The sequence below is a fragment of the Manis javanica genome, chromosome X (assembly GCF_040802235.1).
Source record: "Manis javanica isolate MJ-LG chromosome X, MJ_LKY, whole genome shotgun sequence".
Classification (NCBI taxonomy): Eukaryota; Metazoa; Chordata; class Mammalia; order Pholidota; family Manidae; genus Manis; species Manis javanica.
The window spans coordinates 42,015,870-42,153,797 of NC_133174.1; the positions used below are offsets into that span (position 1 = coordinate 42,015,870).

At 48.9% G+C, this 137,928-nt stretch overlaps 8 protein-coding genes across 14 annotated transcripts; 4 read left to right on the plus strand and 4 right to left on the minus strand.

The window, feature by feature from the left end:
- Positions 1–7,838: 7,838 nt before the first annotated feature.
- MAGIX (MAGI family member, X-linked) lies at positions 7,839–11,546 on the plus strand. The gene is given in 7 exon segments (XM_036996400.2): positions 7,839–7,917; positions 8,736–8,882; positions 9,603–9,685; positions 9,762–9,998; positions 10,112–10,137; positions 10,139–10,281; positions 11,024–11,546. Coding segments are annotated over 7 exon segments (975 nt in total). The 5' UTR covers positions 7,839–7,868; the 3' UTR covers positions 11,314–11,546.
- A 2,930-nt stretch (positions 11,547–14,476) lies between these two features.
- PLP2 (proteolipid protein 2) lies at positions 14,477–17,350 on the plus strand. The gene is made up of 5 exons (XM_017671704.3): positions 14,477–14,747; positions 15,797–15,949; positions 16,054–16,149; positions 16,646–16,736; positions 16,944–17,350. The coding sequence occupies exons 1-5, from the start codon at positions 14,652–14,654 to the stop codon at positions 16,964–16,966; spliced, it is 459 nt and encodes a 152-aa protein (XP_017527193.1). The 5' UTR covers positions 14,477–14,651; the 3' UTR covers positions 16,967–17,350.
- An 8-nt stretch (positions 17,351–17,358) lies between these two features.
- Positions 17,359–26,041, minus strand: PRICKLE3 (prickle planar cell polarity protein 3). Of its 3 annotated transcripts, XM_017671700.3 has the most exons (9): positions 25,886–26,041; positions 24,713–24,798; positions 23,583–23,766; positions 21,580–21,693; positions 21,114–21,251; positions 20,162–20,365; positions 19,883–20,069; positions 18,788–19,087; positions 17,359–18,181 (listed from the first exon to the last, which is right to left on the minus strand). In XM_017671700.3, the coding sequence occupies exons 1-9, from the start codon at positions 25,925–25,927 to the stop codon at positions 17,610–17,612; spliced, it is 1,827 nt and encodes a 608-aa protein (XP_017527189.3). In that variant the 5' UTR covers positions 25,928–26,041; the 3' UTR covers positions 17,359–17,609. The 3 variants fall into 3 exon arrangements, with proteins under 3 accessions (XP_017527189.3, XP_017527191.3, XP_017527192.3); XM_017671702.3 differs by lacking the exon at positions 18,788–19,087; XM_017671703.3 differs by lacking the exons at positions 24,713–24,798; positions 25,886–26,041 and having other exon boundaries at positions 21,820–23,766.
- Positions 26,042–27,467: 1,426 nt separating this feature from the next.
- SYP (synaptophysin) lies at positions 27,468–38,707 on the minus strand. Its single transcript, XM_017671708.3, has 7 exons — positions 38,593–38,707; positions 37,389–37,454; positions 36,128–36,252; positions 33,653–33,848; positions 32,775–32,966; positions 31,171–31,525; positions 27,468–29,057 (listed from the first exon to the last, which is right to left on the minus strand). The coding sequence occupies exons 1-6, from the start codon at positions 38,626–38,628 to the stop codon at positions 31,175–31,177; spliced, it is 966 nt and encodes a 321-aa protein (XP_017527197.1). The 5' UTR covers positions 38,629–38,707; the 3' UTR covers positions 27,468–29,057; positions 31,171–31,174.
- Positions 38,708–41,798: 3,091 nt separating this feature from the next.
- CACNA1F (calcium voltage-gated channel subunit alpha1 F) lies at positions 41,799–65,615 on the minus strand. 3 transcript variants are annotated; one of them, XM_017671706.3, is made up of 48 exons: positions 65,591–65,615; positions 63,359–63,608; positions 62,876–62,981; positions 62,514–62,653; positions 62,120–62,262; positions 61,869–62,021; positions 61,026–61,222; positions 60,812–60,915; positions 60,080–60,237; positions 59,724–59,813; positions 59,520–59,613; positions 59,323–59,349; positions 59,014–59,174; positions 57,891–58,116; positions 56,788–56,995; positions 56,576–56,696; positions 56,394–56,475; positions 55,454–55,499; positions 55,224–55,275; positions 54,606–54,759; positions 54,304–54,433; positions 53,749–53,808; positions 53,506–53,612; positions 53,335–53,422; positions 52,773–52,880; positions 52,634–52,686; positions 51,591–51,737; positions 50,612–50,813; positions 50,364–50,522; positions 49,415–49,525; positions 49,088–49,171; positions 48,254–48,274; positions 47,925–48,053; positions 47,512–47,577; positions 47,150–47,241; positions 46,581–46,740; positions 46,216–46,343; positions 45,842–45,938; positions 45,537–45,639; positions 45,188–45,289; positions 44,886–45,016; positions 44,510–44,641; positions 44,103–44,272; positions 43,404–43,497; positions 43,147–43,291; positions 42,944–43,056; positions 42,354–42,551; positions 41,799–42,092 (listed from the first exon to the last, which is right to left on the minus strand). In XM_017671706.3, the coding sequence occupies exons 1-48, from the start codon at positions 65,613–65,615 to the stop codon at positions 41,862–41,864; spliced, it is 5,898 nt and encodes a 1,965-aa protein (XP_017527195.1). In that variant the 3' UTR covers positions 41,799–41,861. The 3 variants fall into 3 exon arrangements, with proteins under 3 accessions (XP_017527195.1, XP_017527194.1, XP_017527196.1); XM_017671705.3 differs by having other exon boundaries at positions 60,047–60,237; XM_017671707.3 differs by having other exon boundaries at positions 60,047–60,237; positions 63,359–63,376; positions 65,554–65,615.
- Positions 65,616–66,854: 1,239 nt separating this feature from the next.
- On the plus strand, positions 66,855–85,872 carry CCDC22 (CCC complex scaffolding subunit CCDC22). 2 transcript variants are annotated; one of them, XM_017671711.2, is made up of 18 exons: positions 66,855–67,045; positions 68,333–68,510; positions 73,025–73,157; positions 73,909–74,015; positions 74,146–74,212; positions 74,317–74,495; positions 80,765–80,878; positions 82,074–82,268; positions 82,784–82,846; positions 82,932–83,051; positions 83,615–83,734; positions 83,823–83,939; positions 84,044–84,145; positions 84,231–84,338; positions 84,582–84,677; positions 84,925–84,984; positions 85,064–85,138; positions 85,566–85,872. In XM_017671711.2, the coding sequence occupies exons 1-18, from the start codon at positions 66,996–66,998 to the stop codon at positions 85,677–85,679; spliced, it is 1,998 nt and encodes a 665-aa protein (XP_017527200.2). In that variant the 5' UTR covers positions 66,855–66,995; the 3' UTR covers positions 85,680–85,872. The 2 variants fall into 2 exon arrangements, with proteins under 2 accessions (XP_017527200.2, XP_017527201.2); XM_017671712.2 differs by lacking the exon at positions 80,765–80,878.
- Positions 85,873–86,650: 778 nt separating this feature from the next.
- FOXP3 (forkhead box P3) lies at positions 86,651–96,321 on the minus strand. The gene is made up of 11 exons (XM_036996348.2): positions 92,939–96,321; positions 92,319–92,423; positions 92,092–92,230; positions 91,653–91,740; positions 91,479–91,583; positions 90,504–90,591; positions 90,218–90,298; positions 89,075–89,225; positions 88,354–88,430; positions 87,012–87,113; positions 86,651–86,800 (listed from the first exon to the last, which is right to left on the minus strand). The coding sequence occupies exons 1-11, from the start codon at positions 93,287–93,289 to the stop codon at positions 86,651–86,653; spliced, it is 1,437 nt and encodes a 478-aa protein (XP_036852243.1). The 5' UTR covers positions 93,290–96,321.
- Positions 96,322–103,606: 7,285 nt separating this feature from the next.
- PPP1R3F (protein phosphatase 1 regulatory subunit 3F) lies at positions 103,607–120,614 on the plus strand. Of its 2 annotated transcripts, none has more exons than XM_017671710.3 (4): positions 103,607–104,739; positions 115,102–115,157; positions 115,374–115,456; positions 117,917–120,614. In XM_017671710.3, exons 1-4 carry the CDS (start codon positions 103,739–103,741, stop codon positions 119,210–119,212), a joined length of 2,436 nt encoding a protein of 811 aa, XP_017527199.2. In that variant the 5' UTR covers positions 103,607–103,738; the 3' UTR covers positions 119,213–120,614. The 2 variants fall into 2 exon arrangements, with proteins under 2 accessions (XP_017527199.2, XP_036852244.1); XM_036996349.2 differs by having other exon boundaries at positions 103,608–104,739; positions 115,377–115,456.
- The last annotated feature ends 17,314 nt before the right edge of the window (positions 120,615–137,928 follow it).

Sequence of the window (137,928 nt, forward strand, 5' to 3'; positions counted from 1 at the left end):
AAGCAAGAGCTGGTTCTTCGAGAAAATAAACAAAATAGATAAACCCTTAGCAAGACTTATCAACACAAAAAGGAGAGTCCACTCACACAAACAGAATCCAAAAGGGGAGAGGAAAAATCACTACAGACACTACAGAAATACAAAGAATTTAAAGAATACTATGAAAAGTTATATGCCAACAACATGGATAACCTAGAAGAAATGGACAACTTTCTAGAAAAATACAACCTTCCAAGGCTGACCCAGAAAGAAACAGAAAATCTGAACAGACCAATTACCAGCAATGAAATTGAACTGGTAATCAAAAACCTACCTAAGGACAAAATTACTGGACCATATGGATTCACCGCTGAATTTTATCAAACATTTAGTGAAGACCTAATACTCAACCTCCTTTAAGTTTTCCAAAGAGTAGAAGAGGGAGCATTTTCAAACTCATTCTATGAGGCCAGCATCACTCTAATACCAAAACCAGGCAAAGACACCACAAAAAAAGAAAATTACAGACCAATATCCCTGATGAACATAGATGCAAAACTACTCAACAAAATATTAGCAAACCAAATTCAAAAATACATTAAAATGATCATCCATCATGACCAAGTAGGAATTATTCCAGGGATGCAAGGATGGTACAACATTCTAAAATCCATCAACATCATCCACCACATCAACAAAAAGGACAAAAACCACATGATCATCTCCATAGATGCTGAAAAAGCATTTGACAACATTCAACATCCATTCATGATAAAAACCTCTCAACAATAGAGGGGAAGTACCTCAATATAATAAAAGCTATATATGACAAACCCACAGCCAACATTATACTTAACAGCAAGAAGCTGAATGCTTTTCCTTTAAGATCGGGAACAAGACAAGGATGCCCACTCTTCCCACTTCTACTCAACATAGTACTGGAGGTCCTAGCCACAGCAATTAGACAACACAAAGAAATAAAAGGCATACAGATTGGCAAGGAAGAATTTAAACTGTCCCTGTTTGCAGATGACATGACATTGTACATAAAAAACCCTAAAGAATCCACTCCAAAACTACTAGATCTAATATCTGAATTCGGCAAAGTTGCAGGATACCAAATTAATATGTAGAAATCTGTGGCATTCCTATACACTAACAATGAACTAGCAGAGACAGAAATTGGGAAAACAATTCCATTCACAATTGCATCAAAAAGAATTTGACAACCTAGGAATACCTAGGAAAATACCTAGGAATAAACCTCACCAAGCAAGTGAAAGACCTATACTGTGAAAACTGCAAGACACTCATGAGAAAAATTAAAGAAGATACCAATAAACGGAAACACATCCAGTGCTCATCGATAGAAAGAATTAATATTGTCAAAAAGGCCATCCTCCCTAAAGCAATCTATAGATTCAATGCAATTCCTATCAAAATACCAACAGCATTCTTCAACGAACTAGAAAAAATCGTTCTAAAATTCATAGGAACACAAAAGACCTCGAATAGCCAAAGCAATCCTGAGAAGGAGCAATTAATCTGGGGGGATTATGCTCCCTGACTTCAAGCTCTACTACAAAGCCACAGTTATCAAGACAATTTAGTACTGGCACAAGAACAGACCCATAAACCAATGGAACAGACTAGAGAGCCCTGATATAAACCCAACCACATATGGTCAATTAATATACAATAAATTAGTCATGGACATACAATGGGGAAATGACAGCCTCTTCAACAGATGGTATTGACAAAACTGGACAGCTACATGCAAGGCAATGAAACTGGACTATTATTTAACCCCATACACAAAAGCAAACTCGAAATGGATGAAACATTTGAATGTAAGTCATGAAACCATAAAACTCTTAGAAGACAACATAAGCAAAATCTCCTGAATATAAGCATGAACAACTTCTTATTGAATACATCTCTTCGAGCATGGGAAACAAAAGCGAAAATGAACTCATGGGACTACATCAAACTAAAAAGTTTCTGTACAGCAAAGGACACCATCAACAGAACAAAAAGGCATCCTACAGTATGGGAGAATATATTTGTAAATGACATACCCGACAAGGGGTTAACATCCAAAATATATAAAGAACTTACACACCTCAACACCCAAAAAGCAAATAACCTGATTAACAAATAGGCAGAGCATATGAAAAGACAGTTCTCCAATGAACAAATTCAGATGGCCAACACACACATGAAAAGATGCTCCACATCACTAATCATCAGGGAAATGTAAATTAAAACCACAATGAGATATCACCTCATACCAGTAAGGATGGCTGGCATCGAAAAGACTAAGAACAACAAATACTGGCGAGAATGCGGAGAAAGGGGCTCCCTCCTATACTGCTGGTGGTAATGTGGAAAGCAATATGGAGGTTCCTCCAAAAACTAAAAATAGAAATCCTATTTTATCCGGGAATCCCACTCCATGGAATTTACCCAAAGAGTACAACTTCTCAGACTCAAAAAGACATATGCACCCCTATTTTTATTGCAGCACTATTTACAATAGCCAAGATATGGAAGCAACCTAAGTGTCCATCAGTAGATGAATGAATAAAGAAGTTGTGGTACATATACACAATGCAGTGCTATTCAACCATAAGAAGGAAACAAATCCTACCACTTGCAACATGGATGGAGCTAGAGTGTATTATGCTCAGTGAAATAAGTCAGGCAGAGAAAGCCAAATACCAAATGATTTCCCTGATTTGTGTAGTATAACAACAAAGCTAAACTGAAGGAACAAAATAGCAGCAGACTCAGAGTCTCCAAGAATGAACTAGTGGTTACCAAAGGGGAGGGGTGAGAGAGGGCGGGTGGGGAGGGAGGGAGGGAGGATATTGAGGGGTATTATGTTTAGTGCACATGGTGGGGGGGGGTGTCACAGGGAAAACAGTGTAGCACAGAAGTGAACAGTGAATCTGTAGCATCTTACAACAGTGATGGACAGTGACTGCATTAGGGTATGGGTGGGGACTTGATAATATGGGTAAAGGTAGTAACCACATTGTTTTTTCATGTGAAACCTTCATAAGAGTGTATATCAATAATATGTTAATAAAAAAAATGATCCAGTCATTCCACTCCTAGGTATTTTTCTAAAAGAAATGAAAGCATATGTCTATGCATAGACTTGCATATGAATGTTCATATCAGATTTATTTGTTGTCTTAGCTCAGGTTGTCATAATAAAATAGACTACTTGGCTAGATAACAGAAAATTATTCCTTAAAGTTCTAGAAGCTGGAAAATCCAAGATCAAGGTGCTAGCCAGTTTGGTTCATGGTAAAAGCTCTCTTCCTCTCTTGTAAACAGCCACCTTTTCCCTGTATCCCCACATGCAGAGAAAGAGAGAGAGAAAGGGAAAGAGAGGGAGATTATAAGGTTACAATCCTATCAGGTTAGGACACCACTCCTTTGACTTCCCCATCTTATGAATGAAATCATTTAATTTTTATTACCTTCTAAAGATTCAATCTTTAGATAAAATCACATTTTTAGGTGAGTTATTCAACATATAAATTTTGGGGAGACACAATGCAGTCCATAGTATTTGTAAAGCCAAACACTTAAAACACCCCAAATGTCCATCAATACGTGAATGGCTGGCTCAACAAGCATAGTCTTGCAGTGGAATGCTACTCTGCCATGAAAAGGAATTTAAAATTTGGATGGATCTGTTAAAGTCAATAACAAATAGACACTGGCCTTAAAAATTTCCTGAGCAGACAAAACCAGTTTAGTCATACTAAAAAAGCTTAATTTAGTTTACATTTGTAAGGCTAACTTGACCTGGGTCATTTCTTACTTAAGCCTCTGGAAATCACAAACAAAACTTAAATGTTCTCAAGGTGGATATGAGGTAACCACTGACAAATTCTCTATCAATTAAGAAAATTCTAATATTATAACCAATCACTGTGAATAATAACCAATCACTACTTTCTTACTATATAAGGGGCTTTATAACAATATATCCCTGTGTTAGGAAAGAGTTTAAAACCTAAATGTGATTTATTCCCACTAGGATGTTTAAACATTTTAACAGTAAGGTATTAACAAAGGGCCACGTGGTGGAAGCTGCTCAGGCTGAGAGTGGGGGTGGGGGAATTGATAAGGGCCTGGCAATACTTGTTTGAGTTTTTTTTTAAACCTACCAATAAAATTAAGACAAATGTAAAGGAAAGATATAACTGGCTTAGGCAACGTCCCGGGAAGAATGTGAACCCTGTAGTACTCAGCCGATGAGGAACCAGGGGAGGGGCATACTAGGAGATAAATTATTGGCGCCAAACTCCCCAGGTGTGCCTGCCCACCAGACACCCGATCTTGCAAGACAGTCATTAAAGCCTCCCTCAGCTGTTCTCTTTGTCTCCGTGTCCACTTACTGAATTTGGACCAGTGAGTGTGTTTCTCACACCTGAGCCTAATTCCATGTTTTTGGTTGAATGCTCCCAGTTTGCAAATTTTCTTTTGGGTGTATGCACAATAACCTTTTACTAATTAACTACTTCAGTGATACATTGTTTTTACTTCTGTTATTTCTGAACTTCTGAGAAATCTCAAAATAATTATTCTAAGCAAAAGAAGCCAGACATACTCTCCCCCATAGAGAGCCCTGATATAAACCATCCTACAGTTTGGGTTTCTTTAAGCCCACTTATTTAAAGATATCTAGTAAAATGCGAAGTAATATAGTGACAGAAAGCAGATCAAGGGCTGGAGTCGGGGACAGGAGGCACGAAAGAGGATTCCACAGGGAAGGAGAAAACTTTTGGCAGTGAGGGTTATGTTCACTATCTTGATTGTAGCCATAGTCTCACAGGTGTAAACGCAGTTCAAAATCTACCAAATTGTATTTTAATTAAACCCCAATCTGCTAAAAGAAAGGTTTGATTAAATTAATAAGAATTCGGTGGAGCTATGAAGGGGAAAGACTTAAATTCATGAATGAGGTGAGGCTAAAAGGGACAATAGCCTTATATTTGTAAATTGACAAGGTTAAGAGAGGCATTGGTTTAAACCCACAGTGGAGCAGGACTAATAGAGGGTGTGCTATAATGAGTTATAAGAAATACATATTTCCCAGGTATACTGGTCTTCGAACACAGTTCCTGGAAACACTGCAGGATCTTAAAGGTGAAACAGGTGTTGTGTCATGTTAATGAGAGACTTTTGGACCCCCACCCAATGACGGGGGCTGGAGGCTGAATCAGCCAATGGCCAACAATTTAGTCAATCATGACTATGCAATGAAGCCCTCACAGAACCCAGGAGAAGAGCTCTCTCGCACCTGCTCTAACTGCCTGGCTGGTCAGTTGGATCCTGCTTCTTGGTCAGAGAGAGCTTCTATGCTTGGGGAACCAGAACACCTCCATGTGCCACCAAGCCAGGTCCCAAGCTCCACGAGGATAGGAGCTCCTTTACTTGGACCTTGCCCTATGTCTCTCTTCACCTAGCTGTTAACCTGTATCCTTTATGGTATCCTTTATTAAACTGGTAAACGTCAATGTCTTCCTGAGTTCTGTGAGCTGCTCTAGCAAATCAATCGAACCTAAGGGGCAGGTCGTGGGAACCTCCAATCTGTAGCCGGTAGGTCAGAAGCACAGGTAACTGCCTGGGGCTTGCCACTGGTGTCTGCAGTGGGGAGTGGAGGGCAGTCTTGTAGGACAGAGCCCTTAACCTGGGAATCCAGTGCTGCCTCCAGGCAGATAGCATCAGAATTGAGTTGAGTTCTCCAATGCCCTGATGGTGTTTGAGAATTGCTTGGTGTAAGTATATGTGGAAGACCCCGTCCCACATACTTACACACATTGGAATTGGGTTTAGGTATCTGAACGAAGTTACACTACTATTACTGCTGTATATAATAGTGTTAATGTTATACATATATGTAGGGAAAAAAGTTTATCATGGCATTTGGTGTCAGAGATGTTACAGAGGGTTTCACCTTGTCCAGCCTGTTGTAATCATTAATTGATTACAATAAACCTACCAAACAGTTTGGCTAGGCACAATGCAGATGGTTTGGAAGTTTTATTCCTAATCCCTTGGAAATTTTACCATGCACATCCTCATTATTCCCACTTACTGGAGGGGTACACTGAGGCTTCAGAGGAAGAAGCAGCTAAAGTTCTACCTTCTGCAGCTAGGGTCTGCTTTCTGTCTGGAACCCCTAAGCCTGCCAGCAGCTTGAGTGATCTCACCACCACTCCCTCAACCGCAATCGTTGGCCCTGTCCCCAGATTTGCACTGTGAGAGCTCCAGTGAACCTCCACCCACAGTCTAGGGCTTCTACCCTCTACAATGATCTCTGAAGCAATCGTTGGACACCCCTTTCTTCACAAATGCCCCCAAGAATGAGCTTCTCTCGCAGTCTGAAGACTTTTTCCCATCTCCAGACCTTCAAGCCCTCAAGCAGTTGGCAAACTCCCTGCTCCATTTCCAAGACCTCCCAGCTGCCAGATGTTTGGAAGCCTTCCCTCACCATCCACCACTCATCCTTTCAACACTGCCTTAGTCTTCAAGACCCTCCCATGCACAGATCTACAAGCCTCAAGCTTCTGTTTCCCAGTCTGCGAGCACCCCTCTGCCCCATCCATGGGATCCTGAAGCCCCGAGGCCCAGACTGGCAGCTGCCCTCTCCATCTTCAGTGCTTGAAGTCTCAACAACAAGACAAGGCAGTGAAGGAGGACAAGGAAGTAAAGGAGGTCAAGCCTGTCCCCCATCAGACAAGGTCAAGTCAGAGTGGGGAGAGAGGCAGAGGATGGCAGGAGGAATGAGAGCAGGTACCATTCACCCCTTTCACCTATGACAACACTGGGACCCTGAAAGGTGGGTGAGAGAGGTTGCGCAGCGAGCCAGAATGGGCGTCAGGGCACAGGCCAGAGTGTAACAGGGCCCATAGTGAAACAGTCAGAGACCAAGTGAGTGTTGGGGTAAGCTGCCTGAGACCTAGGTCGTTGTTCGGGGAGCTGTGGGGTCCTGGGAAGTTGTCTGAGACCTCCTGCCCTCAGCTTCTTCCTCCACAGAGTGGTGGTCCCAGGCTGTCTCTCACTGCTCCCCATTCGTCCTTCCACTACAGCAACACTGTGCCCAAGCCCTCCTCCACTGGGGTCTGTGCCCTTAGATCCCACCCCCAACTCCCACCGCCCTTTTCAAACCTACCACAGGCCTCCTTTCTCCTCTTTCATTGTCTGGCACCCCACACCCATCCAGGTATCTTCAAAGCCTCTTCAAGTCCAGGAACCCCCCCTTCCACTCTCAAGGGGACCTGCCCTTCCCTGCCTTCTGAGTCCCCCAACCCTATCAGGCTCAGGGCCCCAAACCCTGTCATGGCCCTCAAGGCTCCAAAGGCAGCCCCTCCCCAGCTCACCGGATTCTTTCAGTTCCCCAGCAGGAACCGGCTTAGGCGAACACTCACTGCACATTTACTGAGCGCCTACCATGTGCAAAGCTCTGTTGGAAGCGGCAGAGTTCCCTGATGAAACCTGGGCTCCGGATGTGCATGCCCGGTTCTTAGATGACAGAGCTCAGGTGGGGCCCTTCACTTCTCTGGGCCTCGACTTCCCTTTCCTCACACCTGAAATAACATCCCCCGGGTGGACAGAAGAGCCCCAGCTCAGCGTCCTGGGAGAACAGAGAGGCGCCTGAGACAGCGAGGCCAAGCGCTCGCGCTGGCTCCCGCAGCCAGGCCTGCTTGCCAGCCGCCAGGTAGGTCACCGCGCGGGTCGGGACGCCGGGCACGGGACCGGCCCGCCTCAGCCGCGTTGAGGCCCGGGCAGGCCGCCAGGTGAGCGCACCCAGAGCTCCAAACACGTCGCTGGCGGCCGTGCGTCCACCCTCCAGACCACGGGTCATGGAGCCGCGCGCGGGGGGCGCCACAGACCCCAGGGGAAGCAGAGGAGGTAGGGGGAGGCGGGGAGGGAGTGGGCGCGTCCCTGCCACTCCTCGCTCCGCCTGTCTGCTCCTCAGCTTTTCCTTCCGACAGGTGGCAAACAAAGCAGCACTGGAGCCCAAGCGGCGGCGGCGGCGGCGGCGACCGGGGGCAGGGGCCCGGCGACCCGGGCTGGGCTCGAGGTCCCCTATCTGCACGTGCGCCGCGGGGCGGAACACCAGACCCGGGGGGCTCTTACGAGTCTCCCGGGAGGTGTGCCGGAGGGGTCTGCCGGGGGTCACTAGGACCACCTAGGCCTCAGGGTCTGTGGTGACTTAATTGTGGGGATTTAAGCAGGGGCCTCTGGGGATGTGTGGAGGGGCAATGTGAGGCTGCATGGGCCATCAGGGTTGCCTAGGGTATCTGGAAAGGGAATCGGGGGTGCCGGGCCACAGTGGGGCAGACCGTATTCTGTCGGTACACCTGGGGGAACTGGGGTCCCTCTCGACATTGTGGGGGAAGAGTTTGGAATCTGGGGTTCTGAGGGGGCAGTCGGGGACCTCCAGGGTTATTCACAGGCGTTCGGAGGTGTCCAGGAATATTGCGAGCCAATGGCTATCTCCTGGGATATCGTGGGGGCCGACGGGGTGCACGGGCCCACGCGCGACTTTCCGGGGTGGCGGGAGATGAGGGGCACAGTCGGCCACCTCCGGAACTGCCGGGGGAGGGAGTGGTCCGGGGGTCTCCGAAGATCTTGAGGGGCGGGCATTCGGCGTCTTCGGGCGTCAGGGAGCTGGGGGTTTGCCGATGCTGAGAGTGGGCGCTGATCTGTTCTTCCCACCCGCGCAGGCCGGGGCCCTCGCCAGCCCGCAGGCCCTAGGGCCCGGCAGCTCCTGGCACGGCTGGACTGACGTCCCCTGGCTGCGCGAGCTGCGGCCGACGTGGCGGCGCTGGTACGCAGGACGGGCACCACATTGCGCCTGCGCTCCAAGGAGGGTGCGTGTCGGGGGCGGGGCCTCCCCGGGGGGCGGGGGTGGAGCTGGGTTCTGACGGGGACCCGTAATTGTTGGTTTCTCCCCCAATGGTCGTGGCTCGGGAGGGCGGGGCTCGGAGGGAGAATCGAGTGGGCGGGGCCGTGGGGGTATCCTAGAATTTTCTTATAAGGAGATGACACACCCGGCGGGTCTTTGCAATAGGTGAATGTTGCCACGTGAGTTGTGAGTGCCGGACTGGGTCGGCATCCCTGTGGGCGGGGCGTCGAAAGGCGTTTCTGAGGAGGCGGGGCCTGCAGAGCGCCGGGGCGGGCACTTGACTAAGGGGCGGGCCTGGAGTGCCAGTCTGGCGGCTGGAGCCTACAAACGTACTAGGGGGCAGGGCTCGAAATTGTGAGGACTGACTGGAGGTTTCTAGGCTAATTAGAGGGCGGGTCTGGAATGTTCAGGAGCTGAATCCCGGGTGGGCTTCCCTGGTGGGCCTCAGGGTGTTACTGGAGGGGCGGGTTCTGCGTGTTGAGGGAGGTAGGAGCGTCCGGCGGCTTATTCAAATAGCCTGGCCCTGGATTATTAAGAATTGAGTGATCATGTCAGTTATTCGTGTGGGCGGATCCTATTAAATATGTGGGCGAGTTTGCATTCTCAAGGTAAGGAAATGAGATAAGGCGAAAATGTTCCTAGATTTCTATTAAGTACCCCTCCGACTGCCTCTTTTACTCCTTAGCAGTTAGCGTGGTGGATTCTGCTGAGATAGAGATCACAGACATTCGCCTTCCTAATGCCACTTTGGTGGAACACCAGCCTCAGGTACCACCTCGTCCTCCTAATCGAGGCTAACTACCTCTAGACTGGCAATGTATGTACACTTGTGTCCTTACTCCAGCATCGTCAGTCAGAGACCATGTGTACATATACCGCGTCTTCCGAAGTGACCCAGGGTAAGGCCCGTTATGCTTCAAAGCCACCCCAGGCCTCTAGTCTGTTCTATGTGGAACTGGTTCGAGGTTCCACAGGCTTTGGCTTCACATTCAGTGGAGGTCGAGGTGTAGCTGGAGATGCTACTTTGACAGTGCGCAGGCTGCTGAAGGACAGGCCGGCACAGTGCTGTGGTCGTTTGCAGGTGAGTCATAAGGAATCAATCCTCCGTTCGACAGTCTAACCCTGTCCCTGGCCTTTGTCGGGGTGCTCTCCGTTTGCCCTTCTCACAGCACCCCTCCTCTTGCACTCTTGCAGGCTGGCGACCTCGTGCTCCACATCAACGAAGTCAACTCAGGGCCTCACCCATGCCCAGGTCGTGGAGCAGATTCGTGCAGGAGGCCCCCGGCTGTACCTCATGCTAAGCAGGCCTCTTGAGACCCACCCTGGCAAGCCTAAAGAAGTGGGAGAGCCCAAGAAACGAGATGGTGGGTTTCTCAGGGGATGGGGTCAGTGATCTGTGAAGGGAAGGAGTGGGTCACAGAGTGGAGAGGCTGGGTCCTAGATAGGAAGCGTTTGGTGATCTCTGTGGGGAGTGTCCTGGGGTCGGTGTCTGTTAGACATCAGTGTTCTCAAAAGTGGGGGCGGGGAGGGAAGGGTCCCAGGATAGAAATAAAGGTCGATTTCTGAAGGGAGGTATTCGAGGTACTGGCAAGGGAGAGGGGGGAAGGGGCCTGTGGTAAATACAGGTGTTCAGAGGGAAGGGTTGTGGTCCTGATGGGAAGGCAGTGTGGGTCTCTGCACGGTGGGGATGGAATGGGGATCCAGAGGGTAGGGCTGTGTGGTGCTGAAAGACAAGTGGTCCGTAAGGGAAAGGGTTGGGAAGTAGGTTTGACAAGTGGAGAGTTTGGGGTCCTAGATGGAAGAGGTTTGGCGTCTTGAGGTCAAGGTCAGGGTTTGATTTCCTTCGGGGATTGTGGGAAATTATTTCTAAGGGGCGTGTTCTTGATGCAGGAGAAGAGGGGTCTCGGGAATGGATAGGGGGGCGGGAAGGAGGTCCCGAGGGGTGGTGGCAGTTCCTGGAGGGCGTGTCCAGGCCTTGAAAGGAAGTTCTCTAAGGAGCAGAGTCTGTCTCCAGCCGTCCTGGGAGTCTCTCAGCCAAGGGGTCATGCTCTCCGTTCCCCACCCTAACCCCAATCCTAATCTAATCCGCAGTCCTGCCACCCTCAGATCGCAGCCCAGATCCTGGGGGACCAGAGATAATGAAGTCTCACAGCGCCAGCGCTTACCCACTTCAGCACCTTCGATCCCGGGGCAGCCCAAAGCCTCACCCAGAGGGGGCTGCCGAAGGCCCCGTGGTTCCTTCTCCTGAGCACCACACAGAGGGCCCTGACAATGGAACCCTGGGTTCCCCAGGACCCTGGCTGGTTCCGAGCGAGGAACGGCTCTCGCGGGCCTTAGGGGTCCCGGGGACCGCGCATCTCGCTCTGGAGATGGCAACCGGAAGGCGGAGGCACTGAGCACGCATCAGAAAGCTGTTACCACTTGGTGAGGCTCAACCTGAATCTGGCGCGCCCCGCCCACCGCGCAGTAACATAGGGGGAGACTTTCTACTTGGCCTTGTCCCCCCTCCTGCTGTGCAGCCGGCCAACCTGCACTCTGCTAGCAGCATCAGTGGTAACGGCCCTTCCCGACAGCCTGGCCCTGTGCTTTTTGTTTCAGGCGGGGGAGGTAATAAAATAGTTCGGTCCGGTCTTGACTTGCCAGGTGTTCTCGGCCGGGTGGGGCTCCCAAGTCCAACCGGGAAAGGACGACGGGGTGGGTCTGTCAGGTTTCGAGGAGGGCCTCCTCTTGTAACCTACTGACAAGCTTACTTCCTATTTCTTTCATACATCTAGAGTGGTCTTTGCTTCTGCCAGTTCTCAGCCAGGGTGCTTCCTCCCTATGTTATTTCTCTTTGCCAACTCCTGCTTTTCTCTTCATTCATTCATTTCACTTTTTGGAGTAGTGCAAGGCTCACAGATAATTGTGCATGGCGATGGGGAATGCAGAGATGGGCTTGTTGTGTGGGGGAAATGCACCTGTATATCCACAGCCCTAGCCCGGAATCACCAGACCCTCAGCTGACAGCCGGATAGTAAGACTAGAACTAAGCCTTCGCAGGGAGCCTGCGGTCTCTTACTTCCTGGTTGGCCAGCTTTTAGCTGGCACGTACACTGCCACCCTCAGGGCACACGGGCTGGGGCCCTGGAGCCCCCTCTGAGACGGAGCGGGGAAGGTGTGAGTCAGTGGGCCGGGCTAAAAAAGGCTGTTAGAGCCTTTGGGCCACGCCCCCTGTACCATAGATGGTGATGAAGTGGTTGGGCTTGTGCGCACACACCACATGCTGGGTATTCCTGGTCCTGGGAGAGGCCAGTTTCCTCCATCTTGGAACAGAGTTCCAAAGCCAAGGCTTATATGCCAGTGGGATTCCAACCAGTGTAGCTCTTAAGCAGGCACTAGCTGAGTACAGAAATGTCCAGTCACCTCCCCTGTTACCACATCCTGAACACTTGCCCCCACCCTCAGCCCAAGGAAGCTGTGGTCAGGTGGAAATGAGCAACTCTTACTTCTATGGGGAGGAGGCAGGGAGAGGGAAAGGACAGGAGTGTGTCTAGGGTGGCGCTAGGAAGGAGTGAGGGACTGCAAAGTCAGGCTGGGAGTTACTGTATAGAGGTGATGAGGTGGTCCCTTGAGTGGTCAGTGCTATAGACACTATGGGGGAGTGTTCTGGGGCTTCCAGCTGCTCCTGACTCAGCCTGGTGGAGGTGTGTCTCTACAGAAGTCAAGAGAGGGCTCCAGATCCCCAGTCCTATAAACATAGTCACACCCAGGACACTAATAATAGTAACCCCAGCCACCATTTACTTAGCTTTATCCCTCCTACATGCTTTGCTTGGACTATCTATTTTCATCTAGTTGTACATCTACTCAACAATGCTGATATGTCCATTTCACAGAGGAGGGAAGTGAGGCCCAGAGAGTACAAATAGCTTGAGGGAGGCAGATTGAAGCAAGACGTAATCAAGGCCTGATTCCCAGCCCTGTCCTCTTAATCTCACCTGCATCTGACAAGTAATGATTGAGTCCCAACTGTTTACCTTGCATTGTGATAGGCACTGGGGAGACACTGGGGGAACAAAACATAAAGATTTCTATCCTTGTGTAGCTGATGTGGGGTGGGGGACAGAGATGTCAGAAAAGACAAGACCAGAAAATGAAAAAATAAAAGATGATTTTAGAAAGATATGAGAGTTAGGAAGACAGCAAAAGGAGGTTATGTTGGAGGAAGTAAGGATGGTGGGCTGCTGGTCTCTTTGAAGACATAACATTTGAGCTGGGACCTGAATGACCACAACCCATATGTATGAAGAGCTGGGGGAAGGGCATCGACAATAGTGGGAACAGCAGGTGCAAAGGTCCTGATCCAGAGCAATTTGTTTTGTTCTAGCAACTCAGGCATGTCCTCGAAGTGCTGGAAAACACACTCAGCACTGGGGAGGAGCTCCTTACTTGGGAGAATAGGCAGGCCTTTAGGTTGAACCATCCTAACCTTCTAGCCACGACTCTACTCTCCTCAAATGAGGTGAGAATAAAACCAACGTCCAGCCTGCAGAGTGTGCCCCTTAGTACATCTGAGAGAGATCCTAGTTCCTGTGAGCAGGTGCATGTCTCAGATGCAGAAACAGAGGCTGAGTCAGGAGAAATTACTTGCTCAGGATAACACACTCTTCAAATGTCACCAGGCTTGCCACCCAGCCTGGCACTCCAGGAGCCTTCCCTTCATCTTGATAGGCTCCCAGCAATAAATAAACCTATGCTCTTTCCCCATTCTTCATCTAGAGCTGGGGCTGACAGCCCCTCTCCTTAGAACAGGAAACAGGCCCAGCACTGAGGGCCAGGACTTCCCTAGAATTACAGAACAGAGAATCAGACCCTGGGCTCTGACACTATTAATAATGTCGGCCCCCATTTGCTGAGCAGCTTGATGCTCACCAGGCCCTGTTCTCTCTCAGCCTATATACCGGCAAGTTCTCATCCCCATCACTGCTACTGAGAGGCTTATTCTATGGTCCACAATCATTTATCCACAGTTTCGAAGTCCAAAAAGCCCTGGAAACTGACAGTTTTTCCACAAGTTGGGAAACTTTGGTTACACAACCTGACCTGACTTGACAAGAAAAGAAGTTCAGTCCTGGTTTATTCCACTTATTGGGAACATCCACACCTTTCGTTGGGCAAATATTAAGGTTTTTGGTTGTTTTTCAATGGGGCAGCCTCAGGCCACGCTGAGAGTGTTAGGTAATATATCGCATATGCACCGGGAAAACTTTCTAAAATCCTTAGTATTCCGAATTCTGGAGGCATACCAGGGTTCACCCATGGTCTCAGCCTTTTTTACTGCTAAGGAAACGGAACCATTCCCTCCCAAAGCCAGATGCCCGCGGTTCTAAATTGAGGCAGCTCCAGAAGCATTTGTGTTCTAAAAGCGCAGAGTCTCATTACCGCACATGGTACCCCGCACTGCCAAGCCTCAAAAGCTGGCGTCCCCTGAGATGGGTCGCCCCGGGGGCTGTGCGCCAGGCGGGGATTATCCTCGGCGGGCGGGGGGGAGGGGGCTTCCGGGGCGGCAGCCACCTGGCCCGGCCCCCTCCGGCCCGCCCGCTTCTGCTCCGCGAGGTGATTCACTCCCTCCTTCGCCCCGGAGCCCCCTTCCCTGCCAGACGGCGGGCAAGAAGCTTGGGAGTGCAGCGTCCTCGTACCCGTGAGCGAGCGACCAAGCAGATCCTCCGCGCCCCTAGGGACTCCGGCCCACGCCATGGCGGATTCCGAGCGCCTCTCGGCCCCCGGTTGCTGGGCCGCTTGCACCAACTTCGCGAAAGCCCGAAAGGGAATTCTCCTGTTGGCTGAGATTGTGAGCGTCCGGCGACAGTAGGGTGGGCAAAGGCCGGGCGGGCAGCCGGGCAACCCCGCGTTCGGCAGGCGCGGGGCTGGGGGCGTTCGGCAGTGGGGCGCGGGTAGATGAGATAGTGGCAGAGGCCAGAAACCAGGGGCGTAGGGAGAGTCAGTGGGGTTTGGAAAAGTGGTCGGGAGCTGCTGGGCCACGGGGTGCAGCTAGGGGTCCATAGCAAATGTGGGGGGACCAATGGAGGAAGACCTCGTGGATTCATCGAAAGGGTCCCAGGGGATGGTTGGGGGTCCCGGATGGCAGGGCGTGGTGAGGCCTGGGCCCTGGCTGGCGGATGGGCGGGCTGGCGGCGCGCCCAGAGGCGGGGCCTGTTGGGTGCGGCGGCGAGCGCTTGTCAGACAGGGTAGGCGCCCCGCCCTTGGCCAGTTCTTCCTCACCCTCTGTGGTGGGGGAGGAGGTCCTTAGCTATTTGGGCCTCTGGGAGGCCTGGATTTCCCGCCCCCCTCAAAGTGGGCACCCCCTTTAAGTCACTCGTAAAAGACGTGCGACACCTTTAACGGAGCCAGCCCTGCCCCTCCAGTCTCTTACTGCTTCCCAAAGAGATTGCCTGGGGAACCGCACGTCCTGCCCCGTCAAGGCCCAGAAGCTGGCGCCAGCAGTGTTCACAAAACACCTGGTGGCGCCCCTTCCTGCAGCCTGCCCCTATCCAGGAAGGAAAAAGGGAGGAAACTGAGGGACCCAACATTTTCCTATTACTAGCTAGGTGATCCTGAGCAAGTCACCAAACCTCCCCTGTGCCTCCCTTTTCTCATCTATAAAATAAAGGTACTTACAATAGTACCCAGCTCAATAGGTTGTTGTGATGACTGAGGTAATACTTGTACAGCTCTTGGAGCAGTATTTGGAACTCAGTGAGCACACAATAAAGCATTTAGCCAGTACCATCACCCTCCTAGCCCAGTAGGCATCTGAATTTGAAACCCCCAATTTAAACCTATCCCTTCAGTCCTGGGAGCTGATCAAGCAGGGCGTCTTTTCCCTTGTCATCCCTCCAGATACTGTGCCTGGTGATTCTGATCTGCTTCAGTGCCTCAACACCAGCATACTCCTCCCTATCAGTGGTTGAGATGATCCTTGCTGTTGTCTTCTTTGTCATCTACATGTGTGGCCTGCACACCAAGATACAGATCATCAACTGGCCTTGGAGTGTGAGAAGGGGTGGAAAGGAGGAGGCTAGGGAGGGGCCTAGGCCAGTTGGGATTGTCTCGGGAACTCTGGATGCTGACTTCCCTCTTCTCTCTACACCTCACAGGATTTCTTCCGAACCCTCATAGCGGCCATCCTCTACCTGATCACCTCCATTGTTGTCCTTGTTGAGAAAGGAAACCACTCCAGAATCACTGCAGGGGTAAAGGCTATGGAGGCAGCTCCGAAGCAGAGAGAGGGGTTTGAGGATCCAGGGGCCATTTCTGCCTCTGTGTCTGGCAGAAAGTGTGTGGCCCAGAGCAGGCCACACTTGTCCTCAGGGTCTGCAGGAAAGTCTGGCCTATGCTGTTTTCTCGCCCAAGATCATCATTAGCTGTTAAAGGGCTATCCCTTGATCTTTTGTGGGAAGCCCAAAGAGACGGCCCCTTTGTCAACACACTAGACTACCATCTGCTAGAACTTTGTCTCAGATGTACAGTGTGAATGGTGCTTGACATGAGGGGCCAATGTGGCTTTCCTGTGTTGAGAGGTACTGGGAGGAGAGTCCAGAGGCCTGGTCTTTCCCTGGCGAATCTCTGGCCTCCAAGCTTGGGGCTTTAGTCACCATCCCTACATAGGGCAGTCACTGGAGGTGGTATATACAATGAGGGAAGAGGCTGGGAAGGCTGGCCAACCTAATCCAACCCCCCCCCACCCAGGTTCTGGGCCTAATTGCTACCTGCCTCTTTGGCTATGATGCCTACATCACATTCCCTTTGAGGCAGCAAAGACATACAGCAGCCCCTACTGGTAAGTGTTTGTGTGTGTTGGGGGTGGGGGTTGTTGCTGAGGAGACTGAGGAAAGGATATGGGTCTCCCAAGGGCATGAATGCCAACTCTGTCCCTTACTAATACTTAAGGCTTTAGTGCCAGTAAGTACCATAAGCTTCAGTATTCTTGTCTGTGAAATGGGCATATGGACCCAGCCAATGCTTCCTCTCTTTTCCTCACTTACAGATCCTGCAGATGGCCCAGTGTAGGTGAACTCCCTTCATTTCTCTCTGCAACCTGCAAGAAACACCTCCTTTGAAATAACTCTTCCCTGCTCCCAACACACGCCCAGCCAACTCCCAGCCCCTTATTAAGGTAAAAGTGCCTTTATTGGGAGCATTTGTGTTCCAGCCTGCCAATCAACCTTCCTGTGTGTGGTCACCTTTATGGGTGTGCCTGGGTCCCTCTTTCTTCTAGTGTCCAAAGGGAGACACTAGTTCTGCCTGGATATGCCCCCACCTAAGCCACAAAATGAGGGAGGAGAGCACCTCAGATTTCAAGACTCCAGGCCCCAGGTTGTGATCTATTCCAAATAACCTCAGTGTGGGATGGTTCTGTGGGGGGGATAAATAATAATAAACAGATTGTTAGCACACATGAGAATGAATAAATTAATCCTTTGATCAAATGTGGATGAATCTCAAGCGTTGGGAGGGGAAAATTTGGGAGGAGGCAGTTGGAGCAAGGAGGTAAAGAAGTCAGGCCTGTTTTACAACAAATGTTAAATTACTTCAATAATGCAAACACATGAAGGAGGGAGGAAGGAAGGGGATTTATGACTTAGGTTGGGGTGGGTGGGTCATCATGTGCACTGACTTGAGAATACAGCCCCCACCCAGTACTGCCTCACCCTCAAGCCACGATACAGTTCTTATCTCTGGCTTGGCGAGGCATCCCTGGGCGCGAGTTCATGGGGAGCTGCAGAGATGGAGAGTTGGGGGTCTCAGTTGGAGTGTCACGAGCAGGCACGGGCCTGCACAGGTGCGGGGGCAGCGGGATGCGTTCCCCTAGGAAGAAGCCGTCCTCCTCTGAGGACTCGGAACTTGGGCTAGAGGGCGAGCTGGAACAAGATCCCGAGTCCGACCCCGATCCCAAATCACACTGATGGCGACGTCTGGCAGAGTGGCGGCGGTGATGGTGGTGGCGGCGACGGGTGGGGGCCCTGGGTGGGGGACTTCGCGGCCTGCGGCGCTGGGCTGGGGGCGCACTCATGGTCCGCCGCGGCCCACCCTCAGACACCAGCGGGTCGCGGAAGCTGACGCGCGGGGCACTCTGGCGACCAAAAGTACCATCTTCCGGGCGCGGGTCTGGCAGGCCGGGGGGCCCGGGGAGTGTCTCGGGGGCGCTACGGAGCCCCAACTCGGGCATGGAGTGGCGGTGCGGGGCCCCTCTCAGAAAATGGGCGGGCTCCTCGGGGCTTGCAGCTGGAAAGAGAGATGGAGCAACTCCCTGTATCTGCACCCCCTAGAGAAAGCCTATGGAAGAACCTTCTCTTTCTTTTCCCCATCAGGACTGGAAAGGTGGGGGCATGGGTCAGACAGGGGCAGCGAGGTAGGGGAGTCCGGGAAATGTGAGGCCTGGAGCAGTCTGTGGGTGGAGCGGAGGAGGTGGGAACACAGGAGCAGGACTTGTTTGGTGTGTGGAGCGCGGTTTCTAGTGGGAGGGGGCGTGGCATAGGCTCCCGCAGACGAGGTTTGCCTTAGAATGGGGGCAGGGCCTGGGCACCAAAGGTGGAGGGTCAAGGGTTTGGAGGAAAGGAGGAACTTGGGCTCAAGCAGGGACAAGTTTGAGGTAGGGGACAGGCCCTGTACAGAAGGGAGGTTGAACCAGTGTTCAGGAGAGGATGTGGTTTGGTCTGGAGATGAGGCCTGGAATGGTTTGGGGACGAAGCCAGTGCTGAGATGGGGACGTGGCCAGGGATCCCGGGCCAGGTGAAGGGCCTAGGCGAGTCAGGAAGAGCGGCCAGGGTTGAGGCGGGGAGCGAAGGGAGGGGCGTGGAGTGGCTGCGTGTGGCTGACGGGCTAGCTCACCAGGCGCTGGCTCGGTGCTGGTGCCCTTTGTGGCTGTGTCGGATGCCCCCTCCACAGCGGAGAAAGCGGCTGTGGAAGCTGTGAAAGGGGCGGAGACCGTGACTGCGCTCCAGCTATGGCGGCCGGGTCCCGGAGCCGTGGGCTCCGACCCCAGGCTGCAGGCTCGCGAGCAGAAGATTCGGCCATGGCGTGGCAGGAAGGGGCGGCCCAGCAGGGCTCTCCCGCAGCAACTACAGCAGAAGCAGCGGTCTGAGGCGTGCCAGTGCTGGCCCTCATAAGCCATTTGGCCCTGGTCCAGGCCTGCAGGGACCGACGGGAGGAGGAAAACTGAGGCAGAGCCTCCAGGCCTATCCCCACCCCACATTCCTGGGAAGAAGCAGGGAATCTGAAGGAGGGTATTTGGAGGTGCTCTCTCCCCCCACCTCTCCAGAATGGGGCCCTTCTCTGGAGAAAGCAGGACACCCAAAGTTTGGTCCTCACCCAGGGTTCCTCATCTTAATTCTGTCCTGGAAATTGGCTGATAAATATGTCTTCCTCCCTCTTCCTTTCTTTCCCAGGGTGGGGATGGGCATTGGACTCTTAGATATGGGTCAGGCTTAGACATTAAGATGTGGTGCCTGGTGGAAGAAGTGTGGAAGGTGGACTTGAAGAAGAGGGTGGTGTGGCCAGGGTGTAGAAGGTAGGGGTGTGGCCTTGATGGGAAAGGAGTGGGTCTTAGAGGGTAGGGTGTGGCTTAGAAGGTAGGATGCTCAGAGGCTGGAGGAGTCTTGAAGAACAGGACATGGCTTGGGGAGGAGAGGCTAGGTGAGAGGGTAGGAGGATAGCTCTGGGGGCTGGGAATTAGAGGGCACAATGGAGGTGGGCCTAGGTGTGTAGTGGTACCCAGTGTTGTATAGGTGGGGCTTAGAAAGTATAGTGTAATGGGGGTACTGGTGACGGGACTTGGAGTTAAGAGTATAGGGCTTTTGTGCTGAGGCTAGACTTAAAAGAGTATGGGGTATAACGGGATGGGGCCTGGAGGAAACAAGGAATCCTGGGGGAAGGCTGTGGCCCAGCTGTTCATCCATTCGTCTATCCAGTTCCATGTTCACCTACCGATATGCTCCCCACAGCCATCACAGTACTCCGCGTGGCGGGCCTCGTAGCAGGCGAGGCAGTGGGGGCGGCTCTGATGCATGACATAGCGCTGACCTCCTAGTGATGCCTCACACTCGAAGCAGCAGAAGTGATCCATGTGCCAATGCCGGCCCTCAGCCTCTGTGCACTCAGGGGAGAAGATGATCTGGGGGTAGGCAGGCCATCTGTGGCTGTCAGAAAGGCCTGTTCCAGCCCTGCCCACCCTCCATTCCCACCCCTGTGCAGAGAGGCACGAACCTCGTCACAAGCTTGGCAGCGTGGGCGCAGGCGTTCAGCATGGTGGCGACCACAGTAGACCTTCCCAGCATGGTAGAAGTAGATGAGGTCCACCAGCAGCTCCCGGCACGTGGAGCACACAAAGCACTGTGGATGCCAGCAGGTGCCTAGGCCTGCGCGGCTGGCAAACACTGCGATGTCCCCACCTCCAATCTGCTTTCCACACTGCCAAATGACAGACACCGTCGCCATCACCGACATGGTCAGATGGATGGGGGTCAGCCAAGGTGTGTCCCACTTGGGCTTTCCCCCTGGCAGACCTTTGTGACTGGTCCCACCCATGGGGTAACTGAGACAGGCCCTGTCTCCTGGGCAGGGAGGCACCTTAGAGACTGACCTGATTCTGGCTGAAACCATAGAGACAGGTCCTCCTCACCTTAAAAGCAGCTCTTCCCCTTAGGTGGTTGGGGAAACTATAGAGACAGGCCTGGTCCAGTGGGGGACCTTAATGATAGACCTCACCTTAGATCCTAACATTAGGATCTAATGTCAGGCTCCACCCACCAGGGGGGAACCAGAGGCAGGACCTGTCACTGTGGGTTGGTTCCTAAGGGTATGTCTTGACCACAAGAGGACCAAAGAGACAGCCCACACCCGACATCCACTATGTGGAGGGGAGGAAACTAATAGAGGAGGTCCATTAGGGCCTTTTTAGAGACAAACCACATTCCACAGTGGGATCTGAGGGACAGGCCCCAACCAACAGGGGGCCCTACGGATATATCTCACTGGCCAGGCTGGCCTCAGAGATGGTCCCTGCCTAACAGTGGGATGTGAGGAAAAGACCCCATCCACCAGAGGGTCACTAGAGGTGAACCCCAAGGACTTAAATGGCAGGCCTGGGAAATGGACCCAGCACCCCAGAGCTTGGTGCAAAGGCACTGCACACTCACTGAAGCCCTCCCTGGCTCACCTCCTCACAGATGGCCCCAGTGATGGTCACCGGGAAGATGCGCACAGTGCCACGCCCCAGATTCTCCCGCTTCCTCTGCTGACTGAAGGCTCGGAGCTCTTTCTTCTCTTCCTCTTCCAGTGCCGTGCAGTATTGTGCCTGGGGTAATGGGGATCTACCAGGCTCCTCCCCTGATGCCTGCCCCTGGCCCCTCTTCCAGGTTTCATCCATGCTCAAAAAATTTACTTCTGGGCCTTTGTATAGATGGTGCTTCTGCTCAAAATACCCACCCCTTACCTCTGCTCCCAAGGCCTGGCTGTGGTTTTGCCAAGGAATATCCCCTGATTACCCTTGCCTGTCCAGACCTTTCACCTCAGATCAGCACCGCTTTCCTTCTCTGACCCTGCACACTTTTTTCCAACTGCCCAGCGTTTGCCCAGGCTGTGCCCCCTATGTGGCATGCCATTCCTGTCTTCCCTCTTCTCACCTCACTGTCATGTGGGGGCAGCTGGTGCAGCAACTGTTTGATCCTGTATTTCTCCCCAGGACTGTTGACATAGGGAACCTTGTCCTCTGGGAGGCAGCTGAAAAATTGGTATACCTGGGAGGACAGGGTGGGATGGGGAGAAACAATTGAGATGAGGGGTGAGTTGGGATGCAGTGGGATGGTGGGTGCCTACTTCTCTGAGAAAATTAAAGTCATCAGAAGGGAGCTTTGACTGACTACCTCCATCTCTCTTTTCCACAGGTGGGATCATTCCTGTCACTTTCCAAACACGTTGAGAGTTCCCTCATGTCTTGATTCCACTTTTATCCTTCCCTTGATGGCAAAATTCCTCAAAAGAATTATGTGCACTTGTCTCTGCTTTCTCTCCTCTCTTTCTCTAGAGACCCCACTCCAGTCAGTCTTCCCCGATGCATCTGTCCCTCCTCCAAAGTGGTTCCTGTTTTGGTCATTGATAATATCCACATTGTTAAAATCATTGTTTGGGTCTCGATCCTCATCTAACTTGACCCATCAGTAGCACTGTACACAGCTGATCACTCCCTTTTCCTGGAAACACTTTGGTCACTTGGCTTTCAGAACATCACATGGTCCTGGACTTCTTCCTACCTTTATTGGCTGCCCCTTCTCTGTCCCTCTTTTGGTTCCTCCTCAATTAGCCAACCCCTAAATGTGGGAGGTCCTCAGGTTCAGTCCTTGGTCCTCTGGCCTGTCTACATTCACTCTTTTGGAAAATCACATCCAAGCCCATGGCTATAAATATCATCTCATGGCTAATGTCTCACAAGTGCATACCTCTAGCCCTGTGACCTCTCCCTTGAGTTCCAGGCAACATGGCCACTCAGATGTCTAACAGTCATCTCAGACTCCAGATGGCTATTGCTCCTCACCTTGCTCCTGACTCAGCCTGCCTCATATCAGCGTATCCATCCATCCTTGGGGTCATCTTCAAATCCTCTCTCTCACACCCACAAGCAAATTCTCACAACTCTATTTTCAAAATACATCCAGAATCTGACCACTGCTCCCCTCCACTGCCAGTACCATCATCAGTCACCAGGACTATTGCAGTCACCTCCCTGCTCACTGGTTCCTGCTTTGGCCCTTATGCCTACAGTGTTTTACACTCAGCAGCCAGAGAGATCCTATTAAATCCTAAGACAAATCACATCCCTTCTCTACTCACGAGCCTTTGTGGCTTCTTACTCATTCACAGTAGAAGTCAAAGTCCTCTCCATGGCTACACCACCTCTCTGAGCTCACCTCCAGCCACTCTCCCTGTTGCTCACTCTGGTCCAGCCACACAGGTCTCACTGTTCCTCACATATGCCAAGCACCTTCCTACCTCAGGGCCTTTGCATTAGCTATTCCCTTTGCCTGGATGGCTCTAACCTTGGATATCTGCAGGGCTGCCTTCTTTACCTCCTTGGGGAAGCTCAAACATCATATTATCACAGAGGCCGACCTGGGCATCCTATTTACAATGTAACATCCCTCTCCACTCCCCTTCCCTGCATTTTTTATTCTATAGCTCTTACACCATCTGACATATTTTTAAAGGTTAACTTATTGGCTTTTGCTCCCTTAGGGAATCTAACCTCCATGTGGTTTTGTGCATATTTTTTTGTGCATTTTGTTCATTGCTGTGTCCCTAGTGTCTAGAACAGTGTCTGACACACAGTAGATGCTCAGTAACTATTTGTTGAATTAATCAGTCAATGGAGATGTGGTGAATGAAGTGCTGGAATAAGTCCTGAGGTAATGGGTAGAATAGGAGTGGGGTGAACAGGTCCTGAGGAATCTACCCAGTGATCACTCAGGGTTCCCTGTGAGTTTTGGGGGGCTCACCACCCCTAGATCACAGAGCGGTCAGAAGGACACACACAGACCATACACCCTAAGCCTTGCCCCAGAAATGGGTCCCCATATGTGTGTGTGTGTGTGCACCCATTGGAGAGCAAGCGTAGGTGGAAGCCTCTGGCCACCTGCTCAGGCTTGAGACCAGGGGGCACCCAGGCATACTCCTCCGAGGCACAGCCTGAGTCGTCATCAGAGATGGAGTGGCGCTGGAAGTCTGAAATTAGCCGACACATGATGCGTTCCAGGTCCACAGGCACTGCGTGCACAGCATGCTCCTCCCGAGGGCATTTGCAATGTTGGCAGATCTTTCTGAGGGGACCGAGACAGGGTCATTTTCTAAGGGGTGGTCTACTTGGACCCTTCAGTAGCTCTAGGAAGTCCAACTAAGGGACAGGGACGTGCAGATTATCAACACCAAAGGATTCTCAGCTGGGACAGGACTCTGGGCCTAGGGGCAGGGCTGAGAGGGGGTGAGGCTGTGGGGTGCAAGCTGTGAGATGGGGTGGAGGGTATGGCTGTGAGCTGGGGGGTGGCTGTGGAGTGTCAAGGCCATCCTGACTTTCATTTCTGGAACTTATATCAGGGTTTCCCACAGTGGGCCAGAATTGGGGCTGGACCCTGAGTCTGAGACTGGAGTTGTAAGTCTAGAGGCTTCCCCTCAGAACTGGCTCTGGACATTGATTGAGGGTGGGGGGGATTTCCCTGGAGGCAGGCTCTAGCCTGGGCTGAGGTTCTGAACTTAAGGGCGGGTGGGATACTGAGCCTGTGGGTAGGGCCTGAGTCTGCTTGCTGTGGGCTCACTATGGTATTTTTTGAGATGTTTTGGGGCTGTAGTAGGAGGACAGGGCACTGGGTTTGGTACAAGAGTTCTGAGCCTAGGAGCTAGGCTGGAGGTCAGTGGGTGGTTCTCAGAGCCCAGAACAAGGATCTCCCTAGGGATGGCAAGTGTGTGTGTGTGTGTGGCACTACTGGGGGCATGGCTGTGTAGTGGGTGGAGCTCTCCTGGTGGATGGCAAGTGTGTGTGTGTGTGTGTGTGGCACTACTGGGGGCATGGCTGTGTAGTGGGTGGAGCTCTCCTGGTAATGGGACAATTGGGAATGAGTCAGGGGAGGGACTCTGAGTCAGCAAGAGGCTCTTTCTACAACAGCTCCTTCAGTAGACAGGGCTCAAGGCTAGGGGCATGGTCTAAGCCTCTGGGAGCTCCCCTGAGGGCAGAACTCCCACAATAGTGAGGACCCTGGGATGGTCACCTACCTCCAGCCATGCAGCAGGAAGCCAGGGCACTGCTCCCTGCAGGAATTGCAGGGCTGGCCACGGTCTGGGTCCTCTGACTCTGGAGGCTGTAGTGGGCAGGGTAGGGGTGGGGCAGACATGGGACCCAGCGAGGCGTGGGGGTGGAGAGGGAGAAATCATCGCTTGCCTCTCCACCCCAAGGCCCGCGACTGCATGCTGGGACCTGTCCCACCAGTGCAGTGCTGGGCAGGCTGGGACAGCACCAGGAGAGCGGGGGAGGGGGACACAACCGAAGTAGAGGCGGGGCAGTTGAGGCCACTTCCCTATCTGCCCCCTTTTCATGGAATTCTCCTACCCAGGCCAGCCTCGGACACCTCCCACCAGCCTCTGAGTCCTCCAGGCCTCAAACACCTCCCTCAGAACTTCTCCCCACTAGAGCACAGGGTCCCTAACCTGGGCGTCCCTCCCAGGCCTCATCTTTGCCCCTTCTCCACCCACAAGGCCAGTAGCACTCCAATTCCCCAGCATAGAAGCCTGAGACCCCATCCTTACCTGAGATCCCCACATGAACCCTTCCCCTCTTTTCAGAAGCTCAAAAGTCCCTCCCCCAAACCTTGGCTTCACCTTTTCATATCCAAGGAACTGAGGATCCTTTTACAGGATCTCAGGAGGCCCTGATCTATTCAGAAACCCCCAAGAAGCCTTGGCGTTTACCTTTCATATCCTAGGGTTATTCACTTCTCTGGATCACCAAACCCAGACCCCACCTAGAGACCCTCTCCAAAGGAAGAAAGACACACAACTACCTAGGGAGTCACAAGCTCCCTGGCTCAAGTGAGAGCCTGGAAGCCCTTTCCCCCCAAATCCCAATCCCTCGACGTTAGTATTCTGACACCCCAGGAGTGTAGGACCTCACTCCTCAGTTCACCTGCCAAGGTTCAGGGGGAAGTCCCTGCTCAATCCAGGACCCCAGTATCCAATCTTTCGGCCCTCAGAATGGCCTCCCATAATTCACAGGAGAGGGGCGCACACCAGGTCGCTTCTTCCAACAGCCCCAGCCCCTCCGCTCTGGTAATCCTGGGATGGGGATTCTCAGACCCTCTGTGTAATGCCTCTTCGCTATCCTTATCCCTTGCCCTCTCTTTTGGGCCTCAGTTTACCTCTGCCCCCCACCGCTGCCCTAAGTCTCCTCACCGCGCGCCCGGAGCGGCGCCTCCGGGACCCACGAGCGAACATGGCGCGCCCGGACAGGTTAAAAGCCGGACAGGGTCAGCCGAATGGAATCCTCGCGGCCGTCAGTTCCCCGCGCGTCCCTGGGAGCTGTGTTCCGTAAACCTGACACCGGCATGGGAGGAGCGCTCCCTGCAGGGACCGCCCCTGGGCCCTAAATCTTTCCCGGGCCAAGGCGCCCCCTGCCTAGAGATGAGGGGTACGCAGCCCAGAAGTACCAGGCGGGAAAGCTCCCCGGCCCTCCTGCAGCGAGCGGGGGTGGGATCTCAGAAGGCAAAGCTCCAGAACCCGAGGTGCTAGGTGACCTCTCATGGAACGTTCTAGGGCTTGAGGGTTCTGTAGTGGAGGAGGGGGCACTTGGAAGTAGTGACCTGACTGAAGGAGTGGTGCTCTAGAGTACTTGTATTGGTGCTTCGTGTTGCTTTATCTTGGATGTTTATTTGGCGGAGCGATTAAATCCACTTGGCTTCGTCCCCACTGGTGATGTTACCCTGTCTCTTTTCCCGGGATGAATACTTCAAGAGTGGTCCCCGACCCCATCGCAGCCCCAGCTGGTGCTCCCTTGCCCTCGTCAGAGAGCTAGATTTTACACACGCCCCCAACACCCCATGCTCTCATTCCCTTTCAGAGCCAGGATGATTTGATTTAGAGGGAGGAAGTTAAAGTCACTGGTCATGTTCCGAGATACTCTTCTCCGCACTCTCCCCTTCCTTTACAGGCCCAGCTGTCTAGCCCTCTAAATGCTGAGAAATACATCTTAAATCCTTCTTTCCCCGGCTCCCATTTTTCACTCTCCGGTTAGATAATCCCTTTCCTGAGCTCAGTTGCAGAGCTGGGAGTCTCTCACTCTTCGCTGTGCCTCGGGGCTGGGAGGAGGGTCCTCTCAGCCGGGGTAGGCGGCAGCAGCAGTCCGCTGGGCCTTTCATCTTGGGCGCTGCCCACCCTTCCACCTTTTACGCACAACTCTGTCACTTCCCGCCCCTCCCTGACCCAGGGAGGATCCCGGGAGAGGTTAAAGGAAACAAATGAATGAACGAGCTACTCCAGCGTCCCGCCTCCCGGCTTTGCAGCCTAGCCGGTCTCCCGGTTCTCCAGCTAGGGCTGAGGCCTAGGAAATACAGAAACAGCAGGGTGTGAAAAATACAAGCAGGTTGGTTAGAGGGAAGTCTCCCCGTTACGTATGGGGGTCCTATTCGGGCCTCCTGGGGATCTGAGGACAGGGCTCCACAGGGGCTGGGAAGGGGTGTGGCTAAGGGACTAGAATTAGAACAGAACCCTAGAAAGACAGGGCATTCAGTGGCCGGTAGTGGGGCAGTGGGCAGGGCTACTCAGAGCATGTCTTAGAATGATACATGAGGCTTCAAAGAAGGTAAGACCCAGCATAACATTGTTAGAGGGGCCTAAAATGGTGGGATGACTTGAATGTGTTCAGCAGGTCAGGGCAAAGCTTCCTCTTGCTTCCTCTCTCCCATCTCTTCCTTTGTCCTTCGCCTCCCACCCCCTCAGAAAGACGCACTGAGAACTCAGAGCCAGGTAGACAGTAGACTCGGTGGTTGAAGAGTTTATTTAAGGGAGGAGAATTAATTATATTTTTCTTCCTTGGGGAGGGAGTCTTCAAACAATACCAGAGGGCATGGGAAAGGGTATGTGTGTGAGGTCTGGAAGGAAGGGGGTGCACAGCCAGACAAAATGGCAACACACGATCACAGGCACTACTGACATCACAGACACAGCAGAGGGTGCAGGGTAGGGGCTCAGGACCAGGCCTCCAACCACCCTTGGGGTTGGTGTGTGGAGGGAGGGAGGAGGCAGGGGAAGGAGGGAAGAGGGGTGGGCCAGCCCCACAGACCCACTGGCTCTGTCCTCTGATTACCTAGCTGTTGCAGGGGCAGTTACCTAGCTGTGGGGTAGGGGTGCTTCTCTCTGGATCCCACCCCTTACCCTCCAAGCCTTATCTCTCAGTTCTACCCAGGCCACCTTAGTCTCCAACCTTGGCCAGGGATATCCCCCCTCACCCACTGTCATACCTGTCCACTTTAAAATATATATTTTTCACTGCTCGGGGGCATGTCCCTTCTGAAACCACCACACACGCCCCACTCTAGGCTCTGTACCATCTAGAACCCAGATTACAACATCACCCCAAGCTTGGCCTATTCCTGAATCCCACTTCTTGCCTTGTGCAAGATCAGGCCCCTTTAGGATCGAACTCAGTCTCCCAAATGTTCCAAGTCACACCCCTTCCATAGACTCTGGTCCCAATCCAAGAGCTGCCACTCTGGAGCCTCACCCATTGCTTGATTCAAGCCCCACCCCTTCTAGAACCATGCCCTGGGTACTCTTCCAAACCCTGTCTCTAGGTTCCAAGGCACACCCTTTCCATAGAACCCTGTCCTACTCCAAACTCTATCCACTCTAGGGTGCACCCACAGCCTCACTCAAAGATCCACTCCTAGAACCAAGCCCTCAGCCTCCTTCCAAATCCCACTTCAGAAGTCCCGCTCTAGGGCATCCTTCTTCTTTAGACTCCAGATCAGTATGTCTGAAACCCAACCCTTCTGCTTACTAGACCCTTCCAGCCCAGAACTCCTCTCCAAGACCACTTTGGGTCCCCAGTCCCTCAATATGCCTTTCTCCCCAACTCAGGGTCAAATTTTTCCTAATGGCCCCTGTTTAGGATTGATGGAAGAATCAAGGCTGGAGTTAGGAGGGGAGGGAGAGAGGGGAGAGAGTATGAAGTCACACCCACTCTCCCTACACAGCCAAGGTCTTTCTCCTCCTCGTCCCCTTTTCAGAGTCTCCCCAACCTCAGGGCACAGGGCCAGGGAACAGACAGGGGCCAAAGGATACAGAGGAAGGGGTTGCTGTAAGAGAGGGGCCCACTCAAGATCAAGATCAGGTCCCTAATGCATGAGGAGAGTGGAGTAGGGGCAGGACTCAGACAAATAGATATTTATGCATTTTATATATATATATATATATATATATATATATATATATATATATATATATATAAAACAGCAAAGACAGAGTCTCCTGGCTTGAGGGGTGGAGATGTGGGGTATAGGGTGGGAAGGGGGGCAGGCCTTCTCCTGAGCTCTTGCCTACTCATGGGGTCCTCCCAGGCTGCAAAGACCTGTAGAAACAAAAAACACAAGAAATGAGAGGGAGAGGGTCTAGACATAGGTGGTGGTCTTAGGGAAGGGCTGGGCTGCTATGCCTCTGCCCTGGCTTTACCCTCTGCCTACATGCCTTTTCTTCCTTCCTTCTTCCTCTTCTCATAGTCCTGGAGTCAGCTTCATCCCAGCTGCCCCTAGTGGGAAGATATACCTTGCCCCCACCAGGTTAGGAACCAAAGAAATTATGTTCCCCTTCCCCAGTCCCCCAAAGGCCATTAACAGGTGTCCTTATTTTTGTGGAGCTTACATTGTAACAGGGGAAACTTCAAACAATGACCAGGATGTATAAGTGAATTATGTAGTATGACGTGAGGTGAGGTGATAAGTGAAATGGAAAAGCAAAAAGTAGACTAGGGTAGGGGGATTTGGAGTGCCAGTAGAAATGTTACTGTGCTAAGTAGAATAGTCAGAGAAGACCTACTTGACGAAGTGACATTGGAATAGTTAAGGAGGTGAGGGAATGAGCCATTCAGATAATAGTGTGTGTGTGTCTACATTCCAGGTAGGGGGAAAAGCCAGTGCAAAGGCCCTGGGATGGGTCCATGTCTAGTGTATTTTTGAGGAACAGCAAGGAGGTCAGGGGGGCTTGAGTAGAGTGAAAAAGGGAGAGTGGTAGGAGGTGATGTCAGAGAGGTAGGCAATGGGGTCACATAGGGCCTTGTGGACTAGGTTGTGAGGACTTCAGCTTTGACTGTGGATGAGGTGTGTAAGTTATGGGAAATTCTTGAGCAGAGAAAAATGTCTCTTGCTGTGTTGTTTCTATTAGTTCTTCAATAAATTTCTTAACATTAGTAGTACTCTAAGTGATGTGTGTACAGCATGAATACATAGTCATGTCTCCTAGTCTAGGGGTAGACAGTCAGAAAGCATATCAACTACTAATTACAGTTAGGGTCTCTTGACAAAGAGAAGCATAGAGTACTTATGTGAGAGATAAGAAAGGGACTTGTAAGGAGCAGTCTAGATAAGGTTATCAGTGTGTGTGGGTGTGAAACTCCAGAATGAAAGCAAATCCAAGGCACTTAAGTTGGACTGTGCCTGGCACATTGAGGAGATCAGTGGGGCTGTAAGAGTGGGGTAGTGGGTGGTGGGGGGTGAGAGGTCAGAGAAGTGAGGGTTGGGGCTACATTATGTAGGACATTGTGGGCTTTGGCTTTTAACTTGAGTTGGATGGGAGCTGCATCAGGGCGCTGAACTCTGCAGTAGGTCGGCTGTGGCCTGATTTAGGATTTAACAGGATCCTTCCCAATGCTGTGAGTAGAACAGAATGCAAATGGAGGTGGAAACCTGTGAAGATGTCCAGGGAGATGACTGAGAGGTGGGAAGATTATGGATACATTTTGAAGGTAGAATTTACAGGATTTTTTGAAGAATTAACTCCTCCCTGTCCTATTCTGGCCAAGTGCCAGACGCTACCTCCACCCACGTGTTGCCGCCCCACTGCCTTTCGTCTCCACCTTTCCCCCTCTTATGTGAGGAAAATCTCACTTCTCTTTTCAGACTCAGCAAGAAAGTTAGCAATCCTTTCCAGTATCTCCACCTGCCCCTTTTCCTTCCTTGAAATTTCACACCACCTCCCTCACCTAGAGGGCTGGGGAGAGGCGGCAGATGTATCACTTCTTTCAGGACTGGTGAATTTGTCTGACCTTCATGACCCAAGCCCGTTTACCCTCATTATCTATTGGCCTTAACCATAACATACTGGTTTATCAATCACTTCTAAAACCCACCTGCTCTTTACTCCGTAATCCCCCACGCTCCGAAGACTCTCCACTTAACAAGTACCGCGGCTGTTTCCTCCTTTCATTGGTTGCTCTGTCGGCTTCTCAATCTCTTCCTCTCCCTCAGAGCTGTACCACTACCTTCCTCCTACTGGCTCTTTATTCTGCCCATTTTCAAGCATCATTTTCCTACGCTCCACTCATTGGCTAGCTTTTCGCCCTAGCATACTGTCCTCACTTGTCCAGCCAGTGCCTTACTTACCGTCCACTCTTGACTCTTATTGGTTCAATGACCCGCCCGTCTCCCTTCCTGTACCCTTCTTGGTCTCACTGCCCGCCCATCACTCACCAGACTACATCTGATTGGAGAAGGAGGTGGGCGCACCCTGAGGGCCATAGCCTTGCTGCCCGTAGTCGCCCTGAGGCCCGTAGTTGCTGCTGCTACTGCCGCCGCCGCTGTTGCCGCCGCCGCCGGCAGGCTGCCCGTAATCGGGCTGGTAGCCACCCTGGGGCCCGTAGGAGTCCTGGGGCCCGTACCCACCGGGGCCCTGCCCATAGCCCGCCTCGCCGTAGGCGTCGCCGGGCGCCTGTTGCTTCTCGGGGGCGCCGGGAGATGCGCGCAGGAATGGGGCTGCCCAGCCTGTCTCCTTGAACACGAACCACAGATTGCCGACCCACAGCACCAAGTTCAGAAAGCCGAACACCTGCGGGGAAGGCAAAGCCCGGTAGTAGTCCCGCGCCCATTGCTTTGGCGACCCCGGGGAACGCCGAAGCCGTGCGCACTAGGCATGCGCCCTCGAGCTCCCGAAGGGTAGCGGTCTCCGAAACGACCCAGCGCATCAATGCCACTGTGCAGAAAAATCACCTTGGAGATGGGGTGGGCGTGTTAGAATTAAGATTCCTGGGGATGTTGGTATCTATCAGTAGTAGATATGTAAGTTATTTATACATTTGCACATATACATACTATGTTTACACATTTATACATGTATAAAATATAGTAAATCTATATAGTAAAATGTTAATCAAATTTTTGTTAGATACGTAGATGTACCACTAACATGCAAACACACACACACATATATATACAAATATGTGTATAAATACACATATAAAGTATATAAAGATATGCTTTTATATGGAAACAAATATGTGGAATGAATATATATATATATATATATATATATATATAAATTTGGGGACAGAAAGTAATATCTCCACTTTACAGTTGAGGAAACAGGTCAGACAGGCTAAGTTGCCCAAGTTCTCACAGCCAGCAAGAGATTAAAAAACAAAGAGCTGGAATCTTAGCATCTGTAACACTTGTAAGGGACTTACCATGTGCCAGGCCCATTTCTAAGATAATTAGTTTGTACCTTTGTAGGTAATTCACTAAATACTCAACTTTGGAGCAGGACCTCTTAAATGTTAGCTTTCAATTTGCATGCACAAACTGAGCCCTGAGAGGCTGAGTAACTAGTTTGTGATCACAGAGCTTGCAAGTGGTAGAGCTGGGATTTGAGGTCAGACAGTATGATTCCAGCGAGTAGGGGGCTACTGGGACAGGGGGTGGGGTGTGGTGGGTGGGAGGCAGTGGCATTTCAAGTTATTCTTTCATATTACATAGTGTATTAGGAGACTGAGGTCCCAAGAGGGTAGTGAATTGCCAGATATTCTACATGACTAGGCAGGGCCTGGGATTGAGGGCTCCCAAACCTAACTGGAAGGAAGGTCTCAAATTCCCTTCTTGGGGACGGTCTGTAGTGTCACAGTAGTTACAATTGCTATCTCATCCTTCAAGGCTCTGTTGGTATATCTCCTCCAGGAAGCCCTCTTGGATTTCCTTTTAAGTCTCTCATTTTCTCTCTTTCCACTACGCCACACGTCAGACTATAAGTTTCCTAGTCACCCTCACCAGCTGGCCCACTGGCCCCACCAGCTTCCAGGGCTTACCACAGAGGTGTTGAGGCCAGACGTCACAGGGTCCCTTAGCTCCTTGCATGTATTCCCTGTCTGGCGGCAGGCAGACATCTCCTTGATAATGTTCTCTGGATCTGTGGCCATCTTTACATCTGACAGCCCCTTGGCCCATGCTGATGAACTAACTAGCCACATGAAGGCAAACACTGCTGTGGCCAGGAAGTCCTGGGATGGGCAGAGAAGAGGAAGATGGCACTATGAGTGGGCTGCTTCATGCCATGTGTGTGGCCTCCTCAGATCACAGGCTTTCTTGGAAGGGGGAGTCCTGCCTTTTCATCTCTGAAGTCCCCCAACACTCACGTGAAGGTGGTCCTCCTAGCTTGGGCTTGTGTGTGTATGTGACACAGAGGATGTGGGAGTGTGATTGTCACACGTGGGGGTGGGTGTGGGTGTGGGGATTCTGTGGGATGGCTTCCCAATCTATGGAAAGTAGCATGTCTTTCCACTTTTGTCTGAATGTGGGAATTTGTGTCATTTTATGTCTGAGATGAGGGTATATGAGTACAGTTGTTTAGGAATCAGTGTGTCTGTGTAGCACGATGACAAGCATGACTGTCACAGTGAGCCTCTGTATGCACCTCTCTTTGATCTAGACTGTGTGGATGTGTGAGAGATGGGAGGTTTCCAGGTGTAGACCTCTCTGGGATTCTGTGTGGGCTATGAGTGTGATTCACTGTCTCTCATTTTATCTCTGCTAATGCTTAAGCAGCCCCAGCAATAACATCTGTGGCTGTTATGGTGGCTGCTTGCATGTGGGTCTGTCTGGGATTTGGTGTGGCCTATAAACATGGCTGTGTTCCTTAGGCTTCTTATCCCCTGGCCCCTGCATGGGAATGGCTGTGGGGGCTCACCAGCATGGGCCCTTTGTTGTTCTCTCGGTACTTGTTCTGCAGGAAGATGTAGGTGGCTAGAGCCCCCATGGAGTACAGGAAGGCAAACACAGCCACCGTGACAAAAAATTCAGCCGATGAGGAATAGTCCCCCACTAGGAATACTTTGGTAGTGCCCCCTCGGCAGGTGGGTGCATCAAAGTACACTTGGTGCAGCCTGTGGAGAGAAGAGGGCAGGTGTGGCCCAGATTCTAAGAATCCCCTCCCTCTCCCCCCACCTCCATCATGGGTCCCCCAGGTTCTGACAAGGTCCCAGGAGGAGGAGGAAATAACCATTCACAGAGCACCTACTGTGTACCGGTCACATTTCATTGATTGCTCACATCATCCCAGATGAAATAGGCCTTATCTCTCACACCAACCCAGGCATTCTGGCCTCTTGGTTATTTGTAGAACATGTCAGGCACCCTCCCACTCCAAGATCTTTGCACTGGAAGACTCTTCTAGATATATTCATGTCTTACTCCTTTCATCTCCCTCAAGCTTTGCTCAACTGTCACCTTCTCAGTGAAACCTTCCCTGATCTCAATATTTAAAATTAAATTGAACCATGTCCTCCTACCACTCCTTAGCTCCCTTCCTTGCTCCATTTTCCTTCATAGCACTGATATGCCATCTGACATACTATGCATATTTTACTTTTTTTTCTTAATTCTGTTGTAACTACAAGAGGGCTTTTTCCTTTATTTTGTTCACTGATGTCTCTAGGGCCTGGAACAGTACGTACTAGGCACCTGATAAATGTTTGTTAAATGAAATGTACAGAGGTGGCAGCAGAGGCTCAGAGAAGTGCATTAATTTACCTAAAGTCACACAACTGGCGAGGGAATGGCAGAGTTGGGATCATAACCCTGTATTTCCCCCCTACATTATGTTGACTCTTCTCCCTACCCAACTTCAAGTCTCTGAGAGAGAAAAATGTATGCATAGCAGAGGAGAGCCCGGGCAATACAAAATAAGAAAAAGAAAGACAGGAGGGTAGAAGGCATCTTGGATCACCATGTGTGTGGGGTGGAGGAGAGGCAGATTGGGAAGGTGTCGTGGGGTATGGCCTTTCCTGCGGGGTGATGGAGGAGAGGTCACAGGGAGAAAATGTATGTGGGAAGGACTAGGGTGGAGTCCAAGAGTTCTGGGCTTAGACTGGGAAGTAGGATCCTGAGACTGAGCAAATGGGGTTATTGTCCTCATGTATCAAAGGTCCTGAGGGCGTGTGCTTCCACTTACTGATCACCTATAAAGGACTTTACATAAGTGCCTTATTTAATGACCTTCCACGCTTAATTCTCTAAAGCAGGTGTTATTATGCCCATTTTACAGATGAACAGAGGCTCAGCAAGATTAAGTTACTTGCCCCATGTTCTACAGCTGTTAAATGATGCAGCCAGGAGTTGAATCTGGGTTTGAGTTTCTGGGTTTCTAGTGGGCTGGGTTGGGAGAGGGGGTATACAAGGGTGAATGAGGGGGTCTTGGAGGGTATCAGGACATTGGGGGGTTGGTTGGGGTTCAAAGGGCAAAGACTTTTTCCACGGAGACTTGTGGGTAAAAGGCAGATCCTCAGGACCCAAGGTCCTGGGCATTGGAGGTGTTGGGAGGAGGTGTCTACAGATTTTTGTGGTCTTCTGGATTCCAAAGAGCCTGCTCTCAGCAATAGCCCACAATGCCACTTACTCAAACAGTATCCTCCTTTTCTAAACTCTCTTCCTGACTTCTGTGGGCTTCCATGAAGGGTGGATCCCCAGTTACCCTCCTGCCTCTCAGACCACGCCTCCCTGGCATCTCCTTTTCTTCTGACCTTGCTCAATAAATATCAGAATTGTTTAATTGAATTTAATTATTCCCTATAGCTAAGTAGCACCCCCTTATTATTCTGTATTATAAAACCCAGCAAAAGGATTCTCTCCTCAAATTTCTCCCAGTCTGTAATTATCCTCTTATTAGTTTGTTTATTTGTTAGTATGTTGGCTCCATGAAGGTAGGGAACTTGGTCTATTTTGTTCACAGCTATGTCTCCAAGCACTTTGAACAGTACCTGGCATACAACAGGTTCTCAAAATATGGGTATGGAATGAATGGATGGGAATTAAATAATAATATTGGCGAACATTAATTGAGCACCTACTGTGTTAAGAACATATATGCATTTATACCGTTACTTTTGAATCTGGCTTATTGCCTGTCTCTGGCCCCTCCCCTTCACTAGAACGTAGCCAGAGGACAACAGCCTATGCCTGTCTTGCTCACCACATGTCCTAGATGTCCGGAGCAGAGCCAGGTACAAGGTAGGTGCTCAGTGCATGCTCAGAGACCTGAGTAGGTGTGGTCTCCTGAGGTGCGGGCAGGGCAGGAGCCCTTGAGGAGGTGGTGTGTTGACCAGTCCCACCCCACCTCCGCCCTTGCCCATGTCTGTCGGGGTACCAGGGGTGGGCTAGGACACACCTGAAGGGGTACTCGAATTCAACCTCGATGTTGAGGTCACTGTCAGTCTTGTTGGCACACTCCACACTCAGCTGGAGCTCCCCACTGTAACTGCCGCATGTGGCAAAGGCGAAGATGGCAAAGACCTTGGGCCGCAGAGGTGGGGATGGCCAAGGTAAGCCTGTGTGCATGGGGGATGGGGGTGCCCTCCTCTGGATAGATTGGAGCTCAGCAGAGGCAGCAGCAGATGGTCCAGCCCCCACCTCCACCCCCTAATCAGGGCTCATCAGGTCTAAGGACAAGCTGATTACAGGAGTCTGGCCATCTTTCCCTGTCTCTCCCAGTGTCTCTCTTGGTCTCTACCTCTTAATGCTCTGACCCCCTCCTTCTCTCTTTCTTCTGTCTCAGTCTATTTCTACATCTCTGTATTTCTGCTTGTTTCTGTTCTGTGTCTGTTTCTCTAGGTACCTCCCTGTCTCTATTTCTCTGAGTCTTTGTCTTTCTCAGATGTTTCTTTGTGCCTGTCTCAGTTTCTCTCTCTGTCTCTGACTTTCTAGTATCTCTGTGTGTGTCTCTGTCTCTCTCTGTGTGAATGCATGTCTCTGCGTGTCTTTCTATTCCTCCGTCTGTCTGTCTCTCTCCCTGCTCTGTCTCTCAGTCATCCTCTGTATGGTGCTCTTTCTGTCTCCTTGGTGCCACTCTCTGTCTCTGTGTATCAGTTTCCCTTTTTTTTCTTTCCTCTGAGTGTCTCTCTGTCTCTTACCCTCCCATCCCCGACCCCATTTCTCTGTCTCTTTTCCTGTTTCTGTGTCTCTTTGCATCTCTGTTCTTTGTGCATCTTTCTCTGTCTCCCTTTTCTTTGTCTCTTTCTGTTTGTCTCCTTTCTCTCTCATCTCTATTTCTCTTTTTGCTTGGCATTTCCATCTCTGTGTCTATCATTCCATCTCATTCTCTGTGTCTCCTTCACTGTCTCTGGATTTCTCTGCCTTTGCATCTCTCCTGCAGCAAGTGACTGCAGGCTCCATCTCTTTTGCCCCTCTCTCACCTCAGGAGAGGAGGTAGGACATCACAACCTTCCACTTCACAATGGAGGTACCCTCGGCCTTGTGTGATGTCACATCACAGCCCACCCATTCTCTGGCCTCAGCCCCTTGGGACTTCACCCTGGAACCCAATTCCCCCATCCCTTTCTGCCCCCCATCCATTTGCTCCCTACCCCTACTCCACAGCTGCTCTTCTGGACCCCACTACCTCCCTTCCCCACAGTCCAGACCATACTCACCCATTGCAGCACCTTCACGAAGCCCAGAGGCTCCTTGACCACCCGGAACTGACCCCCGGCCACAAGCTGAGGAGAGAAATGATGGGGGGGGGTGGTTTGTTGGGGGTAAAGATGGAGGTGAGGGGCAAGGCACCAGGCATTGACCCCTGGGGATAGGGCATGTCACGTCGGCAGGGAGTGACATTTGGAGAGTGGGTGAGAAGGAGAAAGTAACACTTCGTGGAAGGTGTGAGCACAGGGCCTTTGAAAGAAGATCCTCTGGGGTTCAGAAGTGGTGGGGAGGTCTGGGGAGATGGCGAGATAGATGGCAGAGGGGGGTCGGGTGAGGAAGATGGGGTTGGAGTCAGGACTAGTTAGGGGAGGGGAGAAGGTATAAAATGGTGAAGGGGATTGGGTGGACTGAGTAAGGAAGGAGTTGGGGTTCATTAGGGTGGGGGAAGGGGTCTTGGGTGATGAAGGTGAATCATAACAGGGAGGGAGTTGGGTTGGCTAAGGTGGGGGAGGAGTCTGCAGCGGTAAAGGTGAGTCAGATGGTGTGTGTGGGAGTCTGAGGTGATGAGGATGGGGAAGGTTTAGTACTGGTTAGAGAGAGGGTGAGGTTTTTCAGGTGAAGAGTGAGATGGCAGAGGGTCTGGGATGATTAAGGTGGGGGACGGCTGAGACATGGCTTCACTGGATATGTGCTTGGGGAAGGGAGACTAGGGGTTTGGGGGAGGCAAAGCGAGATCGTCTCCATTGGTCTGTTCTGGGGGGATGGGGTGGTCATCTACAGGGGTACAGTCTCTGGGAGGGGCTGTCAGCTCTCCCCCATCCCCCACCCCTATGCCTTCTGTCGCTCTATTTCCTAGCTCATCCGCAGCACCCCCCCCATCTTCCTTCCATTCTCTCCTCCCCTCCCCGCTTGCCCGCATCCTAGCCCCAAGACCTCTTTCCTTTCCTCACGGTCGCCTGTAAGGAACCTGGCTCTGGAGGTCCCCTGCTGCGGCACCGAAGATGGCCCTCGCTGCGGCAAAGGGCACTCCCCTTCTTTTCTCCACCTCCCCTTTTCTCCCTTCGCCTGCCGCAGACCCCGGCCCCAGAGTCTGGGACTAGGTATCTGTTACCAGGACCTTGGCCACCACCTCTCAGGATCTGCGGATCCGCTGCGACCCGGGCCAGGAGGCCGGGCGGCGGTGGGCTCTGTCCGCGGTGCTGGAACGCATACCTGATTTACCACGTCCATGTCGGCCAGCAGCAGCATCAGCAATGCGGGGGGCGGAAGGCGCCTGATAGCAAGGGCGGGTGCGCGGCGCGGCGGGGGTGGCGCGCGGTCGTCGGAACAGCCCAGGCGGCCGCAGCTCCGCCCCTCGCGCCCCCTGCAATGCTCGCCGTGCCTATGTCTCGCGGGCCGCCATTCCGGCCTCTAGGCTGGATTCGTAAGAGGTCTATGAAGGTCGTTCTCTCAGAGAAGACGCCTAGAGGTCTGAGAAGTGGAGGACCGTTTGGTCCTACAATATGACATTTTGCCAGGCCCTTTAGTGAGCTTGTTGAATGTGTTCACTCATGTAATCCTTACAACAACCCTACGTGGTAGGGACTATTAGCCCCATTTTTACAGATGAAGGAAACGAGTCCACAGAGAGGTTAAGTCACTTACTCAAGGTTACCCAGCTAGTAATTGGTAATGCCCAAAGTCCCTGCAGCTTAAACACAGTTCTTGAGGGTTTCTTCTCATCTCCATTTTAAGCGCGTCTTAAAAATCCCTCCCTCCCTTCTCCAACCATCTCCCCTATTTCTTTCTTCCTCTTAGTCAAATTCTTGCCTACTCCAACTCTACACTTACCATCCTGTTTGTTCCTCAGTCCTTTTTTAATGGACTACGCTTACTTAATGCTACTAAAACTAAGCCCACCAATGTCAGTGGTGGTTGCCATGTTGCAAAATCCAATGGATAAATACAGTTGGCACTTAAGATGCTCAATCTAACTCATACTAAGAGAAAAGCCTATAAAAACGACAGGATGTTGGTTTTCATCTTTGAGCGTGGTGAATATAAAAGTTTGCTAATCCTCAACATTGGCAGGTTGGCCAGAAACAGGCATTCTCATGTAAATTGCCAATGGAAGTTAAACTGCTATGATCTCAGGGCCAATTTGGCAAAATCCAGTAAACTAACATATCCATATACTGTTTGGCTCAGTGTTTATACTTCTAGGAATTTATCTTACAGATAGATTCATACATGTGCATTATATAAAATGATACACTACAGCACCATTTTTAGTAAGAAAGAGCAAACACAGGGAGTGCTCCTTATTGGTGGCCTATTTAAACTCTGATACAGCCACAAAATGGAGTAGTATGCAGCTGTCATTTGTCATTAATAATACTATGGAGGTACAGAATGACTGCCAAGATATTTAGTTAAGAAATGCAAGATGCCAAACTGTGTGGAAATTTTGTACAAAGAGAATGAAAGGGTTCTATCATAATTATAGAGAGAATAGCTAACATTTTAAATTGTGAAGGAATTTCCCTAAGGTCACACAGCTGGTAAGTGGTGAAACCAAGATGTGAACCCAGGAAATCGGCTCTAGTACCTGTTACTTTTAGCCACTGTGATAACTTATCAGTACAGCATCCTATACATGTAAAAGAAATCTAATAACACTGGTCGCCTCCAGAGGCAAGGGAAACTTTTCACTTTATTTCCCATTATGCCTTTTGAATTTTAAACCATCTAAATGTATACATATTTTTAAAACACACACACACACACACACTCAAATTCACACAGATATGTAATGGATGCTTCCCAGTTATTGCCTTATTGGGGGAGGAGCATGAGTTTTAGCTTTCAGTTGCTTGAGTTTGAATCCCACTTTTCATATTTATTCCTATATGACTTTGGACATGTAAACTAGTTTAAAATGGAAGTTATAGGGTTGTTACACTGATCACTGTAATGCACTTAACACAGGGCTAAATAAATCGTTCATTTTACCTCCTACACATCTCTGGAATCCACTCACTTCTCACCCTCTCCTCCACCACCTCCGCTAGCTAAGGCGACCATTGTTCCTGCCAATTTTAGCATCTCCAGTGTCTTTCCCCTCCCTTCTGTTTTCAGCACAGCCTTCAGAGCATCTATTTAAAATGCAGAATTAACTATGTCACTACCCTGCTTAAATCCCTCCCATGGCTTCCAAAGTGCCTTTAGGAAAAATCCCAGGGTTTGGGGGCTGGCATTCAAGGCTCTGCATCATCTGGCCTTAGTGGTCTCTCCCACCTACTTCCTCAACAGCCTCCCTTCACTCTCTATGTCCTGCCTATGCCTTGCCTTTCCCACAGTACACCAGCCCAGCATCTCCAAACCTTTGTTTCAAGACCTAGTGGAACTCTATATTCTGAGTTCTAGTCTCCAGTTCTGGCTCCCCTCAAATTTCCATGCTGGCTGGATTGACACCAATCATACAACTAAGAAACCTCTAGACTGACGGGTGGAGACCCTCGGTCAGAGCCTTCCCAGTGGTGGCCCTGTTGTGCACCACTCCCAACACTGCCTCCAATTCATTTGGAGTGGGGCTGACTACCACTTTGGACAAGTCCTTTGGCATGTCTAAGCCAGGTCTGTTTGCTCTGAGGAAAACTCAGAACAGTGCCTGGCACAAAGTAAATGCCCAATAAACCTTCACCAAATTAATGAGACCCCAAAGGCAGTGACTAATGGTAGGGCAAGAAGTAGAAACAGGAGCTCTGGGATCTGTGTGGGAAGGGACTGGGGTACTCTTAGGTGTTCCTAGGAGAGCTAGGTGGGCCCTGAGTGGATTTCTCCAGGTTAGGAGCCTTGTCCTTTACTCTCACTCATGTCTTCTACCAATAAATTTATATATTCTTTTCATCAGACAGAACGTGGGAGGTGGAAGACAGGGTGATCCCAATTTAGCCTCTTAGAAATTCCTGATAGTGTAAGAGAACCCCTCTGCCTGATATATCACATACCGGGTTAATTCCAACCTCTAGGCCTTTCTACTGGCAGGATTCTCATTTAGGTTTTCTTATCCTTTCTGTCCCATCCATATATCCTTCCTCAGTCTGACCTGACTGACCCTTTGTGGAATCTCTTACTTGCCCCCACTCCTCACCTAAGCCCTCACACATCCTTTCTCTCCTCTGTCCTCCATCTCTGTCTAGTTCCCTCCCCTTCCCCCACCACCTCCACTCTGTCTCTAGCTTTTTTTGGCTGCTGTCTCTTCCTCCTCCTCCTCCCTCCTTTCCTAACACTGAATAATCAGGCTTGGCTGTCCTGATTTCTGGAAATACCCACATGTGGGCAGTGGCTGAAGGCTGAAACAGGGGATGGATGGATAGGAGACACTGGCTGCCGCAGGCCCCGAGTGCAAAGACACAAAATCTATGGGTGTGGTCCATTCCTGTTTCCTCTGGGGAAGGGGGGACAGGAGGTTTATTGAGCAGCGGGGGATGGGTGAGAATTCAGAGGGCATAGACACAGGCCATCTCCTCTCCCAGGTCCTCCTCATCAAAGCGAGAAAGCATGGACTCCTCGTCACTACAGAGTGAGCTGGTCCCCTGTGCCAGCAGGTCACTGGCAGCACTGTCCATCTCGTCCAGTGTCAGGTTACATGCATCCGCAATCTCCTGCTTGGCCAGGGCCACAAAGTGTGGGTCTCTGGAAAAGAGGCCTAGGCCCTCGGAGATGAGCACCTGGGGGCACAGATGGTATCAGAATTGACAGAGGGCACAGCATGGAGTTGAAGCAGGGTGCACAAAGTAGTCAGTGTAGCTAAATGAAGCAGGGGAGTCAGCAGGGGACAGTGGTGAACACATCATGCTGAGCAGAAGTCATAAAGCAAAGGGATAGCTACATGCACAGCAGAGACTAGGGACTCCTCTTCCCTCCCTCCCAAGCTCCCATCTCTTCCCCTTCTCCCCCATCCCTCTTGCCCATGCCCTTTCTGGACTCACAGCCTCCACCAGGCTGTCAGCACTGCCCCTCTTGCCGTGGCTGGGGACTGAATGGGTTCCAGGCACATGCAGACAGGTGAAGGTATGCAATGGACCACCGGACTTGCCAAGGTATCCCTGCCCCGCTAAGCCCTCCTCCACCAACAGCAGTGGGGCATATAGGAGCCGACCCTGCTGAGGAGGGGTTGCCCAGGAACCCTGGACCACAAGAAACATCAGGGGGACAATGATTGATGGGTGGGGTGTGAGGGTGTAGGACACTCCTGCACTTACTTCTTACCCTCCAAACACATCTAGAGTCAAACTGAATGCATGTCAATTAGATTCGAGTTTATTTAAGAGTGTAGAAGATCTAGGTTTAAATCTCAGCTCTGCCACTTACTAGGTGTGATCTTGGGTAAGCCTCTCTGGGCCTCAGTTTCCTTATCTGTAATGTAAACTGGGGAACACTATGCACCTCACAGGTACAGGGAGGATTCTGTGAATTCATATGTGTCCTGTTCTTCAGAAGGGCCAAGCAATGTGTTTGATAAATTCAGCCTAGGTGATTCCCACCACCCCCAGACTTAGCACCCTCAATCCCACCTCACCTGTGCCCTGCTGGGCCCTGAGTTGAGCCCACGATAATAGGTGCCTGGGATGGGTAAATCTTCACAACTGTCTTGGTGCCGCAGACACTGGATGGTGAAGGAAGGCTTCCTTCCTGGGTGTGGTCAAAGAGGAATGTAAGTGCCTCCTTAACCCTCTGCCCTGCTGGTCCTTTGGGGGCTCCAGGACCCATGCCCACCCTCACCTGCTGGCGTGGGGGGCAGCAGACGGTGGCGTGGTACATGATGCTCATCCACATATCTCTGGGGTCTGTGACGTGGCAAAAGAATGGGGTGCAAGAGAATTTCTGCCTGCTCATCTAGGTGGGAGAGCCTGTGTGGGAGGGAGGGCTGGGGGTGAGCTCAGGTCTGGTCATAGTGATGGGGCGCCATCAGTCCTGCCCTCCCACACGTTGCTTGTGGGCTCATCCTACGAGTCATGGTCAGCATCTGGGCAGGGAACTTCCTCTTCCTCGTTCTCCTCCTGCCCTTTGATTCCTTTGGGCTGAGTGCTTCCTTCTTCAGGAATGGTGAAAATGAGAACCCCAGAGTTTCTCCTGGGGAAAGTGTGGGAAGTTAGGCAGACCAGGGCTTTTAATTTTTTTTTATTAGGAAATTTCACATAACATAATATTAACCAGTCACCATTTTAAAGCAAACATGGGCTTTCTTTTAATAGATGTTCGTTTCATTGGAAAGACCCCAAATTTCAAAAAAATCAAAGTTGGTCTGTTGAAGAGACAACTTCAACACAAGAACTGAGGGTGTGTTGGGGGTGGTGAGGAGGCGGCTGTAAAAGCTAGTCATGACCTCATTTCACCCCTCCATTATCCCCTTTCACAGGCTAGGAAATTGAGGATCATGGGAACTAAGTGGCTAGCCCAAGGTCACTTAGCAAATGGCAGAGCCAGGACTTGAACTTAAACCTATTTAGTTCCACATGATGTGCCTATTGTATTAAACCCTTGCATGGCATGGCCTTTCTCACGTGAATCTCTTATTATCCTCTATACCCACCTGAGCCTTTCTACACCTCGCCATCCTTCCCAAATTTCCACTCAAAGGCCCTCTTTGGCCCCCCTCTTCTGGTCCCTGAATTACCCCCATGCAGTGGCTAGTTCCTGCCTTCCCTTACAATCTTCCCCCAGACTCTTAATCAGACCTGTAAGTGTGGAATCCAGCTTGGGGCACACTGGACTGTCTGGAGTCGGGAGTACCTCCATCGTCCTCACTGGGCCCAAGAGAGAGTGAATCTGGAAGTCTGTTCCCAGCATGCAGAGACACAGAAATCATGGAGTTCCGGCGAGATGGGGGCTGGGAGCCCATGGGGGCCTGTGGAAGTCCCAGGACTGAGTGTTGCATCCATGTTATATCTAAGTCACTTGGTCATATAGTGTGTCTCCAGTGAGCTCCCCAGGGGCTGGATCTGGCTCTTGCCCTCCAACAGTGGATGGTAGGCATCAAATTAACAGTTACCTACTGCAGGGGGGCTTCTCTGGGGGCTTTCTCCCTACTTAATGGAGTAGTTTACAAACAAGAGTTCCTGGGGAAGTGAAAACTTGTCCTCACTTTGTAAGTTTCTGGGTCTTTCTCTTCCTTCTCCTCTTCCTCCTGCTCCTCTTCCTCCTCCTCCTCATCTGTGTCACAGGTGAGGGCCTGTCGGATCTCAGGACCCAAGTCCTGTAGACTCCTAAGACCATCCTGTGGGGATGGAAAAATAGAAAAGTGGGGCAGCTCAGGGTCTAAAATCCCTGGTGCATGAGCCTACTTGCCATGAAGGAGTGGGATTGGGGAAAGGGGCCCCTCAGCCACCACTGACCCTCTATGGGTACTGAGGCCTCAGTTTCCTCACCTGTGACATGGGTTCCATGAGATCAGGAGGGCCATCAGCCTCAGCCACAGTGCTCCCACAGACCCCCACCCACCCAGGCCCAGCTCTGAAGACCTGAAGGGCAGAAGAGGTGCTTGGGGAGGCCTCTGTCCTTAGTAGCCCCTTTTCTTTCCTGCGCTGGAATTTGCGGAAATAGTCCTGGATCAGAAATGTGGCATAGAATTTGCCCAGGGTGACCTCTTCCTCTGGGGACAAGGGAGAGGAGGTAAAGTCATCCAGGGGTTCTCTGTTTCCCCAATCCTACTTACAGTATGGACTCCCCTTTGTACCCCCTCCAGCCAGTGCTGGTTTTGTGGTGATAGGCAATCATCTGACTTTCACGCTGGGCTCAAGGAACTGGGGTAGAGCTAGCTCACCATCAACAGGAGGGATGACCTCATCTAGCAGCTTCTGCTTCATCCGCTTCCAGATCTTTTTAATGACAAGCCGAAGCTCCTGATTGGCTTGCTCCAGGTTGCCTGCTTCGGGAGAAGGTGTGGGGCATGAGCCAATAGGAAGAGCTCTTATGACCACTCTCTCACTGTTGGAGGGGGCTTCACAGTTTCTACCGCAGACACACACTGCCCCCACTAGACAGGTAGGTAAACAGGCCCAGAGAAGCCAAAGTTCAATTAAGGTTCAGCATTAGCAGTGGGGGCCCAACACTTAATGAGTTTGCTCCCTGCACCCTCCCACTCCTGTCCCTCCAACATCCCTCCCACACACCTTCTGTCTTGATCTTCAAGGATGTCCGAACCAGGGCAAAGAGTGTGGCATTGAATGTCACTGTCCCATCTGAGTTGAGGGGCATGTTCATCGCTACAAGTCTCTGTGCACACCAGGGACATTGAACCCCTTTGGACAAATGTTGGGGTGCAGGCATACATGCCCAGGGGCAGAAACCTTTCAGAATAAAACCAAGCACCCACTCCCCACCCAAGGCAAAGTCCCAACTCACCCCTGCCATGTGGTGGACAGCCCTCTTAGAGGCAGGGGGTGGGAGGGTGGAGAAGTTGGGCAGGTGCACAGACCTTGCAGGCCACTCGGTGTGGACACAGCTTCCCAAATCCCAAGGGTGGCTGGATGCGTCTCAGCAGGGCAACCACATCCAGGTGCTTGATTCGGCCCCTGGGGCAGGTGGGGGTGAGTGGGAGGCACCACTGGATTGGAAATATCCCCTCTAACCTTTTCTCAAGGTTCCATCACCTCACCACTACCTCCCTGACCAACACCCCAGAGCCTGCCAGGGAAGAATCCCAGGATGGTCAGGGGAGGGGCAGTGAGAACCATGGGGCATCTGCTGACTGGGTAATGGGAGGTGTAGGTCAGAGGTTCTGGGGTTGGGGGACTGTGTGGGATAGTGCCCTGTCCCATGAAATTCCTAGTATGGGGTTTGAGGAAATACTTAGCGCCAGGGTCATATTCAGACCAGATCCTCTTGAATTCATCAAGGTGATGCGGACCCAGGATGGACCAATCTCTAGTTAGATAATCAAAGTTGTCCATGATCACAGCCACAAAGAGATTGATGATCTGTGGGCCAGTGAGGGTGGGGAGGGGTTAAGTGAAGGGCAGAGCAGGGTATGGGGGTTGGTGGGAGGCTGACATAAACTTAGATAAACTTGCCACTGGGTCAAGGGTTCCTGGGTTGACCTTGTCATTAGGCCAGCCCTTTCACCCACTCTGAATATCTGGACTCCCCATCTCATCCCTGAACACTCAGGGCCAGTCCCCATGGCAGTGGTGGTAGTTTTAGGGAATGGTCCTCACCAGGAAGGCGCAGAGCATGAAGAAGCTGATAAAATAGGCGGTGGCAAAATTGCTACCACAGGTAAATTCCTCTCCAGGGCTAACATCAGAGTCAGGGTCACACCGGTTTCCAGGAAGGCTGGCAAGCATTATTTCCTGCCATGCCTCACCAGTGGCACACCTGGGGATCACACGGGGGTGCCATCCTGGAAGGGAGGCTCTGAAATCATGGCAAGTGGCATTGTGGGGGCTGGAAGGGTGAGGAGATGACCCACTTCTTGCCAGGGGCTACATCTGGCACAGATAGCATTTCAGTATTTTAAAAGCTGGTGTGGCCATATTGATGAGCATGTTTGCATTTTACAGATGGAGCACTGAGGCCTAAGAAGGAGATACATCTTGCAGTCAGAGAAAGGATAGCTGAGGCTAGAATACTCTAAATGACTCCTCAGAACACAGCCAGAAAAGTTCTCAGGCAATATGGGCCATGTTATTTCCAGAGCTCAGGCAGTCTGGAGCCCAGAGAGGGTGTATGGGTACCCAAGGGCATGCTGGGGACTGAGGTGGCAGGGGAGAGGGGTAGATGTCACCTGAACAGAAGCAGCACAGCCTGTGGAAAGGTCTGGAAGTTGTTGTTTCTGTTGATCTGTGTGCCATCCTGAAGAGCCACCTTGCCGAACATCTGCAGGCACACAGAAGCTGTCAGAGGGGTGAACCCAGTATCCCCATAGGTTCCCAACCATTTCGCAACTCCTAATACCCAAAAGGATCCTCACAACTTTGGCAAGCAGGCACTGCTGATCCAATTTCTCAGATGTGTCGACTGACTCAGGGTCATCCAACTTGTCTGCCTGTCTTTCCACTGATCACCCCTACTTTGGGTGCATTCCTATCCAATCCCCCTCAGCAGAGGAGTGCCTGAGGAGTACTCTCTAAGGTCCCCCCCACTTGCCTGCATCCCAATGACTGCATAAATGAAGAATATCATTGCGATGAGAAGAGCCACATAGGGCAAGGCCTGTGGGAGTGGAGAGGAGGGTAGATACTCAGGCCCAGGCAGAGAAAGCCCCAGCAGCTACTGTTCCCTCAGGCCTGGGCCTAATCAGAGATGTGGTCCACACTCAAAGTTCCCATGACTACCAGTGTCTCCCAAATGTGGGCACAGTATTAAATACAATAGAGTCAGGTCAGAGAGGACAAGGCATGCTGGGAATTGAACACCTAGAAAAGAAAGAAACCTGGAAATGGTAAGTTGCAGATGAGTATGGCACGCTGAGAGATGTAGTTCCAGGGGTGGCAAAAGAACAGGAAGGTGTGAGGTGAAGGCAAGGGATGATCCAAGGGAATGGGAGGGGGGTTGTTTACCTGGAAGGACTTGATGAATGTCCAGAGCAATGTGCGGATCCCTTCACCCTTGCTGAGAAGCTTGACCAGTCGCATGACTCGGAAGAGGCGAAAGAAAGTGATGGAAATGCGGGAACTGTCCTCAGAGCTCTGGGGTTGGGGGTGTGGGGGGTATGCTCAGTGTACATTTGCCCCAGCCACTCCCTGTCTCATGCTTTGCTCCTCCCAGTCCCCAAATCCCTCATAACTCAGGCCCAGGGTGGTCAGGGAGCATTTATAAGGACTCTCAGGAAGAAAAGAAAGGAAGGTGGGTGTGGAAAGCAGAGTCCCTGTTGTGAGGTGGGGGCTACCTCGCCAAGGTGGTCTCCGTTCTGGAGAAAGATATGGCCAAGGCAGAGGCGATAGAGGAAGTGATGAGATAGCAAATGAACATGAGGAGAAAAGATGGAGTAGATATAGGGGATAATCAATGGTAAAGTTATGCAAGGGATGATGGGGAAGGTTATGTGGTAGTGGATCAAGATGGTTGTGAGAAAAGTTGGTAATGAGGGTGGAAGGAAGAAGAGAGGGCTCAAGAGATGATGCAGGAGAGATATTGCAGCAGATGGAAGAAATGATGGAGCCATTGGTTTCATGGAGATGATGGAGAGGAGAAAGCCAATGGAGGACCCAACAGAGGAGCCAGTGATGGAAATAAAGAATCAGCAACATTGTCAACCAAGGTGTTAAAACCATGTGGTACCCAATGGAGTAGATGATGGAGCCAACAGTGCAGTCAGTGGTGATGACAGAGCCATGAAAGATCCAGTGTTGGAGACAATGAAGTTGTTGGAGGAAATGGATCCAATGAAGGAGTCAGGAGAGATGATGGAACCAAAGCAGGAGTTGGTGAAGATGATCAAGCCAATGGAGGAAGATGTAGAGGCAGTGAAGGAAAAATAGAAATAAGAGGGGAGTCATTTTAGGAGATGGTGAAGCCAGAGGATAGTTGCAAATAGAATAAGGGAGCTGGTGGGTGGGGGGCCTTTGGCTGAACCCAACAGGGGCTCAAAAGAGATAGAGCTAGAATGAGGAACACTGAGTCTCCAGGAGTGGGGTGGATATGAGTGGGAGCCATCTATCCATGTGAAAGAAAGCCCTGGGGTTGAGGTGGGGGAAGGTTAGTAGGAGAAGCCAGTCCTTACATTGACTTCAGTGACAGCAATGTCCACTATGCTGCCCAGCACAATAAGAGCATCAAATGTGTTCCAGGCGTCAGCAAAGTAATGCTGTAGGCAGAAGGAAAGCAGTGCCCTGTCTTTTCAGAGCTAGAAAACTATAGTAGGGAGCCAGTGGTGGTAGGGGCATCAGGGAGACAGGGCCCAGCTTGGACCACATGAAAAGCCTGTATCTGGATCCCTTTCACTCCTTAGTCTTATGACTCCCTTGTTGCTGCCCCCCCTGAGAGCTCTACAGTGAGCTCCACCCCAAGGAATTAACCCACTGTGAGTCAGTCTAGGGCTGGGGAACACCTTGGGTTTGAAGGCGATGATTTTGAGCACCATCTCAACAGTGAAGAGGCCAGTGAAGACCATGTTGAGGATGTCCATGGCGTAGTTGAAGGGAGCAGTCTGCTCATAGTGCTGGGGGAGAAAATCAGGTGTGGGGACAGAACATGAGGCAGAGACCCCACTCACCCTCAATCAAATACCGTCTGGTTTGGACTGAGGTAGGTCTGGGGAATGTGGTAGCATTATGGGTTGGCCAAGCCCCTCATACGGTCTGCCTCCAATATAAATATTGGAAAGCCCAGCTCTTAATTTCCCAACTTTCCTTGCAGTTAGTTGTGACTAATTAGTTCTGACTAATGAGACAGAAACATAAGTCTGCTGCTGGTTGGGTGGCTTCTGTGAAAACTATTTTTCCTTTCCAATAAAAGGCTCGAGTGAGTAGAGTCCCCCAGTGCAAACTTCTCTTTCTCCTGCCTTGAATGTGGCTTTGATGCCTGGAGATGTTGCAGCCATCTTGTGACCATGAAGCAACAATCATGAGAATGAAAGCCAACTTGCTAAGAATGGTAGAGAAGAAAGATAAAGCTTGGGTACCTGATGAGCAATGACCAACACAGCCTACCTCTATACTTCTTGTTATGTGTGGTAACTAACATATTTTGTTGACTCCAGGATGCTCACTTTTTCATATTTTAGAATCTCTGAAATTGGGGTGCATTTCACAATCAATGGTAACTTACAATAGCCACTTGCCATTTCCCTCATATTCCTAGATCTCTGAAATCAGGAAGCAACTAACAATCATTGGCCTTAGATTTGAAGAAATGTGGCAAATATCTTTATGGCTTAAGTCTCTGTTAGTTGGGAGTTTTGTTATTTGTATCCTAAAGCATTCCTGATGGTTCCCAAGGGACTGTGTGGACAAAATAGGGTCAGGTGTCCAGCAGGGGTCAGGATGGGGAGATCAGACCTGCATGGCTAGAGCAACCGTGTTAAGCAGGATGAGCAGGAACATGAGGTACTCGAAGGTAGCTGAGTTCACAGTGGCCCACACGCGATACTGATGTGGGTTCTTGGGGATGTAGCGGCGGAGTGGCTGGGCCTTGAGGGCGTACTCCACACACTGGCGCTGCATATGGGTGCAGAGCATGAGTGAGTAGTGGGATCCTGAGGTAAGGATGGGGGGTTGGTATCCATGCATCAGGGGTCAGAGGTCACCTGGTTCTTGTCCAGCTCACAGTTTTGGTACTCCTGCTCACCCTGGGCACGGAAGGTGATGATGACGAAGCCCACAAAGATGTTCATCATGAAGAATGCAATGATGATGATGTAGACAATGAAGAACACTGAGATGTCCACATGGTGATTATAGATAGGGCCCTTGTCCTCTGTGTGTGCATCAATGGCCTTGTATAGCAGTCTGGGGAGCCAGTAGGGGCAGGTGAGGGAATATCTAGCCCCCTCAGGTCTGCCCTCAGACATCCCAGAATCTCTTGCTTGGCTCCTCAAAGACCCCTAAATTCCCTGATCTACCCACCTGAGACCTCCACACACCCCAAGAGATGCTCACCAGGCCTTCAAAGACCCAAATCTCATCTCAGCCCTCCAGAGACCCAGAGATCCCCATACAGCCCTCCAGGGAATCCCCATCCAGGCCCCCCAAGACCCCAAGTCTACCTCAGTTCCTGCAGACCCCCAAATGTCCTTTGCAGCTCCCATGGGGATCTTTGGAGATCCCCATGCAGCTCCCTAGAACTCCCCCATGAGTCTCCAAGTTTAATTCCATACTCCATCTCTCCCAAAGATTTTCAACTAGTACCCCAAAGACTTGTGCAACTCTCTGGAAAACCCTGAATCTCCAGCTCTATCTCCTCTTAGACCCCTACCCATTACCCCCAGACTTATCCCTAGTCCCCACTAAATCCTACCCTGTCTTCTGTCAAATTCTACCTAGTCCCTCAGAGACCCTTACTCAATTCCTGGAGATCCCCCACCCAGGTCCCCAAACCACCCTTAGCTAACTTCTGGGAGACCCCCACCCAGTCCTTGGGTATGCCTGCTAGTCCCTAGAAAATCCTGTCCAGTCTCAAGAGACCTTTATCATATCCCAGGATACTCCCCCACCCATCCCCGGAGGATCCCAAGCCTAGAGGCTCCTGCCCAGTCCCCTGCCCACCCCTGGGGCCCTGCCCCTCACGCAGGCCAGCCTTCAAAAGTGGAGACAGTGAACAGGGCCATCATGGCTGAAAGGACATTGTCAAAGTTGAAATCACTGTTGACCCAGAGCCGCTCCCGGACCAGGGGCCTTGACACATCTCCATCAGGATAGACCAGAAAGGAGCCCCTGTGGATGTTGCAAACAGGTTGGGTGGGTGAGGAGGGGTGGGGAGCTAATGGAAAGGGGAATGGGGTCTCCAGCATGGAGACAACAGGGCATAGTGCTGACCTTGGGCATTTAACCTTTCTACCCTTCAGTTTTCCCCATCTATGAAATAAGGATAATAACAATGTATTTCCTGTCTTGTTACAAGGATTAATTAAGTCAGTCAGTGAGAATAGTGTCTGGCACCTAGTTGGTACCACGTATGTTGGCTATCATTATCATCATCATCACCACCCAGGAAAAAGCAATACTAATAATAGCCAACATTTATCAGCACTAAGTATATACCAGGTACTTTACATGTAATAACTTTATGTTGTAGTACATTCTTCATTTAGTAACTCATTTACCCCTCATAACAACCTTGTGAGTGCCACACTCTTCTTATCCCCATTTTTTAGCTGAGGAAAATGGGACTCAGCAAGGTTAACAAAGGTACCCAGATCTCATGAGATGGATTTATATCAGGAATGTCTGACTTTAAATGTCCCTCTATAGAAGTCTCAAGATGGAAGCTGGGAACTTGGCCAGGAGGTGCCTGGGGATTGCTGAGGGGTGTCTGGAGAGGAATGTAGGTAACTCTGGGGAATGTGGAGAGGGATTTTGGGGAGGTATTGGGGGGCCCTTTAGGGTTTGGTGAGATCTGAGGGCCTTTGCAGTCCTTGGAAGGGTTCTGGGGGGTTGCATCTTGGGGCCTTGGGGAATTCTGGGGGTCTTGTGGGACTTTATAAAATCTGGGGAGTTCTCTGCAGTTCTTGTGAGGAAGATCTGGGGATTTCAGGGGCCTTGGTGAAATTTAAGGCCTCTGGTCTTTAGGTGTCCTGGGCTCCATGGAGGGCAGGGTTTCAGGCACTCACTTGCATTCTTGGGGAGTGTGTTTGGCTTCATCGGTGCAACTGTAAAATTTACCCTATAGGGAAGATATTTGTCAAACAGGCTCACCCTTCACCCCCAACTTGACCCATGACTGGGCCTCCCTCCAGTGTTTCCTCCCACCTTGAAGAGCTGCACGCCAATGCAGGCAAACATGAATTGCAGGAGTGTGGTCACGATCATGATATTCCCAATGGTCCGGATGGCCACGAACACACACTGTACCACGTGCTGCAGGCACCCACGAATATGGCTAATGGACACTGCAGACCACAGTGGCCATGGGGCAGGGACTCTGGGCATGGATGGAGCTCATGGATTTGGGCTGGGGATATGTGGTCATGGGTCACAGATGTGTGGTCAGGGACATGTGGTCATGGGGAAGTGATGTGGGCTGGGGATGTGTGGGCACCAACCAAGAATAAGTGTTTGTCAGGCATGGATATGTGGCCATGCTTCAGGGGATTGGATCAGAGAGATGTGGCTGTTGGTAAGGAATGTATGGTCACTTGCAAGGGGCTTGGGTTAGGCCACATGGCCAGTGGTCAGGGATGTGTGGTTACACGTTGAGTCTAGGCTGTGTGTCATGCATCAGTGCAAATGATCAGTCTGATCAATGACCCTTGCCTCAGGGGCAGGCCAGGGCTTGGGTCATGTGGGTTGAGTTGGGGTGGGGTGGGGTTACCTTGAGTCCCTTGGCCCTGTTGATGGCTCGGAGGGGCCGCAGTACTCGGAGAACTCTCAGAATCTTCACCACTGAGATGGCACTGGAGCTGTGGAGGGGACAGTCCTCAGACCCTGACCTAGACCTGGCCTCAGCTCTGGGAGGAATGGAGTGGGATGGGGGGTCACTCACTGGATGCCAAAGGAGATGAGGGACACGCTGACCACCAGCAGATCTAACAGATTGAACCAGCTACGGCAGAAGGAGCCTCGGTGCAAGAAGGCCCCAAAGACTGTCATCTGAGGGCGGGGGGTGGTGGGTAGAAGGATATCAGACTAGACCCTAGATCTGGGATAGAGAGAGGAGGAGGGGATGGAAACAGGAGAGGTGGGCAGCCTGGTGGGCGATGGAGTGAACTTCAGGCCAATTAGTCACCTTTAGTAGAATCTCCACAGTGAAAATGGAAGTGAAGGCATAATCGAAGTACCCCAGAATCTGGGAGAGCGAGAAAGAGGGGGAGCCACTGAGTCATGGCTGAAGGGTATCCTAGGTGTGTGTGTGTATGTGTGCACAGGCATGTACATGCATGTGTACTTTGTAAATTTTGCTGTTCCTCTCTCCCTCCTCCCCCACCCCTTCTCCTTTCCTCTAATCATCATCAAGGACTTTCCCACAAGGCAAAAGTCTTAGCCATCAAAAAGACTAGTTTTCAAATTTGGATCCTTCTGCCTCTACCCAGTTATCTCCATGGGTGCCCTGGGCTCAATCTCTCTGAGCACAGCTTCTTCTTCAGCCAAATATTCACCTACTCCTTGGTACTTCCCCAAGTGTGTTGCACACATGGTAAAGGCTGGCACTACAGCTGCTACCATTATTGCCCCTCTCTCCTTGTCCAGCTAGGGCTCTCCTCCCTGTCTCCACCTTGGCCCCAGCTTAGGCCCAGTAGGACACCCCTGGGAGTATCCCGCCAGCTCCCAGCTAAAGGCTCACATGGTTGCGGAAGGAGTGGGCTCGGATGGGGTCCTCAGCGGCCAGGGACACACTGCTGAGGATGATGAACACCAAGATGAGATTGGTGAAGATATGATGATGGATGAGGGTGTGGCAGGCCTTCCTCAGTCTGGGGAGTGGGGAACAGGCCGTAGTCAGAACCTAGGACTGCAGTTGATTGGGGGAGCCCAAGGGATACAGCTCAGGCCATGCACCCTGCCCTAGCCTTAGCTGCTCCCTGGCCCTCCACCTGCCCCCATCCCTCTTGTCCTGGTCCCCTACCACCTACTCCCAGAACTCACGGGTTGGTTTGGCTGAGGCAGAAGAAGGCACTGCCCTCAGGGATCGGTACCACCTTCTCCTTGGGTACGACTTCCTGCAGTAGTTCCACGTGCCCTGCACCCCCTTCCTTGTCTTCCTCTTCTTCCTCCTCCTCCTCCTCCTCTCCCTCCATGCCTAACACCAGAATATCAAAAGAGAGAATTAATTGAGAATATGCATATAAAGCACCTACAGCAGTGCTTGTCACAAGGTCAGTTCTTCCCATCTCCCTTCTAGAATGTCAGAGTAAGGATTTTAGTTTGCTTTTCTCACTGTTTTGTCCCCAGCATTTAGAACAGTGCCTGGGACACAGTAGGAGCTCAGGAAATGTATGTTGAATGAAGAGCACCATCCTCGCAGTCATAGACACACGATTTTACAATAAAGGCTCTGAGAAGTACTGCAGCAAAACAAAGCATCTGTTTCTTTTCTTTAATCTCAAAGTCCCAAATGTTGCCGGTCACACACCATACCCATTATTTTCAAGATGATTTTGGAAAAGGCTGTTTCCCAAAGAGGAGGGTCTTGGGGATTAAACGCTCCTCCTGGGGGCTGTCTCTAAGGTCCCTCATCTCCTCCACTTGGCCCTGCCCACTTGCTTGCTCCTTCATTCTTTGTGCCTTCCTCTTCCTCATTCTCCTGACCAGGTACCTGTGGACAGGAAGATGGGGAAGTCATCAATGGTGGGGAGACATCAGGCAGAGGAGGCACAGAAGAGACACAATAATGGAGGAATGAATAGGCAGAGGATGGAGGTTAAAGACGCACAGGCACAGACAGGTATTATTGGTAGTGGGAGGTGTAGACAGTGCCCATACTTCTAACTCACCAATGTCCCATTCTCCTGTGGAAGGTTCCACTCAGTGCTCTTCTCCCTGTGTGAGGAAGTGGAGGTGATGGTTAAGGATCATGGCAGATAGGCAAGGCTGGCGGTGGGTCACTGTAGTCAGAACATACCTTTCTTAGGTCCTATAGAATGTCCCTGCTTCTGCCCTCGTCTCTACAGTCTGTTCTTCTCACAGCAGCCAGAGGGGTCCTGTTAAATCCCAAGTGTGGCACAACCCTCTTCTGCTCACACCCCTCCCATGGCTCTCACTCATTCAGCAAAAACTATAGTCTTTTCCATGGCCCAGAGTGCCCTCAATCTGGCCTCCCTATTGCCCCATTTGAGCTCACCTCCTACCACTTCTCCTTGCTCACCCACTTCAGACTCACTGGTGTCCTTAGTGTTTTTTGGAATACCCTAAGAATAGTATCACCTAGGGACCTTTGTACTTGCTGCCCCCTTGCCTTGAGCACTAGTTCCCCAGATATTTGCATGGCCCACTGCCTCACTTCATTTGGGTCTCTGTTCAGTTATCACCTCTGCATAGAGGCCTTCCTTGACTACTGTAACCAAAATAGCAATCTTCATTTCTCTATTTTTTTATTGTGCCTTTTCTTCATTACATATTAACATATATTTAATTAAATTTTATTACATATTCATTTGTTTGTGTTTTGCTTGCCTTCTCCAACTAGAATGTCAGCTTCATGATGGCAATGACTCCATCTAGTTTAACCCTTGCTGTCTCTTCAGCATCTAACAGGGCCTGGTACAAAGTAGGTGCTCAATAAATGCATGTTGAATGAATGAGGACTGGCAGGTTGGATCTGGAAGTATGAATTGCCAGGGTGACTAGGGCATTTCTGGTGGTGTGGGATGTGTGTGTGGGGTTCCAGTCAGAGATTCCAGGGAGAGACTGTCTTGGGGGTGGAGCCAGCATTACCTGCCCTTATCCTTGGTAGTGCCTGTGTCTCCACTGGCCAGGTTGTCCACAGCAATGGCAAGAAACACATTCAACAGGATGTCTGGGGTGAGCTCAGGCTGCAAAGGATGCCTCTGGACTACCCACATCCCCCTACCCACATACCCCCCACAACAATCCAGTCCCCCAAGGCTCAAGGATACAGTTGCCACAGATGAAGAGGATGACGAAATAGATGCACACCAACATCCCTGGGAAGAAGGGGCCACCGTAGGCCATGATACCATCATACATGACCACATTCCAGTCCTCTCCCGTCAGTATCTATGGGTGTGAGGTCACTGTGAAGCTCTTGGGACTTTCCCCCCACCTTAGTGACCCCCATCCCACCCTTCCCATGGTCTCCAGGCCCCACCTGAAAGACAGTGAGGAGGGCCTGGGGGAATGTGTCAAAGGTGCTTCTCTTGGTGTGGGTCTGGTCGAAGTTGAACTTGCCCCCAAACAGCTGCATGCCAAGCAGGGAGAAGATAATGATAAAGAGGAAGAGAAGAAGCAGCAAGGATGCGATGGATTTCATTGAGTTGAGCAGGGATGCCACCAAATTGCTGAGAGATGCCCAGTGCCTGCAGCAGAGAAAGGGGAGCATGGTTACAGATCCAGTGATGAGTCGGAACCAGGGCAAGGCTCCAACTTGAGATGCACTGGGGTGGGCTGTGTTAACATGGGCTTTGGTGTCAGGGCTAGAAGTAGTTTTGGAGTTGGGTTGAGGTGAGAATAAGAGTAAAGGGAAGATTGAGTTTGGGGTTTGGGTTGGTGTTAGGGATGTAAACGGAGGTGATGTTGGTATGGAGGGTACATGAAAGTTGGAGAAGCTAGAATTTACTTTCAGGTGGGACTGGGTCTGGGGTTGGGGTTAGGGATTGTAGCTGGGTCTGGGTCTGGGGATGGGGGTGGGGTTGGGGAGTATTGCGAGTTATAGATGACTAAATTGGGGATAACGTTGAGATTGAGGGTTGGGATGGGGATGAGATTGGGGCTGTGGCTGGGAAGAGGGTTGCAGTTGGAGACAGGCTGATGTTAGGAGTTAGAGACTTGAGGGTGTGGTCAGTGATGGGGATGAACTTGGGATCCAGTGTTGGGCTGTAAATGAAGTTGTGGATGATGAGTGGGGGTTGAGGTTAGAGATGGTGTAATTGGGGATTATGGGTAGGGTTTGGGTGGGGATTAGTATGGAGTTGAGTTTGGAGATGGGGCTGGGAACAATGTTTGAGCTGGAGTTGAGGCTGAGGAAGGGGGTGGAAATGGAGTAGACACCCTCCTCAGAGGACTTTAATCTCCGTGAAGGCAGGAACTTGTGCCTACTTTGATTCCTGATGTTTCCCTAGGGCTTTGAAAGGTGCCTGGCATACACTCAATGGATATTTGCTAATGAATGGTGATACATATCAAGTCATCATTGGACCTGGGGCTGTGTTTGGGGCCCCAGTCCACCCTTTCCGCCACATGCACCACACACACCTGGTGACCTTAAAGATCCTGAGGAGGCGCACACATCGGAGCACCGAGATGCCCAGGGGTTGCATGGCGCCCACCTCCACCAAGGTGGTCTCCAGGATGCCCCCACAGACTACAAAGCAGTCAAAGCAGTTGAAGAAGGATGAAACATAGGCAGAGGGGCCCAGACCGTACAACTTGAGAAGCATCTCTACCGTGAACAGACAGAGCAGCAGTTTGTTGGCACACTCTGTGGGCAGAGGGGCAGAGACGGGTGAGTTGGCCAGTTTCCATCGTGACTGTAGGGGGGCAGGGGCCATGGGATGATCTGCGGTAGCTGGTATGGGGCCAGGCACAGGCTGGTGAGGGGGTTAGGGTTAGGGATTGGGGTGAGTCTGTAGGTTAGAATGGGTGAGGTTTTGAGGGGCTTGGAGCTGGGAGAGGGGCAGTGTTGGGGTGGGGGCCTCAGTCAGCCTGTCTTGAGTCCAGAAACACTGCAATTCAAGGGTGATGTTAGAGAGAGGGGCTGGTTTGAGGGCTGGGGTCAGAAGTGTGTTCATTATTCAGGGTGGGGTTGATATTAAAATGAATAATAGTAAGAGCTAACACTTACATAGCACTAGCTTTATGTGGGGCAGGCAATGTTCTCAGCACTTTTTCCTTCAACTCATTTAATCCTCCCAACCACCTCATGAAGTGGGCACAATTGCCATTCCCATTTTATAGATGGAGAAATTGAGGCACAGAGGGGTTAACTTGTCTAGACAGTGTGATATTAAGATCCTGGACTCTGGGGTCAGGCTGCCTAGGTTTGCCACTTCCTAGCTGAGTCCTGGGATTAATCGCTTAACTCTTTAGTACCTTGGTGCTCAGTACTCTGTGCCCTAGTACTCAACTCATAAGGTTTCCATGAAGAGAAACTGAGTTAGTACATGTAAAGCACTGAGAATAGAGCTTGACATACACAGCAAGTGCCACATAAGTGTAAGCTACAACGTGTGATGGGACAGGCTAAGGTTTCTCCATTTAGTAGGGTGGGAAGGCAGTGTCTGGGGGTCTGAGGCACCCTAAAGATCCCAAATTTGGGCTTCTTGGGTGAAGTGAATTGGGGGTCGGGGAAGAGGACTGGCAGGTTTGGGGGGCGTACCCTGGATCTGAGTGAGCCATACAGGCTGCCCATGGTGCTCTGAGGCGATGGTCAGCGTGTTGAGGAAGACGAGCAGCAGCACAGCCCAGTAACAGGCATTGGACTTCACAGCCCGCCGGCAGCATGCCCGAAGGCCCCGGTTGACTTGGCGGAGGTGGCAACTAGAAGGAAAGGGGAACCCAGCAGCTGAGATCACCTACCTAAGCCTGCCCTGGGGGGCTCAGTAGGGGAGCCCAGTGGTGATGGGGGGCTTTCAGGTGGGGCTCACAAAGTCATGGGGTCCAGGAGTCATTAACTTTCCCAACTCACCAGACCCTGGTTTTCATGATCTTGTTTCTGGAAAAGAGGGGGATGGGAGGTGGGTGTCATAAGGGGCTGAGGGGCAGTAAGCGACTGGAGTTGGAGGGTAGGGACTGAGGTTAAGGTCTGAGGCTAAAGTAAGGACTGGTTCAAGGTCTGGACTGGGTTCTGGGCTGTGTCAGGGGTCAAGGGCTGGGGGCCCTCACAGGCAGTGTGTGCAGCTGGCCAGAGCCCCCTCCTCCTCTTCCTCATTGCCTGGGTTCTCTGCCATCGAACCAGTGTCACTGGCTGGGAGGCTGGCTGTGGGCGGTGTGGAACAGAGGTCAGCATATGAAGACCTCAGGGTTCTTCCCTTGGCTTTCTCCTATCTACCCACTCCATCCCCCTCCCCAACCTGGATGGATCCCCACCATGGCTGCTGGTGGAGTGTGTGGAGCGGGTGGAGTGAAACCAGTGCAGACGTCCACGTCTTCTATTGGTCAGCTCTGCCAGTTGTGGTCCTGCTGGGACAGGGAGGACAATTGGGGAGCATGGCCTGGGTCAGGGTTAGGGCTGTGGGGGTCAGGGGTGGGGTTATTTGGAGTCTTTGCTCTGGGTGCAGTGTGGGAAGGGTATCTGAGTCTAACTGGGGACTGGGCCTAGAGTTGTTGCAGGTTGGGGATGGGTCTCAGGAGGACAGCCCACATCTGAGGCATGAATGAAGCAGGGGATGGACCAGATTTGGGTTGCCTACGGTGGCCGGCCTGGCCCTCTTCAGCCATAGAACTAAGTTTGCCATCAGCTGAGAGGTCCTCCATATCCAACTCCTCTGCCTGCATGATCCAGTCTAGGTAGCCCCGCAGGTCCTCCTCCAACTGTTGCTTCTCCCGCAGCTTCTGGAAGTCTCCTCGTGCTTTTGCCTTCTCCCTCTCCTTGGAGAACTCCCTAAGGGAGGTGGAGAGAGGGCTAGGTGGGGGAAGCACCCTGGCCTCCTTGCCTTCACCATTCCAGCCACATTGAACTCCTTGCTGTTCTTTGAATATGCCAAGCACATTCCAGCTTCAGAGTCTTTGCACTGGCATTCCCTTTGCTTGGAACACTCTGCGGATACTCACATGGCTCAATCCTTAATCTCTTTCACATTTTCACTCAGATAGCACCTTCTCAAGGAGGTCTGTCCTGACACTCCCTATTTATAATTGTAAGAATGCCCCATTCCTATCTTTATCCTTCCTTTTTTCCATGGCATATATTCCATATGAAACACTACACATGTGTGTGTGTACACATATTTATTGTGTGTGCTGTTATTTTCTAGAATATATCCAGAAAGGAAGGCATTTTTGTCTCTTATTCTATTGCTAAAATGGCTCCTTGGTCACAGTTGATGCTCAATGCTGATTGAATGAATGAAGGGGTATTTCAGATGGGTTTTGAAGGATGGCTAGGAGTTTGCCAGGTACAAAAAAAGGGACTGGGACTGAGGGGCAGGATGGGGTGGGATGTCCAGCCTCCTCACCCACTCAGGACGCCAAGTACAAGGTTGAGGACGAAGAAGGAACCAAAGATGACGAGACTCACAAAATACACCCAGGGCAGCTCATACCCCATGGCATCCTGCATCTGGGGAAAGAGAGGGCATGCATTCCTCAGGGTATGCAGACACTCCCACCTGAGCTTGGGGAGGAAAGGTAGGTGCAGCCTCTGCACTGTGTACCCACCGTCCACCTCACCCAGTAGAGCACATCAGTCCAGCCTTCCATGGTGACGCACTGGAAGACTGTCAGCATGGCGAAGAAGAAGTTGTCGAAGTTGGTGATGCCTCCGTTGGGCCCTGCCCAGCGCCCGCGGCACTCGGTCTGGTTCAGTGTGCATGCACGCCCAGAGCCCGAAGTCGCACATGGTGACGGGTCCTCCTCTGTTTCCACATCTGTGGGAAGGCTGGAGCTCTGGGCTCTAAAGTATGCCCACCCCCAGCAGTTGCCATCCTGGAGCCCCATCCACCTGGGAAATTCAACTAAGAGTTCTAGATTTTTCTAAGTCAAGGGAAGCCTTAGTTCCTTACTTGTTGAGTCAGTATTCTAAACCACTGGAAAGGTGAGAGTCCCAACTACAGGGATTAGGGAATGAGACTCTAAATCTTGGGGCAGAAACTTGTTAATAACAGGAGTCATGAGCCTAGGGGTGGAGTCTTGTGAATTTGGGAGGGTCTCTTGAAAAGAGGGTTGGGGGCAAGGCTTGTGCTGGGGTCTGGATGAAGGGTTTGAGTATATGGGGCCAGTCCTGAAGGATGGCGTCTGAAGTGTAGGAGCAGGACCTTGGCCTGAGGGTGGTCTTGTGATAAGGCAGAGCTATTAGTGAGGGGGCTGTTGTAGTCTAGGATTGAGGGCAGAGTTTTGAATATGGAGGTAAGGCTGGTTTATCTGGGGGTGGAACCGGGGCCGAGGGGGGGGGGGGGGGGCAGAGTCCTGTGAATTTGAGTGGATTTCCTTGAGAACAAGGTGGGGGGCCTAAAAGCCAGTGGAGGGGAAGTGTCCTGTCAGAGGGCTGGGGTTTAGGGGTGGGGGCTGGCTGACCAGATCCCAGGAAGTAGCAGGTCTTGTGCATGCGTCCGAGGAACAGCTCGAGTCCAATGATGGCATAAATAATGATGACGAAGAGCACAAGCAGTGCGATGTGCAGCAATGGCACCAGTGCCTTCATGATGGAATTGAGCACTATGTGGAGACCTGCGGGGACCGAGGGGCGAGAGAAGTAGGGGCGGGGTCAGCTCAGTCCCCCTCCTACTCCTTCCCCCTTCCTCCAACCCCGGGAGCATGTCACTCACTGGGAACCCCAGACACCAGCCTCAGTGGCCGCAGCACCCGAAACGCCCGCAACGCCTTCACATCAAAGCCCCCAGGCTTCCCCCCGGTATGCAGAGCGTCTCCCTGCCAACCCGGGCCCTGCTCCAGCAGCACGCTGAATAACCTGATGGAGGAGCATGGGACGAAAAGACTGGGGTCAGGTCTTGGGATTCCCTCCTCACCACGCTTGTCCTCGGAAAAGTATAAGTCCATGTAACTAACTGGAAATGCAAATAGGTTTAAACTATGTTAATATTCCCAATTCTGTCTGCCTAATGGGGACAGTCTGAAACAGTTGTTTCCTTGAGCTCCGAATTCAGCAGGTGTGGGGTGGGAATTGAACTAGGGTAGGGGTGTCCTCCCGCAGACGCGCACCCGACCACGACGATGATGAAGTCGAGTAGGTTCCAGCCATTGCGGATGTAGGCGCTGGGATGGAGCACCAGTCCATAGGCCACGATCTTGAGCATGGTCTCCACAGTGAAGATCACTAGAAATACGTACTCCACCTGCTCCTGGGAGTGGAGTCAGGGGCGGGGGCGGGGAGCGGGGAGTTACCTGGGGGTGGGCTTAAGAGGGGCGGGGGCGGGAGAGGCGGGGCTTATAACATGACTCGGTGTGGGGCGGTGTAGACAAGGGTCATCCGGGTCAGAGAGGGGTAGGGCCTGGCTAGAAGGCTTGTAGTGTGCTTCTAGAGGGACTCTATTTCGGAGGGGGCGAGGTGGGGTGAGCCTCACCAGGTTGTGGTTGGCAGTGTTGGAGTCGTCCTCTGGGAAAGGGATGTAGACCCCCAGGGCCACGCAGTTGGCAAAGATGGTCATCAGGATGAGGATGTCAAAGGGCCTCAGGTGGATACAGTCAAGGACACAGGCAGAGTGGCTTCAGCATCCCCATATTCCCTTGGGGCCCACCCCATCCAATGCTGACCCTGACCCCAAGTTGACCAGCCCTGACATTTCCAGCCCCTGCTCTGGCCAAGGCTTTGACTATGAACCTCCTGGAAACCTTAGCCATCCCCAACTCTTTCTGTTATTTAGTTCTTGACTCTTGACACCCCCGCTTCCCCACCATGACCTTCACCTTTCTCAGCCCCCTCTAATCCAGTTCTTGTCCTTTGATCCCTGGTGACCCTGGTCTTCCATTCCAGCCCTGACCCAATCTTTGACTGGTACCCTGGTGACTCTCACTCCTGAGCCCTGCCCCCTGGCCTTCCAGGATGCTTCCATTCCACAATGCTGATGCAGGACCGCCGCAGGGGGTTGGCCAGGGTGAGGCAAAAAAGTGCCCGAGGTGACCGCTGGACACTGGCCACTGCCACCGTCTTGTGCTTACCATGCTGAGTCCTTCGCTTAGGGGTTCCCAGGCCCAACACCCCGCTGATTTCATCCCCTGATGCTGGAGGCCCAGTGCACAGTCCCCATTCGGGACCAGGGCCTGCCCCATTGGCTGTACTGGGCTCTGGGGTGGTGTCTGTGTGGAGAAACTGAGTCAGGGAGAAGCAGGGTATTGGAAAATCATGGCTGCCTCCTACCTGATTCCATCCTTCTGTCTGAGGGAAGGAGACAGGAGCATGTAAAATTAGGGGAGTTGGGGGATATTGAGTTAAGGATTGTGGGGTTAGAGTTGCTGTTGAAATTGATTGGGATAGAATGAGAGTTTATAGGGAAGTAAGGGTGAGATCACATTTCCAAGTGAGGGAGGGTTTGGTTATACTTGGGGGCAGAGTTTAAATTGGCATGGGGTAGGATTAAGCGTAGTTGGAGGCAAATTTCGGGTTAATTCAAGTGGTGGATTTGGGGTTGGGCTTAAATACTGGTGGGAGTGGAGTATACTTGAGATATAATTTAGGATTAGGACTGGGTATTTGAATGAGTTGGGATCAGAAGTAGGATCAAGGTTCAGATTGAAACTGAGTTTGGGTGGGATTTGAGTTTTGCATTGGGGATTTCAGCTAAGGTCATTTCCAATTCACATGGTCTTGTTTCAGCCTCTGAAGGGTGGTAGGTTGGCCTGATTAAGATCCCCAGCTTTGGAGAAAACAAGGCTTTTCAGTTTAGATCCTTACTCTACCACTTGGTAGCTGTGTGTTGCCTTGAGCAAATAAATTATGCAACCTCTCTGAGCCTCACATTTCCTTATCTGTACAATGGGATAATAAGAATACCTACATTTTAGGATTGTTGTGAGGATTAAGTGAGTTCAGCATTCAGAATAATTTCTGACACACAGTATTATTTCCATTGCAGGTGGGGAAATTGATGCAAAAAAGAGAGGTTAAGTGATTTGATGAAGTGGCTGTATTAGGAGTCAAATTTAGGTAGTCTCTGACTCCCAAGCCCTCACAACTTACTACCATTGTCAAATGGGTGTTCTCTCTCTTTTTATATATATCTGTCATCTATCTATCTATCTATCTATCTATCTATCTATCTATCTATCTATCTATCTATCTATCATCTATCACCTATCTCTATCTATCTATCTATCATCTATCTATCTATCTATCTATCTATCTATCTATCTATCTATCTATTTATCTATATCATCTATCTGTCTATCTATCTTTTTGGTCCTTAAAAATGGATCTGCATTCTTTCTGTAAAGTCAGAGACCCACTCACTAACAGTATTGACATCCAGGGGTTGGGGTCAGAGAGGGGTAGGGCCTGGCTGGAAGGCTTGTAGTGTGCTTCTAGAGGGACTCTATTTCGGAGGGGGCGAGGTGGGGTAAGCCTCACCAGTTTGTGGTTGGCAGTGTTAGAGTCATCCTCTGGGAAAGGGATGTTAGACCCCCAGGGCCACGCAGTTGGCAAAGATGGTCATCAGGATGAGGATGTTGAAGGGCCTCAGGTGGATACAGTCAAGGACCCAGGCAGAGTGGCCTCAGCATCCCCACATTCCCTTGGGGCCCTCCCCATCCAATGCTGACCCTGACCCCAAGTTGACCAGCCCTGACATTTCCAGCCCCTGCTCTGGCCAAGGCTTTGACTATGAACCTCTTGGAAACCTTAGCCATCCCCAACTCTTTCTGTTATCAGGTGACCTTAGCTCATGGTAAAGTCTGTATCTACGTTGAGGTTTGGACTCTAACAGGAGTTTGCCCTCTGGTTGGTAAGGTTTGTGTTAGGATTAAGCTTGGGGCTAGCTTTGGAGTTGGAGTTGGGGTGGGCACTAGGACAGGGTTGGGGCAGGGATTAGGGCTGGGTTTCAGTTGGGAACTAAGGCTGTGGATGGGGCTGGAAGGTCATAGTGGGCAGTGTCTGTGTCAGGCTCAGCATCAGGGCTAAGGTGTTGGTAAGGCTGTTTGGGGCTGGCTGCGAAGGGAACAGGGTGATGTGGTTCTTGTCCCCTGGTGACTCTCCAGGGATGGGGTCCTGGTGGGTGGTGGGTGGGTCCGAGGGGCTGAGAGTGGAAAAGAGCCCAGGGTCTGCAGGGGTGGAAGGTTGTTCTCACCTTTCCCGCCTTCAGATGCTGACATCCTCCTTTTCAGGTTGAACTGCCATCTGCACACTGCCCTCCTCTCTTCCCCCAGCTTTGAAGAGATTAAGGTCACACGGCAGGGCCATAAACAGGGTTGGATGGGAGGGTGAAAAGGAGCAAAGATGGGACATTTGTGGACCAAAGCCTGACAACAGAAAAGGCACTGATTAAAAATTTTTTTTACAAAATATATACCAATATCAAACCATCAGAAGTTAAAATAAGAAAAATTATATAATTTCCCAGCAGTATCTGAAATTTGAAGTATGTAGGAATAGACCTCAGGTATGTGTAATATCTCCATGATAGAGTTTGACATTATCCACATTTGACATTATCAAATATTGTCAAGTGATTAAAAGGGATCTAAATAAATGGAGAGATATATTAATTGAAATAGTTTATTATTACTAATTGAAATAGTTAATATTGTGAAGATGTCAATTCTCTCCAGTGATCTCAAGATTCAGTTCCGTTTAAAAAAAAATCTCAAAAAATTTTTCCATGGAATTTGACAAACTAATTCTAAAATGTATATTGAGATACAAAGGACCCAGAAAAGCCAAAATCCTTTGAAAAAGAACAAGATGGGAGGGTTTGTTATATCTGATATCAAGGTTTGTTATAAAGCTACAGTAATTAAGAACAGAATAGAGTTCAGAAACTGAGCCCTACATATACGTACAAATGATTTGTGACAAACGTGGCACTACTGAGCACTTGAGACAAGGTAGTCTTTGTAATGAATGGAGGTTACACAGATATTTACTATGTAACTATTCTTCGCAGTATGCACATATGTAGAACATGTTAAAATAAAGCATCTATTGAATGCATGAATACTAATAACTACAACTTACATAGTGCTTTCTTACTGTATTATGTGTTAGGCACATAGCACAATGTGCTTTACATCAATTGATTGTTTTAATCCTAGGAAGCAGGTACTATTAATAGTCTCATTTTACAGATAAGAAAACTTAAACAGGGAAGTTATGTAACGGGCCCACGGTTACACATTTAGCAAGTTGAGCTAAAGACTTGATCTATCATCTCTAGTCGCTTTGTGTTAAAGTCCCTGCTCACAATCACACACACACACTTTTTCCACTTGCAAGAGCCCGCGGGACTGCTGGGGGATGAACTACAACTCCCAAGAGTCATTGTTGCACTTTCAAGTCTGCACGCTCACATTCGCATCAGGGCGCCAGGCGTCCGGCGTATGCCGTACTCGCTCTCGAAACTACACTTCCCGACTCTCCCCGCGCATCCCGTGATACTCCTTGGACCGTGAGCGAGGAGCAGGATTTCAACAGCTGCACCTCTCTTACTCGGACCCGGCCCTGGACCCGACCGCGGACTCGGACACGGCTCCACCATGGAGGAGGCGGACCGGATTCTCATCCATTCTCTGCGCCAGGCCGGCACGTAAGGACACAGTCCCCGGAATGCCCACATCCGGGACTTCAGAACTCCGGACCCAGTCACCCGGGAATATTAAAACCCCGGATCTTAACATCCAGCGCTCCAACTTCCAGGACCCTAACAACCCCCCCACCGCCGCCTCCGATTCCCGCCCCACGCGCGCGCACACACACTCCCTGTCTCCCCCCTCTCCCTCTCCCACTCCCTCCCCCTCTCTCTCCCTCTCCATCTCCGCCTCCCTCCCCCTCTCCCTGCCCCCCTCCCTCCCTGTCCCCCTCCTCCCTGTCCCTCTCTCTCCCTCTCCCTCCCTTCCTCTCCCTCTCCCCCCTCTCCCTCTCCCCCTCTCCCTCTTCCTCTCTCACCCTCCCTCCCCCTATCCCCCTCCCTGTCCCTCTCCCCCCTTTCCTCCCCATCCCTCTCCATCTCCCCCTCCCTCCCTCTCCCTCTCCCTCTCCCTCTCCCTCTCTGACACTAAAGACCTTAAAACCTTGGAATCATAAGACCCTGGACCCTGAAATCTGTAGATCTTGACATCAATACCCTGGGATCTTTATCTCTGGAGATCATAAGACACCTGTACCCTGAGAACTAAGGAACTTAAAACTCCAGGACCCTGGCACTCAGGACTCCACAAATCTCTGGGACTGAATAGTTGGGAACCTTTAAACCTGGTTTCCCAACACCTGGGGCTTTTAAAACCCCAGGACCCTAAAATCTGGCAGCCTTAGTGCCTAGTGACCCTAATACATGAAGACTCTAGCTTTTTAGGACCTTGAAAACCCAGTATGCCAACATCTAGGGAGGCTGATTTCTGAATTGCTTGAAGCTATGAGGTCTTGATATCCAGGGATCTTGACATCCAGGGACCCTGACATTTGGAACTCCTGAAGACTCCAGCCCCCCAACAAATAGTCTCAAACTCTATGATCTCAATGTCTAGGGGCCTCTGACATGTAGAGAACATGAAATCTGGTGACCCAGAAACCCAGAGATCAGGCCACCTGGGCCTTTTGCCCTTCCCAGACCCCAGAAATTTGGGGCCTTTAAGCATAGGGAAATTTGAGACTTTTTTTGAACTCAGATCCCACCATTCTACACCAAGGTCCTAGGACCTAAGCACTTCCCCATTTTTTAGTTTTTCAAATGGAAGTCACCAACATCCAGGACTTGTCTGAACTGTGGCCATCCTCCCCTAGTACTAGGGCTTCCAGAAGGCAGCAAGTTCCAGCTTGATCCCTCTTCCTGACTGCTTCTCCCCTCCTGCATTGAGCCTGCCCACTTCTTCTTCAGGGCAGTTCCTCCAGATGTGCAGACCCTGCGAGCCTTCACCACTGAGCTGGTTGTAGAAGCTGTGGTCCGCTGCCTGCGAGTGATCAACCCTGCTGTAGGCTCTAGCCTCAGCCCCCTGTTGCCTTTGGCCATGTCTGCACGGTTCCGCCTGGCCATGAGTCTGGCTCAGGCCTGCATGGTGAGTGCCCTCCTCCCAATACACACAGCCTCTTCTTTCCTCCACAAAGTCACCAAGCTCCTTTGAAACTCTTGCCTTTCCTCTATGCCATCTCTCCTTGTGGCTTAACCTTCATTAGCGGTTAAGGTTGTTGGCTCTGTGGTCAAACTGCCTGAGCAGTTCAGACTCTATACCACTTGCTAACTCCGTGCTGGGCCTCAGTATCCTTATCTGTGAAATGGCAGTGATAGAAGTAGTGTTGTTGTGAGCATTAAGTTAGTTGATCCAGTTTGCACCTGGGCTGCCCCTGGCTCCCACATTTTAATTTTCCCACCAAGATTTTCCCCCTGTAGCATGCATTTACCAGTTCCAGAAAATACCTTGCTTGGGTCACACTCTCCTAGGTTAGTCACAGTGTACTCTTATTGGCCCAGCCTGGATCACATGGCCATCCCTATAGGGCACTGTGATTGGCTGTTCTTACAGGATCACTTGGAGGAGGGAGGGTTACCCAAATGAAGATACTCTGGTTAACTGAAACAGTGTCTTTGCTGCTTTCCCCCAGTGGCAGCCACCCACATCCTGCTTGTCATGAGAATCGTTCTCAAACTGTCTCTATCATAAAGTGCCTTCTGATGACACACTCAGGCCTCCCCGTTACAGAGCTCTGTCCAGTTACTATAGCGAGGGGCTCTAGTAATGTCATTTCTCCTGGCTCACTAGCTCTGAGACTTTGGGCCAGTCTCATAACCTATTTGGGCCTAAGTTTCCTCATGTGTTAGATGGGTGTAAGAATTGTACCTACCACAGAGGGTTCCTGTGAGGATTAGAAACAAGTAAATATGTGAAAAGCTGGATATAATAAGCTTTGTGTAAGTGGTATTACTAGTAGATAGGCCTGGTTTGGCTGCTTGCATGCCAGCAACCTGTGGCTACATAAGGAATGTAAACACGCCCAACATACCCAGTATGTGGTGGTAGAGGAACAATGGAGAAAGTAGAGTGAAAACTTCCATTTAGCACCAGGGGACAGGATGGGCAAGTTTCTTGAATTTGTACTTTGCTTATGCAGTTTCTGTCTCTTACTGATAGGCCTCAGAGCTCTGCATATCCCCTAGCTCTTAGACTCACCTAGTTCCCAGGACTTCTTAAATTCTTCTGTTTGGGGCTCTTGGTGGCCTTGGGAGGCAGGCAGTCTGTTGCTTTGCCTGTATTCTCAAGTCTTTGGCTGTGTACTCAGGGGTGGCAGTTTGTAAGAGGTAAGTTTAGTCCTCTGTTTGGCAGGAGGCAAAGGGGGAGATGTTGAGGAGAGGCTGGGGGTCAGGCTTTCCCTGGTTCTTTGTCTCTCCCCTCTCTCTGACATCCCCCACTGGATTTGGTGTTGACCCATTTTTGGTCATGCTACCTGTAGCATGGGGCAGAGAGGATGGCCTTTTCAGTGGTCAAACGGTTTATGTGAATGGCTGGCCCCAGAGCCTTGGTTTGCCTGCAGCAGGCAGCTTGGGTTTCTCTTAACCCAGTTGGGTGCTGCTGCTATAGCCCACCTTGGCTCAGTACTGCTGCCTTCTGGTGTCTGCCTCTTCATGTGCCCTACTCCTGGCACCACTTGAGCCACCCCTCAGCCACCTCCATATTTCGGTGTCTGTCATTTCACACCCCTGACTCCTGGAATGAGTTTCTGTATCAGTCACAACTCTTTGATTACAGGTGTTGGAAAAACCCAAAGTAAAGTAGCTTAAAAGCCAGTGGTTTTCACACTTTTGCCCACGACCCTGCAAAATAAATAAATTTTATGTTGTGGCCAGTACACACAAAGGCAGGTATGTAATAGTGATGTTTTCTGAGTGTGTACTTTATGCCAGGCACTGTAGTAACATGCTGTTAACTCATTTAATTCTCATGATGACTTTCTGAGGTAGGTACTGTTGGAATCCTTTTTTTCAGATGAGGAAAGTGAAGCACAGAGAAGTTAAGTGATTTGCTTGAGGTCACACAGTTGGTAAGAGGCAAAGCTTGGATTTGAATCCAGGAAGTCTGCTTTCAGAGTCCATGCCACTCTGACCAGCAACTCTGGCTGAAAAAGGCATTCTTTCTGGGCCTGTTCCTCAGTCCCCACCCAGAACCCTAATGGGCCCTTTTATTCTTTAAAGCAGCCACATAGGGAAAGTGCTATCAGCCCCATTTACAGCAGGAAACTGAGCTTCCAGGTGGTTAACTAACCAGTCCAGGGCCTTATAACCAGTAAATAGTACAGGCTGGTTTCAATCCTGACCTTTTTTACTCCAAAGGTTGGAGTCTCCTCTTAAAAATTTACTGACTGTTTTGAGTAGGTCATTTTATCAGTCAGGGTACAGTCCAGAGACAAACACTGGCAGTAATTTGAACAGGGGAATTTTTTTTGGTTTATTTATTTTTTTATTTTGGTATCATTAATATACAATTACATGAGCAAATTGTGGTTACTAGATTCCCCCCATTATCAAGTCCCCAGCACATACCCCATTGTAGTCACTGTCCATCAGCTTAGTAAGATGCTATAGAATCACTACTTGTCTTCTCTGTGCTATACTGCCTTCCCCGTGCCCCCCCATGTTATGTGTGCTAATTGTAATGCCCCTTATTCCTCTTCTCCCTCCATTCTCACCCCACCCCTAGTCCCTTTCCCTTTGGCAATTGTTAGTCCAATCTTGGGTTCTGTGAGTCTGTTGCTGTTTTGTTCCTTCAGTTTTTGCTTTGTTCTTATGCTCCACAGATGAGTGAAATCATTTGGTACTTGTCTTTCTCCACCTGGGTTATTTCACTGAGCATTATACCCTCTAGCTCCATCCATGTTGTTGCAAATGGTAGGATTTGTTTTCTTCTTATGGCTGAATAATACTTCATTGTGTATATGTACCACCTCTTCTTTATCCATTCATCTACTGATGGACAGTTAGGTTGCTTCCATTTCTTGGCTATTGTAAATAGTGATATGATAAACATAGGGGTGCATATGTCTTTTTGAGACTGGAAAACTGCATTCTTAGGGTAAATTCCTAGAAGTGGAATTCCTGAATCAAATGGTATTTCTATTTTTAGTTTTTTGAGGAACCTCCATACTGCTTTCCACAATGATTGAACTAATTTACTTTCGCACCAGCAGTGTAGGAGGGTTCCCCTTTCTCCACAACCTCGCCAACATTTGTTGTTGTTTGTCTTTTGGATGGTGGCGATCCTTACTGGTGTGAAGTGATATCTCATTGTGGTTTTAATTTGTATTTCACTGATGATTAGCAATGTAGAGCATCTTTTCATGTGCCTGTTGGCCATCTGAATTTCTTCTTTGGAGAAGTGTTCATATCCTCTGCCCATTTTTTAATAGGGTTATTTGCTTTTAGGGTGTTGAGACATGTGAGTTCTTTATATATTTTGGATGTTAACCCCTTGTCAGATATGTCATTTACAAATATATTCGAACAGGGGAATTTTAATATAAAGAATCATTAAGTAGGTAAAAGGTGGTTAACTATTGAAAGGGTAAAAGAGACCTCCAAGGTGTGACAGAAGTAGCATGGGATCTTGGGATGTCTCACTCGCATTTCAAACCATTTACCCTGTTACCCTTGCCTGTCTGCTATAAGGGAATTACTTTGATTAATTTCTTGTGTATCCTTCTAGGTTTTATTTAATGCAGATAGAAGCAAACATGAATATACGTTCTTATTTCCTCCCTTTTGTACACAGAAGAAATCATTAAAAAAACATACCTAGTTTCCTACCCTTTCCCCCCTAGCAATATATCCTGGAAACAATTTCATACCAGTAGAGATCTTAATCATTTCCCCCTTTTATAGCTGCATAGTAGTCCACTGTGTGTATGTACTGTACTTTATTCAAGCACTCTCCTGTACTTGGATATTTAGGGAGTTACAAATATTTTACAAGTAATGCTGTAGTGAATAATATTGTACATGCATATTCTTGAATTGTTGGACACATAGCTTCATGGTAAACTCCTAGAAGTAGGACTACTGGGTGGAAGCATATGTTGTTCTGTTAGATTTTGCCCAATTACCCTCACTGGGATTGTATAATTTTTACATTCCCAACAACAGTGTCTGAGAGAGTGCCAGTTTCTCCCTAGCCTTGCCCACTGTTTTGTCAGATGTCTGCCCTTTCAAGAGCTGAGGAATGGTATCTTGGAATAGTTTTTCCCCCAGCTTTGTATTCTGAAAAACTTACAAATATATATATATATTTTTACAATTTTATTTCTTTTTATGTATTCAGAAATACACATCTTCTCTTTTATGGCCTCTGGATTTTGAGTCAAAGGAATGCCACAGCTTTAATTTTTATTTCTTGATCTCTGTATCACTGACAGTGATCACTCTGTGGCTCTCCTGTGAGAGGCCTAGAGGCCTTGGGGAGCTAAGGGGCAGTTAAGAGGGTGGTGGTTGGTGAGAGTGGGAGCATTTGTGGTGTATGTCAAGGGTTTCCATGGTGGGAAGATCTTGCCTGCCCAACTGATAGGGGCCATCCTCCTCAATCATCAGGACCTAGGCTATCCCTTGGAGCTTGGCTATCAGAACTTCCTTTACCCCAGTGAGCCGGATCTCCGGGACCTCCTTCTCTTCTTGGCTGAACGTCTGCCCACTGATGCCTCTGAGGATGCAGGCCAGCCTGCAGGTATGGGGTGTCTAGGGTGTGGTAGGAGTGAAGAAGAGGGTGGTGCTGTAGGGGCCGAGAGAGGTGGAGGTGGTGAAAAGGTTGACTGGTGGGAGGGGGGACGGGGGTTGGATGCAGGGCAGGGGGAAGGGGACCAGGGCTTAGGCTGCCCCAGGTGGTCATTTGGTGCTGGGAGGGGCTCCTCTACCTCACCTGCCATCCTGCTTCCCCATGCTCACTCCATTCTAACCATACCAGCCAGCCTCTTTGGTGCTTTTCAGACATGCTGGGCACACCTCAGCCTCAGGCCCTTTGTATTTGCTGGATTATTCTTCCCCCAGGTATCCTGGCTCACTCCATTACCTCTTGGAGGTTCCCATTCATGTCACCTCAGGGAGGCCTTCCTCAGATTACCTTGTTAAAAATTACATCCTCTTCTCAACAGTCCTTATCCCCGTCTCCTGATTACCACCTGACAGTTTTCTATATAGTACTTATGGCCTTAGTCATGATCTCTACCAGCATGCCAGCTCCAGGAGGGCAGGGATGTTCATCAGTTTGTTCACTGAGGTATCTGGAGAGTGTAGAACAGTGACTGGCACATAGTAGGTGCTCAGTAAGTGTTTGTTGAATGACTGAGCATGAGAATGATAGCTAGATGGCTATGCATCTCTGCAGGGGTGGTCAGGGAACAATGGCTGCTTTCGCAGAGTATGCATTTTTGGAGTTGTGGCATTGTCACCTGATTAATACTCCCTCCCCAACCCCATAGGTGACTCAGCTATCCTCCTCCGGGCCATTGGCAGCCAAATCCAGGACCAGGTGGCCCTGCCCTGGGTCCCACCCTGCCTTCGCACTCCCAAGCTACAACACCTCCAGGTGGGACCTCCCAACACATGTCAGCATTGATTGTCCCCACCTTGCCTTCCTTGTCCCCATGAGGGTGCTCAGATTTTTGCCCCCCTGCTAGTAGTTCATCCTGGAGGTTCTGATTCTGTTCTCCCACCAGGGCTCGGACCCTCAGAAGCCTTTCCATGCCAGCAGGCTTGTTATGCCTGAGTTGAGTTGCAGAGGAGGTGAGGGAGAAGCTTTGGGGGGGGGCAGGCTGGGGAGAAGGGTAGAGGTGGGCCTGACCACGTGGCCAGGCAGGAAGGCTGGCTGACACTGTTCTTGTCTCCAGAGTCCCGGGAGTTCCAGGCGAGTCCCCTGCTGCTGCCAGCCCCAACCCAGGTGCCCCACCCTGCTGGGAGGGCAGCTTCACTCCTCGAATGCCACACCATCCAGCTCTGCCAGCACATGGGCTGGGACCACCCTGGGGATGACAACTGGGTCCACTGGGCACCCCGCCTTTCTGCTCAGGTATCACCCAATGCTTGGCTTCCTGCTGTCAAGGCCCCTGCTCACTGCTGCTCCCATTTCTCTCATTGGTCCTCTGCCCCTCTCCTTTCCCCACTTTGTCCCTCTCTTCTACCATCTCCCCTCTGTGTGCACCTACCTGGCTTCCCACCTGAAAGAACACTGGAGTCAGAAAGGCTGTGACCCTCGGACAAGTCAGTGTCCCTCCCAGAGCCTCAGTTTCCTGTTCTGAGACTCAGGTGGCTGCAGTGCCTTCCTCAGGGTAGCCTCCACTGAATTAGGTGCCCGAGGTTCCTAGCAACCGGAGCACTTAGGATTTGCTCACTTCCTCCCTGGCTCTACTGCCTTCTTTCCACTCCTGAGTCTCTCACTTTCTCTGCCTCTGCCATGTCACCTATGCTCATTTTTTCTGTCTAGATCTCTGTCTCTTCTGGTCACTGTCTTTCTCCTTCTGTGGTTTGCTAACCTTCTTTCTCTCCCTGCTCTCTGTCTTCTCATTTCTGTACTGTCTCTCTCCCCCTCTGTCCACCTCTGTAACTGTCTCTGTCTACTCTTGCCTCCTCCACTGCCATTTGTTCAGTCTTTCTCTCTGTCTCTCTTTTTTCATTCCAACACAGGTGTACAGAGAATATTCTAATGGATCCTATGTACCTGTCATCCAACTTCAGCTAAGCATTTCACCCATCTTCCTTCATCTGTTCTCCCCCAACTTTTTTTCTGTATTTTTTTTCCTGAATTTTTTATTAAGGTATCATTGATATGTACTCTTCTGAAGGTTTCACAAGAAAAACAATGTGGTTACTACACTCACCCATATTGTCGAGTCCCCCCCATACCCCATTGTAGTCACTGTCCACCAGTGTAGTAAGATGCCACAGAGTCACTACTTGTCTTCTCTGTGCTACACTGTGTTCCACATGACCTCCCCCACACCATGTGTACTAATCATAATATCCCTCAATCCCCTTCTCCCTCCCTCCCCACGTGCCCTTCCCTACCCCTTCTCCTTTGGTAATGGCTAGTCCTTGGAGTCTGTGAGTCTGCTGCTGTTTTGTTTCTTCAGTATTGCTTCGTTGTTATACTCCACAAATGAGGGAAATCATTTGGTATTTGTCTTTCTCTGCCTGACTCATTTCACTGAGCATAATGCCCTCTAGCTTCACCCACGTTGTTGTAAATGGTAGAATTTGTTTCTTTTTTATGGCTGAATAATATTCCCTTGTGTATATATACCACCTTTTCTTTATCCATTCATCTACTGATGGACACATAGATGGCTTCCATATCTTGGCTATTATAAAAAGTGCTATGATAAACATAGGGGTGCATATGTCTTTCTGATTCTGAGAACTTGTTTTCTTTGGGTAAATTCCTAGGACTGGAATTCCCAGGTCAAATGGTATTTCTATTTTTAGTTTTTTGAGGAACCTCCATATTGCTTTCCATAATGGTTAAACTAGTTTACATTCCCACCAGCAGTGTAGGAGGGTCCCCCTTTCTCCACACCCTCGCCAGCATTTGTTGTTCCTAGTCTTTTCTATGTTGGCCATCCTAACTGGTGTGAGGTGATATCTCATTGTGGTTTTAATTTGCATTTCCCTGATAATTAGCGATGTGGACTATCTTTTCATGTGACTGTTCGCCATCTGAATTTCCTCTTTGGAGAAGTGTCTGTTCATATCCTCTGCTCAGTTTTTAACATGGTTATTTGCTTTTTGGGTGTTGAGGCATGTGAGTTCTTTATATATTTTGGATGTTAACCCCTTGTCGGATATGTCATTTACAAATATATTCTCCCATACTGTAGCATGCCTGTTTATTCTGCTGAGGGTGTCCTTTGCTCTACAGAAGCATTTCAGTTTGATGTAGTCCCATTTGTTCATTTTTGATTTTGTTTCTCTTGCCTGAGATGTGCTCAGGAAAAAGTTGCACATATTTATATTCAAGAGATTTTTGCATATGTTTTCTTCTAAGAGTTTTATGGTTTCATGACTTACATTCAGATCTTTGATCCCTTTTGAGTTTACTTTTCTGTATGGGGTTGGACAATAATCCAGCTTCATTCTCTAGCATATAGCTGTCCAGTTTTGCCAACACCAGTTGTTGAAGAGGCTGTCATTTCCCCATTGTATATCCATGGCTCCTTTATTGTATATTAATTGACCATATATGCTTGGGTTTATATATGGGCTCTCTAGTCTGTTCCATTGGTCTATGGGTCTGTTCTTATGCAAGTACCAAATTGTCTTGACTACTGTGGCTTTGTAGTAGAGCTTGAAGTTGGGGAGCGTAATGCCCCCCCTTCCTTCTCAGGATTGCTCTGGCTATTCGGGGTCTTTCATGTTTCCATATGAATTTTAGAACTATTTGCTCTAGTTTGTTGAAGAATGCCATTGGTATTTTGATTGGGATTGCATTGAATCTGTAGATTTCTTTAGGCAGGTGGCCATTTTGACAATATTTATTCTTCCTGTCCATGAGCATGGGATATGTTTCCATTTATAGGTATCTTCTTTAATTTTTCTCATGAGTGTCATAGTTTTCAAGGTATAGGTCTTTCACTTCCTTGGTTAGGTTTATTACTAGGTATTTTATTCTTTTTAATGCAATTGTGAATGGAATTGTTTTCCTGATTTCTCTTTCTGCTAGTTCTTCGTTAGTGTATAGGAATGCAACAGATTTATGTGTATTAATTTTGTATCCTGCAACTTTGCTGAATTCAGATATTAGATCTAGTAGTTTTGGGGTGGAGTCTTCAGCGTTTTTTATGTACACGATTATGACTTCTGCAAACAGGGACAGTTTAACTTCTTCCTTACCAATCTGGATGCCTTTTATTTCTTTGTGTTGTCTGATTAATGTGGCTAGGACCTCCAGAACTATGTTGAATATAAGTGGGGAGAGTGGGCATCCTTGTCTTGTTCCCGATCTTAAAGGAAAAGCTTTCAGCTTCTTGCTGTTAAGTATAATGTTGGCTGTGGGTTTGTCATTTATGACCCTTATTATGTTGAGGTACTTGCCCTCTATACTCATTTTGTTGAGAGTTTTTATCATGAATGGATGTTGAATTTTGTCAAACGCTTTTTCAGCGTCTATGGGAATGATTGTGTGGTTTTTGTCCTTTTTGTTGCTGTGGTAGATGATGTTGATGGATTTTTTATGTTGATGGATTTTTGAATGTTGTACCATCCTTGCATCTGTGGAATAAATCCTCCTTGATCATGATGGATGATCTTTTTGATGTATTTTTGAATTCAGTTTGGTAATATTTTGCTGAGTATTTTTGCATCTATGTTCATCAGGGCTATTGATGTGTAATTTTCTTTTTTTTTTGGTGTCTTTGCCTGATTTTGGTATTAGAGTGATGGCGGCCTCATAGAATGAGTTTGGGAGAATCCCCTCTTCTTCTACTTTTTGGAAAACTTTAAGAAGGGATGGGTATTAGGACTTCACTAAATGTTTGATAAAATTCAGCAGTGAAGCCATCTGGTCTAGGAGTTTTGTACTTAGGTAGTTTTTTGATTACCAGTTCAATTTTGTTGCTAGTTATTTGTCTTTTCAGATTTTCTGTTTCTTCCTAGGTCAGCCTTGGAAGGTTGTATTTTTCAAGAAAGTTGTCCATTTCTTCTAGATTATCCAGTTTGGTAGCATATAATTTTCCATAGTATTCTCTAGTAATTCTTTGTCTTTCTGTGGTGTCCATAGTGATTTTTCCTTTCTCATTTCTGGTTCTGTTTATGTGGGTAGACTCTCATTTTTTCTTCATGGTTAGGAGTTTATCTATTTTGTTTATTTTCTCGATGAATCAGCTCCTGCTTTCATTGATTTTTTTCTATTGTTTTATTCTTCTTGATTTTATTTATTTCTGCTCTAATCTTTATTATGTCTCTCCTTCTACTGACTTTGGGCCTCATTTGTTCTTCTTTTTCTATTTCATTAATTTTGAATTTAGACTGTTCATATGGGATTTTTCTTCTTTCCTGAGGTAGGCCTGTATTGCCATATACTTCCCTCTTAGGACGGCCTTTGCTGCGTCCCACAGATTGTGTGGTGTTGCATTATTGTTTTCATTTGTCTCCATATGTTGCTTGATCTCTGTTTTTATTTGGTTATTGATTGATTGATTATTTAGGAGCATGTTATTAAGCCTCCATGTGTTTCTGGGCTTTTTTGTTTTCTTTGTGTAATTTATTTCTAGTTTCATGCCTTTGTGGTCTGAGAAGCTGGTTGGTACAATTTCAATCCTTTTGAATTTACTGAGGCTCTTTTTGTGGCCTAGTATATGACCTATTCTTGAAAATACTACATGTGCACTTGAGAAGAATGTGTATCCTGTTGCTTTTGGTAGGAGTGTTCTGTAGATGTCCATTAGGTCCGTCTATTCTAGTGTGTTATTCAGTGCCTCTGTCTCCTTGCTTATTTTCTGTCTTATTGATCTGTCCTTTGGAGTGAGTGGTGTGTTGATATCTCCTAAAATGAATGCATTGCATTCTATTTCCCCTTTTAATTCTGTTAGTTTTTGTTTCATGTATGTAGGTGATCCTGTGTTGGGTGCATAGATGTTTATAATAGCTATATCCTCTTGTTGGACTGACCCCTTTACCATGATGTAATGCCCTTCTTTGTCTCTTGTTACTTCCTTTGTTTTGAATTCTATTTTGTTTGATACAAGTACTACAACTCCTGCTTTTTTGTCCCTATAAGTTGCATGAAATATCTTTTTCCATCCCTTTACTTTCAGTCTGTGTATGTCTTTGGGTTTGAAGTGAGTCTCTTGTAGGCAGCATATAGATGGGTCTTGTTTTTTTATCCATTCAGTGACTCTGTGTCTTTTGATTGGTGCACTCAGATCATTTACATTTAGGGTGGTTATCAATAGGTATGTACTTATTGCCATTTCAGGCTTTAGATTCATGGTTACCAAAGGTTCAAGGGTAATTACCTTACTATCTGACAGTCTAATTTAACTCACTTAGTATGCTATTGCAAACACAACCTAAAGGTTCTTTTTTTTCCTCCTCCTCCATTCTTTATGTATTAGGTATTATATTCTGTACTCTTTGTCTCTTGATTGACTTTGGGGGTAGTTGATCTGATTTTACATCTGCTTAGTAATTAATTCTTCTACTTCCTTTACTGTAGTTTTATTTCCCCTGATGACAGCTATTTGGCCTTAGGAACACTTCTATCTATAGCAGTCCCTGCAAAATACACTGTAGAGGTGGTTTGTGTGAGGTAAATTCTCTCAGCTTTTCCTTATCTGGAAATTGTTTAATCCCTCCTTCAAATTTAAACGATCATCTTAATGGGTAGCATATTCTTGGTTCAAGGCCCTTCTGGTTCATTGCTTTAAATATATCATGCCACTGCCTTCTGGCCTGTAAGGTTTCTGTTGAGAAGTCTGATGATAGCCTGTGTGGTGTTCCTTTGTATGTGATCTTTTTCCTGTTTCTGGCTGCTTTTGATACTCTGTTCTTATCCGTGATCTTTGCTGTTTTAATTATTATATGTTTTGGTGGTGTCTTTCTTGGGCCCCTTGTATTGGGAGATCTGTGCACCTCCATGGCCTGAGAGGCTATCTCCTTCCCCATATTGGAGAAGTTTTCAGCAATTATCTCCTCAAAGACACTTTCTATCCCTTTTTCTCTCTTTTCTTCTGGTACCCCTATAAGGCGAATATTGTTCTATTTGGATTGGTCACAATTCTCTCTATATTCTCTCATTCCTAGAGATCCTTTTCTCTCTCTGTGCCTCAGCTTCATTGTATTCCTTTTCTCTAGTTTCTATTTCATTTACTATCTACTCTACTTCACCTAATCTACTTTTAAATCCTCCTGTTGTATGTTTCATTTCAGATACTGAATTCTTCAACGTTTGTATCTCATTCCTGAATTCCTCCCTGAGTTGAATATTTTTCTGTACCTCCATGAGCATATTTATGATTTTTATTTTGAAATCTTTTCAGGAAGATCGATGAGTTCAGTTTCACTTGGGCCTTTTTCTGGTGTTTGTGGGATTTTGGTTTGAACCAGGTGCCTTTTACATTTCATATTTGTATGTGGCACCCTCTAGCGCCCAGTAGCTCTACTCTCTGGAGCTGCTCAGCCCCTGGAGCGATGGCTAGGGTCGCAGGCCAGCGTTGCTGGTGCCTGTTGGAGGAAAGAGCTCTTTCCTGCTTCCCGGCTGCTGTGCCTTTCTCCACTGCCAGGACCAGTGGGCTGACTGCACAGGTGTAAACCTCTATGCTTTGCATTTGTTGGTGCCCTTCGCAGGGCCTCCCTCTGGCTGGCCTGATGCCAGGGCAGGGGCTGCTGGTTTGCGAGCCGGTGCCGGCCGGCTGGGAGGAAGGCGCAGCTGGCTGTGTATCACTGTGGGAGACCTTGGAGGTGAGTAGCCAGTCAGGGGATGGAGCACCTGAAGCTCCTGAAGGTTTCAACCTTTTGGGCATGGTGTGCCTGGACAATTTTGTCCACCTGTCTTTTCTCCTGAGCAGCAAGCTCTGTGCAATACTTGCCCCTTTAGCAGCCCTCTCGCTGTTAGGAAATCTCTCAGACTGCTCACCTTTCTTTTGTCCCAGAGCAGCCAGATGTGGATCCCTGTTTTCCACAAGCAGCTGGAATCTCAGTCTCTCCAAGTGTTCTGCCTATCTTAGCTTTCCAACTCCAGTAATCTCCAGAGCACCATGCAGTGTAGGTTCGTGCTTGCAGAGCAGATATTCAGGGCTCGGTGTTCAGCAGTCCTAGGCCTCCACCCACTTCCTGCTCCGTTTCTCTTCCTCCTGCTGGTGAGCTGGGGTGGGAGAAGGTTTTGGGTCCCACCAGATCACTGCTTTGGTTCATTACCCTGTTCTGTGAGATCTGTCCTTTTCTCCAGTTTATGCAGTCTTCCACAGCTTTCTTTCCTGTTGCTCTTTCAGGATTAGTTGTATTAACTATAGTTTTGTATTATATGTGGTTTTGGGAGGAGGCCTCTGTCTCACCTCTCATGCCTCTATCTTTCTTTTTTCTGTAATTTTTAAAGCAAATCCCAGACATCTCAACTCTTAAGTACTTATGTATACATCTTTTAACTCCTAAGGGCATTTGCTTTTTTACTGTAACCCCTGGGCCATTTTCACATGTAACAGAATTAACAACAATCTCTTTATACTATCTAACATTGAATTCATAATCATATTTCCTCAGCTATCTCAAAGGTGTATCTGTTTTTGTCTCTTTCTCAGTGCTAGTCTCTGCTTCCACCCTGTTCTTTATCCAGCACCTCTGACTCTGTTCCCACATAGCCTTTCAATGTCATTTTCTGATTTAGGGGCTGCAGGCTTACTTCTCTCGCTTTTCAAAGCCTCCTCCAGTGTGGGCAGTGCTGAGTGGAGAGCAACGTAGCTATGAGGAAGAGGGTACCCTATTCTGGGGGAGCTCCCAAACTGGTGGGTCAGTAGAATGGATCTGGCCCCCTTGGGAGGCCAGAAGGGTGTGTGTGACTTATTGGGAGCACATTGCCATGTGGCTCCTTAGAGGAGCCAGGGCTTTGGATGCCCTGCAGGCTGCAGACTATCTGGTTTGCCCCACCCTCTCTCTCTAGGGAGATACACGGACTCAGCGACAGCGGCTGCAGAAGCACCTGGCTGAGCAACTGCGCCAGACCTGGGGCCGACTGGGGGCCCCCCCACTAGCCCGAGACCTGGGAGAGCTGTTGCAGGGCTGGGATGCTGGGGCCAAGACTGGCACTTCCAAGGGCTCCCGCTTCACACATTCAGAGAAGTTCACCTTCCATCTGGTGGGTGGGCCTAAGTGGACATAAGGTGTGCTTAAGGGAGTTAGACAGGCTCGGAGGATATCTTTATGTTCAAACACCACACTTTATCCACACAGAATCCTGTGTTCCTACTGGGCATGCCCTCTCCCCACAGGGTGGGGTACCCCCAGGGGTCTCTTGGCTTCTCGGGGACTTCAGTGGAGAAAGGGTAGAGGGGTGGGAAACATGAAGAGTGTTGGGGTGCTCTGTGTAAACCCCAGCTTTCCCCAGGCAGTTTTCTATGGACATATCTTCTCTCCTTGGATAGTTACCCAGTGGGGCCCTCATCCTCATGGGCTTATGGGTAGGAGCTGAGTCAGGGTCAGGGAGTTTTCTTTATGAGCAAACACTGTAGCCTAAGGTCACAAAGGGTGACTTGATGCTTACATGTTCACACTGTGCCAAGTTGGCATGGTTACAGTGCTGGGAGGACACTTTGTGGGTGTGTTGAGGCTGGACTTCTGCAATAGCCGGAGGGTCCCCTTCCACTCCCCTAGGAACCTGAGGCCCAGGCAGTGCAGGCATCTGATGTGCCAGCCACCTCCCAGTGGCCTGAACAGGTGAGCAGAGCAGTGGAGGGTGGCCTGTGTCCTTGCCTGTCTATTGGGCTTGACACCCCCACTGTGACTGGCCTGTGCCTCCCAGGACACATGGGCAGCTCAAGAGCAGGAGCTGGATTCTCTTCAGGAGCAGCTGCAGGTAGTGAACTGCAACATTGAAAAGGTTGAAGCCAACATGAAGATTCTGGGAATCAACTTCACACAGGTAGGGGGTGAGGTGGGGAAAGGGCTGGGGTAACAAGTTGGGTCCAGAAGGCTTAGAGGGACTTGAGGGGTCTGAGAGGTACTCTGTAAGTATTTGCAGATGTCAGAAGGGTTCGTGGGGGATATTGGGGACCTGTGGAGTTCTTGAGGGTTCAGAATTGGTGGGGTTAAGAAGGGGATGTAGTGTCAGCAGGTCAGACCTGTACGGTTAGAGATATCTATCCATGGGCATCAGTTGGGCTTGTGAGCCTGAAAATCCGGAGGGGGTGAGTATCTTGATGGCATCTCTGTGGGCATGATGGGGCTTTATGGCCAGGGGCATGTGGATCATCAGGGCTCCTGGGGGTCAGGGTGTCAAGAGGGGCCTGTGGGTGCCTGTCACTGCTTCTAGGTCTAGGTTGCTATCCAGAGGGGGTTGAGGGTTAGATAGGAGCTAGAGGGATGTGTTGTTATCTATGGGGGCTCGGGCTCGGCCAGAGCTTTGCAGGCTCAGTGGGGGCTGGGGAGCTGTGGCATGTGGCTGGGCTCCCCCACTGACTGGGAGTGGGGGTCACGGGATGCCAGGTGGAGATGGAGTGTCGGCAGAGTGAGCTCAGCACTGCACAGCGCAAGCAGACCCTGCTCCTGAAGAGCCAGGCCGTGGAGCTGCTGCCCAATGGGGCTGCCAACCTCACCAAGCTGCAGGTGGGGCTGCCACTGGGGCTGAGCTGGGAGGTTTGTAAGTTGGAAGGGCCCATCTCATGTGACATGTACCCCTTATTGCCACACCCAGCTTCTGGTAGAAAGTAGTGCCCAGAGGGTCATTTACTTGGCGGCCCAGTGGGAAAAGCACCGGGTCCCACTCCTGGCTGAGTACCGCCGCCTCCGAAAGCTCCAGGATTCCAGAGAGGTAGGTTGTATGGTCCTGGGCCATGGGTGGGGCAGATCTGGTCCCTCCGTGGGGGACCATCCCCATGCTTTGCTCACTGTCTTCTACCCATGGGGCCTTGGCAGCTGGAATCTTCCCGGCGGTTGGCAGAGATCCAGGAGCTGCACCAGAGTGTTCGGGCAGCTGCAGAAGAGGCCCGCAGGAAGGAAGAGGTCTATAAGAAGCTGGTAAGTTCCATGCTGGGACCCTGGTCAGCTTCGAGTGAGTGGGGTGTGGTTTCTATAGGGGAGTGCCTGCTGTGTCCCTGCCTAGGTGTCAGAGCTGGAGACCTTGCCCAGAGATGTGTCCCGGCTGGCCTATACCCAGCGCATCCTGGAGATTGTAGGCAATATCCAGAAGCAGAAGGAAGATATCACCAAGGTGAGCCATCATGGCTGTGAAGGGTGGGCCATATGGGCAGACATGCTCGAGGGGCAGATGTGTATAGCATGGCCTCGTGGGGACTTCCCACCCTCTGAAAGGCAGAGCTATCTTGTTGCACAGTCCACTCCAGGCCCAACACAGTGATAGAGGCCCTGTCTGGATGTGAGTGCATGTATGTAAATGCCCTCAGCTGGCCGGCCACCCCAGACACGGGCTTATGGCTATGGTGGTCTCTGCCAGATCTTGTCTGACATGAAGGAGTTACAGAAGGAAATCAATGCTCTGTCTGGAAAGCTAGACCGGACGTTTGCGGTGACTGATGAGCTTGTGTTCAAGGTATGGGGCGGGCTGGGCCAGGTGGAGGGGCAAGGTGGGGCTGGACTGCTGCCTGCCCATCTGCTCGGGCTGGCATGGGCCCGGGCCCTGTGTGAGCCTTGTGGGGACAGTGCTGCTCAGGCTTGGCTTTGCTCTGTGGAGGATGAAGTCAGTGGGAGAGGGTGGCCTTGTGAGGTCTGGAGGTGGTATGTGTGGGGTGGTGGTGCCAGCCCACTGATACCTTTTGAGGCCCCTCCTCTCTGTTCAGGATGCCAAGAAGGATGATGCTGTTCGGAAGGCGTACAAGTATCTAGCTGCCTTGCATGAGGTGAGGGGAGAAGCTTGTCTGGGGCTGGCTGGGGAGGGGCAGGGTTGGGGTGCAAGCTTTCTGCTTTTGCTGTCCCCAGAACTGCAGCCAGCTCATCCAGACCATTGAGGACACAGGAACAATCATGCGGGAGGTTCGAGACCTTGAGGAGCAGGTGAGGCCTGGGGGTGGGAGGGGAGCCCAGGCAGGCCAGAGGACAGCTTGTCAATGTATACCCAGAGAGGCTGTGGGACCAGACAGCCTATGGCTGGAGTCCCAGCCCTGCTCCTTAGTCATCGTGTGTGTGGCCTATTCTGAGCCCCAGCTAATGCCCTGAGGGTCCTCACACCTGCCTCCCAGGGCTGTTTTTGGCAGAGGCTTCAGCTAGAGTATGTGGTGGGTCATTATGCCACATAGCAAAGGATGCTCTCGGTGGACACGTGATGCATGCAAAGGCCTCAGATGGGACAGAGCAGGCTATCATTGGTGGGGGTGGGAGGAGCACAGGAGGGGGGCTGAGTGGCCGTAACAGAGGGAGAGTGGTGAGCAGGAGCTGGGAAGGGGCCCCCCACACTGAAGGGGTGCAATTCACACTGCTTTAGATCGAGACAGAGATGGGCAAGAAGACTCTTAGCAACCTGGAGAAGATCTGTGAGGACTACCGAGCACTTCGTCAGGAGAATGCTGGCCTCCTGGGGTGGGTCCGTGATGCCTGAGAAGCCCCCAGGAGAGGTCTCCCCACCTCCATAGGCAGTGACTGGGGGTATCGAGTTCCTCCTACTGTAGCCTTTGCCCCAGACCCTTGCCCACCTGACCCCAACCCTTACCTGGGGTGCTCACCCAAAGTGTGGGAGCTTGGCTTCAATTTATTGGGAAAGGATCCCAAATAAATGAGGGGTTCTGTCTGCAGTCTAAGCTTAGGCATGGATAGGGGCACAGGGCTCAGGGCTGGGGCAGGGGGTGGGTGGCAAGTGAGACATGGGGTGCATGTGGCCAGCCTGTGTGGCTGTGCGTGGCCGTGTGGGACTTGGGAGACCCACTGGGGCAGTGTATGCATGTGAGATTTGCAGGTGAATTCTAATGGGCTGCATGACTGAGCGTCCATGTTGGGAGCTGTGTGAGACCATGTGTGACTGGCATGTGTCTCTTTGGCTTTGTAGGACCTGAGATCCTGAAGGTATCCAGGTTGTTTCTGTCGGGTGTCTGGGCACAGCCTTGTGTGACAGTGTAGCTGGACGCTGACTATGGGTGTGTGCTTTTGCCTCCATGGGATGACAGGACTGTGCTTGGGTGTGATTGTGTGACTGCAGATTTGAGGTCATCTGAGTGTACTGGGGCAGGCTTTTTGTGTTTTGGGGGTTTGTCTTGAGTCCAAGGGACAGAGCTGTGGCTGTCTGTCTTTTCCAGCCCCGAGGTTGCCTGTGAGAGGGACTGAGGCAGACTGTGGGTGTGGTTAGTGGTGAAGGCTCAGTCTGGCTGGAGAGCCTGTTATAGGCGGCTGGGGTTGGGGTAAAGGGCTGGGGCCCACTGAGCAGCCTTGGAGCAGGACGGTAGTCAGCTGCAGGGCAGGCAAGACCATGCACACTTCACTTCTTGGTCCCTGTGGGCACGACCAGGCCTGTTACCCCTATCCCCAGCTGCTTCTGCCCCCCATTTTGGCCCCTGTCCATCTTTCTTGATTTTGTGGTCAGGAGCCTGGTGTGGGGTTGGAACACCTGCTGGGCCTCTGGCTTCTCTTCTTGCGGAACTCGAACTCGTCCACGGTCCACACAGCCCCCTTCTCACTCTCCACTCGCACGAAGCACTTGTGCAGGCTCAGGTTGTGGCGGATGGCGTTCTGTGAAAGAGGGACCAGCCAGTCAGGCCAGGGGCAGGGGAGTGGCTTGGCGGTCATCTTCTGAGGTCAGAGGCCCCACCAAAACCTAACCGCTTGCCCCTTCTCAACATGCCTACAGCCCAGCCTCAGGTCTGCCCACTTCTGAGCTTAGCCCAACACTCTGGTGGCATTTGGGGCCCTCCAAGCCATTGCCACTTCCAGAGGAGCTCACCTTCCAGGTGGCAGGATGGTTTCTGAAGAAGGCAAACATGCGTGTGAACCAGTGGTAGATCTCATTGAGTGTCCGCTGCTTCTCAGGAGCCTCCAGGATGGCCTGGAGGATAGAGAGTGTGGGGATGTGGGGGTGAGGGGAGCCACTCCCCCACAGTCAGGCTGAGAGGGCCATGGCCCACCCCGGGCTGTGTGACATGGGAGGAACTGTGAGGGCAGGGGAAGGGAAGGAGGGAAACAGCGTGGGGTGATGGATCAGAGACAGGGTTAGAAGTGGGGTGGGGTTGGCTAGGCAGGGTTTAGGTAGTGGATCAGGGCCACGATGACAGTGGGTCTGGTTCAGGGTGGGGCTGTGGTTAGCTTGAGGGTCTGGGATGGAACTGGAGCTGGGCTTCTATGTACAGGTTTCAGGGTTTGGGAAGGTTATGGGCCAGGAGTGGGGTCATCTTAAGGATTTGGAAGGGGTAAAGGGCCAGGCAGAGTTTAAAGGTCAGGGAAGGGGTTGGTTAAGGGTTGGGCTGGGGGTGAACTTGAGCAGGTTGAGGGGTGAGGGATGGGGTGGCATGAGGTCACTCTCAGCTCTCTAGTTATTTGGTGTGTCAGGAATGTGGTTAGTGTCAGGGTCAAGAACGAGGTTAGCTGTGGTGGAGCTGAGGCTAGTTGTGTGTAGTCATGTAAGGTTATGGGCTAAATTTGGGTGCAGAGCGAGGCGAGGGGTCAGGGAATTTGTTTGGATTTAGGAATGGGATTAAGTTAAGCATCAGTGGTGAAGGCTGCATTTGAGGTTCCAGGTCAGGATGGGGCCATGTAGGGGAATACGTGACATCACATAGGGGTTAGGTGTGGACTGAGGAGGAAGACTGGGCCAGCTCTGGTGGAGGTTCTGGGAAGGCATTAGGGGGACTCAGATGAAGGTGTTAGGCTGGCAGGAAAAGTTCAGATAGGTGTTAAAGGAAGGGAGGGGTCAGGAACTGGGTCCCACCAGAGGATGTGTTGACGTTCTGGGGTACTTGTGGGCTGGGAAAGGACGTAGGGTAATACCTGGGGTGAGGTTAGGGCAAGGGGCAGAGATCAGGTTAGTTTTTGGGCTGTTTTACAGGACCAGGAGGGATTGAGGTGGACGTCAGGAAGTGGGTAGGTTTGGGGCCAGAATTTTGCTTGCACTGGCCAGCCTGGTGGTTTAGGTTTGGGTTCGGGGCAGGTCTGGGGTGAAGTCAGTATGAGGAATGGGTTTGTTCATGCAGGAGCCTGCCCTGAGGTTGCTGAGAGGGAGGCCAGGAGTTTGGGAGGTAGGTCCCACCCCCTTTCTCTTCCTTCACCTTGGCCTGAGCTGCTCTGCTTACCCAGCGGATGAGGGTGGCATAGGTGAAAGGGGGCCGCATGTTGTGGAACTTGAAGTAGTCCATGTTGTGGAAGAACTCTGGGGGTGGGGGAAGAATCAGACCCCATCTGGGAGCTCCTTGCTCCCTCTCCCACCTGCCAGTGCTCTCAGGGCTAATGTAGGTTTATACCGTCACAGTTACCGCACTGAGAATTTACATAAATTCTACCATTTACTCTTTGCACTACTCCCACCGAAATGGGGCTTATTCTCCATGAGGTTTAAAAGAAGTGAAGTAACTTGCATACCAAAGGGGTGTAGTTGGTTACATGGCAAAACCAGGATGACACCTCTAATCCTTGTTAAGCCCACAGCCCAGGCCTTGTGGGTAGTGGTGGATTGGTGAGCTTGGGCAAATCACCCCACTTTTCCTTGGGGTGGGGATAGAGTTCCTGGAAATTAATTAGCTAGTTTCCCTTCTGATGGCCAAATGGAGTAGCTGAAGCCCAGAGGGAGTGAGCCCCATCCCCAGGGAAGGCAGGACCAGATGTTAGAAACAATAATGGGGGTGGCAGGCTGTGGAAGTTCTGAGAGGAAGCTTCTGCAAGCAGATGCATTTTCCAAGGGCTGGGTGTTGTTGGTGGGGAATAGCAGTAGGGAGCTCCTTTCTGTCCCCCTCTCCCCTGGGCCAGTTGGGGGATTAGGGGTTTGGGGGTGCCATGTAGAGCAGGGACCATTCTTACCTGGGAATGTGCTGTTTCCATGGCTGCCCCAGAGGTGCCTCCGCACAGCAAACAGGCTATCAGAGGCCTGGGGGCTGGGCCAGCCTGGTATGGGGGCTGTGCTTGGGGTGCCTGCTGATCCAGTGTAGCAGGAGCCCTTGTCAGATGATGCCTGGGGCAGAAGGCAGTGTGGTGTCTCAGAGGCTTAAACTTTCCACTTTAACTTTCTTCTTTTTTTAAATTAAAGTATCATTGATATACAATCTTACAAAGGTTTTACATGAACGACATTGTGGTTTCAACAGTCACCTATATTATCAAGTCCTCATCCCCCCCACTGTACATAAGCATAGTAAGATGCTTTCGAGTCATTACTTATCTTCTCTGTGCTGTACTGCCTTCCCTGTGACTACCTATATTGTGAGTGCTAATTACAGACTTTCCACTTTAATTTTAAATAAGTATTTTTAAAAGCAAGGGTACCCTCTTCTCCATTCCTGTCTGCTGTGGAATCCCATGAAGCAACACGAGCTGTATTTTCTAGAATGCTGGTGTGGACATGTGTGTGGTACATGTGTGTGCAGTGCATCAATGCTGGGGCCATGAGCTGGGGTTGAATTTGGCTCCTCTTGGGAAAGTCACCTAAGCTTCCCTGGCCTCAGTTTTTCTCATCTGTGAACTGGGGATGATGGTAATAAACATCTTACAGTGGCATAATGAGGATTAAATAATACTAGCAGAGTGCTCAGAAACAGAGCCTGGTACCCAGGGCTGGCTGCATGGGCGTGCAGTCCCACAGGGCCCCACCCTTTGTTTAATGCTCTGAGGTCTTCATCTTAAAATTTGAGCCCTGCATTTTCATTTTGCACTGGGCCCTGAGAGTTATAGCCAGTCTTGCCAGCAGTGCACAGTCTGTGTTCAGTATGTGTTCGGTTATTTGCTGTTGCTTTGAAAACTGAAGATGACAATGTTTTGGGATATTAGGGTCAGAGGGTTGTAACAGGAAGAGACAGGTTCCCAGGTTGGGGCATATTTGGAGCTGGGGACAGGGGCCCCGATATTCCAGGGCTTGGGTGCAAGGATAGGTACCCTGCATCCTGCAGGACCCCTGCCCTGCCTGCCTCCCCAGCAGCTCTGTGCTATCCATGGGCCTTGGTGGCTCACCGTGGATGGAGCCGTAGTCAGGGCCATCTTCCCAGCCAGGTGGGCCTGCATAGCGCTCAGCTTCTCCTTCTCTAGCAGCAGCTGTGAGTGTGGGCACAAAGTGAAGCTTTAACCTGGTTTGTTTTCATCACAGCTTTGCCCAGTTTATGGTCTTGCCTGGGATGCCCTGCCTCCTTCCTTCCTTCCTTTATGCCATCCCCCATCCTGAGTGAGACTAGCTCCTGGCACAGGGTGGACATAAGGTTTGCCCACCATCCCGCAACCACTGCCCACCCCACTGCATCACCTGCTGCTCTAGAGACTGCACTACCTCCCTCTGGAGGAGACATTGCGCTCTGCCCTTCTCATCCAGCAGATGGTCCACCTGGCAGTGCCTAGGAAGGGGGAAGATTCCATGTAGGTGACTGTGGCAGGCCTCGCCACCTGGCTTACTGTTCTGAGTGGGAAGGGCTCAGAGCCTCAGCCTCCCTCCCCTCTATCTCAGTTTCCCTGTTATTCCCTCAACACATGCTATTTGGCATCCACTGTGTACCAGGCCTGAGCTTGCCACTCAAGCCCAGCCACGGTGTTGGAGATGGTGTTGGAAGGGTGGTGAGCTGAAAGTGTACCAGGTAGATGAGAGCAGGAAAGGCCTTCCAGGTGGAGGGAGCAGCCTGTGTAAAGGCCTGGTCAGGAAGAGGACAGGATGCACTCATTGAGTTGCTGCTGATAGTTGGTTATAGTTGGAGAAAGTGTGTGTGTATGTGTGTGTGAGAGAGAGAGAGAGAGAGAGAGAGAGAGAGAGAGAGAGAGAGAGAGAGAGAGAGAGAGACGGGGCTGAGGGGAGGTGGCAATAGCCATTGTGAGAAGCTGGGACTGCTGTGTTGACATGAGGGGTAGCAGGGCAAAGCAGTTAAGAGTGTGGATTTTGGAGCCTGGCTTCCTAGGTTCAAATCCTAGCTCTGTCCCTTAGCAACTGGGTGATCTTGATTAAGACACTTAACTTCTTTAGCCTTAGTTTCTTTATCTGTAAAATGGAGTTTAATAGTACATGCCCCTATTATGATGCCCCATTATACAGATGAGGGATCTGAGGCCCAGAGAAACTAAGTAACTTGCTCAAAGTCACATAGCCAGTGAGTGAAAGAGCCAGGGTTTGAACCCACAGTCCTAGCTTTTGCCTTTCATCTTACCTATTGGGATGAGGCCTGAGTTGAGACTTGTACCCCAGACCTCCTCCCACAAATCCTCCCCAGGACTGAAATGAGTCTGCATCACTCACTTGAGGAAGTCCTCTGGCTCCTCAAAGACCTTCTCACATCCAGGCCACTTGCAGACACCATTTGCCAGCAGTGAATAGGAGCTCTGGGGCACAGTCGAAAAGGTGCTAGGGGGACACAGAGTGTCAGGGGAGGGGATGCCAGGGCAAGGGTCCTTCCCAGCCCTGCCCACTGACCTGTCTTTCCTGGGTGCGCTGGGGCTCGGAAAGGTGCAGAGCAGTGCTGGCTCCCTGGATACCCACTCCAGGCTGGCCACATTGATCCCTGAGGGTGGGACAAGCCTGTCATTTTGAGCCTCCCTTTGAGCCCTGCAGGCCCTGACTCCCAGGGGACTCTGGTGTCCCTACTGTCCAAGGCTTCTGGTGGAACAGCTCAAAGACTGTCATTCTCAAGTGCTGATATTTTGACTAACTTTGCAAAGCTCTGTGGTTCTGTGATTTTGACATTCTGTATCTTTAAGGTTCTAAATCTGACATTTTTTGGAGGTTGGAGTTTCCAAGATGATAAGACCTGACTTGTCAACCTCCTGAGGGCTGCGATTGAGCAGCCTATGCTGCTCGCATTCAAGGATTTGTGGGCTCTGGGGTTCTGTAGAGCTGTGGTGTGTGGTATTACCAGGTGGCAGGCCAGGCTGAGCCTTGAGGGAGAAGACTCCAGTGGCAGTGGCGGGTGGCGGGAGGCTGATCATAGCTGGGCTGTCCAATGGGCGCACCTGCAGCATGGGAGTCCGGGCATGGGCATCCACTGTTGAGAGCTGGGGGCACATATCAGCCATGGTTCAGAAAGGCCCCTCCCCAGTGCTCCAACCTATTCCCTTCTCCCTGCCCATTTGGGGTCGGTACCTGGTGCATGAAGTGTGGCCTGTCCTGGAGGAGTGCCTGCAAGTGGGGCGAGGAGCCCAGCCGTGCCCCGGAGGGTGCCACCATGACTAGGGGCACTGTGGGCAGCTGGGGGGAGAAGGCAGGTGGGTGAGATGCCATCCTTATCCTCACTGCTCTTCATGTCTAATTCATACAATCCCACATGCCAGGTACAATGACCATCTCCATTTTACATATGTGGAAACTGAGGCTCAGGGAGGCTGAGTGACTTATTGAAGATCAAACAGCTAATAAGTGGCAGAGCTGTACTCAGTCAACCCTGTCACCTCACCTCCTTGGGCTCCAGCCCTTTCCTCTGTCACAAGGAGATGGCAACACATGGTGGTGCCTGTGGTACCATGATAAGGTCTCCTCTCCTGAGACAGGGATTGGGAGGTTAGGGAGAGCCTTGAATTCTGAGACCTGCTAAGTGGGGACTTTCTTGGCCCTGTAACATCTGCATAAGGCACAGACTTGCTTGGGACCCAGAAAACCACTTCCTGTGCCCCAGCTGGGCCCCCCACCCAGTGCCACAGTAAAGGTCGCACCTGTAGGCCCAGGTGCCCCACCCTGCCTGTCCCATCCTGGGCCCTGGGCCTCACCTGCAGTTGCGATGTTGGCATGGGGTTCAAGGAGGTGGAGGAAGAGGCATGGGCCCCACCTCGGAGGTCCCGACCCTGGAAGGTTGCTCCCAGGCCTTTGGCCCCCAGCAGGTCTGAGGCTTTGGGTGCAGCCCTCCAGTTGGGTGAGATTCCTGGGGATGGGTCGAGCACCAAGGAAGGGGCCGAGGGCTTGGTTGGCCTGGGGTTGGGCATTGGGTTCTTGTCCCAGGACAGGCTGTGGGGACACAGAAGGGAAGGAGTTACATTTGTGCTGGGGGTGTGTGGGAAATACTCAACCACCTGAACCACGTGGACACCCACTCTGGTCACGGCAGGCAGTGTCTGGGGCATGTCCCAAAGGGCCTACACTGGACCCCAGCTCTGATCATGTGTGCATGCACACACACATTGGTGCAGGGAACACAGGCATATGTGTTTCTGCTCATGCCCCATGTGCAGACATTCACCATACATGGGTCTGGCACACATCTCGCCTGCATGCACTGGCACAGCCCTGGTGTGGATGTGTCCTCATAAGGACGGTGGGGGACTCCAAGTGGTTTTGGGGGCCTCAGGGCAGGTCTCAGCTCTTTCCCCCCACCACTTGAGGCTTGTGTCCAAGCTTTGGTCCTTTGGTCTTCCCTGAACCCTGCACAAGCCACACGACTTTTGCCAGTCCCACTGGGGCTGGTCTCTTGACTTTTTTGGTAGTATTATTTTACCCCAGTGACTTGAGCATGTCTGGGAGTGGAGGGGTGTGAGAGGGACAGGTTCTAGAAAGGCAAAAGCAGGGGGACTAGTGAGGCTTCTGCAACAGTCCAGGTTGGCAACAGTGGTGGCACAGACCAGGATGGCAGCAGTGGAGATGGTGAGAAGTGAGTGAGTTCTGAATGTGTTTTGAAAGTGGAATCAGGAGAATCTGCTGGCAGCCTGGATGTGGGGGGTGAGAGAGGGTATTGGCCTGGGCAGCTGAAAGGGCAGAGTTGACATTACCTGTGATGGAGGAGGTGGGGGAGCGGGGTTGGTGGTGGTGATCCAGGTATGAATGGACATGAAGAGTCTGGCCTTGGACATGCAAGTGGAAATACTGAGTGGCCAGCTGAGTACAGGAGTCTAGAGCTCAGGCAGGGGCTGGCTGTAATCATCTCTGGGTTCCTGCCCTGCATGGAGCTGACATGGCAGGTGGCAGAGAGGAGGAGAGATGGATTCTCTTTAGCCGAGACCTGGAGGAGCGCCTCTACTCACCATTGTTTACCTCAATCTCTGTTCCCTAAGCCTGCCTCCAAGTCTTTCTAGTGCTATTTGGCCTTCCTGGAGCATCCACTCTTCCTCCTCTTCCCCTACCCATGTCCTATCCAGAAAGCCCTCCATAATGGCCCCAGGCCCATTTGCTGAGCTCCAGAATCATACACTTCCCCAATGGGCAGGGCTTCAGTTTCTCAGAATTCTGCAATCTCAGTCTGAGAGGAAGCCAGAGCTGGAAGAGACTGCCTAATCCAACGTCTGTTCTACTGAAGGAGACACCCAGGTGCAGCAATTTACAGTCCCATGGTGAATTGAAAATGCCCTTCTTTGTCCAGAAATTGTGCATGTGTACATAGCCCCCTGCTATTGGTCAGTGTGTGGGTGTGCATGTGTGCCACTCCCCACCCCACCTCACAGCACCGGGTTGGGCACACAGCTGCTGACAGCAGCCCAGGCCAGCACAAGGCAGGTTTTGGGGGAGCAGTTGTTCTTCCTTTCTTTGCTTTTAGCTCACGGGAGTGCTGAGCAAGGTGTGGGTGAGAATCCAGGTATTAAACCCCTCAGTCTCTTGAGGGTTAGAGCATCACACAAGAATCAGCAGCTGGGGTCTGCGTAGGCTCGGAATGAGGGCCTGATAGAACATAGGTGACCGTGAAGAGGTGAGGGAATGAATGGTGGTGGAGATCGGCATGATGGAGCAGAAGCCAAGGAACGCCAAAGACTGCCAGCAAGGCACCAGAAGCTGGGACACAGGCACAAACAGATTCTCCCTTAGAGGGAGCCTACCCTGCTGACACCTTGATCTCAGACTTCTAGACTCCAGAACCATGATACATTTCTGTTCTACAAGCCCTCCAGTTTGTGGTAACTTTGTTACAGCAGCCTGAGTAAACTAATACTGATTTTGCTAAGTGAGTGGATGTTTCCCACCAGTCTGGCCTGGCCCACATAGTTGGCCTGTGGTCACTTCTGAAGCTGCCTGGACACTTGGCCAGAGCTTATAAGCTGTCTCCTCCCCAGGCATATCAGGAACATGTCTAACTCAGGGAAGCATAGATAAATTCTCACAAAGGACATATGGATATGGTCTGGTGAGGGGGGTACCTGGAAGGCCGGGTTGGGCAGCTGGCTTCCTGCACTGTCTGTTGGGGCGTCCCTTTCTGACTGTTTCTCAGAAGCTGCATGAAGGATGTTTCTGGGACACAGATTGTGTTTTCATATCGGGGTCTGTATCTGGGCCCTATTGTCACAGCCCCCAACTTCCCCAGTTTTTTCCGTCATTGACGTCATGGCTGCCGGATGCGCTGGGCTTCATCAGCACCAAGGAGGAAGAGAAGGGGGCAGATCCCCCACCCCACAGGTTTCATTCCGAGAATTGACTGGCCCACCCTACAGCCTTCCTGGCCTAGGTGGGGTGACGTGGGTGCTGGCGGATGTGGTGAGTGACATCCATTTGGCCACCATGGCAAGCCCTTGGCTCTGTAGACCTGGCCCTTCCTGGGCCATGGCGAGGCCCAAGGTCTGATATTTGGGGAGTACCATGCAGACCCCAGAGATACTGGGATTTTTAGGGTCTCCCAACAATACTACACTAGAACCTCAGAATCATAGAATATAATTTCTTTGATTCACAGGATCCTAGAATCTCAAACCCACAGACCCTGTGAGGTCCACGGGTCCAACTTCTTAGTATGTGAAGGCCAATGCCCCTGGTGTCCAAACTCGCTGGAACTCCCCGAAGCACACAAAGCTCCCTATTACATAGGGCCTCCCACCTACCAGATGTGGAATTGCAGCAAGCCTCCCTCCTAAGGCCTGTGAAAGCAGGAGGGCCAGACTCATCCCCTCTTCTCCCAGCCTGGGGCCAGGCTCTGCCACTAACTGGCTGTAACTCTCCCCAGGCTCCTGTATAAAAAGGTACCCATCTTCCAAAGATGATACAAAACATCAGTCATCAGGATGGACATCCACAAGGCCTCAGTGTCCCCGTCCATTCTGGGACAGTGTTCCCAAACTCACAGCCACTCAACTAGAGAATGGGAGGGAAATGGGGGGAGGTAGAAGGTGGCATGCCTTTGGCTAGGACCTCATGGTAGCGAGCAGGAAAAGCCCTGGCCTTGGCCAGTAGAAAACCTACCACTAGGCTCTTGGGAGGAGCCCTTGGATAGAGGTTCCCAGAACCAGTACCAACTCTGGGGACATGGCTGAGCTCTGATCACAGCCAGACCAACTGACTTACAACCCTCCAGTATCATTACCCTTTGGTGTTGGGACCCCACCCGGACTAGCTTTTGTGAGACTGGGTGCCACACTGGGACCGTGAAGCCTCTTGCCTGTGTGAGGGTTCAACTTGTGAAAAAAAGGGGGAATGGTAGCAGCTGGCAGGCAGCCCTGGTCCCCCTCCTCTCCTCAAAGGTATTGAGGGGAAAACTGAGGCTCATGGTGGGGGGTAGGAGGAGAGATGGAAGCAGGGTCCCACTGAGAGTCCTGACATCAGACCTTGGGTCTCAACTCTGCCACTGCCTCTGTGTGAGGTCTTGGAAGAAGTCCTCCCACTCATCTCTGGGCTTCACTTTGCCCCTCTGCACACTGGGGACGGGGAGAGGTGTGGAGGAGATGAGAGCTAGGACCTTTTTGCTTTGTGTCTGGTTAAGTTCTTAAGGGTCTGAAGTGCTTCGAGTCAACAACTGCCCCTCTATCTGGGTACTGGCTGAGAGATAGATACATAGAGACAGAGACAGAAACAGAGAGAAGCAGATAAACATAGGGGAATAGAAAGACACAGAGAATAGGAGATACAGAGAGAGATGGGAGAGACATGAGGTGGGAAAGAGACAGAGAAAGAGGGAATGAGTGAGAGATGTGGAGAGAAGGAACAACAGAGTGAAAGAGCAGGGGGGAGAGGACCCCACAGGAGCAGAATGTCAGAGGAATGCATGCAAAGAGGGAGACAGAATGAGCAGCAGAGAAAGGACAAGGGAGACAGAAACATCACAGAGAGACAGAGAACTGAGGTGGTGTGGGAGAAAGGGGCTCCAAATAAGAACAGTTGGTGGTCTCTGGCTGGAGGAACGAATGCTGCCTAAAATAACAAGGAACAACGAAGGCAAGATGCTGAAGGCTTATGACCAGGTACTATATTGTATTGCAAAGCAACATCCAGCCAAGCATGTGGCCCTGGTACAAGAACAGACACAGAAAAACAGAACAGAATAGAAAGTGTAGACACAGACCAATGTCTAGAGGGGACTGAGTCTGTGATGAATGTGGCACTGCAAGCTGGGTGACAATGGATTATTTAGCAAATGTTTCTGGGATAATTAAGAGAAAAATAAGTTATTGAATGAATAATCAGTCCATTTTCCCACCAACCCCTCCTGTCCACTTTGAATGTTACCACTATCATAGGCCCCAAAATAAATACTAGATCTATTAAAGAGATAAATAATGATACCTAATGTTGGGGTTTACCATATGCCAGGTGTTATACAAAACACTTAACGTGGTTAATAGATTTTATCTTCACCATGGCCCTTTGAGGTAGGTACTATTATAATCACAGTATATATGAGGAAATGGAGGTACAGAGAGGTTAAATGCCTGGCTAAGAAAATCACACAGATGGCTTGGGGTGAGGCTGGGTTTGTCCCAGACAGTCTGGCTCCAGTACCCACACTCATAACCTTTACAGTAAATGGAAAAAATGAAGCCATAGAAAAAACTAGAAGCCAACACAGGTGAATATTTATCTTGTTTTCAAGTGGGAAAGGACTTTCTAAGCACAAAACCAGAGACAGTAAGCACAGAAGAAAAGACTAAACTATTTGACTGTATAAAAATGTCATAAGCGTCACAAAATACTAAACAAATAGAAGAAGCAAAGGATGAACTAGGGGAAAACATTTGCTATATATATATCTGATAGAAGGTTAACATCTCAATAAGGAACTGTGACAAATCAGTATGAAAAAAAGATGAACACCCTATTAGGATTAAGGACATGACCAACTTTTTCAAAAAGTACAAATGGTCAATAAACACTATAAGTATTCAAAGAATACAAATGCCAACAATGTGGTAATATTTTTTCTTACCTGTTGAGAAAGGATTAAAATATGATAATACCCACCCAGGGTTAGCTTGAGTAGAGAGAGCATAAAATGGAACAAACTTTTGGAACAACAATTTGCAGAGACGGTCAGAAACCTTAAAAATGCACATACCCTTTGGGTCAGCAACTCCATTTTCAGGACTCCAAAGAACTAATCAGGGATGATTATGGGGACAAATGAGAAACAACCTGAATGTCCAATAATTGGCATTTGGCTGAACCAATCATGGTTCATGGCAATGTGATAACAGTCTTGACAGCCATGAAAGATCATATATTGAAACAATTTTTAGTGACCTACAAAAATGTTCCTATTAGTTGAATAAAGCAGGAACAGGAATAGATAGTGTGATTCTAATTTGGTGAAAAAAAACCCTAACATCTAACACTTAATGAGCATTTGCTAAACCTACAGAGATGAGCTCATCCCAGCCCCAAGTGGCCTGCTGTTTTTGGACATGAACTCTGGAATCACACACACACACACACACACACACACACATTTCTGGGGTAGGACCACACAACTAAACCACGGTTGACAGTGGAGGGAAGTGCCTCCCAGGAGGGTCTCCCCTCATGTGGCACAAGCACGAGTTCAGTTAAGCGCTCAGCCTGACCTGACAGCTTACAGTCCTCCTTCCATTGGGGTAAACAAAACTGATGCCCATTCTCGTAAAATATAAAGGTCGTCATTGATGTTACTCAACGCACTATTATTAAGCACCAATGGTACAAAGCTGTGGCCTGGGTTCTGGGTGGGAAGGCAGGTGGGGGAAGGTGAGGCAAGAGAGCAGGAGAGGTGGTGGGGAGAAAGATGTAGGAAAGAAGACAGTCGGAATATGGTGGACATGGAGGAGATGGAGACAGGGAAGATGGTCAGAGCCAGAGAAAGAGGGACAGAGAGTCTGAGTGCCAGGGAAACAGAAACAGAGGGGTAGAGAAACATGAAGAGAGTGAGATGGGGTGAGCAAAGAGAAGAGAGGAATGGGAGACGGGGAGAGAGAAGAGACGAGGAGATGCAAGAGATACAGCTGAAATGTCCAGTTATACCTGGACAGTGTTTCAAGTTGTTCAAAGCTCTGAAATTCATAAAGACTGGCAGTTAACATATTTAAAAAATCCTATCAATCTACATATCAATTAATTTGTTTACCTTTGCCTCTGCCAAGCACCGATGAAATATTTTTCCTATCAGTCTTCTGGCATTTATTATTACTATTATTATTGTAAAAAATACCTTACCTGACTGGGAGCACAGTAGCTGTGTGCATCTTGACTTTACCGGAGGGCCCCTGACCCCCCAGTGCCTACCTCACTGCAATCTCCTCCATTGGACCTGCATCTGGATGGAGAGGGCAGGGACACTCACCTTGATGAAGTGGACTGACAGAAAAGGATCAGTCTGGCTTGTGGGAAACTGTCACATATCAAAAACAACTTTGCTTTTATACCGAGAAGAAAAACCACGGTGTGGAAGCCACAGACCTCTCTCTTCTAATAATCCAATTTTTTTTTGATGAGTGTGTGTGCTGATAATCACAGGGTTGGGGGGGGTTCTCATAGTTTTCTCTCTCTCTCTCGCTTGCTCGCTCTGTTTCTCCTCTTCTTGATTATGAGACTTAAACGGAAAATTTGAAATTTTGGGTTTTTTCTTTGCCCTTTACGAGTCATCTGAAAATATGATTTCTTCCCCTCACCACAGAGGTGAGAGGTATCAATGAGATAACAGGGCTCATGAGAAACCACAGGTTTTTAAACAAAAGTGTATAGAGTCAGAAAAAAAAACCCAGGGAAAAAGAACTCTAATAAGTCACAGGGGCATCCCAGGTGGGCAGAGACACAATTGTGGGAGTGAGATGGGACAGGGAACATCAGAGAAAGAAATGGAATAGGGCTGGGGTTCCAGAGGCTTTGTCCTGCTCCAGGCCTCAGTTTCCCCTTAGGTGGAATTGATATGATCATCACCGCTCTTACTGCCCGGGGACCTGGAACTCTGGACACGCTTGCAACTCATCTTTCCGCAGAGGGTAAGGGGCATGGAAGTTACTTCATGGAGGAAAAAAAAAGCAGGTAGTCCCTCCCCACCCCCCACAATTAACAGAGTCAAAGAGTCTGAGAATCACTGGCTCCCAGAATCCACTGACTGAGGAAATGGAGAAAAGTCTTGTCTTGTCATGTCTTAGGGCTGAGAGTTCTGACCCAGAGGCCACCCTACAAGGAATGTCCCAGCCAGGTCCCCAGTATTAATGCATCCATCCTTATGGAACCCACAGGGCCCCTGGAACCCCAACCCCTTGTAGTCAGGGACACTGTGGATGGATGCTTTTGAGGCCCTCGGCCTTTGTGACCTTCTACTTAAAAAACTTCTCAGTTTCCAAGGTTTCAGGACTCCAAGTATCTGCCATCATCCCTGTAGCTGACATTTATTTTGGATTTTTCCATGTGCCAGACATAGTGCTGAATTCTTCTCACAAACGGTAATAATCACTCCTTACCACACAGCCCTTTGAGGTCCATCTTGTCAAAATGGGTGTTATACAGATGGGGACAGCGGTGAGGCATGAAGTAGCCAAGCAACTTGCTGCAAATCACAAAGCTGGCGAGCGGGGACCCTGCCTTCCTTGGTGCAGGGCTTTGAAACCCCCAGGTTTCCTTGAGCCCAACAGTTTCAGGTTTTAAATTCTAGGATGCAACAACGGGTACGTTGTGAGATTAGGAGATTCTTCTGGGGCCCTGAAGCTTGTGAGGTTTTAAGGTTGTTCAAGAGCTAGCAGCTGCATTTCTTCACCTCGGCAGGGACACCCTCCAACCAATGGTCAACAGGGTAGAGCAGAGTCCAGGAGCTTCTCCTGACAGGCCAGGGTTGAGACTCCTGGCTCCCCAGCACTCTGCATGACCCAGAGTTCTGTCATCCAATGCCCACTCCGACCTCTCTGCAAGACCGGCTTCAGGCCTGAGGATGAGAAATTGGCAACAGCTTTTAATTCACATGGTATAAACCCAGTGGCCAAGACCCAACCCTCCACCTGTTCACCTTTTTTCCTCTTCCACCTCCCAAGCCCTCAAGAAAAGGAGCACCTCTTTCCTCAACTTAGACTCACCTTTCTGGAAAAGCCCACAGGGGGCCTGATGGCCAGGCTTTGTGAAGACAAGAAAAAAAAAAAAAGGTGAATAGAGAAAAAAAAAAGACCTAAAAAAAATCAGCCAGCAACAATTAAAAAAACCCAAACCAACCCTCCCTACCATTAGTTCAAAACAAAACCTTCACTGGTTGAGGCTTCTGAGTCGGTGGGACATGTGTGAGACCCAAAGACGGCCTGTGTGTGCTGGGCAGCCAGGGGGGGCACCAAGGTGGGATGAAGTCTTCAGGTTATAGGCCTGCAGGGACCCTGTGTACAGCAGGGACTTAAAAGATGTGGCATGTGGTTCAGAGCAAGAGGGGGTGAGGAGCGCTCTTGTCAGGTAGGAGTCCTGGGGAGCCTACTTTAGGGATGTCCCCAGGGTTAATTATCCCTTGATCCCCATGGACTTAGGTCCTAACATTCCTTTCACCTCCTGTGTAACTATAAGCCAGGCCAGTTCTAGAGGCCAAGGCCTTGTTTCCCACCCCAGGACCTGTTCGTTCCTGAGAGAGGGAGCTGGTTTTCTTTTTTAGGGTCAGAGGTATGGGCTGCACCTTCGTTACACCCTCTCCAGACCATCTCTCCCTTACTGTCACTTGCTCCATGAGAGGAGTGGCCAGAGAAGAGGAAAATGGGGGGAGGGTGGTGACTCAAAAGAGTTCCAGGGGGCCACTTGAGCAGGGTCTGGGATGTGCAAGGGGTGATGCTGCTGCTGCTGCTGTTACGAGCCAGGAACCTCCCAGAGAGAGGGGTGGGGTGGGGGGTCATGTGGGCAGAGGTCACCACTTCCTCTCTGTACTGGACTATATCCTCTTGTGTCGAAGGTTTCTGGGGTAGAGTGGGCATCACTAAATAGGTCAGTGAAAATGTCCCCAGAGAAGGGGACCTTTGGTGAAGACTTGAAGGAGGTGAGGGAACAAGCTATGGGGATATCTGAGTGATTCCAGAGGAGACAGCCAGTGCAAAGGCCCTGAACTGGGAGTGTGCCTGATTTACTCAAGGTCTGCTAAGGAGGTCCATTTGGTTACAGTGGTTTGAGCGAGAGGAAGAGGTGTAGGAGATGAAGTCAGGGTATGGACTAGGAGGGTTAGACCATGCAGGACCTTGTACCTCACAATGAGGACTCTTGACTTCTAGTTAAATGAAGGAGAAGCCATAAGAGGGTTGTGAGCAGAGAAAGGGTATGATTTGTCTTAGGATTTAACAAGAGCACTCTGCCGAGTGTAGAACAGATTGTAGGAGTGAGGGTGGAAGCACGGACCTATGAGGGGAGACAACTGCAATAGTCCTGGTAACTGACGATGGTGCTGGCAGTGGGGGGTTAGGAGAGTGCAGATTTGGAAATATTCTGAATGGAGAGCTCACAGGATTTGTTGAAGGATGAGAGTCTTGGGGCCAGACAAGGTCACAGACTATGACGTAACTGATGGAAGAGAAAAAATAAAGTTCTTTCTTGTTTTAGCACCCATTATTTTGTGATTTTTTTTTTGTTGTTGTTGTTACTTGCAGCCAGCATTCTCCGGTTCTACTGCCCGAACATCCTACAGCCAGACTGTCTAGGCACCGTCCTCTCCTCTGGCCGCCTTATTGGCTGTTCTTCCCCTCCTTCACATCACCTACAACACCTCCACTGACTCTGCTCTTTCCCGGACCACCTCCTCTGAAGTCTAAACAGCCTTCACGCTTGGCTCCCCATTTGGCTAGCTGCCATCTCCCGTTTGCTCTCCGTCTAGCCTCCGTATTACTTAGTTCCGCCCTGGTACCGCCCCTTGAAGGCATAGTGCACACTCACAATACTCTTCATTGGCTCTCTGCAGCCATTATCGTCATCCCTCCCCTATGCAACCGGCGCGTGGCTCCCCATTGGCTCTTCGTTATTTTTATCTTTCAGATCCCACAGCCTTACGCAACCCACGGATCTCTGGCTTTTTGGGCCTTTCTGTTTGCTCCCTGCTGCCCCCATCGCCCGCAGCCACTCCCGCTCACACTTCCCCATTAGCTGTCCTACTGCTCTTTCCACCCCTACCCCCTCACCACCCGCATTCAGGCCACCACCAGTAGCTCCGCCTCCTATACCGCCCACTCTCCAGCATCCCCATTGGATGCGTGCTTCTGCTACGTGCTTCTGCTTCACCGCTACGTCACCGGTGCGCGGCTCCTCATTGGCTCTCTGCTATAACTGTCTTCATTTCGTTGCCTACGGCCCCCGTGAGCCATACTCCTCCGTGCTGATCTTCCCATTGGCTGCCCACCCCTTCGGGCCCTGCCCCCGCCGGTCCCGCCACCGGTGCCGTCGGTGCCGGCGCCGGCGCCGCCGCCGATATGGCGCGCCCGGCCCCTGTGGAGCCCCAGCTGCGGCATTCCGCGCCCCCCTCGCCGGCCACAGGCGAGCCCAGCACCTCTGTCGAGGCAGCGGTGGCCCCGCGGAGAGTGCTGTTCGCCGACGAGGCCCTGGGGCTGCCGCTGGCGCAGCTGCGCCGCTACCGGCCGTGGGGCGGGCCCGGGATGGGCAAGATGGCGGCGGTGGCCGGGCAAGATGGCGACGGCGGCGGGGCTGATGAAGACGACGATGGAGAGGATGGGGATGAAGGGGAGGAGGAAGAGGAGGCTTGCCCCGAGCCCTCGCCGTTGTGCCCCGTCCCCGCTGGCGGGGGGTTTTACCTGGTGCCCACATTTTCACTGCCGACCGCGCCGGGCCGTCTGGAGCGCTTGGGGCGCGTCATGGTGGAGCTGGAGGCACTGCTGCCGCCTCCTGGAGCGGTCCCCGGGGGTGCCGGGGTGTGGGTGCCAGGGGGGCGCCCGCCGGTGCTGCGCGGGCTGGTACGCGTGCTTAACCGTTCCTTCGAGAAGGCGGTGCACGTGCGGGCCTCACACGACGGCTGGGCTTCCTTCTGCGACCACCCAGCGCGCTACGTCCCGCGCAACCCGCCAGGGGCAGGAGCGGGAGGACCAGGAGTAGGAGATCCCATCCTGGATCAGGGCCTTGGCCTGGGGCCTGGCCAGGTGTCCGCCTCCTCGCCCGACGACTGCGGCCACACCGACCGCTTTGCCTTCCAGCTGCCGTTTGCTGAGGGCGCGGGCGATGGGGCGCGCTTGGACTTCGTGGTGCGCTATGAGACCCCCGAGGGCACTTTCTGGGCCAACAACCACGGCCGCAACTACACAGTCCTGCTACGGATCGCACCCGCTCCCACACCCACTGATGCCGAAGGGCTGCCCCAGCAGCAGCAGCTGCAGCAGCTGGAGCCACAGCCTGAGTGCCAGGGTCCCGTGGAGGCTGAGGCCAGGCAGCTGAAGAGCTGCATGAAACCGGTGAGGCGCAGGTAATGTCTGCCAGCGCCACCTCCGCCAACGCAGGGCTGTGTCTAGGTTGGAGGACAAGCATCCCAACCCAGGAACCCCTTAGGCCTACTCTCCAGGACAGGATGGAGGGTGCATTCAGTCAGTCAAAGAGTAATGGAGGCCAAATATGTGCTAGGCTCTGTTTTAATTACTGGGGTTTCATTCACTCATTTAGTGAATTCCACTCTAAAGCCCTGAATAAGACATCTTCCCGGACCTCAAGGATCATACAGGCTCCTATGGGAGACAGTGAAAAAACAAGCAAGCAGATAAGGTGCTTTGGGATAAGGTTAGCTGCTGAGAGGAAAGTAAAACAGAGCAAGGAGGTAGTTTAGGAGGGAATACTGCTTTTGAGTGTTCAGGGAGGGTCTTTCAGGAGGCGAGTCCTGGATGATGAGCATTATGCACAGGTACTGGTGGGGGGAGAGTTTGTAGAGAAGGGAACAGGGAGGACTTTGCTAAGGAGGTGCCACTTAAGTGGCGCCTGAGTGATAAAGAGGAATAGTTTTGCACACATACAGGAGCAGGGATGTTCTAGGCAGAGGAAACAGCAAGTGCAAAGGTCCTGAGGTGGGAATGATGGGCAGTGTGCTGGAGTGGAAAGACCTTAAATGACATGGTAGTGTGGACCAAGGGCTTTGCCAGTAGGGGGCAGAAAATCTGGTCCCTGTTTGATAGAGCAGGAAACGAGGGTTCCAGAGGGAGAAACTGGTTGAGGAAGTGATGGTACCTGGCTTTTCCAGTTCGGCCATGTCTGACCCTGAAACCTGTTCACTCTCTTTTATGCTCTAATCTAGTCTGAGGCCTCCTGCAGAAGGGGTCTGCAGTCAGTCTATGCTCTCACAGGGAAGCAGTAGCTAGCAGAGACAGAACCAGATGGGCCTGAACTTGAAGTTCTTTTTCTTTGTTTTTGCCGTAACACCTGCCACCATTCAGGTCCTAGGAGAAGGAACTAGTTAACCCCAGGAGGCCCTGGTACAAGATTCTCTTAGGTTTTCTCAAGCTATGAGTTCTTCAAGGGTAGCAGTTAGTCCTGGTTCTTTTTGGGATCACCTAAGTCTAGCCTGGCAAAATAGATTCTGCATGCACATGTGGGAAATGCATACATTTCCCTGCTCCTAGGAGGACTGCAAATGTGAATGCAAAAATGCTTTTTGGACCTTGTATATGTGTGATCAGAAGCCTCTGGCTGCAGCAGCATGTTTGTGGTCCTGGCAAGGCCTGAAGCTGTTAATGGTTCAGAAAGGTCCAGTTCATGGCTGGTGGGCAGATGTGGCTGGTTCAGTGAAGAAGCAGGCAAGCACGCACTTAATAACCTATAAGCCCCAAAGTAACCTGAGACATAGTATAAAGGGGGAAGGCAGTATGACTTTCCTTACAGTGTTAAAAGTGTGTATTCTGACATCATAGTGCCTGGGATCAAGTCCTAGCTCTGTCATGTATTGGTCTTGTGACCTTGGCCAACTAATTTAACTGTACTGTGCCTCAGTAGCTTCATCTATGAAACAACACTTACTTCACAGGAGATGAGTAAAAGCATTCAGAACTGAGCCTGGCTCATAGTAGTACCATATTGGTGTTAACTAATGTTAGTATTTAGGGGATCACACATACAGTTCTTGGATTCCCCTCCCAGGCTCTGCTCTGCCTATCACCAGCTGTGTGGTCTTGCTTCAGTTTCTTCATCTGTAAGCCTCAGTTTTCTTGTCTGCTAAAGGGGAATGACAGTCACTTCTTGTGCTTGAATTGGATGCAGCTAACATGGGCATGGTACTGAAGTGTGGTAGTAGCTGTGAAAGATACTAGTGGCCAGTGTTTACTGATCTCTGCTGAGAGCTCAAGTCGGTTCTCTCCTGAGTTGTGCTGTGCATGCTGTGTGGTGGAGGTGCTATGGTTATGCCTGCTTAATAGAGGGGGAAACTGAGGTAGTACAGAGAGGTGAGCCAGCTTGCTCAAATCCACTCAGCTAGCGAGTGACAGAACCAGGGAAGAGATGCTAGGGACATTTGTTTTCTAACTACTGTCCCTCTGGGATGCCTGACAGGATTCTGCATTTCACTTCTGGTGCTCCCAGCATGTCATGCTCTCCTTTTACCTATTTTTCCCTCTATTGAAGTATACCTACTTAAAGTGTACTGATCTTAAGTGTCAGGCCTAATGGATTTTTACATATGTGTGCCCTTGTGTAACCATCACCCAGATCAAGCTTTCGAGTGGTCCCATTGCCCCAGATTGTGTTCATTTCTGTTACTTTTCCCAAGTCATCATCCCAGCTGGCTGTCATGGGAGCCCTGTCTGTAGGATGCAACAGTTTGGGTAAATGGAGTTTGGTCATTTTAGGGTGTGAAGGGAAGAGAACAGAACTCAAAAGCTTGCAGGGCCAAGGTGGGTGGAGAGGGTGTTTTTCTTTTAAAATACATGGGTGGTTTTAAGGAGAAATTGAAGCAGCCTGTTCAGACAATTGTTTTGGTATCTGGCCCCCGGTCTGTGGTTCCTAACATGACTTGTGATATTATTTTAAGTGGGCAGATGGCTTTTTGATAGCTTCTTTATCTTTTGATCTCAGCTCTTGCAAAGGGGAGGCTAGTGCTCATTGCAAGATCAGCGATAAGATTTTCTTTGTAGGTTGGTGGCTTTCTTGGCGAGTACATTTCAACCTATTATTGTTTTAAAACCTGTGTGCTGCCATTGCCTTGGAGCACTGTTGAAGAATAGCTGCTCCCTGTGACCCAGCCCTCCTGGGAAATGGTGGAGGATCCTAGGGGATAGCTTTATCCTGTGGCAGCTCGGTTCTAGAGGGCTTCCCATTCAGGAAGTGTTGGCTGCAGACCCCCAGTACACTGGGCACAACCATATCAGGTGGGGGCACTGGAGAAGTCTGTGGTAGACACTGGGATACAGCTCAGAAACTGAAATGGCTGCATTCCGTGGGTTGCTGGACAGGCTTTTGATAACCCTTAGGCTTAGAGATAGTCCATCAACAAGCATTTAATGAGGGCCTACAGTGTGCTGGGCACAGTGCTAGGTTCAAACAGGGAGAAAGATGCAGACTGGTGCTAAGATGTCAAAGGCCTTGTGGTGGAACTGAGCGGGAGGGGCAGGTACAGAGGACTTATTGAATTAGACCTGGCAGAGACCCTGCTCTTTGCAAGGTGCTTGGTTGAGTGTTTGCATGCAAAGTCATTTGGTCCTTTCAGCATTCCCTGTGAGATAGACTGTTTTTATCCCTTTTTCCTGGATGAGCAAATTGGGGCTCCCAGAGTCCAGAGTCCAAAATCTCAGGGCTGATGTGGGGAGGAGCCCTCCTGGTCTGCCTCGGCTTAACACACTTAGGAGGTGTCTCATTCCTCTTAAAAATAAAGACCAAGAGAGCCTCAGCATTGCCTTCAAGCACCTACTGGCCTGTCTCCTGGTCTGACTTCCATGGCTACTAGTCTCATCTCACGCCATCCTTTGCCTTCTGAGCTCCTGTCACCATGGTCTTTCCAAGGTGCCTCACTCCCCTCCTCCCTCAAGGCCTTTGCCCTTGCTGTTTCCATCACAAGGAATGTTGGTCCAGTGTCCCTTGCAGCCTCCTTGTTTTGATCCTTCGGTTCTAAGAGTGCTTCCTTTGGGAAGCCAGTCCATTCCAACTGCCTCAGGCCCTGTTTTTTCATAGTGCTGATCAGCTAAGCTGGCAGGTCCTGTTAGAGAATGTCACATAGGGGAGCAGATGTGCATCACCACAAATTCAGGATCATTTTCCACTCTTCCTGGAAGTTCTGTTTTATTTTTCTGATCCACTCTTGTTTCCTCCCTGATGTGACCCTTGCAAATGTTCTTTACCTTCACACTTTGTGCTTCCTGTTTCAAAAAACCAATAGAAGCCATAGGAATGAAACTCCCCACAACTTGCAACTTCCCAGCCGATGAACTCATTTCCCTCCCTTGTGTTACAGGGGAAGAGGAGGCCCTCTTTCTCCCTCAGACCAGTTCCCCCACTTGTGCTCTGGGTCCCATTTTTCTGCCAGTTGTTCCAGAACCTGACAATTACCCTTTCTCTTCTGGCAGCTTTTCACTGCCCTCCTCACCTGATCCTCCCTACCTGCCTTTATACATGCTAGTGTCTTACTGTCTTAAAAAATCTGTCCCTGCTGCTACAAGCCAACACCTAATTGCCCTCCTCTTCATTGCTGACCCTCCTCTAAAGAGCTGCTTACACTTGCCCTCTCCATTTGCTTCAGTCCCCCACATCTACCAGATCCCATAGGTGGGTTTTTGGTTTTCTTCTTGAAGTGATTGAACACTCCTACTTAAATACTTTCTTTCCTTGCCTTGGGATCCCATTCTGCTGCTTTTCCTCTTAACTCTCTGGCCTTTCTCCTTCTCCTTGCTGTTTTCTTTAGCCTCATATATCTAAACTTGGTGTCTCCACTCAGCTGATGTCCCAAAAATGCCTCAAGCTCCTCTCGTTTGAGATGGAATCCATCACTTCTCCCAATGTTCCTGGGTGGCCTGTCACTCCCCTGCTCCTCCCTTGCTTATTTTCCTTCTAAGCATCCTAAGCCTTTGGTGACCCTATAGTCTAGGCCTCTTATTCTAGGGCGTTCTTCCCTTTCCTGAAGGTACTGACCTCAGTTTGTAGTTAGACCTTCATTAGGGGATTACTGGATGACCCTCTCTGTCCTGTTAGACTGTAAGCTCCGTGAGGGGTAGGAACATGGTCTGCTTTTGTTCACCACTGTACTCCTGCAGGGCCTGCCATGGTGCCTGGCACTTAACAGGTGCTCAATAAATGTTTGTTGAAAGAATGAGTGTGAGTATTCTTTTAAATGTCTTCCCCCACACTGAATCATAAGCTTCATAGTCTGATTTTCTCACCATTGTGTCTCCAGGGTCTGTCACTGGGGTGATGCGCAGTAAGGCCTCAGTGGTTTTTAGGTGCACCTGTAGCTGAATGGATGGGGACCCAATTGCTATCTGAGTTGGCAGCCTTAGGGGAAACCAGAACAAAGTTGAAACAGGACAGGTCAAAGCTCAGATGAGTTGTCTGGAAAGTGAGGATTTTGTGTGAATGTGATCCTCTTTTATTCCACAGAAAACTGGTAGGGCATCATGGTTAAGGATGTGGCCTTGGCTACAAGGATGAGCCACATGTTATGAAAGTAGCAGAGCCAGGATCTGATCTGGGTAGGTCCTGCTCTAGTGCCCTGTCCTTGGCTGCTGTACCAGGCTGGGTGATGCATCTTACCAGCTGGGCAATGCTGGGCAAGTTGTTTCCTTTTTGAAGCCTCAGTTCCCCTCAGTGGGAATTTGGAGGAGAATACTCTTTGATAAGCACCTTATAGGCAATTTTCCAGTATTTCCATATTTCCTCAATCTACCCAGCAGCTGTCTGAGGTATTACTGTTATACCCTTTACAGATGAGGAGACCGAGGCATAGAGAGGGTGAGTAACTTGCTCCCATTCACACAGCTGGTAGGTGGCAGAGCTGGGATTATTCAAGATGACGTGTCATGACCCTTTATTGACGTGAAATCAATTTACTGGATTCCAACAAACATTAAAACAAGAAATAGCATAAGAAATAAGAGTATATCACAGCAAGTAGTGAAGGTAAGTGTTTCAGGCAAAGAACAACCGTTTCTCATGTTACATATAAGTATATATGTTTACACATGTATGGGTGTGCTGTGTTATGATAGGAAATGTATTTCTTACGATGGGTCATGGCCAAATGAATGAAGACACTGCTGTAAAACAAGTTCAGTGTGGTAAACTGCTCTCCCTCCACCCTGCTCGATGGTCTAAGTCTCAGAGTTGCTATTGACACAGACTCGTTGGGGAAGGCAGAGCAATGCCCCACATAACTTGGTGGCTTTCACAGCCACCTTCAAACCCCATTCTTTTCAGAAAGCAGATGGCTCGGGGTAACCAGGATTCCAAGTATTGTGGGGCAGGTTTCTGAAGCCACCTGTCCTCCTGGAGAGTCAGCATTATCTTCAGGTTGACTGCATGGGAGCTGGGGTCTGCTGAGTTTCCCTTTGGGTTCTAGCATGTGACCCACTTTGAGCTGGCCAAGTTCTTTGAAAACCTGAGTGGTGGGGCTGCTCACAGAGGCCTGGGATGGCAGTGGCAGTGATGACTGCTCTGGAAAGTCTGCTTTGCTTTTTCTCTGTGGGGGTTGTCAGCCCTCACTTGCTCGTTCACTGTGGCAATTCACTTGTTCTGTCTCGGCTGGCCTCGGCTGGGGCCAATGGCACCTCTCTGAAATCTCACCCTCCAGTCTCTCTGGGTGCCATCTGAGGTCAGAGGCCTTTGAGTTTCCTGACAGCAGGAAGAATCTTCACACCCAGGAGACTGGTGTGCAGGTCTGACATGGCTCCTTCTGGGCTACTCCGTGCTGACTAGTACAAACACCGAGACGTCATGTGGCTGAGGTCCCCAGGTCTATGTACTCTGGCCTGCTGCTGCCCACTGCCCTTGAGGAGGTGCCATGTGGCATTTGTGGGACTAGTGCCAAAAGAGCAGTTTCCTTCTCGAAAATTAGCAAGCACACTGGAGGTACAGTTTTGTTCTTAATCTCCTCACTCTCTGTTTTTCTAAGAACCCCTCTTCTCTGTTACTGATCAGTGAGTCAGTACACATTTGTACTCCATTTATCTCACTATTCTCCTTTTGACTGAAGTCATAGCTGCCCCCAAATGTATACTGTGAAAAGACAGTTCAAGGATATTAAGGGTTCTTTTTTAAGCCCACAGTTTCAAACCCTGTCTTCAAAATGGAGCGCTCCTTGGATGTTATCAGTGTGGTGTGTAGTTAGCGGGTTAGAGATACAGTTCCTTTGAAGCATAAATGTGAAGGTTTTCAAATGGCTTGGTGTATCAGTGAAAAGGGCCCATGTTGGAGGAGGTGAACAATAAATGCTTGTACCTTCTGCTTTCATCTCTCTGCCTTTGGAAGTAGGGAGCATGATGTGTGCACTTCTGACTTTGTGGCTCTTGGGATAAGCTGAATTGCTTGTCCTGATTTTTGGATGTTTCCCCTCTTCTCACCCTACATGGCTATGGAAGAGCTGCTCTGAGGGTTGAGGGATTGGTTTTGTGTTTGTGCTCTTCTTTGGCTGAACTGTGGAGTTCTTTTCCTGCTGGCTGTCTGCATCCTGAGGTTTCCTCCTCTTCTCTCTCACATACAGCTAGGACTCTGGAGTAGCTTTTAGAAGCCCAGTTATTGTGCATATCAGCACTGAGGCAGATGGCAGAGATGGCTTGCCTAGTCCTGCCCTAGGAGGGAAGGCTGCCTTTCTGTCTTTCTGTGGGTCTTCTTGAAGAGGCTTGCTTTAGAATAAAGATCTAGGAAGATGACATTTTCTTTAATGAAGGACTACATCAACAAAAGGAGTCAGCAGAAATCCTGTTGGGCCACAAACCCAAAGACCTGGATTTTAGACACACTGAGGGGGCTGGTGTGTAGGACCCAAGCTGGTTTGCTCTATAACCCCCTTTCTTATTTGTGATATACAGGAATTAATACTGGGACTCTCAGAGTCACCCTCTCCAGGCCCTGTAGTATTCTGATCAAATACCCCTGGTGGGACATATGAGCCCTAGTCCATGGAGAAAGACAGACAGTCCCTTCCAGAGCTTCTAGACTCTGGATCCATGTACATAGTTCAAGCTTGTCCCTCCAAGGGTGGTAATAAAAAGTAGTTCTTGTAACCACTTGTGTCTGGTGGTCTCCTAGCCACATGTCCCATGAAGGCAGGGAAACGGACTGAATATGTGGGCAAAAGGCAGGTCTATAAAGCCTGAATGAAGGAAGAGGGAGAGACCTTGCCTATTGTTGCTGCCTCCCTCTATCTACTTCTGGAAAGGATTGGAGGTGGGTTTGGGGCAAGACCTCAGTCTCCCTTGTCCAATAATCACAGTTTGTTGGTTGAGAGCACAGACTTAAGAGGTGGAAGGCTTAGTTTTCGATCCTTGCTACATGACCATGAGCCATTTACTTGGCTTCCGTGTCATCATCTGTAAAATAAGGATAATAATACCACCTACTTGAGAGGATTAAAAGTACCTATCTCATAGGACACTTGGAGGATTAAATTAATATATGCAAAGGACTTAGAACTATGCCTAACACCATAAATGGTATATTCTAATCTGTGATGTTCATTTTGTTCTGTTTATTGATATTCAGAATAGTGATACTCTGTTTCTGTGATGGTACTTGATTATGTGTTTTCAAAAAGTTGCAACCACTTCCAGAAATTTCAACATCATCACATTACCTCTTAGGAAGAAAAAGTTATGAGCAATTGCCTCAGTTCTTCTCAGGTCTCTGCACATGTTTTATTTTTTAATTTTTATTTATTTTTACTTTTTAAAATTTTGGTATCATTAATATACAATTACATAAGCAACATTGTGGTTACTAGATTTCCCCCATTGTCAAGTCCCCACCACATACCCCATTATAGTCACTGTCTATCAGCATAGTAAGATGCTATAGAGTCACTACTTGTTTTCTCAGTGCTATACTGCCTTCCCCGTGCCACTCCCTATATTATATGTGCTAATTATAATGCCCCTTATTCCCCTTATTCCTCCCTTCCCACCCTCCTCTCCAGTCCCTTTCCCTTTGGTAACTGGTAGTCCATTCTTGGGTTCTGTGAGTCTGCTGCTGTTCTGTTCTTTCAGTGTTTGCTTTGTTCTTTTACTCCACACCACAGATGAGTGAAATCATTTGGTACTTATCTTTCTCCGCCTGGCTTATTTCACTGAACATAATATCCTCTAGCTCCATCCATGTTGTTGCAAATAGTAGGATTTGTTTTCTTCTTATGGCTGAATAATATTCCATTGTGTGTATGTACCACATCTTCTTTATCCATTCATCTACTGATGGACACTAAGGTTGCTTCCATTTCTTGGCTATTGTAAATAGTGCTGCAATAAACATAGGAGTGCATCTGTCTTTCTGAATTTGAGAAATTATATTATTTGGGTAAATTCCTAGCAGTAGAATTCCCGGGTCAAAGGTATTTCTGTTTTTAGTTTTTTGAGGAACCTCCATACTGCTTTCCACAATGGTTGAACAAATGTACATTCCCACCAACAGTGTAGGAGGGTTCCCCTTTCTCCATATCCTCACCAGCATTTGTTATTGTTTGTCTTTTGGATGGTGGCCATCCTAACTGGTGTGAGGTGATATCTCAGTGTGGTGTTAATTTGCATTTATCTTATGATTAGTGATGTGGAGCATCTTTTCATGTCTGCACATGTTTTAGTTAATGCTGTCCTCATTTGCCTTGATCTATAAACATTTGATACTCATTTGTGAGAATGAGAACAGTGATTTCTCCCTAATCCCTGTGACCCCACCCCTGGCAGGGACTGGCTGAGATACACTTGGTTTATGCCACATAGGCCTTGGGGTCTGACTTGCCTGGCTAAGGAGGAGCAGGACCAATAAATATATCTGGTTGGTTCAGCCCCTGCTCTGTGCCAACCCTGGGGTCTGGCTTGACGTCCTCATTTCTGTTGAGTGCCTCGTGCTTGGTGTGTACATCCTGACTCCTCTGTGCTCCATTTTAAGGTGAGAAGGGTGAGGCTGGGGAGATTAAGTGGCCTGCCGGATGGGTATGGCAATGGGTTGGGGGGTTGGCGGAGGGACCCAGGCCTCTGTGACCCTGAGTTACTTCCATCTTCTGCTGACCTCCTTCCTGTTCTCCAGTTGCCTCCTTCTTCCACTTTGTTGCTTCATGTTCCCCATGGTCCTTACCTGTCCTTTCTTGGAAAAGGTGGGTTCCTCCACAGCCAGGAATATACCTCAAGAAAAGATCCAAACTTTTCATAAAGCTATGCCAACAGTGTCTTCTGAAGTCCGTTTTGCAAGAGAAAATGAAGGGAAACAACCTAGTTGCTCAGTAGGAAAGGAACAGCTCCATACATGATGGTGAGCCCAAACCTGTATGGTAGGAGCAGTAAGCAGCCATTTCAAATGTTTACACAAGTATATAATGATGCTTCCTTGCTGTTAAATGGACAAAGCCAGCTGTGAAATTCTATCTGTAGAATCTGAAGGATTTAATAGACTGTCTGGGATGAAGTTTTCCAAAACAGTGATTATGGTTGTCTGTGGCTAATGTGTGACTTTTCCCCTGCTTCTTTATACTTTCCTGTATTCTGTAAATTTTCTATAATGAATGTGTGGGACTTTAATCAGGAAGGAAAGAGGCAGCAGAAGGGAAAACAGCAGCTGTCAGGTGAAGGTGGGTCACCCCAGAGGCTCCGAAGGTGCCAGTGGGTAGCAGAACTGCTCTCTCGAGGCATCAGATCCATATATTCTCTCCTCTAACCCACAGGCCTAACGAGGAAGAGCTGAGGATGAAGAGCATGGAAGATAATACTCCTTCTGTGGGTAAGCGATTGGCAGGCTGCAGGAGTTTTAGCTTATATTTACTATTTCTTTCTTTCTCCTTTTTTTTTCTATACAAATTATGAAGCACCCTCTGCTTCATAATGCCACAGAGAGCTTCAGAGGCAAAACTGCCAATTGGCTAGAAGAGCAGATTTTCTTAACCAAATCATGGTTGTTTGTACATGTGCCTAACCCCAGTGCTGCCCTTCTCTCAAGCAGAGTGTCCTGATGTCCAGGAGTCAGTGGGTCCCTTGGTGGCCCCCACCCCTCTCCGTCCATGGCCCCAGATGACACTTCAGGTAAGCAAATGCTTACAGCCACTGGATGGACAGCTGGGTGGGGGGCTGGGTGGTGGGGGCTGACTTCCTCTGGGTCCACCCTAGGTCGGAGAGAGGGCCCCAAAATCTGAATCTGATGTCAGAGGGGTAGAATACAGTTATTCACCAGGGCATATAGAAATATCATTTGTTAAGTTAGCAAATGTTTAGTGAGTGCTTGCTCTGTGCCAAGCACTGTTATGGATGCTGGAAATATGGTAGTGACCAAAAGCACTATCTTCACAGGGCTTACTTACATTTTAGTGGAGTGAGATATAAGAAAAAAATAGTAGTTATTAAATTATATGGTATTTTAGATGAGTGCTAAGGAAAAACTAAACGTCTAGGAAGTGTGTGTGTGTGTGTGAGATGATAGATAGATAGATAGATAGATAGATAGATAGATAGATAGATAGATATGGGGAGATGGTTGCAGCATTAGATCAGGTGGCCAGGGAAAGCTTTAGTAATAAGTGAGACTTGAGCAAAGATCTGAAGAAGGTGAGAGAATGAACCATGTAGATAATGGAAAGAACATCCCAGGCAAGGGCAGAGTCCCTGAGGCGGGGTCATGACTAATGTGTGTAAGGAACAGTGAGGAGCAGTGAGTGAGGGGGAGTGGCAGGAGATAAGGCCAGAGAGGTGACCTGGGGCAGATTATGTAGGGCCTCATGGGCCATGGAGAGGACTCTGGCTTTTACTCTGAGAGACAAGGGGAGCCAGGGTGAGTAGTGAGCAGAGGCAGACCGTGATCTGACAGGATTCAACAGGCTCCCTCTTGCTGCTGTGAGGAAAACAGACTGTAGGGGTGAGGGCGGAAGCAGGGGGACTGTGAGGAGCAGGCTACTGCAGAGGCCCGCAAGAGCCAGGCCAGTGCTGGCCAGGGAGACAGAGATTCTAGACACATATGTGAGTGTGTGTGTGTTTTAATTTTTTATTGCAAAAATTTTCAAACATATAAAAAAGTAAAGACTAGTATAATGTGCCCATATGTGCCTATCACCCAGCTTCAACAAATTTCAACATATGTCCATTCCTACTTTTTCTGTACCTCCATCTCATTCTCTTTGGAATTATTTTGGAAAAAATCCAGACATTATCCCATCAATAAATACTTCAGTTTGTATCTTAAATTAAGCAAAGCAAAACAAAACAGAACAATATCCTAATTACCCTTCAGAAAATTAACAATAATTCGTTAGTATCATCAAATATTAGGTCAGTCTTCAAATTTCCTTATCTCTTGAGTGTTTTAGGATCCAAACAAGGTCAACACATTGCATTTTTTTAATGGGGCTTTTTAGATTTTTAAATCTCCCCCACTAGCAATTTGTTTGTTAAAGAAAATTTGTTTGTCCTGTAGAGTTTCCCAGTCTGGATCTGGTTGATTGCAGCCATGTAGACACATTTCTTACTCTCTTTTTATTAATTTGTTAATTCTATTCAGTTAATTTAATCTATTGTTTAATTCATTAAACAATTAAATTAATTAGATATAATCTATTATTGTTAAATTAATGTAAACAGAATTGATTCTATTTAATTCTTTTATTCCCACTTAATTTATTAGCTGGAATTCTTCTCTAAAAAAAAGCTTCCTCACATCAACTGTTTGGCTACCTTGAGGGTATATAGATTGTATAGAAAAAGCTGTATAAATACTTAATTTTTTCCCTTTTATTTACCAGTTTTCGGAAGAAATGAACTTCTGAAGTGATCAATTAAAGGGTTTTTTGGTTTTGCTATATCATTATTAGTTCATGAATTTTAAACATATTTGATTAATTTCAATCCATTGTACTTACTTATTTTGATGTTTAAATTGAACTCTCTCTGGCCAGTGAGTGTTAATTTCAATTGGTTCCAGAGTCCTTTTGACACATCTCCATCATTATTTGAGCATTTCCTCACATTCTGGTATGACAATATGTCCCAGACTCATCTTGTGCTTCCCGCGCCCCAAACCTTGGCAATACCCATTTATTTAAGGAGCTCTAGTTCCTTTTAGTGGAGAATGGTATTTAGAAACCAAGATCTGGGTGCTAAGTATGCTTGTTGTTACTAGATTGGTCATTGTTTTCAGGTCTTACCAAAAAGAGCTAAGAAATTTTTTTAAAACAGAAAATAACAGGAATCCATATGGATATTCTAGATATGCTTTGGAGCTCAACAACAGTATTTGTGGACAGTCACTCACCAAATATTGGTGCCCTCTGAATTCCTCAGCTTTATGATCTGCAGGAAACTCCCTTTTACCCCACCTAATACACAACATCATCTTTGGAGTTCAGAGAATTATAGAGGGCTCTTTAAGGAGTATTTATCTAGAAACACCTGTGTGGCTGGGTGTGGGCTGTCACCAGTTCTCACTATCTCTGCTTGTCCCATCCCCTCCTCTATTTCATTTCCTTCCCTTTCTCTTTTCTCCTGCCCCCACTCCAGGTTTCTGAAGTTAACGTGACTAGGAAATGCCCAGAGGAAAGTGACATCCCCAGAAGCACTCCACCTGTGGCTTTCACAGAGGTCCTCCAGGCACCAGCCATCAGGATTGCTCCCTCCTCCTTTCTCTGTGGTCTCAGTGGCTTCCCCAGAGACCAGGCCTCAGGGCCTGATGCAAGTGAGGGGGCAGCTAGGCCTCTCCTGGAACCCAGCCAGCAACAGGTGGAGGCCACGTGGGAAGTATCAAGCGAGAATGGAGGGGGCCGAAAGGGCTGTGTGGTTGGAGCTGTTATGGATGAGCCCTCCGGGGGCCTGGGGTTCATGAGTGGGTTGGAGGAGCTGCTTGGTGAAGACACTATTGACCAGGAGCTGGAGCAGCTCTACTTGTCCCACCTGAGTCGCCTGCGGGCTTCTGTGGCTACAGGTGGGACAGGAGGTGGTGGGGAGGGCCTCATGGATGGGGGGGTGTCTCCCAGTCATCCCCTGGGCATACTCACGGACCGTGACCTGATCTTGAAATGGCCTGGCCCTGAACGGGCCCTGAACAGTGCCCTGGCTGAGGAGATCACACTGCACTATGCCCGGCTGGGGCGTGGTGTGGAGCTCATCAAGGACACCGAGGACCCTGATGAGGAGGGGGAGGGAGAAGAGGGGCTCTCCGTTATACCCTCCAGCCCAGAAGGGGACACCTTCAAGGAATCGCCTCCACAAATCCTCTCTGGTGCCTATTCTGTGGTAGCCACTATGGGAGATGTGTGGCTTCCATGGGCAGAGGGCTCAGGATGTGACAGCCCTGTGGTTCTGGGTACAGAGGGTCAGTTCACTGGGGCTCCAGGGAAGGGAATGGGCAATGACACGGACTCTTTGGACATGAATAGGGCAATAGCTGGGGTGACTGGGTCCCCAAGGGGAATAGAAGCCCGGAAGGAGTTTACCACTGAGTGGGCAGACAGCTTAGTCCCTATGTCTGGCAAGGAGACAGCTGCTGTAGTCCTGCAGGGGAAAAATCTTACCCTCCTTGGTTCATCAGGGACTGAAGTCTGTCCTTTCAGCCTTGCCAGGCCCCATGTGAGCTCCCAGGATGAAGAGGGTTCAGGTTCAAACCTTGAGCCCCCAAAGAGGTCTCCCACCCTAGCAGCTTCTGCAGAATGTGTGTGTATATTGCCTCCCCAGCTCTGGGGACCCTTGACCCAGACTCTAGGTGTCCTGGCTGGGCTGATAGTGGTCCCCGTGGCTCTGAACAGTGGTATGTCCCTCCTGGTGCTTGCACTGTGCCTGTCTCTGGCCTGGTTCTCCTAGGGGCTGCTTGAGGGATCAGCAGTAGCAGGCCTTCCCCTCTCTGAGGTCTGGGGAAGAGTGTCCTCTGTACCATCCCCAGAGTGTTTCAATGGGGTATGTGGCCTGTACAGTAAGGGATCCTTTGCTTCTGATAATGCTCAACTGGAGAGAGGCCTCCCCATCCCTGAGGTCTCCCATCAGCCTAGGGCTCCCTATGGTGATATCAGTGGGGAGAAACAGGGTAGATGGTGTAAGAACTTTCAGAATGGAGCCAGGCATGTTCCCCTTCTCCACCTTCCCCTAAACCTGTATTTATTTTTGTATAATTCTCTGGATGAGGGAGAGTGGTCATGAGCTGGTCTTGGGGCACAATTACCCAGAGATATTAACAGCCAATCTGTGCAACCTGCTGGAGCTTTATTTTTAATTTAATTTATATAGAGTACCTATTATTATTATATGCCACAATAGAGCTCTATGAGAAATGATGAGTCTTGCTGTACAGTATACTGTTTGGGCACGTGTGTGAGGGATGGTCACATACTGTGGAAGGGCCACAGTGGCGAGTGGGGCATGGGACGTGGTCATGCCTGCTTTTGCTGCTTTAGTATGTCCTTGAGGATATCTGTCACCTCAACCTTATGGTCCTAAGCCATGAGGACTGGCAGTCTTTGGGGGACAGGTCCTTTGGTCTTTTCTACATTCTGCCATGGAGGGAGGAAAAGGGGTGGCCACATGAGGGTTTGGTGTCATACATGTGGCTGCAGTGGTGGATGTGGTCAGCTGTAGATGTGCGGATATTGATTGTGAATCAGCCACAAAGTTCTGAGGTTACTGAGAAAAAAAACCAACCTTTGACATAAGCAGGGAGACCTGTCTGTCCTTTGGGGATGCCTCAGAAAGGGCAGAAGAGTTAATGTGCTGTGAAAAATTCTTACTAGAGTTGCTGTCCACAGGCATCAGATTTCTGACTCAAAACAGGAAACTCAAAAGTTTTGAAAGAAAGGATAGATCTATTTACTGCATGCAAATAAAAAACTCTGCCTAGCAAAATAAAACCCCATATATTTGTTTACTTTTCTTCACAGCAAAACTTTATACCAGCTTTCTTCAGTTCTTTTCCAGGGCTCCAGTGTTTTTCTGAACATCCCCAATTAGATTTTTGCCCATCTACTTCAGCAAAAGTGCTGAATCACTGATGATATTCACATTGTTATATAAATGGCCAAGTCTCAGACCTCATCTTACTTGATCTATTGGCCACATGACACAGTTGATCATCTCTCAACCTTGGAATCCTTTCTTCACTTGGTTTCCAGGACACCACATTCTCCCAGTTTTCCTCTTTTCCTCTTGGCCACTCTTCTAGAACAGTGCCTTGCATGTAGTAGGTGCTCAATAAATACTTAATGAAATAAATAAAGGCACAAACGAATGTATGTGGGGAAATACTGAGACGTGGCTAGAGAACTTGGTCATTTAGTGGTTACAAGCTCAGTCAGTTGCACAAGTGTTGGCTGACCACCTCTGCTCTGCTCTGCTCTGAGGACACAGGAAAAGGAGCTCACAGCTGAGCGGAGGAGGCAGACACCAGGAAAGGACTCCAGTGCAGTGTGGTTACTGCATTAACAGTGATGGGTCTCTTAGGCTGTTGGGGCCTCAGGATAGATGCTTGGCCTGGCATGGGGACTCTGGGAGTCTTTTTGGAGGATATGGTGCCTGAACTGAGTTTTAAAAAATGAGAAGGAACCTACAAGGTGATGAGGGGAAGAGAGGGCAGCCCAGTCAGAAGGAAGAGCACTGCAGAAGTCTGGAAGGAGAAAATAGCTAGTGAAAATGAATTCATCACACCTATATTTCACCTGTCTTTCCATGAGTATATTCTGACTTCATCAAATATCAAAGTCCAGACATGTGCCTGTGATAATTTGCTCAATGTCCAAAAAAAGCAACTCTATGCCAATTAGGTTGAGAAATTAGATAAAATGGTTACATTACTGCAGACATAGAACTTGACAAAACTGCCTCAAAAAAAGAAAACTTGAGTGGTCCTATCACCATTAAAGTAACAGAATCTGGACCCAAAAGCCTTGCCACACAGAACCTCTGAGCCCAGATGGCTTTGCTGATGAAATACTCAAGGAACAAGCAATTCAAGAGTGTAGAGGAAAAGGGAGCATTCCTAATTCACATAACCTTGATACTAAAACCTGACCAGTGAAAAAAGAATATTACATAACAATGTCAAAATAGATGCAAATATTTTAAACTAATCATAATTGCCTGTTAGTTCATTCAGGCTACTGTAACAACATAGTGTAGACTAGGTGGCTAATAAACAACAAACACTATTTCTCACAGTTATGGAGGCTCAGGAGTTCAAGATCAAGGGGCCAGCAGACTTGGTGTCTGGTGAGGACTGCTTCTTGATTCATATATGGCCATCTTCTGGTTGTGTCTTCACATAGTGAAGGGGCAAGGGACTTTCTGGGGTCTCTTTCGTAAGGGCAGTAATCCCATTCGTGAAGGCTCCACTCTCAGGACCTAATCATCTCCCACAGGCCCCACCTCCTAATACCATCACTTTGGGGATTATGTTTCGCCATACGAATTTTGAGCAAACACAAACATCAAGTCTATAGAACTGCCTAAGCCTAACATATTAAAAAAGTATAATACAACCAAGTTGGGTTTATCTCCAAACTACAATGTGGTTTAACATTTGAACAATCAGCATAATTTGCTTCATTCACAGATTAGAGGAGAAAAGCCACAATCATCTCTAGATGTAGAGAAAGGGTTAGATAAAATGTGACATTTATTCATGATTTGAAAAATCTTAGCAAATTAGTTGAATAAATTTTCTTAAAGGTATCTATAAAGATTTACAGTAAACTACATACTTAAAAGTGAAATGTTAAGAGCTTTGACATTTGGAACCTGGCAAGGATGGCTGCTGTCACCATTTATATTCAGTATTATACTGGAGATCCTACCAAGCATAACAAGGCAAGGAAAACACATGAAATACTAAAGATTGGAAATGAAGAACAGATGTAGATGATACTATTGTATATGTAGAAAATCCAAAATAATACATGGATAATTTATTAGCTTATTAAGAATTTAAAAAGATTTTTGGTGCAAAAGTCCATATTGAAAAATCAACTTCTTTTACATGCTTACAAAAAAATTTAAATAAAGATGTCATTTATGAACTACTTAGAAATTAACAAATGAGGGCAAGATCTTTCTGGAAAAAAACATAAAGCCTTATTGAAAGACTTTTTTTTTTTTGAGAGGGCATCTCTCATATTTATTGATCAAATGGTTGTTAACAACAATAAAATTCAGTATAGGGGGGTCAACGCTCAATGTACAATCATTAATCCATCTCAAGCCTAATTCTCGTCAGTCTCCAATCTTCTGAAGCATAACGAACAAGTTCTTACATGGTGAACGAATTCTTACATAGTGAATAAATTCTTACATGGTGAACAGTACAAGGGCATTCATCACAGAAACTTTCGGTTTTGATCATGCAATATGACCTATAAACAATCAGGTCAAATATGAATATTCGTTTGATTTTCGTACTTGATTTATATGTTGATCCCACATTTCTCCTATTATTATTATTATTTTTATTTTTAATAAAATGCTGAAGTGGTAGGTAGATGCAAGATAAAGGTAGAAAACATAGTTTAGTGCTGTAAGAAGGCAAATGTAGATGATCAGATGATCAGGTGTGTGCCTATGGACTAAGTATTAATCCAGGCTAGACAAGGGCAGCAAGACATCCACGGATGCAGAAGATTTCTCTCAAAGCAGGGGGGGTGAGGTTCTGAGCCTCACCTCTGTTGATCCCCAAATTCTCACCTGATGGCCCCCCTGCGACTGTGCCTGTCTTAGGTTGTTCCTCCCTTGAGGAATCTTACCCGTCTCTGGCTAACCAGTCATCTTCCGGGGCCATACAGGGGAATGTAAAGTTGGTAAGTGAGAGAGAAGCCATATTGTTTGCAAAGGTTAGCTTTTTACTTCTTTGCAGATTTATGCCTTGTGGCTTCTATGCCCAACACTTGTCTCGAGGTATCTTTACCACCTGGAGGAATTATGATACTCGGTCAATTCGATATGAGGCATGAATTCTATTTAAGGGTTGTAATTAGAAAGGAAGAAGAAAAGCTATAGATGTAGCATATGAAGGAAACATGGGAGGATTGATTATTTCTTTGACATATCTTCTTGTATAGTACCTTAAGTATGTATAGGTTTTAAACTACTAACTAATTTGCACACACATATTAACGTAATAGGAATACGGTGACATAAACAAAGCAAATCTATAATTACCATCCATCTCCAGTGAAGCCAAGAAAACCATTTAGGCACCCTAGGCATTTGTGAAAATTTATCTATGATATGATGGATATTGTCCAACTGTACTTGAACCATCAGACAAATTAAAGCAGCCCATTTCTGGGATCTGTTCACATCCCATATGTTCTTTTAACCATAGATAGTCTATAGTCATGAGATTTTGGAGTGCTACAACTTGCACCCCTCCCAACTCCTGGTTGAGTTCCAACAGTACAGATCCGGTCAAATTCGTTGTCTCACTGTATGCACATGCCAGCCTAGACATCTCCCTCCTCATTCCTATGGCAAGTCCAGGAGACGGTGGGCTGGATGCAGCCCCAACTGCAGCATCGTCCGGATCCCTGTGGAGGCTTTTTGATGATCATCCCCCGGCACAAGTCCTCCAGAGAGTGCTGATGCCGGAAGCTCCTCCTCATATCATATCTTAGTTCATTTTCTGGGTATCCAAGCTAGGCCTTGATCTTCTGCGTAGAAACAAACAGACCCTTTGCCCACACTTTGACATGCCCTCCATACCACTGTGCAGAACTCATTGGAGGTCAGCACACAGTAACTGCTTTTTTTTTTTTTTTAATTAAGAGAAAGGAATATTATCAGAAAAGAGTACCTCCATAGCTGATCATCTGACACCCTTTAAGTGATCAACATTAAGGATATTTAAAGCATGCGTTGATCTTTGATTTACCAATAGTTTTATCCTGTTAAGGAGTAATCCCCCTTTTCTTTCTTTCTTTTTTTTTTTTTTAAATTTTTAATCTACACTTACATGAAGAATACTATGTTTACTATGCTCTCCCCTATATCAGGCCCCCCTAACAACCACATTACGGTTACTGTCCATCAGCTTAGCAAAATGTTGTAGAGTCACTACTTGTCCTCTCTGTGTTGTGTAGCCCACCCTCCCCTTTCTCCCTCCCCCCATGCATGCTAATCTTAATACCCCCCTTCTTCTTCCCCCCCCTTATCCCTCCCTGCCCACCCATCCTCCCCAGTTCCTTTCCCTTTGGTACCTGTTAGTCCATTTTTGGGTTCTGTAATTCTGCTGCCTTTTTGTTCCTTCAGTTTTTCCTTTGTTCCTATACTCCTCAGATGAGTGAAATCATTTGGTATTTCTCTTTCTCCACTTGGCTTATTTCACTGAGCATAATACTCTCCAGCTCCATCCATGTTGCTGCAAATGGTTGGATTTTTCCACTTCTTATGGCTGAGTAGTATTCCATTGTGTATATGTACCACATCTTCTTTATCCATTCATCTACCGATGGACATTTAGGTTGCTTCCAATTCTTGGCTATTGTAAATAGTGCTGCGATAAACATAGGAGTGCATCTGTCTTTCTCAAACTTGATTGCTGCGTTCTTAGGGTAAATTCCTAGGAGTGGAATTCCTGGGTCAAATGGTAGGTCTGTTTTGAGCATTTTGATGCACCTCCATACTGCTTTCCACAGTGGTTGAACTAATTTACATTCCCACCAGCAGTGTAGGAGGGTTCCCCTTTCTCCACAGCCTCGCCAACATTTGTTGTTGTTTGTCTTTTGGATGGCAGCTATCCTTACTGGTGTGAGGTGATACCTCATTGTAGTTTTAATTTGCATTTCTCTGATAATTAGCGATGTGGAGCATCTTTTCATGTGTCTCTTGGCCATCTGTATTTCTTTTTTGGAGAACTGTCTGTTCAGTTCCTCTGCCCATTTTTTAATTGGGTTATTTGTTTTTTGTTTGTTGGGGAGTGTGAGCTCTTTATATATTCTGGACGTCAAGCCTTTATCGGATCTGTCATTTTAAAATATATTCTCCCATACTGTAGGGTTCCTTTTTGTTCTATTGATGGTGTCTTTCACTGTACAGAAGCTTTTCAGCTTAATGTAGTCCCACTTGCTCATTTTTGCTGTTGTTTTCCTTGCCTGGGGAGATATGTTCAAGAAGAGATCACTCATGTTTATGTCTAAGAGGTTTTTGCCTATGTTTTTTTCCAAGAGTTTAATGGTTTCATGACTTACATTCAGGTCTTTGATCTATTTTGAGTTTACCTTTGTATATGGGGTTAGACAATGGTCCAGTTTCATTCTCCTACATGCAGCTGTCCAGTTTTGCCAGCACCATCTGTTGAAGAGACTGTCATTTTGCCATTGTATGTCCATGGCTCCTTTATCAAATATTAATTGACCATATATGTTTGGGTTAATTTCTGGGGTCTCTAATCTGTTCCACTGGTCTGTGGCCCTGTTCTTGTGCCAGTACCAAATTGTCTTGATTACTATGGCTTTGTAGTAGAGCTTGAAGTTGGGGAGTGAGATCCCCCCTACTTTATTCTTCTTTTTCAGGATTGCTTTGGCTATTCGGGGTCTTTGGTGTTTCCATATGAATTTTTGAATTATTTGTTCCAATTCATTGAAGAATGTTGCTGGTAATTTGAGAGGGATTGCATCAAATCTGTATATTGCTTTGGGCAGGATGGCCATTTTGACGATATTAATTCTTCCTAGCCATGAGCATGGGATGAGTTTCCATTTATTAGTGTCCCCTTTAATTTCTCTTAAGAGTGACTTGTAGTTTTCAGAGTATAAGTCTTTCACTTCTTTGGTTAGGTTTATTCCTAGGTATTTTATTCTTTTTGATGCAATGGTGAATGGAATTGTTTTCCTGATTTCTCTTTCTATTGATTCATTGTTAGTGTATAGGAAAGCTACAGATTTCTGTGTGTTAATTTTGTATCCTGCAACTTTGCTGTATTCCGATATCAGTTCTAGTAGTTTTGGAGTGGAGTCTTTAGGGTTTTTTATGTACAGTATCATATCATCTGCAAATAGTGACAGTTTAACTTCCTCTTTACCAATCTGGATTCCTTGTATTTCTTTGTTTTGTCTGATTGCCGTGGCTAGGACCTCCAGTACTATGTTAAATAACAGTGGGGAGAGTGGGCATCCCTGTCTGGTTCCCGATCTCAGTGGAAATGCTTTCAGCTTCTCGCTGTTCAGTATAATGCTGGCTGTGGGTTTATCATATATGGCCTTTATTATGTTGAGGTACTTGCCCTCTATTCCCATTTTGCTGAGAGTTTTTATCATGAATGGATGTTGAATTTTGTCAAATGCTTTTTCAGCATCTATGGAGATGATTATGTGCTTTTTGTCTTTCTTTTTGTTGATGTGGTGGATGATGTTGATGGATTTTCGAATGTTGTACCATCCTTGCATCCCTGGGATGAACCCCACTTGGTCATGGTGTATGATCCTTTTGATATACTGTTGAATTCTGTTTGCTAATGTTTTATTGAGTATTTTTGCATCTACATTCATCAGGGATATTGGTCTGTAATTTTCTTTTTTGGTGGGGTCTTTGCCTGGTTTTGGTATTAGGGTGATGTTGGCCTCATAGAATGAGTTTGGGAGTATTCCCTCTTCTTCTATTTTGTGGAACACTTTAAGGAGAATGGGTATTATGTCTTCTCTGTGTGTCTGATAAAATTCCGAGGTAAATCCGTCCGGCCCCGGGGTTTTGTTCTTGGGTAGTTTTTTGATTGCTGTTTCAATTTCTTTGCTTGTAATTGGTTTGTTTAACTTTTGTGTTTCTTCCTTGGTCAATCTTGGGAGGTTGTATTTTTCTAGGAAGTTGTCCATTTCTTCTAGGTTTTCCAGCTTGTTGGCATATAGGTTTTCATAGTAGTCTTTAATAATTCTTTGTATTTCTGTGGAGTCTGTCGTGATTTTTCCATTCTCATTTCTGATTATGTTGATTTGTGTTGACTCTCTTTTTCTCTTAATAAGTTGGGCTAGAGGCTTATCTATTTTGTTTATTTTCTCAAAGAACCTGCTCTTGGTTTTGTTGATTTTTGCTATTGTTTTATTCTTCTCAATTTTATTTCTTCTCTGATCTTTATTATGTCCCTCCTTCTGCTGACTTTAGGCCTCCTTTGTTCTTCTTTTTCCAGTTTTAATAATTGTGATGTTAGACTATTCATTTGGGATTGTTCTTCCTTCTTCAAGTGTGCCTGGATTGCTATATACTTTCCTCTTAAGACTGCTTTCGCTGCATCCCACAGAAGTTGGGGCTTAGTGTTGTTGTTGTCATTTGTTTCTATATATTCCTTGATCTCTATTTTGATTTGTTCATTGATCCATTGATTATTTAGTAGCATGTTGTTAAGCCTCCATGTGTTTGTGAGCCTTTTTGTTTTGTTTGTAGAATTTATTTCTACTTTCATACCTTTGTGGTCTGAAAAATTGGTTGGTAGAATTTCATAATTTTGGAATTTACTGAGGCTCTTTTTTGTGAGCTAGTATGTGGTCTATTCTGGAGAATGTTCCATGTGCACTTGAGAAGAATGTATATCCTGTTGCTTTTGGATGTAGAGTTCTATAGATGTCTATTAGGTCCATCTGTTCTAGTGTGTTGTTCAGTGCCTGTGTGTCTTTACTTATTTTCTGCCCGGTGGATCTATCCCTTGGGGTGAGTGGTGTGTTGAAGTCTCCTACAATGAATGCATTGCAGTCTATTTCCCTCTTTAGTTCTGTTAGTATTTGCTTCACATATGCTGGTGCTCCTGTATTGGGTGCATATATATTTAGAATGGTTATATCCTCTTGTTGGACTGAGCCCTTTATCATTATGTAGTGGCCTTCTTTATCTCTTGTTACTTTCTTTGTTTTGAAGTCTATTTTGTCTGATATTAGTACTGCAACCCCTGCTTTCCTCTCACTGTTGTTTGCCTGAAATATGTTTTTCCATCCCTTGACTTTTAGTCTATGCTTATCTTTGGGTTTAAGGTGGGTTTCTTGTAAGCAGCATATAGATGGGTCTTGCTTTTTTATCCATTCTATTACTCTATGTCTTTTGATTGGTGCATTAAGTCCATTTACATTTAGGGTGACTATTGAGAGATATGTACTTATTGCCATTTCAGGCTTTAGATTCGTGGTTACCAAAGGTTCAAGGTTAGCTTCTTTAGTATCTTACTGCCTAACTTAGCTCGCTTATTGAGCTGTTATATACACTGTCTGGAGATTCTTTTCTTCTCTCCCTTCTTATTCCTCCTCCTCCATTCTTCATATGTTGTGCGTTTTGTTCTGTGCTCTTTTTAGGGGTGCTCCCATTTAGAGCAGTCCCTGTAGGATGCCCTGTAGAGGTGGTTTGTGGGAAGCAAATTCCCTCAGCTTTTGCTTGTCTGGGAATTGTTTAATCCCACCATCATATTTAAATGATAGTCGTGCTGGATACAGTATCCTTGGTTCAAGGCCCTTCTGTTTCATTGCATTAAGTATATCATGCCATTCTCTTCTGGCCTTTAGGGTTTCTGTTGAGAAGTCTGATGTTAGCCTGATTGGTTTTCCTTTATAGGTGACCTTTTTCTCTCTAGCTGCCTTTAAAACTCTTTCCTTGTCCTTGATCCTTGCCATTTTAATTACTATGTGTCTTGGTGTTGTCCTCCTTGGATCCTTTCTGTTGGGGGTTCTGTGTAATTCCATGGTCTGTTCGATTATTTCTTCCCCCAGTTTGGGGAAGTTTTCAGCAATTATTTCTTCAAAGACACTTTCTATCCCTTTTCCTCTTTCTTCCTCTTCTGGTATCCCTATAATACGAATGTTATTCCTTTTGTATTGGTCACATATTTCTCTTAGTGTTGTTTCATTCCTGGAGATCCTTTTATCTCTCTCTATGTCAGCTTCTATACGTTCCTGTTCTCTGGCTTCTATTCCTTCAATGGCCTCTTGCATCTTATCCATTCTGCTTATAAATCCTTCCAGGGATTGTTTCACTTCTGTGATCTCTTTCCTGACATCTGTGATCTCCTTCCGGACTTCATCCCACTGCTCTTGCATTTTCCTCTGCATCTCATCCCACTGCTCTTGCATTTTTCTCTGCATCTCATCCCATTGCTCTTACATTTTTCTCTGCATCTCTGTCAGCATGTTCATGATTTTTATTTTGAATTCTTTTTCAGGAGGACTAGTTAGGTCTGTCTCCTTCTCAGGTGTTGTCTCTGTGATCTTTGTCTGCCTGTAGTTTTGCCTTTTCATGGTGATAGATATAGTTTGCAGAGCTGGTACAAGTGACCGCTGGAAGAGCTTCCCTTCTTGTTGGTTTGTAGCCTTTTCCTGGGAGAATAGCGACCTCTAGTTGCTTGTGCTGGGCAGCTGTGCGCAGACAGGGCTTCTGCTTCCTGCCCAGTTGCTTTGGGGTTTATCTCCGCTGTTGCTGTGGGCTTGGCCTGGCTGGGGCTGTTCCTCCAAAATGGTGGAGCCCTGTTGGAGGGGGAGCGGCCAGGAGGCTATTTATCTCCATAAGGGGTCTCTGTGCTCCCTGCTGCCCAGGGTGTTAGAGTGCCCAGAGATCCCCAGATTCCCTGCCTCTGGACTAAGTGACCTGTCCTGCCCCTTTAAGACTTCCAAAAAGCACTGTCCAAACCAAAACAACAACAGCAACAATGAGAGAGGGAACAGAAAGAAAGAAAAAAAAAAAAAAAGGAAAAACAAGCGATTTTTTTTTCTTTTTTTTGTCCTCAGGTGCCGGTCCCAGGCACCCACTCACTGGTCCTGCTGCCCTGTCTCCCTAGCACCAGGGTCCCTGTCCTTTCAAGGCTTCCAAAAAGCACCCACCCACTGGTCCCGCAGGGAAGGAACGCTCGATATTCTTTGTCCTCAGGCACTGGTCCCAGGCACCCGCTCACCAGTCCCGCCACCCTGCCTCCCTAGCACCGGGGTCCCTGTCCCTTTTAGGCTTCCAAAAAGCACTCGCAGAAAAGAGAAAAAAAAAAGGGGAAAAACGCGCGATTTCCTCTGTCCTCAAGTGCCGGTCTCAGGCACCTGCCCACCGGTCCCGCAGGGAAAAACGTGGAATATTCTTTGTCCTCAGGCGCCGGTCCCAGGCACCCGCTCACCAGTCCTGCCACCCTGCCTCCCTAGCACTGGGGTCCCTGTCCCTTTAAGGCTTCCAAAAAGCGCTCGCCAAAAAGAGAAAAAAAAAGGGGAAAAACGCGCGATTTCCTCTGTCCTCAGGCACCGGTCTCAGTCACCCTCCCGCCGGTCCCCCTTCGCAAGGCACTGGGTTCTTGCAGGTGTGGATGTGGTCTGGATGTTGTCCTGTGTCCTGTGGTCTCTATTTTAGGAAGATTTTTCTTTGTTATATTTTCATAGCTCTATGTGTTTTTGGGAGGAGATTTCCACTGCTCTACTCACGCCGCCATCCTGGCTCCGCCCCTGAAAGATTTTAAATGATCAAATAGATACACATGTTCATAGAATGAAAGAGTCAATGTCATAAAGCTGTCACTTTTTTCTAAACTGTTTTGTAGGTTCAATGCAAATCCAGTCTTGATTTCGGTAATTTGTAAGGGTATAGCAATTAAGATGGTGTGAGATCACTGCAAGAATAGACAAATAAACTAATGAAGACCAGTGGTCTCAGAAGCAGACTCTTTGTAGACATAGGATAGGTGGCTAAGGAGGTAGTGTGAGACCAGTGGGAAGGGTTGGACTTTCAATAAATGGAATAATCAATTATCCATATCGAAAAAAAAGAAACGGGATCCTTACATCACAATAAAAAAATACTAGGTGGATTCAAAACCGAAATGTGAAAGGCAAAACCAAAGAGCGTTAAGAATTTAGTACAAAAGATACCTTCATATACTCTTTTTTTTTCAATTTCAAACAAAACTAATTTATTTCTTGGCATTGTTCAAAACATTAATCAAGCTATTATCTCATACAACTTACTTTCTTTACAAAGGAAAATTTCCAGGCTTGGTTTAAAAAACAGCAAACCAGTAAGCTACATTGTAGATGATACAGAATATATAGCCTGCATATGCAGCCACATGAGAAACAGTTTCTGCTGCTTTGTTATTACACAGGTAGTTGCTTCCTTTAGCTAAAGCCTGGGGTCTTGTATTTGTTTTATGCATATTGGGTTTTGTTCTATTACTTGGCAGGAGATTGTACTCCCTTGAGTCAGCTCTGTTCATTGGTCAGAATAAATTCCAGCATCTGACATCAATTCCATTAATCACAGACAAGCTTGAATAAGTAAGATAATAGAAAGACAAAACTATCTGATGTATGGTGAACATTATGTATATATGCTATTCAGTTAATATAGAAGAGATCTGAGATATTGAGTTCAAGATATTTGAAACTAAAAAAGGATAAAGGCCTCCTACATGAAACACCTTATCTTAGACAAAAGATGTATGCACCAAGCAATACATTATATTACTAATATTCTCAGTACCACCATCCTGAATTTAGATTCATTTCCTACCTTCACATACTCTTGTGGTAGAAAAGTTTTTCTTAAGCCACAAAAACACCATAAATGACAATTACAGAATATTCAATTACATCAAAATTAAGAGTGTTTATTGATCAAAAACACCATAAAGAGAGTGAAAACCACAAATTGGGACACAAATTGGGAGAACGTAATTGAAACACATATAACTAATGAAAGGCTCAAACCTAGAATATATTGAAACTACAAACAGGAAAACCAGACCTGCCAATAGGTGTATAAATAAACTGTATGTTCACAGAGTGGAATAGTGTACAATGAGAATAAAAGATCTACAACCACATGGGACAGCCTAGATGAACTGCATAGACATGACATTGAACAAAAGAAGCCAAATGCACTGTATGACCCATTTACACAAAATTCAAGAACAGGCAAAACAAATTTATTACTAGTGATAAAATTATAAAGAAAAGCAAGAGATTGATTGATTATCACCAAGTCATGATAGAGTTTACTTCTGGAGGAGGGAGGGATATGTGATTAGGAAGGGACCCAGGGGACTTCTGGAATGTCAATAATGGTCTGCTTGATCTGGGTGGTGGTTCATGGATGGGCAGTTCATTAATATTCAGTAAAATGTACATTTCTCAGGCAAAAAAGGAAATCACAACTAAAACCAAATGCAGGGAGAGGTGGGAATAATGTGACTCTCTGGGTCTCCTCCACACAGGTGCTGAGCAACCCGTTTCCTCATCTAGACCACAAAGTGTAAGTGGCCTGCTTTCTTCAGAACCTTCTTTAGGGTCAGGGTCTTGCCTTCAGCCCTGGAAGTTACCAAAGTTCCTCCAGTCTTGTCTGTCATGTTTGGGGAAATTGTTTATTCTTTGTCTCCTGACACCAGCCATAGAGTGGGGACACCCGTCTCTCAGGGGATGGAGAGGCTCTGCCATTTTGTCCTCAAATGTTGGAGTCCATCTCCCCTTGGGCCTCATTCATACATGGTTTTAGAGCCGGGCAGATTTCGCTTAAAAGCTGGAACCCCCAGTCCTGGTTGTGTGACCTTGGTCAAGCTATTTGTCCTCTCTGAGCACCAGTCCCACATTTACAGAAGGGGACTAGTACCCACCAGGCTTTGGGGAAACATGTGAAATAGCCCTCACTCATGACAACATTTGACTAGCCCATAACCTGGGCAGAGTAGCAGGGCAAGCTACAGGAGGGGTTCTGAAGCGACATAGTCCAGGACTGTGTTTGCTGGCATGTCACACGATGGTCAAGGTACAGTTACTCAAGCTCTCTGTGCCTCCCTTTGCTCCTCTCTTATCACAGGTAGATAAGATGTGATAAGAGTTGGTCTCTCCAGCACCTCCCAGGGTTCTGGTGAGGGTTGAATGAGACCATACGTCAGTCACCTAGTGCAGTGCCTGGCACAGAGAAAGTAAGCGCCAGCTGGTACCAGCCCTCTCTAGAACAGTTCCTGCAGTTTATGATGGGGTCATCTTTTGGGGGCCATAATCTGCCTAGAACACACCCCCTCCCTCACCAGGCCTCTGTAGTACTGGGGCCATAGAGGTGAACAGATGGGGCTTACCTTCAGAAGGGAGCAAGGTGCCCATCCTGCAGGGAGAAGAACATGTCAACAGCTAATACTGACTGACTCTTGTAATAATAGCAATAACAATACCATCCGTATTTACCTCACAGTTCCTCTGTCCAGATGCTGGTTCATCACATCACACGAATCATGCTTTTCTCACTGCAACTCCACATGTACGTTCTATTTTTGTCATCAGTTCACAGATGAGGAAAATGAGTGCCTTCTGTGTTCTCACCAGCTCCAAGCACAGTCCTTCGCAGGGGCCTTCCTGGCTTCCTTCTCCCTCCTCCTTGTTACCAGGCCCAGTCTCTCCATCTCACAGGGGCCCCTGCTCTCTGTCCTCACCAGACTGTCGCCTAAGCACATCCTAGAAAGCCTCCACTTCCCGTCCTGGATGTCTGGGCTCTAGGGTGAGCTTCCGTCTAAGTCAGAGTGCTCTTCTCCTTTCACTTGGGAAAGCCTAACTAAAGCCTTGGCCCCACGTTGGGTGCTGGAGAGACCAACTATGGGCTGTCCACGTTACAGCGCCACCTGCCTTTACCAGCAGGGGGCGTTTCATGTCCAGGACTGTGAAGGCCTCAGAGAACACGGAGGGACAGAGGCTTAACCATTCACACCTGAGAGGGTCGCAGGCTTACGGGTGCCTGAGCCTCAGGCCTGGGTGGGCCTCAGTGCCTCCCTCTCGGCATGTGGACAGCTGGGGACAGCCTAGGGCCAGCTCTGCCTCTTCTCCTGGAGGTCTCTGGTCATCTGCAAGTGACCTGCCTTCCCATTCTTTTCTCTTTCCTCCTGCCAGAAGTTCATTTCTGTGGTCAAAGGGAAGTTTACATATTTCACATTCTTTTTCTCATTGAAAGTTAGCATTTACCCACCAGATGGACTGGCTCTGTGACCTGGACCCCAGAGCACGTTGGGCTCCAGCTTGGTCTGGCCTGAGGGCACAGTCCTGGATCCTGAAGGCACTGGGAAGCCCCAACAGAGCCTGGGGGTTAGGAAAGGGCCCTAAGGTCCCAACCAGATCTTGGCCAGCTGCCAACACTGTCTACCAGAGCCCTGCGGGGCTTGAATGCTGGGTCTAGAAACCCTAGCTGGGTGAGTAGATGCACCAGGGCTGGTGGCTGGGGGAGACACAGGCCTGGAGGAGGAGGCAGCACAAAAGCTCTGCAAGGCTTGAGGGGATGCACAGCTGAGAGGTGATGAAAGACTCACCCGTAACCTGCCCACTGACCTGTTGCAGGGCCATGGGCCCAGGTCCTGTCCTCCATGGGCCTCAGCCTGCTCACTTGCACAGTGGGCACAATTACACTCCCGGCATGCAGGGGCTGTTCATGAATGGAGGGGTCTGAAGTGATGAGAGAGTACCTTTGGCCTAAGAGGAGGAGGAGCTGCTCAGAGTTGGTGGGAAGGACTGACTTGGGCCTCCTCAGGCAGGGTGGGGCTGCCACCCTGGAAGCGCTCAGGGCAGTCAGGCAGGTGGGGCAGCTCTGAGGTCAGAACCATGGCCAGGGACCAGTTGAGCTTATCTCTGTGGTGCCCCGTGGGGGCCAGCCGCCTGTGTCCCAGACTCCTTCCTGTTTGTCCTCATCTCTGCCCACGGGAAGCCCGAGAGGAGCTCAGTGAGCTCACTGTCCATCTGCAGCCCTGAGAGCCCCAAGTTCTTGGCATAGCAGCCTCATGAGCACCAGCGTAACTCACGCAAACACTGCCTCACACGTTCAGAAGTGGTTTGGATGATGTGTCATCATCTGTTACAGCTGGATCCTGTCCAGTCACTCTCCACTGGAAGGTTAGATAGCATACGGTCTCCTTTTTTTGCCATCGTACACTATCTGTGTCAGCATTCCTGGGCATACACTAATGCTCAAACAGTAACTGTATGTAGTAGCTAAAAACTGGCAACAACTCAATTATATACCAACATAAACAGACATGTCAGATTCACAGCATGGAATGCTGCACACCTGTGAGAAACAATGAACTAAACCACACACAGACATAATTTTAAGTGAAAGAAACCAGGTACAAAACAAGACATGCTATAGGACTCCCTTTGTACATAGCTCAAAACCAAACAGAAGTAAAGTTTAGGCACACATACACCCATGTTAAAACAGATTTACAGAAAGCAAGGATCCTCACCTGTTTGACAGAAAAAATTTAAAAAATTTATTTAAAAAGTTATCATGGATTTAAAAATTACCATGCAGTAAAACTGACTTCAGGGGTTCTGTGAGTTTTAACACGTGTGAATTCATGTGACCACCATATGCAGGATGAATGACTGTTCCATCATCCAACAGAACTCCCTGTAACTGCCCCTTTGTAGTCATACCTTCACACACAAATATGGCCAGTTGCTATTTTACAAAGTTGTGTCTATTCCTTTGCCTATACCACACTGTCTTGATTACTGTAGCTTTATAGTAATTTATAAATCTGTGTTAGTCCTCCAGTTTTGTTCTTCCTTCGCAAAATTATTTTGACAATTCCAGTTTCTGTTTCTTTGTACATTTTGGAATCAATTAGTCTGCACCTAAAAAAAATCCTGCTGGGATTTTGATTAGAATTGCATTAAATCTTTACATCAATTTGGGGACAATTGACATCGTAATTGTATTGAATCTGTCAACCCATGAACACAGCATGTCTCTTCATTTATTTAGGTCTTCTTGATTTCTTTCTTCAGTTTCTTGTAGTTTTCAACATCTACAGATCCTGGACATATTTTGTTAGATTTTTTTGAGGAGCCACTTAAAATGGCATTGCATGCGTGTTTTCAAATTTTGATTTTCATTGTTCATTGCTAGTATATAGAAATACTCTTCATTTTTGTGCATTGAACTTTGCATTCTGAAGTGCTGCTCAACTCATTTTTAGTTCTAGTATTTTTGAAAAATTTTGGTATAACATTGTCGTTAATAGATTCCCCCCATTATCAAGTCCCCACCGCATACCCCATTACAGCCACAGTCCATCAGCATAGTAAGATGTTATAGAATCCCACCTTGTCTTCTCTGTGCTATACTGCTTTTCCCATGCCCCCCCCTAAATTATGTCTGCTAATTGTCATGCCCCTTCTTCCCCTTATCCCTCCCTTCCCACCAATACCTTTCCCTTTGGTAACTGTTAGTCCATTCTTGGGTTCTGTGAGTCTGCTGCTGTTTTGTTCCATCAGTTTTTGCTATGTTCTCATACTCCACAGATGAGTGAAATCATTTGATACTTGCCTTTCTCCACTTGCCTTATTTCACTGAGAATAATACCCTCTAGCTCCATCCATGTTGTTGCAAATGGTACAATTTACCTTCTTCTTATGGCTGAATAGTATTCCATTGTGTATATGTACCACATCTTCTTTATTCATTCATCTACTGATAGACACTTAGGTAGCTTCAATTTCATGGCTATTGTAAATAGTGCTACGATGAATACAGGGGTGCACATGTCTTTTTTATTTATTTATTTATTATTTTTTATTTTAGTATCATTAATCTACAATTACATGAAGAACATTATGTTTACTAGGCTCACTCCTTCACCAAGTCCCCCCAACATACCCCTTCACAGTCACTGTCCATCAGCGTAGTAAGCTGCTGTAAAATCACTGCTTGTCTTATCTGTGTTGTAGAGCCCGCCCTGTAACCCCCCCCCACATTATACATGCTAATTGTAATGCCCCCTTTCTTTTTCCCCACCCTTATTCCTCCCTTCCCACCCATCCTCCCCAGTCCCATTCCCTTTGGTAACTGTTAGTCCATTCGTGGGTTCTGTGACTCTGCTGCAGTTTTGTTCCTTCAGTTTTCCTTTGTTCTTATACTCCACATATGAGTGAAATCATTTGGTACTTGTCTTTCTCCACCTGGCTTATTTCACTGAGCATAATACCCTCTAGCTCCATCCATGTTGTTGCAAATGGTAGAACTTGTTTTCTTCTTATGGCTGAATAATATTCCATTGTGTATATGTACCACATCTTCTTTATCCATTCATCTACTGATGGATATTTAGGTTGCTTCCATTTCTTGGCTATTGTAAATAGTGCTGCAATAAACATAGGGGCATCCTCAAACTGGGCTTTCTCAAACTGGGCTCCTGCATTCTTAGGGTAAATTCCTAGGAGTGGAATTCCTGGGTCAAATGGTAAGTCTATTTTGAGCTTTTTGAGGAACCTCCATACTGCTTTCCACAATGGTTGAACTAATTTACATTCCCATCAACAGTGTAGAAGGGTTCCCCTTTCTCCACAACCTCACCAACATTTGTTGTTGTTAGTCTTTTGGATGGTGGCGATCCTTACTGGTGTGAGGTGATACCTCATTGTGGTTTTAATTTGCATTTCTCTGATGATTAACGATGTGGACCATCTTTTCATGTGTCTGTTGGCCATCTGAATTTCTTCCTTGGAGAACTGTCTATTCAGCTCCTCTGTGCATATTTTAATTGAATTATTTGTTTTTTATTTGTTGAGGTGTGTGAGCTCTTTATATATTTTGGATGTCAACCTTTTATCAGATCTGTCATTTATGAA

What these genes read in the sequence shown, in the direction of transcription:
- PLP2 (XM_017671704.3), top strand. Translation starts at nt 14,652, where the DNA reads ATGGCGGATTCCGAGCGCCTCTCGGCCCCCGGTTGCTGGGCCGCTTGC. An exon ending in TTCTCCTGTTGGCTGAGATT is followed by an intron (nt 14,748 to 15,796) that starts GTGAGCGTCCGG and finishes TCATCCCTCCAG; the next exon opens with ATACTGTGCCTGGTGATTCT. An exon ending in TCATCAACTGGCCTTGGAGT is followed by an intron (nt 15,950 to 16,053) that starts GTGAGAAGGGGT and finishes TACACCTCACAG; the next exon opens with GATTTCTTCCGAACCCTCAT.
- PRICKLE3 (XM_017671700.3), bottom strand. Translation starts at nt 25,927, where the DNA reads ATGTTCGCTCGTGGGTCCCGGAGGCGCCGCTCCGGGCGCGCG. An exon ending in TTCCTGCTGCATGGCTGGAG is followed by an intron (nt 23,767 to 24,712) that starts GTAGGTGACCAT and finishes CGGTCCCCTCAG; the next exon opens with AAAGATCTGCCAACATTGCA. An exon ending in GCTGCCAAGCTTGTGACGAG is followed by an intron (nt 20,070 to 20,161) that starts GTTCGTGCCTCT and finishes GCCTACCCCCAG; the next exon opens with ATCATCTTCTCCCCTGAGTG.
- SYP (XM_017671708.3), bottom strand. Translation starts at nt 38,628, where the DNA reads ATGCTGCTGCTGGCCGACATGGACGTGGTAAATCAG. An exon ending in ACATGGACGTGGTAAATCAG is followed by an intron (nt 37,455 to 38,592) that starts GTATGCGTTCCA and finishes TTCTCTCCTCAG; the next exon opens with CTTGTGGCCGGGGGTCAGTT. An exon ending in GAATTCGAGTACCCCTTCAG is followed by an intron (nt 33,849 to 36,127) that starts GTGTGTCCTAGC and finishes TTCTCTCCACAG; the next exon opens with GCTGCACCAAGTGTACTTTG.
- CACNA1F (XM_017671705.3), bottom strand. Translation starts at nt 65,615, where the DNA reads ATGTCAGCATCTGAAGGCGGGAAAG. An exon ending in CTGCTACTTCCTGGGATCTG is followed by an intron (nt 61,223 to 61,868) that starts GTCAGCCAGCCC and finishes GCCTTCCCACAG; the next exon opens with ATGTGGAAACAGAGGAGGAC. An exon ending in CCCTCCTCACTGTCTTTCAG is followed by an intron (nt 56,697 to 56,787) that starts GTGGGGCCTGGA and finishes TCACACCCATAG; the next exon opens with ATACTGACGGGAGAGGACTG.
- CCDC22 (XM_017671711.2), top strand. Translation starts at nt 66,996, where the DNA reads ATGGAGGAGGCGGACCGGATTCTCATCCATTCTCTGCGCCAGGCCGGC. An exon ending in GTCTGGCTCAGGCCTGCATG is followed by an intron (nt 68,511 to 73,024) that starts GTGAGTGCCCTC and finishes CTCAATCATCAG; the next exon opens with GACCTAGGCTATCCCTTGGA. An exon ending in TTCGAGACCTTGAGGAGCAG is followed by an intron (nt 85,139 to 85,565) that starts GTGAGGCCTGGG and finishes ACACTGCTTTAG; the next exon opens with ATCGAGACAGAGATGGGCAA.
- FOXP3 (XM_036996348.2), bottom strand. Translation starts at nt 93,289, where the DNA reads ATGCCCCAGACACTGCCTGCCGTGACCAGAGTGGGTGTCCACGTGGTT. An exon ending in TCAGCCTGGCCTGCCACCTG is followed by an intron (nt 91,741 to 92,091) that starts GTAATACCACAC and finishes TCCCACCCTCAG; the next exon opens with GGATCAATGTGGCCAGCCTG. An exon ending in GAGCCAGAGGACTTCCTCAA is followed by an intron (nt 90,592 to 91,478) that starts GTGAGTGATGCA and finishes CCCCCTTCCTAG; the next exon opens with GCACTGCCAGGTGGACCATC.
- PPP1R3F (XM_017671710.3), top strand. Translation starts at nt 103,739, where the DNA reads ATGGCGCGCCCGGCCCCTGTGGAGCCCCAGCTGCGGCATTCCGCGCCC. An exon ending in ATGAAACCGGTGAGGCGCAG is followed by an intron (nt 104,740 to 115,101) that starts GTAATGTCTGCC and finishes TCTAACCCACAG; the next exon opens with GCCTAACGAGGAAGAGCTGA. An exon ending in GGCCCCAGATGACACTTCAG is followed by an intron (nt 115,457 to 117,916) that starts GTAAGCAAATGC and finishes CCCCCACTCCAG; the next exon opens with GTTTCTGAAGTTAACGTGAC.